This window comes from Gossypium arboreum, chromosome 5, assembly GCF_025698485.1.
Source record: "Gossypium arboreum isolate Shixiya-1 chromosome 5, ASM2569848v2, whole genome shotgun sequence".
Lineage (NCBI taxonomy): Eukaryota > Viridiplantae > Streptophyta > Magnoliopsida > Malvales > Malvaceae > Gossypium > Gossypium arboreum.
In genome coordinates this window covers 28,030,430-28,174,608 of record NC_069074.1, presented here as the reverse complement: position 1 = coordinate 28,174,608, position 144,179 = coordinate 28,030,430, and the positions used below count along the sequence as shown (strand labels likewise).

Below are 144,179 nucleotides of genomic sequence, written 5' to 3'. Positions count from 1 at the left end.
ATTAGAGTTATTTACCAGTCATCACCTCCGTACCCCCTAACATTCATCCTTTTTTTTGAACACACGTGTTGCCTCGCAAGGCCGGGTTTTCACCAGTCACAGTTTGCACTAGAGTGTTATACCAGAGGTAAATCATATTATCGTGTATCTTTTTTTCATCATTATACACAACATCCCTCTATTGCCTCTTTACACCAGTCTAGATATGGAGCTTGTGCAGCAAGGAATGAGCATTTAAACTATGTATGTATCATATTTTTGGGTTTGTTTAACAGTTTATATCCTTGCATGCATCAATTCTTTGAAGCACTACTTTAGACACGAGCACCAGAACTAAAGGACAAAATGACTTACCTGGTTGTACAGTGATAAAGGTTAAATGAAATAATACAGATATCAGACTCAATATATCAAGGAACTCACCAAATTTCTTTACTCGAAGCTTTATCTACTCTACGGATTCCTTCCTTTTGGTACTGGGACCTTTTCCCATTTCTTTAGCTAAAAGAAAATAAAATGACTTCTTTAATAATAAAAAACAACCAAAACTTTATGAAATAACAAGAATTTGTAGACATGCAAATAGTTTCTTGATAGAAGTTTCCTCCCAATCCAACATCCAAATGAAAATCCTATTGAACCATTCTTACAACAACTTTCTATTTGGTAAAACTTAAAAGAAGGTTTAAGAGTTTACCAGCAAACAACTTAGGACAGAAGCTTTCTTAAGCTTAATAGGCAACACTTTTATTAACGATGAAGAAATCTCTTAGTTTTTCTTCAATGATAACAAAGACTAGCAGAGAAGATGAAACGAAAATTTTCTCTCCACTTCTAGGCTATCCTATTTATCAATAACTCACACCCAAATTCCACTCAGGATTAGCTCTAATCAGTCATTATTCTCATATGCTTCCACTAATAATCACATCCTACGAGGCTCCCTAAGTGTCATAATTGTTGGCACATTGCTATAACTGGAAACACAAAAATATACACACTTTTTCATGCCCTTTTTAACTCAAATTCATGCAGGTTCGGTAAAATTCTTGTTGAAAAATATATAATTATTATAAAATAATCATTTTGTACTTAAATTATTAACGTAATAAATTTTAATTAATTTTATAATTAATTTTGATTATTTTCGACAGATTTGCACAAAGGGCGAAAAATAGCTCAGCAGATACTGCTAGAAACACAAAACAAGAAACAATTTTGAAGCATCAAGGTGAATTAATTTTTTAGCCTAAGACGGTCCAAATTATGTGTATTAATTCATAATATAATTAATTTTAATTTATATCTAATTTAATTTGGGTTAAATAAATTATTATTAATTAATTATGAAAAGTAGCCCAGTTGAGTTGAATCGAGAAAACTGAACCGACTGAGTAATAGGCAGCCCAAAACTGTTGTAACGACCCGAACTTCAAGGTTATAGGAAAAATATATTTTCGGGTCTCTGATTCTGAAAAATGGATTAGAAAATATTTATGAAAAATAATTACGAAGTTAATTGAGTAATTAACTAGGCTTTAATTAAGTGAATTTAGCTTAATTAAGAGTAATTAGGAAAATGACTAAATTGAATAAAGGATGAAAGTTGAATTGTAGATTAAAAGAAAATAAAAGTACCAAATAGGAAATTATACCTAATGTATGAACTTAGGTGGCAAAAGATGAAAGAATCTAGGATTTTCTTAGATTAATTAATTAATTTATTATTATAGTCATTATTATTTAATTGATATTAAATTATTATATTATGAAATAAATAAAAGAAAGATAAGTTTACAGTGATAATTTGATACAAGTGTATGGAAAAAAATACATGTGTAATAATTATTATAAATACATTTGTAATACATGTGTGTATTTATTTATTATTTAAGTAAATATTAATGTTGTTATTATTATTGAATTGATATTGTATTATTAAATAAAGACAAATGTGTGGATATGATTTGATACAAATGTATTAATAAAAATATATACATTTTTAATACATGTATTTGATATTAAATAGATATTTATTATTTAGTAAAAGATATTTATTAATTAAATAATTATATTATATGATATGATTTTTATGTGATGAATAAATAAAAGTGTGACAAATGTAAGGATATAATGGATACAAATGTTAAATAAATATTGATTATTTAACAGATTTTTATTAATAGATATTTATAATGTTATATATATATATATATATATATATATATATATATATATATATAACAAAACTAAAAAGAAAAGAAAGAAAAGAAACAGAATAGTCAAACGTAAAGCAGGGAAGGAAAGAAAGAAAGAAAGGAAAGAAAGAAAAGGGAAAATTTAGGGTTTGAAGTTTTAAAGTTTAATAGGTAAGTCAATTTAGCCCTTTTTACTTAGTTTTGATGTTTTAAAAGCTTTAGAACAAAATTTTGATGAAATTAAGTTAATATTTTGAAAGTTATTAGATTTCTAAATATTTTCATGTTGAATAAAAAGATGAATTTGGGGTTAAATTGATAGAAATTCAAGTTAGAAATGAAATAAGGATTGAATTGTAAAGTAATTCATAAGTTTTATGTTGTAGGGACTAAATTGATGAAATTTCGAAATTAGAAAAATATGCTGGAAATTTTATAGTTAAGTATGAGTTTGGACAAAATTTGAATAGAAATGGAGTATGAATTGAGATAGAAAAACTAAGTGAATTTAGTTAAGATTAAATTGAAATTAAAGTAGACATTGAATAGAAATTGTATTAATTAGATATAAATTAGTAGTGAATTAACGAATATGAATTGTTTTAATTCCCATAACTAACATTGTCTCGGGAAATTTTGGCTAAGCAAGGCAAAATGGCAAAGACAACGGGAGTTAGCTCGAGAAAATACAGTTTGTATTTCTATAATATGAACCTAGTTATTAATTGTTATATTTTTATTCAATGCAATTAATAAATGTTGAAGTGAGAACTATTGTGTTTATAATGGAAATGGATTAATTTGGTATGTGATGAATTTATATTGATTGAATTAAATTGAATTATATATTATAAATATATATATGTGTGTGAATGAGATATTGTGCAATTATGATAATTGAATTTTAGATAAATGTTATGATAAATAATTAAGATGAGAATTACTTGTATTGTGTCTTTATAATATTGAAATGAATTGATTTAGTGTGTGATAAATTTATATTGAATTGATTTATGAATATATATGAATGTTTGAATTGAAATGAATATTGATGTGGAAATTGAATAATAAATATTTGTTATATTGGAAAATATATGTAGTTGGAAGTGTGATGAAATTGATAGAAAATTGTGATTATTGTGAAATTGAATATTTATTAGTGAAAAGTGAATGGAATTATATTGAATTGAAAATATATAGTTAATTAATTAAAATATGAATTAATTGAAAACTGAAAAGTGAATTAAATACTCTATTAACTAGTCGGGCTAGTCGGATATAGTTGGCATGCCATAGGATATGGAAGAGTATGGGTTTTGCGAAACTTCGATCGTGCACTTATGTGCCGACTCATCATTATCATATCAATATCGTTATTATTACTCTGTTTGGGTTTGTTCCGTGAGGTACTCGTGTACCGCATCGCCATCTTTATCTTATTATTATCGCTTTCAAGCTTGGCCGATGAGGCACTATGTGCCGTCTTGGTGTGTTGGTTGGATCGTGTATCCGCTTCAGGTTCGAGTCATGTTAATAGGGGTAAATAAAGGAACTGGAAAGATCGATTCTATGAATAATTTAATTGTTATTGTATATTTGATTTTTCTTGAATAATTGATATTCATCGATAACCGATCAATGATGATTAATCGGGGGAGGTAAAGGGCCCGCCCCCCTAAAATTATAAAAAAAATATTTATTATTTAGTCCCTTTAGATTTTAAAACTTTGACCCCTTAAATTGTTGTTTGGCCCCCCTTTCCAACTTTGAACATTAAAAAAAAACCTTTTTATTTTATTTTATCCATATAATATATTTTAACTATTTAACTTTAAATATTTATATAATATATTATTGTAATCAACATTAATATAACATTAAATATAATATTGATATATTTCCAACTTTCTTTTTTAGATGATAGTTTTAATATAATATTAAATGTGAACTTAGGTTAAAATTCAATTTGTTAACTAGTGAAAAAGAAGTCTATTTTCCTATTGCTATTAACAACTATTGTCATCAACGTTTGTCCTTCAAATGTGGCTTCGAGTTCATCTTCTAAGGTTTTTCTTTTCATCTTTTTGTAATTTTACAATTGTTTTTATTGTGTTTTAAAGTTTAGATTGTAATTTTATTTTGTAGTTATTAATTTTGTTTTTATTGTGTTTTAAAGTTTAAAGTTTAATTTTATTTTATAGTTATTAATTTTTTTATCTTTTAAGATATTGTAGTTATGAAGTCGTAAACAATTGATTCATTTTTTAAAAAGAAAAGTATAGAGACTACACAATCACCTTCAGAAGCATCTCAAATTGAGGTACCACATTCATCGTTTGTTCCTTTAAACTCTGATGCTCGTCCTTCTAAAATTCCTAGAGTTGAAGATGAGGCATTTGATTTGTCTAACTTAGAACGTGAACCTGGGTTACGTAAGCAAATATATGAGTATCCAGTTAATATGCGTGATGAAATTCGAAGAGCTTATATTAAGGCTGGACCTTATCAACCTATTCTTTCAGAATATCCTGCTTCCAATTCAAAAAAGCATCCTCGTTATTTTCAACCATCATGGTTTAAACAATTTTCCTGGTTAGAATATTCACCTTCTAAAGATGCAGTATTTTGTTTGCCTTGTTTTCTTTTTAATAGCAATCCAACTAGTCGTTTTGGATCAACATCATTTACTCATAATGGCTTTAGTAATTGGAAAAAGGTACACGATGGATGCAATTGTGCTTTTTTGACACATATGGGAAAAGATCCGAATTCACTGCATAACAATGCACAACGAGCTTATGTAGATTTAATGAATCAAGCTCAACATATTGAAGTATCACTTGATAGACAAACTACACAACAAATTTTAGCTAATCGTCTACGTCTGAAAACTAGTATAGATGTTGTTCGATGGTTGTCATTTCAAGGGTGTGCTTTTAGAGGTCATGATGAAAGCTCAGGATCAAAAAATCGTGGGAACTTTCTTAAACTGTTATCACTATTAGCATCGTATGATGAGAAAGTTGAAGATGTTTTGAAAAGTGCTCCACAAAATGCTAGTTATACTTCTTCAACAATACAAAAAGAGATATTGCAAATATATGCCCATAGAGTTCGTAACGTAATTCGTGAAGAAATTGGTGACAGAAAGTTCAGCATTATTGTGGATGAAGCAAGAGACAAGTCGAAAAAAGAGCAAATGGCGATTATTTTGAGATTTGTTGATAAACAAGGACAGGTAAAAGAATGATTTTTTGATATAGTCCATGTTAAAGATACTGCATCATTGACTTTGAAGAATGTAATTTTAATGTTCTCTTGCAACATAGTTTTGACATACAAAATATCCGAGGTCAAGGCTATGATGGAGCAAGCAATATGCGTGGGGAATTTAACGGCTTGCAAGCTTTGATTTTGAATGATTGTCGATATGCTTATTATGTTCACTGTTTTGCTCATCATCTTCAGTTAGCTTTGGTTGCAGCAGCTAGAGAAGTGGTTAAAGTGCATCAATTTTTTAAAGACTTGTCTGATATTGTTAATATTGCTTCGGCTTCTTCCAAACGACACGATGAATTACAAAAAGCCCAAGCAGCTGAAATATCTCATTTGGTATCCATCAATGAGTTAGCAACTGGAACAGGAATGAATCAGATTGGCACTTTACAACGTCCTGGTGAGACTCGATGGAGTTCCCATTTAAATTTAGTTACTAGTTTACTGAAGATGTACAATGCTACTAGCACAATTCTTGAAAATCTAAAAAATACCGCATCTAACTATTCGCAACGAGGAGATGCTCATAACGCATATAATAGATTGAGATCTTTTGAGTTTATTTTTATTTTGCATGTGATGAAGGAAGTTTTAGGGATTACTGATAACCTTTGTCAAGCTCTGCAACGTCGTTCTCAAGATATATTAAATGCCATGAGTTTAGTTTTGACAACGAAAGATTTAATTCAAAAGTTGAGAGATGATGGATGGAATGAATTGTTGAAAAATGTGATATCTTTTTGTGAAACTTCGGAGTTGGATTTTCCAGATATGAATGCTCAATACATTGTGGGTCGTAGTCGCAACAAGAAGGAAGATGTTACAGTGGAGCATCATCATCGAGTGGATATATTTTTTGCTACAATAGATACTCAGTTGCAAGAATTGAAGAGCAGGTTTAACGAAAATGTTGTCGAGCTTCTCACTCTTACTGCAGCTTTAGGTCCCAATGAGTTTTTCAAGTTATTTGATATTGATAAAATTTGCATTCTTGTGAACAAGTTCTATCCAGAAGATTTTTCTCAACAAGAGAAAGAACGTCTCCCATATGAGTTGAAGTATTATGAACTTGATGTATATAAGCATCCTGATTTGAGAAAAATATCAACACTTTCTGAACTTTGCAGAAGCTTAGTTGAAAGTGGAAAGTCAGTCATGTACCCAATTGTTGACAGATTGATTCGTCTTATATTGACGCTTCCAGTTTCAACAGCATCCTCAGAACGTGCTTTTTCTGCTATGAAGATTGTGAAGACTCAACTTCGTAGCAAGATGGAAGATGATTTTTTAAGAAGTTCTTTGGTTATGTACATTGAGAAAGAAATTGCAGAAAAGTTTGATATAAATGAAATAATTGATGATTTTATTAAGGTCAAGGATCGAAGAGTGCAATTCAAATAAATTTTAAGATTTCATTCTAGTTTATTTTTACTTATTAAATTATTTTTCTTTAATTAATTTTTATTTTTAAAGTAATTATTTTTCATTATCTCGACCCCCCCACTTGAAATTTCCTGGCTTCGCCCCTGCCGATCAATTGATTGATACTGAATAACTGATTATTATTGAATAATTGATTGTTACCAAATAATCGATCTATGAATAAATAATTATTCGATTGGTGATTGTTAATGAATATTCTTGATTGATTAATTGCTATTGAAAATAATAAATGATTTTGAGTTTAAAGTAGACCAAAACATTGGTTGGAAAGTGAATGTCTGAATACTCATTGAGTTTGAAAAGTTCAATATATATAAATTAATATGTTTTATAATTGTTTAAGTGTTCGGATTATAGAAATACCACTGAGTGTATACTCAGCGTACGGTTTGTTTCCGTGCGCAGGTTAAGGCTAGACCATTGAATCAGCATCCCAGGCCGATCCCGAATTCAATAAGGTAAAGTATGTTGAGTATTGGTAATGGCATGTACCTAGGATGTCTTATGAGAGTTATTTAGGTTGTGAAAGTATTGATAAAATAAGTAAATTATGGTTGGCAATGGTATATAGTATGAATTTGAAATTTGAAAGAAAAATTCGTAGTAATTCTCATTTAGTCCCGAATTGATTTTACTGTTCATATTGGACCGCGAGGGCCCATTAAAGGGACGTCATCTTAAAATTATGATGAGTCTAAACATTTATATTTAATTAATGACGTATTGTATTGTACTGATTGGTAATGTCTTATAACCCTGTTCCAGCGACGGTATGGGGTTAGGGGTCGTTACAACTGTCTCACATGCTACCCAATCAGCTTGCTTGGCTAATTAATTAGCTTGCAAAATGGCCCTTGAAGACTTTTTTAAATTGCAAACAAGCCCCTCCACTATTTGTGCCTTTCTAGAGTTGCCTTTACTTTAATATAGCAAGTTTGAAAACTTCAAACTTGCCACATGATAAACATGTCAAATTGCATATTTTTTGTCCTTAATTTGGTTTATTGATGAACTGAACCCTGCTAATTAAGTGTTTTTATGATTTAATTCTTGTCAGGGATGCAATTGATCAAAAGCAAGCTAAAAATGGGCCAAATTAGAAGAAATTTAGTAGAATGGGCCAAAGCGAAAAGATGGAGCAAGCCAAGGACTAGTCATAAATTTGACTTTGTAAAAAGCCAAGGAAATTCTATTTTAAGTTTATTTTAATTTTATTTATTTTAATTATTATTATTTTAGATTTTATATTAATTTTCTTAAGCTATTTTTAGTAAACCCTATCTATATAAATAGGGGGTTTTAGTTCTTCGGAAATCATCCATTAATCAATTGTCTTTACATTCCTATTTCATTTTGGAATTCCATTATCCACCTTGTTTTTTTTTTCTTAATTCAATTGAGCATTAGATTATTTTGTCTTCTTTCTACAAAGTTTGTCTAATTCTCTTTGCAAATATTTTTCCTATCCATTTCCACTACCTTTTTCATATAATTTCTATCATTTCCATAACCTTCAAGCATGATTAAATTCATGCCACACTAAACCCCTTTCAGTTTTAAGTCGGTGTTAACCCCGTAAAAAAAACCCGTGAGTTACGAACCCGAGCTGTTTAACTCCCAACTTTCGATATTTATTATTTCTCCGGATTAAGAGTATGACTTCGTCAACTCACAAAGTCTAGACATCACTTAATCAAAAAAGACGTCATTTGAGTTAGTGTGGCTAGACGTACAGTTGGAATTCCGAAAGCATCGATTGTCTAATTGGTCTTCCGTAAACACATTGGCGTACCAAGTGGGGATTGCTGTTTGGTTCCGTCAAGGGAAGTAGCAACCAGATTTAAATGTCCCAAACATTTGAGGGCATTGGTTCGAGCTAGGCTCTTCTAGAACACAAAGCTGCCGGAGTTCTAAATCACGAACGTTTCTTAGGTTGTTCGATCGGTAAAGGTTAGTTATAGGACGTTCCATAACTAATTTACACAAGGAAGAGTTGGTGTCCGATGCGTCCTTGGTAGCTATAACTAGCTTATCGGAAAAGAGGAGTTCACCTAATTTCTAGGAACGGGTCAAAGACGGGAAAACCCGTGCTTAAGGCTGAGCTAAGTTTTATTGATTTTTTTAAAATTATTTCATTATTTATTTTTATTTCATCTTTTACTTTTTACTTTTTACGTTTTCTTGTGTTTATTTCAGGTTTCATATTTTATTTCCCCCCCAAATGTCGCGGGCACGACAATTGCCCAGACACTAATCTGGTCAAGAAACAAACAATTTTCAGTAATTCCAGTCTCTGTGGGATCGACCCTACTCCCTATACTGCTTTAATTTGCAAACTAGGTGTAGGTTTATATTGGTAGAATCGACAGCCATCAGTTTTTGTGCCGTTGCCTGGGACTGGCAACACTTACAATTGTTTAAATTGTCTTCATGACCAGATCTTCATCCGAAGATCTCGAATATGACCCAGAGATCGAGAAATCAGCGCGAGTATGATTAAAAGAGACAGAAGCTCTTAAACGTGCAAGTAAATCAGGAATTGAGCTAGGACAGGGGATCCTAGAATCTGACATTGAAAAATTGAGCGAAGTAATTCGTGCGGAAGCAATTCGACGTGGGAAACAAGTAGAAGAGGTTGAACCTGAGACTGAACCACTCTTTGAAACAAAAGGCAACCTCGGTGAACTAGAAAGGATGGCTAACCGAACCATTCATCAACTAGCTGCTGCTCCCAACGAGCAAACACCATTATGCATTAACTATCCAACCTGAGGAACTCTTTTCGAATTGAAGTCGGGCTTGATTAACCTTTTGCCCACTTTTCGAGGCCTGAAGAACGAAAATCCACACACTCACTTGAGAGAATTCCACATGGTCTGCTCAAGCATGAAACCCCAAGGAGTACCCGAAGATGAGATCAAACTTCGGGCCTTTCCTTTTTCTTTAGTTGATACAGCAAAAGAATGGTTATTTTACTTACCTCCCGTTTCTATCACAACGTGGGATGACTTATCTCGTGTATTTCTTAGCATGTTCTTCCCAAAGGTCACGGCGGTAGAGCTTAGGAGGGACATAGTGGAATTCGCCAATTGAGAGTGAATCGCTCTACGACTCATCGGGAGCGGTACAAAAAAAGCGTATGCGAGTTGTCCTCAACATGGGTTGACCGAACAATCACTTCTTCAATATTTCTACGAGGGTTTGCTCCCTATGGAAATGAAGATGATCGACGCTGCTAGCAAAAGAGCGCTTGTCAATATGACCCCTCAAAGGGCAAGAGAGCTAATATCCACCATAGCGGCCAATTCTCAACAATATCGGCCAAATTCAGAATTAACAAGACGGGTTAATGGGGTAAACGTTTCAACTTTAGAAGATAAATTGGATAAGCTTACGAATGTTGTTCAATCTTTGCTTACAGAAAAGAAGAGTTTGACCCCACTATGTGTAATTTGTACTACGTCTGAACACTCGACGGATTTGTGCCCAATCCTTAACGACAATTCAACGGCACATGTTGACACTATGATCCTTTCTCCAACACCTACAATCCTAGGTGGAAGGATCATCCCAACCTGAATTACGGAACTAATCCCCGATACAATCCACCATACCAACCGAGACCTCTGCAACCACCACCACAACATAAGCCGAGCATATCTCTAGAAGCTATCGTGGAAAGACTTGCTGCCGATGCTACAAAATATCAACAGAGGACAGACGCATCAATACAAGAGTTAACTAATCAAGTTAGTAAACTCTCGATGGCAGTTAATCGCTTGGAGTCTCAAGGTAAATTACCTTTCCAGATAGAGTCGAACCCTTGGCAGAATGCCAGTGCAATCACTTTCGTAGCGGAAAGGTTCTAGAAACAGTTCCAGCCAAAAATCATGTGCAAGAAAAGGAACGAGAAAAATAAATCTCGGATCCAACAGTAAGGCCAGAATCGAAAGTTCAGAAACCAGTTGTGATTCCACCTCCTTTTCCAGGGAGGCTTGCAAGGGATAAGAAAGAGAAGGAAGAAAAAGAAATCCTCGAGACATTCAAGAAGGTGGAGGTAAATATCCCTTTACTCGGCGCTATCAAATAGATCCCTCGTTATGCAAAATTCCTCAAGGAATTATGTACTAGCAAAAGGAGGTTAATAGGTAACGAAAGAGTAAATGTAGGAGAAAATTGCTCCGCAGTGCTGCAAAAGAAAGTTCCACCCAAATATAAGGACCAATGTATGTTTGCTATTCCTTGTGAGATAGGCAATATAGGCATTAAGAAAGCCATGTGCGATTTAGAGGCTTCCATTAATGTTATGCCTTATTCTATTTATAAACTGATTAACGCGAGTCCTTTAAAAGAGACAGGAGTAATAATCCAGTTGGCGGACAGGTCAGTCGTCTATCCCAAAGGGCTGCTTGAAGATGTCCTTGTTAAAGTTAACGAATTAGTTTTCCCTGCAGATTTCTACGTTATTAGTATGGAAGATGATAATTTAAATAATTCGTCTGACATTTTGCTTGGAAGGCCGTTTCTAAGTACCACAAGTGCAAAAATAGATGTTCGAAGTGGGACACTGACCATGGAGTTTGATGGCGAAATCGTGAAATTAAATGTCTACGAGGCCATGGGTCATCCTAACTCACTATTAAATATTTCTAGCATTGATATTTTAGATTGTTTAACTCAATCTTATTTTGAATATCATGACTTTAATGAGTTGGAAACTGTCCTTTACAGAAACATTGACATGGATATTTTACATCATCTCGTGGAATTCGCAGTCATTGAAGATCCGTTGCAAGAGATTGTCAATCACTTGGAAACGCAACCCTCATTGACAAACCGAGGTAACCAATTTGAACTATTACCTTCCCAGACTAAAATGTTGCCCTCGGTTTTGCAGCCACCGACCTTGGAGCTTAAAGCATTACCGGACCACCTTAAGTACGTCTTTTTGGGAGAGAAAGACACCTTACCGGTAATAGTGTCAAACAAGTTAACCAAAGACGAGGAGGAAAGTCTAGTTTGAGTTCTGAGAGATTATAAGAAAGCCATTGGTTGGACGATAGCCGACATAAAAGGGCTAAGTCCATCCACTTGTATGTACAAAATTTCCATCGAAGACAACACGAAACCAAAGAGGGATGCTCAAAGGCGCCTCAATCCACCCATGATAGAGGTAGTAAAGAAGGAGGTCCAGAAACTGTTAGATACTGGAATGATATACCCGATTTCTGACAGTGATTGGGTTAGTCCGGTTCATGTCGTGCCCAAGAAAACTGGCGTGACAGTGGTAAAAAATCCTTCAGGTGAGCTGGTCCCTACACAAGTCCAGAATGGATGGAGGGTTTGCATCGATTATAGAAAATTGAATGCAGCTACCTGAAAAGACCATTTCCCACTCCCCTTCATCGATCAAATGCTCTAGCGATTAGCCGGTAAATCCCATTATTGTTGTCTCGATGGGTACTCAGGATTTTTCCAGATTCCAGTGGCTCCGGAGGATCAAGACAAAACTATTTTCACGTGTCCCTTCGGAACATTTGCGTATAGACGGATGCCATTTGGACTCTGCAATGCTCTGGCCACTTTCCAAAGATGCATGGTGAGCATATTCTCTGATTACGTCGAGAAAATCATCGAAGTCTTTATGGATGACTTCACGGTATACGGTAACTCTTTTAACGAATGTCTCAATGAATTTAATCTTGTTTTAAATTATGAGAAATGCCATTTCATGGCTGACAATGGATTAATTTTGGTTCATATAGTTTCCTCGAAAGGAATCGAGGTCGATAAGGCAAAAATGAATATTATTAACTCGTTACCTTACCCCTCATCAGTGAGGGAAGTTCGTTCGTTTCTTGGCTATGTAGGATTTTACAGGCGATTCATAAAAGATTTCTCGAAAATCGCGCGACCACTTTGTAGTCTGTTACAAAAGGATAAAGAATTTGAATTTGACCAAACTTGTAAAGACGCGTTTGATGTTCTAAAGCAGAAATTGGTCTCTGCTCCCATAATGCAGCCACCAAATTGGAACTTCCTATTCGAAATCATGTGTGATGTGAGTGACCAAAGTGTGGGAGCTGTTCTTGGCCAAATAATAGGGAAAGAGCCTCATGTTATCTACTATGCTTCGAAGACTTTGGATGCTTCCCAAAGTAATTACACAATGACCGAGAAAGAATTATTAGCTGTTGTGTTTACTTTAGATAAATTCAGATCTTACCTATTAGGTACTAAAGTAATTATCTTTTCTGATCATGCTGTTTTAAAATATTTAATAGGTAAGAAGGAGGCAAAACCCCAACTGATTAGATGGATTCTACTCCTATAAGAGTTCGATTTTGAAATTCGAGATAAAAAGGAATGCAAAAACCTAGTAGCTGACCATTTGAGTCAATTACCGATTCCAGTAGACAACACACCATTAAAAAATAACTTTCCAAATGAAAACCTGTTTTCAGCAAATACAGTGCATCCTTGGTATGCAGACATAGTAAATTACCTCGTCACAGGTACTGTTCCTTCAAATTTGCCAAGGTCTAAAAAAGATAAGATAAGAAAGGATGCACGATATTACATTTGGGACGATCCTTACCTTTGGAAGCATTACTCGGATCAAGTAATATGACATTGTGTAGCAGAAACAGAGGTACAGTCTATATTAACTTTTTGTCATTCTTATGCACGCGGAGGACACTTTGGACCTAAATGCACCGTACACAAAATTCTCGAATGTGGATTATTTTGGCCAAACATATTTCGTGATGCCTTTTATTTCTGCAAAACTTGTGAAAAATGCCCAAGAGTTGGCAACCTTAGTCGTCGAAATGAGATGCCTCATACTCCTATTCATATTTGTGAAGTTTTTGATGTGTGGGGCATCGACTTTATGGGTCCCTTCGTTTTTTCTTTCGGTAATTTTTATATACTCTTAGCTGCTGATTATGTCTCTAAGTGGATAGAGGCAAAGGTCACTCGCAATGATAATGCTAAGACTATAGTTGACTTTCTTAAAGATTCTATTTTTTCCAGGTATGGCACTCCACGAGCATTAATCAGTGACAGAGGAACCCATTTTTGCAATAAGATCGTAAGTGCACTTATGGAGAAATATGGAGTAACTCAAAGAATTGCCATTGTTTACCATCCACAAACAAACGGGCAAGCTGAAGTGTCAAATCGAGAGATCAAGTCTATTCTAGAAAAGACAGTTAAACCTAACAGGAAGGATTGGAGTTTGAGACTGAATGATGCACTTTGGGCTTATAGGACAGCTTACAAGGGACCAATAGGCATGTCACCTTACCGACTCGTTTTCGGTAAACCGTGCCATTTTCCGGTCGAGTTAGAGTACAAGGCTTTTTGGGTAGTTAAGCAATGTAATATGGAAATGGAATCTGCGGAAAAATCTCAGAAATTAGACATCCAGGAACTCGAGGAAATCAGGAACGATGCGTATGAAAATGCTCAAGTTTATAAAGAAAAAACGAAAGCATTTCATGACAAGTTCATCACTAGGAAGCAGTTCTCAATAGGACAAAAAGTCCTCCTATACTATTCCACCTTAAAAATCTTCGCTGGTAAGCTTCGATCCAAATGGATAAGACCGTTTATTATTACTAATTTATTTACGAATGGTGCAATAGAAATTCAAAGTGAAGAGACGCAAAAGTGCTTTAAAGTGAATGGTCAACGACTAATATCCTTTTTCGAGAATTTTCAAACACACACAGTTAAGGAGATTGTTCTCGACGAGCCCAAAGTCTGAATAACAGGTAGTCGAGTTAACAACGTTAAAAAAAGTGATTTTTGGGAGGCAACCCAAATTTATTTTTATTTATTTTCATTTATTTTATTTTTAGTTTAAGTATATTAGGATGTAAATAAATTAATTAATTCTTATTTAACTTAGTCAATTTGATGTTTTCAGGAACACTATGGGAGTCATTAATTTTGAAAACGACGAGTAATGAAGGTGGCGTGGGCACGACTTACTAATTTGGTGATAGTAAAAAAAAAAAGAAAACCAACATTCACTAAACACATTTACCCACATACCAAAATACCCAAACACCAAGCCCAATTCCCATTACCTTCAAACCCAAATAAACCACCCCAACTACCCATCATCAACCCAATATCCATCAACCCAAACCCAATTAAATCCACTTACCCAACACCTAATCTAATTCATCCATACCCAAATACCAACCCAACTACATAATACCCAAAACAAACCCAAGTGAGCAAAAAGAAATGGGCCAAACGGCCTAGATGACCCAAAGAAACAAAAAAAGGAAAATAAAAAAAAAGAAAAAGAAAATTAAAACACAAAAATAAAATAAAATCCCTAATTTCCCAAATTCTTCTCATCTTTTTCATCTTCACTCAAACAAAACCCTAACCCAACACCAAGCCACGCCGTCCCCGTCGCCGACTGTTGCCGTCGCATAACCATTCGCCGACTTTTCATCACCGCCGTAGCACCTCGCCACTCCACCTCGCACCGACGAACCCAAAACCAACCCTCTCCATTTTTCTTTTCTTTTTCCTTTTTTCCTCCTCTCTTCCTTCAACTCCCCTACCACCTACCATCGTCATCGTTCAGAGCCACCACTACCGTGCACCGCCACTCCTTTTCCCCAACCCCCATTTTTATTCTTCTTGTTATTATTTTTTCTTTTTCTTCTCTTTGAAACACACAACCCATCACCTCTCATCAAAACCGACACCCCCACCATCACCAAAAAAAATTTTGGCCAAAAATACACCACCCGTCCTCACCGTCGCCGTCGCCGCCGTCACTACCGCCGTGCGCTGCACCTATCACTATAACCTCATCCCCTTCCGTGGTCCTTAGCACCATTCGCTTAGAAGACAAAGTCGAGTCGCCTTTATGCTTAACAAGCCGGTCCATTCTCGAATGAGATCAAACTCTCCAAACAGCAACTCCATTAGATCGCCAGAAAGATCCTACCTTGAGTTTCTAAGGGTACATCCTTATCTGACTTGTCTACCCTAACCGATTGACCCAAGGGACTTAGCACAGATACCCCACTCACTATCTTCTCGAATGCACTCCCAAAGACCCAGATATGGCACACGAATATAAGAATGAGTAGATCCAATATCCACCAAGGCAATATCGGCATATTAGAAACTAAGAACGCATCGGTTATGACATCGGTCGCCGCCCTCCTCTCGCCGACGAGCCAGATACACTAACGCCGCTGTCGAGCCTCAACATTTCCGGTTCCCCTACCAGGCGCTCCTCGACCTCGACCATTTCCATTCCCATTTCGCCCTACCTTGTCCACGTCCCTCGGTGGTTGTGGTCCACCTCTCATGGGTTGAACAACCCTCAGACAAAGAACTCGAGCTCGATCGCTCTTTGTGGGCGATCCTTAACTCAGGCTCCATAGATCCAAGATCGAAACAAGCACGAACGTTTCCTACACTCACCTGTGTACCTTACCACAGTCCCCATAGATTGGCGGTCTAACCACATTCATTGAACGGCTCGAACGGCTCCTCCACTCTCGCCTTTTGGCATTCTTGTTTGCTCCACTCAAGGTCCGAATCCTCCTAAACGGTTCCGATCTTTCTCACGGTTCGCTCTCAAGACGCTTTACCTCCTCAACGATCTTAGTTTTTTCCACCGAACCGCGAAGTCACGCTCCCTCTGGAGCAATCAAGACCTTGAAGTCATCTCGAGTCCATCCTCAAAGCGAACGCTACGCTCATACTCCGTAGCAACTATTCCCACAAAGATACCTACTCACCTTAGAAATTCACCTCAGACTCAAAGAACAGTTTTGCCTCCTGGACCAGATTCAGAATTCTTTCCTACGGTGTCCACATAACTTGCTTCGATGTACTTTCCTTTAAAGGTCGTCTTAAACACTCTCAAGTAACCCTATCACCGGGTTCCATCCTCACGGTGAGCCACCACCGATAAGCCTCATCTCGCAAAGAACGATATTACCCCTTCACTTTTTTTTCTCTGAGCGGTCCAAGTCATCCATAATTCGCCCGTGGCCTCCAACCAATATTTCGCCACATTCGTGGCTACACCAGATACGCCCTAAAGATCTCCGCTCCATTAGCCCGAGTCTTTCGAATCGACCCTCAATTCATTATTCGAACTTGCCCCAGCAACCCTTTCCGAACTCAAGCATTGCTGCGACAGGCGCCATCCGGCACCATGATCATGAGATTCCACTTCTGCTGTCAAGGCACGGCTGCTTCGCCACGCCATATGTCCTATAGACGAAGATCCCGCTCGAGCTCTTCCTCGGCCTCGTCCACGGCCTCTACCTCGAGCTACTCGCGTACTCATATCGTATAATCTGATTACGAATTTTATGCATTAATTTTAGCATTCCAGTGATTATTACAGATGTTTTATGATTCAAATAGTAATTCAGAGATGGTTTTCGTAGAATCGATGTCTAACTACAGTTTCAGTCTTTTAGCAAGCTTTTCTAGGGTTTCAGTAGCATCCTATCTAGAGTATTCTAGTAAAGTTTGAAAGATGACAGATAATTGGACTATATTCGAAAAATTCGAATACTTACAGGCTTCAATGGAGATTTGAATGCCACCTTCGTAAATCCAGTTTTAAAACCGATTTTTTTTTGAAAATTTTCATTTTTGTAAACCCATTCCATAGCCGAGTTGTTGCAACCTGGCTCTGATACCACTAAATGTAACACCCCAAACCCGGCCTAGACGTTATGACCGGATCCGGTGCGCCACATCGATGCGTTCAAAATGTTTCGTTTTACTTAGTTTGGAAAACTTAGTTGGGGTTGTAAAGATACTTTTTAAAGCGAGTTAAGGTGAATAGAAGTCATGCACCGGTAGGAAACCGGGAAGAAGAGGAGGTGAGTCTGCTTGACCGCTTAAGTACCAAGCTCCTTCGGATCCAATCCTAGACATGCACACCACCATTGCCACACCTTAATGACTCGTATTATTTTGAGAAAACCGTCTGGTTATGTCTATCTTAAGAAAATGATTAAGTTTGAAAACGTTTGCTTAGCGAAAGTCTTATTTGTAATCGTGTTATTTTGAAATCCCTTAATGTTTTTGAAAATACGTCCTAAAGCTAACCCATTTTCCTTAGTTATCATAGTTTTTTTCATCAAAATAAAATAAAATAATAAAAGTAAAACAAAACCATAAAAATAATTAAAAGGCCTTATTACACTTAAAACCCAAAACCATAGATGAAATCAAAAGGACGTCCAGTTCACCAGAAAGAAACCAGGTTCGTAGAAACATGTGGCGATCCAAATCCTCACAGCCCAAGCCCACTATGGTTGAGGATTACTGCGAGGATGAAAATAAGGGTGAGTTTTGGAAAAATCGTGTGTAATTCAACCCAACCATAGCCTAAATTAGTTCAAACCACGAGGCGAGAATAAGTTGGCCTCGGCCCGAGCAGATATCGAATAAAGCCCGTAGGCCCGAATGCACTGAACGTATATATCATGCTTATGCGTAAACCCAACCATATCCAACCACATACACCCCCATACCATCCTTTCACCATGTGGGGAGACTACTCGACCCACCCAACCGCTACACGCCACAGAAATATGCAGCATGGCTACTAGATACAGAAAATGTGACAGAGTCACCAGATACAGATATTTTGTGGCAGTGCCACCAGAACAGATATACGTGGCAGGGCCACCATAACAGATAATTTGTGGCATAGCCACCAGGACGCTTCCTCCATAATATAACCCATTTCCCCATGCAACAGATATACATTCATGGCATACATCATACAGATTTAATTCATCATGTTTTTCAGACAAAATTAACCCTAGGGGTATAAAGGTCATTTTGCATACATAGGGGTATAATGGTAATATTGCATACATAGGGGTATTCTAGTAAATCTAACTATTTCTAAGGTTTTCATGCATCTCGTAGCTATTACGTTTAGCCAAAAACACTTACCGAGCGTTCTTACCGAATTGGGCCCGTTGGCCCATTAACCCAGTTTTGGCCTATTAAGCCCAAAATATCAAAAGGCACAAAATCGCGCGTACTGCATTTTTATCACTTCTGATTACCAGTAATAATTACCCATACATCTCACGAGCATTAGACACTCGTAGCACCAAAATACCGCTTTTTCAGATTTCGCTTTTTGCTTTTGCCAATCTAGCCTATGAAAGGGTGTCAGTTACACACCTGATTTGTGACGACTTGCTAACAAGATCCACGTACGAACTGCCTACAATTATGTTGCTACAATTCTTAGATTGCAAATCACAACACTAATCTCCATAATTACTTACCCATATTCGACTTTGTCCCTAAAAGCCTTTAAAACTTTACCTTCTTGTCGAAATCCGATGGCTAGATCCAAGTCTGATCGCTCCAAAGATCCAAGCCTTCGATCCAACCCTTGAGAAGACACTAATCATCAAAATAAATCATCAGTTAAAGACCCTTTATGCCCTATGCCCAAATCGATAGCCTCTCTAGATTTTAGGGACTTCGGCTTTTTCCCAACTTGAAAAAATAAGACTAGATTTGGAGTGATGAACACTTACCACTTATTCCTTCCTGCTTTCCACGTAGATCTGATGCAGATTCAACCTTTAAACTACGGTAAAACTTGAATCTAGAAGCTTTGAAGTTTCGGCTACAAGTCCCTAACTCTATAGTAGTTTCGGCTTTTCTAGGTGATATAGAAAATAATGATTTGAGGCTATAACCCTGGGTAATGTTGTCGGCAGATGCTAGGGGTTTAGAGGAGAGGAATGTTGGTCAAAAAGGAAAACATATTGAGGAATATGGCTTTGGAAAAACGGCACAAGAATATAGCTTTTGGATTTTGAGATTTGAGGTTGGCTTTAGTCTAAGAAAATTAATGGAGGAAAGTGATGTAGAGTAGGGTGGAGATGGACAAGAGGTTTGAAAGGTTGGCTATGGAGAAAGAGAATAAGAAGAAAGCAAAAATGGCTAAAGGGAGAAGGTGAGAAAAGCGACAGAACCAAGCACAACTCCCTCCCTATTCTTGAATTTATCTTGGCATTTTAACCTAGCCGAATTTACCCTAACGAAACCCTTGGCGGCCACCTCTTGCTCCTCAAGAGTCCAAAATTCTACCAACACACTCACCCCAATCAGCTCCTAGATTTCGTCCCTTATCTCTATCCTTATTCAATCCCTTACCCTCTTAAACTCTTCCCGACAGACTTTTATTTCAGCCCATTACTTCCCTTTCTGTACATAAAATTAATCACTTAATTTGTTGTCATTGTGACTTGAACCAGGTCCTCCCCAAGCTTCCACACGCCACTACATCCTTTTCAGTGGCGTCACAAGCCACTTTACCACTTGCTTTCTTGTGATCTATTTTTCACAAATAATTCCTAAAAGCCCAATTTATCAGAACCCCTTTCTCTTATAGAATTAAATTTAATTAAAACTACCGGGTTTTATCCTAAGCTTGGGCCTTCTAGAGACCCACCAACATGATTAGTCCTACACATAACAAACAGAACACAGAATTTTAAATTTTACAACTTTTACAGAATTCCCGAAAATTGGGGCGTTACATATTATTTTAGATTTTATATTAATTTTCTTAAGCTATTTTTAGTAAACCCTATCTATATAAATAGGGGGTTTTAGTTCTTAGGAAATCATCCATTAATCAATTATCTTTACATTCCTATTTTATTTTGGAATTGCATTATCCACATTGTTTTTCTTTTTCTTAATTCAATTGAGCATTAGATTATTTTGTCTTCTTTTTACAAAATTTGTCTATTTCTCTTTGCAAATATTTTTCCTATCCATTTCCACTACCTTTTTCATATAATTTCTATCATTTCCATAACCTTCAAGCATGATTAAATTCATGCCACACTAAACCCCTTTCAGTTTTAAGTCGGTGTTAACTCCGTCAAAAAAACTCGTGAGTTACGAACCCGAGCTGTTTAACTCCTAACTTTCGATATTTATTATTTCTCCAGATTAAGAGTATGACCTCGTCAACTCACAAAGTCTAGACATCACTAAATCAAAAAAGACGTTGTTTGAGTTAGTGTGGTTAGACGTACAGTTGGAATTCCGAAAAGATCGATTGTCTAATTGGTCTTCCATGCACACATTGGCGTGCTAAGTGGGGATTGCTATTTGGTTCCGTCAAGGGAAGTAGTAACCGGATTTAAATGTCCCAAACGTTTGAGGGCATTGGTTCGAGCTAGGCTCTTCTAGAACGCAAAGCTGCCGAAGTTCTAAATCACGAACGTTTCGTAGGTTGTTTGATCGTAAGGGTTAGTTATAGGACGTTCCATAACTAATTTACACAATGAAGAGTTGGTATCCGAGGCGTCCTTGGTAGCTATAACTAGCTTATCGAAAAAAAGGAGTTCACCTAATTTCGACGAACGGGTCAAAGACGAGAAAACCCGTGCTTAAGGCTGAGCTAAGTTCTATTGATTTTCTTTTAAATTATTTCGTTATTTATTTTTATTTCATCTTTTACTTTTTACTTTTTACGTTTTCTTGTGTTTATTTCAGGTTTCATATTTTATTTCCCCCCCCAAACGTCGCGGGCACGACAACTGCCCAGACACTAATCTAGTTAAGAAACAAACAATTTTCAGTAATTCCAGTCTCTGTGGGATCGACCCTACTCCCTATACTGCTTTAATTTGCAAACTAAGTGTAGGTTTATATTGGTGGAATCGACAGCCATCACCACATGTATGGCCGGCCATGGCGGGCTCTTTCGCTGCTAATTTTGGCTATTTTTAGCAGCCCTCTCAACCTATAAAAACCTCCATTGGCTGTTTATTTCAACACATCTCAACTTTGTCATCTCTTCTCTTCTCTTCTCTCTCAATCTCCTCTCTTCATTTCCCAGCCATTTTTCTTTATTCTCTTATCGATTTCACCTCTTGAAAAAGAGTCATTCATCCACCATTTGGAGCAGCATTAAAGTGTTCGTAGCAGCCTCGATTCGACAAGAACAAGCGGAGAAGGAAGAGTGGAGCAAACCATTCAAGCCACGGAGAAACACCAGATTTGATTCTTGATCCCTATCCTTTTAATTTTTGTTGTTGTTATGATGAACATTTCTATGAATATTTGTGATGTTGAAATGTTTAATTTAATTGATATGGCTTAAATTTAATTCGTGTTAGGTTGATTGCATTTTGCCTACTTAAATTATTAAAATTATGTTTGTGTTGTTATAGGCCTCGGTAAGATGTTTGATTAAGTAAAATCATGACTAAGTTATTCTTGCATTATAATTGTAAGGTAACTAATGAATTAATTATTTAAACGGATTGAAATTGTAATTAATTGACACGATACGTAACCAGTGCATGTTTAATCATCTAAGGTAGCTAAGGGTTAAATTAGCAACGGTATCTAATGATACATTTACCTTGCATAACTTGCAAGATTATTGTAATTAAACTGTTTCAAGGTAGAAATACATTGTTACCTCATGTAATCTTTTATGTGCTTATGAGATTGAATTAATTGTTTGAATTAGCATAGAGATATGTACAAGAGATTATTTTAATTTCATAAGTACGTATGTGCATTAACACATTTGCTTATTAAAATCTGTTTAATCGGTTGAATTGGCATAGAGATATAGTTAAGAGATAAATGGATTTTGGTAGGTAAATATGTTCATAAGTTAGCAAATTACCGAGTTTCCGTGAATTTATTCGTAACAACATAAACATGAGTTTAATAATTCTAAGTTAAGAGATGTAATTAATCTAGCACAATTATGTCATCTTGATTACAATCATCTTTTGAAATCGTGCACTGGAACTTATATTTTATTTTTATTTATTTTACTTAGTTAAAACTCTAGTTTTTAATCACCTCTTCAAATCAAAATATTTTTCTTCACCAAAGTGTTTTTCAATTAATTTCTTAAATAATTCTTTTCACAGTCCCTGTGGATATGATAACTCAACATTTACTTGTCACTTTATTACTTGTTGCGATTGTGTACACTTGCACATTTCCATTGTTCCAGTAACAACCCTAAATTCTTACGTCAACGTTCGAGCGTTGACCTGGGTTAGTGATGGATAAATTGATTTTGGGATTGGGTTTTGTTGGAATTAATTTGGGTAAATTTTGGACCTTTTTATAAAAAATTAAGGATGTTGGGAAGCTTATGTGAAGTAGGGGGAAGATGGATGGCTAATATGGTGATTTTACAATTTTTGAATAAAAATCTTCTCCCAATTAATGAGAAAAAATGGTTTGGCAGATTGAGGTATGGGATGAAGTGGATTTGTCCCTATTTTTCCTTATATTATAATCACCCTATTTTTTTTCTTTCTACATTTCTTCAATTCTTTTTTCTTTTCTCCATTTATTTTCCTTAGCAAGCTGTGCAGAAGGAGAAAGATTTGAGTGATTTCTAACCTTTTTTCATCCTCCAAATCTTAAAGAAGCTAAGGGTCTTAATCTAGCTTTTTTTTTTAAAAGTTCCATGGAAAAAAAATCTATGTTCTTCAAGGATGAAGGTGGAGGTTTTTGGGTGTTTTAGGAGGGTTTGAGTTTGAGGAAGTCTCTACCCATCTTTTCATATTTTATTTATTTATTTAAAGCATGTATTTTTGCATTCTATCGACTATTATTTTTTTGTGGGAAATCTTGTGTGTTACATAGTTATTAGTTAAAGAAGGTGGTGAATCTTCTAAAGCTAAGGGTAAAGGCAAAGTGGTGGAGAGCTAGGCAAGAAACTTTGTTGGTGTTCTTCCATCAAGGTGGTACCCTCTAACTCTCCTCTACTTCTTAATAAGTCATAAATATGATTCTTGTGTGATAATGCAGGCATGTTATATATCTTTGGGTGGAAATCATGTTTGGATGATTTAAAATGAAGCTAAAAACTTAGTTGTGAAATTCGCCATAAACAAATTATTACATGAACTGTAAGTTTGAAAATTTTCCATAAATTCTGTAAAAATAGTTAAAAAGTGATTTATACATTGTTGTATCCTTGAGTCAGTCTAGTTTTGTTTAGAACAAACGGAGATCGATTTCGATTTTTATTTTAAAAGATATGAATTTTTGAGTGTCGAAAGATCATAAAAATCTGGCAGCAGAATTCTTATAAAAAAAATTTATCATTGACTTTGAAAAAGTACCTAAAGTTTTACAAGATAAAATAGGAAGTGGGCCTTACATCTCTATACGCGTACAGAAGTCTAGTTTCTTTTAAAACAAACGGTGCTCGATTTAGAGTTATATATTAAGAGTTATTAATTTTTGAATGAGAAAAGGTCAGAATGTCAAGGTAGCATACTGTCACATCTCATTAGTTAATATTAGCTGGAAAAATTAGCAAGTTAAAACGAGTATGAGACTTGAATGTCATGGATGTATTTTTGTGATTATATTTTTTGATGCTTTGTTTGCGCCTAGCCTTCAGGCTGTAACCTAACTAGCGGCCATGAGCGGCGCTCGAGATAACCTTACGGACACCTGGAATTATTTAACTAGAGTCCATGAGTGGTGCGGGACTATTTGGATACCCGATTATTTGAGCAGTATGTGCAATCTAAGAAGTTTGACAAGTTTAATATGCAATTGATTTGGTTATGTAGATTTAATGATTCATGATTTAATTATTCGATACTCATGTAATGCTTCTACGTATACGTTTGATTTGCATACTTATATTTTATGAATTGCTTAAAGTATGGTAGATTTGTTGTGTACCACTAAGGCTATAAAGCTCAGCCTTCGAATTGTCTTCATGTTCAGATTTGTAAACTTTTGTTCATGTCCGAGGAGCATCATCAATGAGAGACTTCTAGCATCACATATTCAGAGTACAATACCTTATCTATTAGTGGGCATTGTATTCCTAAGGCCTTACTTGTATTTTTTTTTGTAGGTCTGCAACTCATTTATCATTGTTATTTTGACTATTTTGATATACGATGATATTAAAGCTCCACATATTTTGTATAACTACTTTTATTACTATTTTTAGTGTAACTATGTATGGTATTTTCTCTTATATAAAATGTATTTCAATGTTTTAAATTATTTGAAAATTTTGCTGGGTTGCTCCAGTAACCTGGTGTAGTACCTTAGTATTTGAGTACTCTATATTCAAGATTATGGTGTTACAGTTACCTTCATTAGGATACTAAATAACTTAAATGTGCCTCACTAACTGCTACACTTACATTAGCAGTGACACAAAAACAAGAGTGGCGGTCTTATTAGCGGAAAGTTTGTCTATTAAGGTTCTTGCCACAACCAAGAACTCTTCATCCCACGAAGTGCAATTCCGCAGTATTGATGAAGTTCTACAAGATACTTTTCCATGAAGTTACTATCCTTACCCTATCTAAGTCTCACGACTTAGGTAGTCTTCGCCAGCGTAGTTTTTCAGACCGAACTAGCTTGCCAAAAGAGGGTGTGACATCTAATAGGATAAATTTTCACTATATAGTCTTGGCAAAACAACAATCTTGTAATACAGACAGAATTGTTTCTTCAAAGCAACCACAAAAAATACATGATGGATCATTGATCACGCCCCTGTTGCATCTCACATGATTACTCAATATGTTCTCACACATTAAATCTTTATAAAAGGTGCTTCACATGATTGGTCAATACGTTCTCATAAAAGGTGCTTCACACGTTGTGCTCCTAGTTACAACTTACCATCAATTTATAAGCATTTTCCACAGAGAACTTGCCTGAAGTTATCAACTTCCACATACATACATCAGACCCTATCTCTTCATTGGGAGTAGGCATAACTACTAATTTGTCAAGAATTCCTTGGCCAAGTCTAGGAGTAAAAAAATTCCAATTCCATTCATTGCTCTCATTTACCATATCAGCTACCTTTATATCATCTAAACCATTGTATTCAAATGTGATGTGCTTTCAATGGACACAGATTCGGGATCTATTCGTCAGCCTAAAAATGGGCAGACTTGCTATCACCCAAAAGCTAGTTCAAACATTCTTGAAAATCACCTTGTAACTTTGATAGGGTGTGTCATAGATAAGAGTATTGTGCTATTTGAATACTCACTAGTCATTTATCACTAACATTGTATTTGGCCTTCAGTACTCGCACCTAGTATGCTTGAGGTTTAGTGACAATGTTGAATCCTAATGTATAAAAGCAACTTATTCTAGATCAATAGTCATTGGATACCAAATCCTCCATGTTTGTTAGGATGACACTGTATTTTCCAACTAATCAATGCTATAGTTCTTTCCCTATTTGTGGCTCCTCATATAAATTCACGTGCTAGTTTTTCAATCTCAAGACAGGTTCTAATATATAACAAGAAGTTTACATGAAATAGTTTAGGATGATAACAAAATTGATATCGCTAATGTAACTCTGCCAGCTATAGATAACAGTCTTGCATTATACCTTTTAAGTTACTGTCACATTTTATCAGCAATAAATTGGTAGGTGTTTCTAGTGACCTTTTTTTGTAGCTATGATATTCCCAAATAGGTTCCCAAGTCATCCATTTGTTGAAAACCTAGTACTTATATCTTATTTACTCATATTAGTAGAAACAAATTCTTAGTCTTTTTGAGCATTCACCTTGTGTCTAAAGAATAAGCAAAACTGGTAGAAAATTGTCTTGATCACTTATATGCCATAAATTGATACATCAAATTAAGTTATTTTCTACACTTAACGGGTTTGAATTTAAGTATTTTATGGCTTTATTAGTACTTTTTAGTAACTATTAGATTTTTTTGAATTTAGTTTTTATGCATTTTGAGTAATTTTTAAGACCAAAATGGTAAAATCATGCCTTTAGAAATTGAATTGTTAACTTGAGTTGATACAGGAAGTGATGAAGGCCAAAACTTGAAGAAATGTTTCCCTTGTGGTCAAGGTCATGACATCAGATCCTTGGTGTCGTGACACTGAAGCCTTTCATCACTACGAGGACTTAAACTTCAACAAAATCACATTACAGGTAAGCTATTATGATGTAGAGACATCAACGGAGTGATGTCGGGACATCAACCTTTAGGATTGAGACATTGAGCCTTTAAGGTCATAATATTATGGGCAATCACCAGATTTGAGGAGTCCAAGTCATCCAAAGTTGCAAGTCGCAATATTGGAGATCATGGTCACAACATTGAAGCTATCAAACATCCTTAGGAGTAGATTGTTGAGGATGTTACGACATCGAAACATGCTAAAATAAAGTCTGTAAGGGCAGTTCTCAATCAATTCAACATAAGTTAGCAGTTAAGTAGGGGCATTTTTGTCCATTTTAGGTCAACATATGTTAGACTATTTAAGCTACTTTAAGAAATGTTTTAAAGAAAGCTTTTTCATTAGAGTAATTTTTAGGGTTTACTTACTACTTATTTTATATATAATTTTTCTACACTTTTCTTTTGGCATTCAAAGGTACAAGGACCTTTTATATCCTTTGATTTTTGCACCAAATTTCAATAGACTTTTTATTTATTTCTCAATCCAAACTTGCAATTGAATAATTGGGGTTGTAGATTTCATGTTTACGCTTTATTTCAACGATCAAATTGAGGACTTCATCACGATTTTTAAACATTTCTAAACTCTATTATGTTTATGTGATTTAAGTATTTAAATTAATATGAAATTGAATGGGTTTTATTTGTTGAATATGGGTATGAACTAATTTTCTATTATAATCATTAATTGAAATGTTAATTAATTAATCTAAGGTTTAGTGACTAAATTGAAATGATTTGGGCTAAATTGAATAAACGTAAAAACTTAGAATTTACGACTCTAGGTGAATAATTAGATAAGTGAGACCAAAAGGAGACCTCATCGAGTATATATTCAATTGTTCCTATTTAGTCTAGGTGATATCGAGAGATTAATTAGTAATCGAAAGGTAAAATTAAACCGATTAGAAATTTTATCAACTTAGCTCCCTAATCTGAGAATTGGTTATTAACATAGGGATTAATCAATTATTACATTATTCTCTGATTATTTCAATTATAATTTTGGTACATTTAAATTTCAGTCATTTATTTAATACATTAATTTAATTCGACAATTTCATGGTTTGCAGTACTATGCTTTTTAGATATTAGATAGCTAGATGTTTTAGTTGCATGCTTTATTTTTGTTAATTTATCATATCACCCAATCTCTTTTGGGTTCAATCTTTGGAATACTTAGTGTTCCATTGAAACACATAAACCTTATAATTAAACATGTGACACTTGCAAAATACCACATTTTATCTTATTTGTTTACAATTTTCTTTGCTCGGTGTATGTATGCCGAAACACAATCAATCACCTCAGCTTGGTCAGGATACGTTTTAATGGAAAGGACTAAATCATTTACAAAGAACAAATATGAGATATTAGATCCCTCTTTCCCAAGCTTAATAAGTCTCCAGTTCTTTCTTCAAATTATATTGACAATCAAATGTCTAAGCTACTCCATGCCAATGACAAATAAATAAGGAGATGAAGGATCTCTTTGTAGAATACCCTCGGTCAAAAAAAAATTATTTGTAAGTTTTCTATTCTACAAGGTTTTCATGGAAGATGATATGTAGTTCATAATTAACATCACGAGTCTCGAGGGCTGAAACACCCCTTACCTGTCTCTATCGTCGAAATCGGATTACGGGATGCTACAGTAAATAACAGAGCATGAACATGCTATTTCAATTCAAAACTTATTTAAATCAATCAATAATTATCAATCATTCAATTAAAAATGTTATTCATGCAAGAACGAGCTTAAATTGAGCTTACAAAAACTCTAAAAAAATTCAGAACTAAGCAGAGACTAATTTGAAACTTAACATAAAAATGAGGTAAAAACATAAAATAGGGGTCACACGATTGTGTGACAGACTGAGGCCGTGTGGGGTTGAAACACACAGTCATGTAATCTAACCATGTGTAAGATTGATGCCATGTATAAAAGGGTCACACAGCCGTGTTGCCAAGCCGTGTAACAAATTGTGGCCACGTGAACCTAATTATAAAAGTTTACAAACATTCACACGACTGTATAGCTGGGCCGTGTAAGAGATTGAGGCTGTGTCAACATTTGTGCGCCTAAATTACTAGTGGCACACTGTCGTGTCAACCAACTGTATGAGACACATGGCCATGTGGCAAATCATATGTGTAGGAAAATGCACCTAATGTACAATTTGGCTCAACCTTACATAAAGACCTATAATGCATTCCTTTACTAACATTAACACTTGCTAAAATATGCACATTTCATGCCCAAAATATAACTTATGAAGCATTCCTAAATGTTTAACCAATATGCCACAACCGACACCACAATCAACTAAAATACTTCAATCCATTCACTTATAATTTATGCATTCATCCAACTACCACATTCTAAATCACTTAACACACAATCGAGCTAGTCATACATATATTCACGAGCATAAGTATAGTTTAACTTACCAAAACAATCCTATAAACTTGCTTTAATACAATACCTAAATAAATAGACCAGAATGGGAAAGTTCATAAAATTTGAACACCAAGCGCGCACACTCGCACACACACATACACATTACATCTATTACATACCAATTATAATCGAACCAAGATGAACCAAAGATTACCAATAGTGACGCTGGATAGTGTGAGCACTAAAAGTGATCCGATAGTTAAGCTTCACAAAGATACAACTACAAAAGACAAGAAAATAAAATGGTGTAAGCATTGACATGCTTAGCAAGTTCATAGGTACATAAACAATAGTCTTACCTTAGATTCACATTTAAGTAAATAGAATTAACTAGTTTAAGTCACTTTCCTGTGAAAACATTTTACAACAATAAGGTGAGTGTATCACGAATCAAATCATATAATCTTCCCAAATCCATTCAATACGATATATAACAGAATCATTCAATCAAACTGTATAACCTATGAATCAGGTTAATCAATTGATCAACTCCATTCTTAAACACATTCTTTTCAACTCATTACATACATAATCAAATATCTTTTTCTTTTAAACATATAACACTATCACCACATGTCACAAGTACAAAGCGAGCGTATCATACATGTAAACTATAAATTTTCCAATAAGTTTAATATCGTTTCCAGATAACTTTTAAACACGCACACTTATCATTCATTTAATTTCATCGGCTAACATTTCAATAGCCATACAAATATATCATTTCCAAGCAACTCATGAAATCAAAATAATTTGGATACTCGATTATCCACCTAAAATACGCCAGAATGCTCAAACGATCTAAACCAACAAAAAACACGTCTTAGCACTGAGTGCCAAGCCCAAAGGTTAACATCTTTCCAGAAACACACCTGGGCACTAAATGTCAAGCTCGAAATCTACACATCCTCCCTAGTAACATGCCTGAATCATTGTAAATACAACTTGGTAATCTGCAAAACATGTTGGATACTGACACATTTAGCTAACATATAAACATATCATTTGTTATCATCTTATCTCATATCAAACCCGTACAATGCGCGATATACCCTTATTGGCATGCCAATTCATAAGCTGTAAAAGTAACATATTTTAATCCTATGCTTAATGCGTTTTTGAAAGATTAATTATGTAAATTAGTGAATTTAATGCTCCTAATCCTTTAAATTCATGTTTCTATACTTAGGAGAGCATTTAGGAGTGAAAGGAGCGAAAAATAACCCAAAATTAGACAAATAGAGTTGTTTCAGGATCTACAAGGGCTGACCACACGCTCGTATGAGACGTACGAGCTGGCCACATGCCCATGTGCCAGCCTGTGTCGATATCGCACCTTGCTTCCTAGATACGAGGAAAAACTCAATTTTTAGGCTTTCTGAGCATTCTAAAGTCTATAAATACCAATTAGAAGAAGAACTAAAGAGGCACTGAGAGAAGATCGAAAAAAACACTCGAAGAACGCCATTGAAATCAACTCGGAAGTAGATCTCCCTCAAGATCGAAGATCTTTTTTTAATTCTTTTCGAAGTTTTATTGAGTTTCTTTATGTCTTGTGATTATCCTAACTTTAAGATGTTTCTATTTAGGATTATGAACTAAATTCCCTAGATACTTAGGGAAGATGAAACCTATGATGAATCTTATTATTTGATTTCTGATTTACATGATAAATACTTGATTCTTGTTCTCAATTATGTATGCTTATTTCTTGTTTTAATATTTTTGGAATACTAATTCATGTTTAATGTGCTTATTTTAGTGGAGCAAAAGTCCCTGTTTAAGAGTAGATCTAACATAATTGAGTGGAGTTGCATTCAACCCTAGAAATAGGACGACATAAATCTACCGGAATAGAGTCAAATTTAATAGGGGAATCCATAGATCGAGTTTGTGTGACAATAAGGGTTTTAATTAGAAAGAGATTTCAATTAATCAACCTAGAGTCAGTTGTTTTTACTTTCGAAATAGATATTAACATAATTTAGGGGTTTCTACAGATCAAGCTAGAAGTGAATAAATCGTTTAATTCAGATTCAGAATAATAGGTGAAGTCTAGGTGGATTCTTTCCTAGGTATTGTCTTTCTCATTGGTTATCTTATGTTATTTTCCTATTTCATTCTCTATTGCGTTCTTAGTTAATTTAGATTAGTAAATTTAGATTAAAAAAAAACTCTAATTTATCGGCTAAATAATAGAAAAACAGTAATTACTAGTACTTTTAGTCATCGTGGATACGATATTCCCTACTCACCATAGCTATACAATTGTTCAATAGGTGCGCTTACCTTTGTCGTAATTATAGTTAGTTTAGTGACCATCATCAATCATATCCTAATTGTTTACTATGTTCAAACGGGCATTTAAACAAGATTCGTAATATTATAATTAGGGACACTTCCATGTTCTCAGTACACATGTTGTAAACAAGTCACATTTATTCCTAATCCATATGAATCATGTTTCACCAGTATTTAACATTTCTCAATTAAATCCTTACTCACCTTAACATTAGTTTATAACATTTCAATTCCAATTCATAATATTAAGAACATATATATTCGAAATTCAACAACAACAATATATATACATTTCAATACACTATGTACTTACCTAATGTATTCGGATAACAAGTTGATTTGTAGTGACTATTCTATAATTTTTCCTTTTCCCAATTTTTTCTCCGTACGATTCACTCCTTGATCTATATAATAATTCATTTCATATTATCAGCTTTTATCACTTTAAACATCCAAATTCATGAATATAATATCTTTTATTCATTTTGCACAATTTCCTAAAGTTTTACATTTTATTCAATTTACTCCTAAAACCGAAACTATTATATCTTTCAAATTCAAGATTTGATTTTTAATCCAATTAAAATTTCATCATTGTACAGCCCTCTAAAAACATAAATTTCATGAACATTTTTACATTATTACAATTTAGTCTTTATACACAAAACTAACAAAATTTACTTAACAAATTAGTCTCTATTCCTAATTAAGCTCACAAACATACCCTTAAACATCAAAACCTTCAATTTTTATCGATGAAAACGTTTTAAAACTTTAACAGTTTTGAAAGCAAAAGTATGGGTTAATTAGATTAAACTAAAACGATCTCAAAAACATAAAATTTATGAAAAATGGACTTACAGAGGACTAACATGCAAAGCCACAAGCTTGGACGGATCTTTAAACTTCAAAAATGGTGGTTTTGTGTTTTTGTTTCGGTGAGAAGACTCAAAATGAAGATGATGACTTCATTTTTATGCATTAACCTTTATTTTATTAACTTTAATATTAAAATTTAAATAAAATTTTAGTTATAAAGTTCAACTAAAGCATATAACAACCGACCACTATCAAATAAAAGGGTAATTTTGCTACATAAAACCCTTAACATTAATTAATTTAGCCTTTTAACACAAAAAAATAAATATCGATTAACTTTTATAATCTTTATAATTTAGTTCTTTTTCCTTAATTAACTATCAAATCATCAAAATTTTTGGACCAAACTTCAATCCACCTATATAACAGCTCATTAAATATTTAATAAAAATATTTAGGGCCTTAGTTTTCAGAAACAATGTCCCGATATCTCATTTTTCAAAATCACTTGACTTTTGATACACACCACTTGTACCTTGACTAACTAACCAGTTAATAAAATCTATTAAATCTTAATTCACTATTATACTATATTAAACTCATAAATATTAATTAAATATTTCTAGGGACTCTTTCGTCGAAATTGTGGTCCCAAAAACACTCTTTCCAACACTATTAAAAAATGAATTGTTACAAGTGTAACCCTACATCTTTGAATGCATCACTCATAAAGTCCTAACACATTCAATCATAATCCTTTTCCAAGTAAACTTTGATTTTCATCCAACCTTTTCTACCATATAAAGCTCAGAATCATTTCCAATGTAATAATTACATTATCACATATGCTTCGTCTGACTACAAAATTGACTTGGTTAGGAGCTACAATTAGTGGCAGAGCTAAGAGGTAACGGCCCCTAAAATGGAATATTTTTCATTTAAACCCTTTATAATTTATAAAATTTTAAATTAGTAATGGTAAAATTACACATTGCCCTTTAAAAGATAAAAAATTGATTTAGTCCTTTAAAAATTATAAAGATATAGACTATTAAAATAGTGAAATTACATTTTTACTATCACAAAAATATACAATTTAATTTGGCCCCTTCAAAATAATTTTCTGACTCTGCCACTGGCTACAATATTAGGTAAGATCAATTTTAACCTATTCACAATTTCCTTAGTCAAGATTTTCTATGGCACTGTGCATAAATTGGTGGGGCAAAATTTTAAAATAGACTTTGAATTAGCCTTATTGGGAATAAGAACAAATAGTGTCCGGTAAAAGAAAGGATTTAGTTTACCACCACTAAAAACTCCCGGTACCAAGCTGCAAACTGATTGCCCAACCACATCTCATTATTTCTGATAGAACTGAGCATGGAATCCATTTTCCACTAGGCTTTAAGAGGTCACATGTCAAAGAGAGCTTTTTTGATCCCTTCCATTGTCATATCAACATTTAAGGCCTAATACTAACCAGGGGTTAGATTCAGATACATAGTATGCAAAGGGAAAACTCCATAATAGTAGCTCATTGCTTTAACTTCCAACTTATTTCCGTCGAAGCACCATAATGTATTTTCCAAGAAAAGAGCTCTAATTTGGTCCTTCCGTCTTCTACAAAGAGCTTTACTATGGAAGAATCTAGTATTACAGCCATCTTTTCCATACCAGTCCATCCGAGATCTTTGTCACCACAATAACTCTCCTTGATCAAGAACAGTCTCCAACTCAATATTCAAGTCTCGATCCACCTTTTATAGCTTACAAGAGTGATGCCTCTTGAGTGCTGCTTATAGACTCTGAAGTTTCGCTGTCAACTTCTGTTTCTTGAACCGGATGCTCCCAAACACTTTTGAGTTCCACTGTCACAGCAGCTGCGAAGTTCTTTATCGTGTTTGACAAAGCTTTGTTATTGTCTCAATTTGCCTTAACTTGCTCATTAAAACCAATATGTGAAAGCCATCCGGAGAAGTAGTAAAATGGTTTAACTTTAGTGTCTCTGCTATGATTTAGAGTCTTCAGTAACAGAGGTCTATGATTTGGCTTTATTCTTGGCAGATGGTACATTATTAACATAGGCTCCAGTAGTTCCCAAGCCAAATTACGTTATACTTTGTCAAGACGTTCATAGGGGACCCTCCACTCCTTGTAAATTTGGGTCCTGTGAAACCAAGATCCTTCAGGTTATTATTAAACACAAAATTCTTAAAAGCTTGCAGCTCAACTTCCGGAACCACCCTGTGTCTCATTCTCGTGTAATAAAGCATTAAAATCTCCAAGTATGATCCATACTATCGTTGACTGATGAGCAGCACAACTTAATCTCTCCATAGTAGTCTTCGTCTCAAACCATTCGGGATACCATACATTGTTGTGAAAAAGAATCTCAATTTATCTAAAGCATATAGGCAAATTTAAAAATGGATTTAGAGTATTGAAGAAATTCATAATACTTATACTATAATATACTTTATATAAACCACATGATTCTCAATCTAGTGTACATTTTGAATTAAATTTTTTATTCTTAAGTATTTTATAAAATTTGTAATTTGAATTACTTTTGTACATTTTTTTGTGTTTTTAAACTTTTCTATTTTTTCCTTAATTTTTTTTTGTTTTAATAAAATGTTTATACTAAATATTTTGAATCTTGAATTTTTTACTTTTTAAACATTACATAGCTTTAATCTTAGTTCACCAATCTATTTTCATTTTTCAGGAGTTTTCTATTTATAAAACTATTTATACTTCTTTTCCGAAAAACCATCCATACTTTTGAATCTTAATTAGCATATTATTTTATTCTATTATTTACATTTTTTTATTTTTCATTATATTTATTTTATTAATCCATTTTATTTAGTACACGTGAATATCATGTTAATAAAAATAACTATAAATGAATATTTTATTTTATATTTTATATTTTACATTTAAATTGTAGTACAAAATTTAGTATTAATGCAATTTTATTGAACAATTACAAATATTGTTAAATTTTATAAGATTAATCCGCACGGAAATATTACTAATTTCAAAAATTATGGTTCAAATATTAAATTATATATTAAGTACTTTTAATTAAAAACAAAAGCATTTAGAAATTCATTATTTTCAACAAAATTGGATGGGCCAATCCCGTCTATTAAAATATTACCTTCCAAGGCAAATACTTGGGTAATTAGGGTATATATGAATATCTTGTGTCTCCAGCGTAGGGTTTCCAGAGCGGCTCGCCTGTTTGCTGTCCTTAACAACCAGTCTCCGCGAAAATCCATTAAAAATGGAAGAAGAAAAAAAAGTAGGAGGAGCCATCTTCAAAGACATAAGGCGTTATTACTGCGAATTTTGTGGAATCTGCAGATCTAAGAAGTCTCTCATCAACTCCCACATTCTCACTCATCATACGGTACCTGCCAATGGCTTCTTCTTTCTTTTCCCTTTTCAATTCAAATTGGCTTTAAGTCTGAAGATTTATTTTTGTTTTGAACTGTGGGTTTGGTTCAGGACGAAGTAAACAAAAGGGGAAAGGAAGAAGAGGGAGCTTCATCTTCAAATACATGTGAAGAGTGCGGTGCTTCTTTTAAGAAGCCTGCTTATTTGAAGCAACACTTGCAAAGCCACTCGCTTGAGGTCTTTTTAACTTGTAATTAGTTTCACGGTCAAATTTTTTTTTTTAAATAATCCTTTTGATTGCCCAATAACTAATACCTTGTTAACTTAATCTTAGTTGATACTTTGCTATCTGCCATATTTAGATATATGGGAGAATGATAGTTTTTGAAGATTTGGCTTACTCATAAACCAACTTCACGGTTAAACATGATTTTGGTATTTGTTTTATTTGCCTTAATTTTATAGCAATTTTAAACAATCATATGATAAGTGACTAAACAACCTATCTGTGTATCCTGATGTCTTGTATCTTACTACCACCTCTCTTACCTGTTTGAGTGTATCCATTTTTGATATAGATAAGCTCAATTGTTTTAAGTTTATTTATATTTTTGGAGGATCATACTTTCAGCTATGCAAGACAAGGTTGCAATAGTGAAAATGAAGAGCCTGTGTAACGTAGATTACCACTTATGATTTATGACATACTTTTTTGCAGGAGTCACTTCATTTTATAATGTAACCAATGGATGTTATAGCGTGAAGCATTGGATCCCACAAAAAGAACTCCAAAATGCGAGAGGCTACATTGTTGTAACTTGAATGGACCAGTATCAGGTTGGGAGACCTCCTGAGAAGCTCCATCAAGTGAGCCTCAATCACGCGGTGTGGTATACTTTTGAGGTTTGAAGACTTGTTAATGTGCATGCATGCATCAGTATTGGTTGTTATGCACTTGTAATTCTAATAATCTTTCTTTTGTTACAGAGGCCATTTGTTTGTTCGGTTGAAGATTGTCATGCTAGCTACAGGAGGAAAGACCACTTGAATCGCCACCTTCTTCAGCACCAAGGAAAACTCTTTAAGTGTCTGATTGAGAATTGCAATAGAGAATTTGCATTTCAAGGCAATATGAAAAGGCATATAAAAGAGTTTCATGATGAAGAGTCATCTGACTTGGATGCTGGAAGTCAGAAGCAATATGTCTGCCAAGAAGTAGGATGTGGAAAGGTGTTCGAATTTGCGTCAAAGCTTAAAAAGCATGAGGATTCTCATGGCAAGTTTCTTTTCGTTTACAGTTTTCAAAATAGCAGCAAAGTGTCTTATTCCATGTTTCTAAAACTGAGTGGCATTCATAATATAATATCTTAATTCATTTTAATCTTATATTCCTTATATTTAAAAAAGAAAAAGAAAACAGGCTTGCGCTCTTTGATTAAATTGTAGTAGTCAAACATGTTATCTGATGAATGCCTTAATTGTTACAGTTAAGCTGGATTCAGTGGAAGCCTTCTGTTCTGAACCAGGTTGCATGAAGTATTTTACTGACGAGCAATGCCTTAAGGCTCATGTGCAATCGAGCCATGCATATATTAACTGTCAAATATGTGGAGCAAAGCAGCTGAAAAAGAACATCAAGAGGCACCTCCGATCACATGAACCAGGAGGGGTTGAATCAGAGAGAATTAAGTGTGATTTTGAGGGTTGTCTTCATACATTTTCAACTGTAAGATATTATGAACCTTGGATTAATTTACACATAAGAAGTTGAATGTGAAATTTTTGGACTAATCGAGTATTCATACTACAATCATTTTTTGATCAATTACATTTTTCTTTTTCACTGACATGTTGAAATATTCTTTTTTACAGAAATCAAATCTTCGCCAGCATATCAAGGCTGTGCATGAAGAACTCAAGCCTTTTGCATGTAGTTTCTTTGGTTGTGGTATGAGATTTTCATACAAGCATGTTAGAGACAACCATGAGAAATCAGGGTGCCACGTTTATACTCCTGTAAGTTATTTGTTATCAATGGCTCAATTCTATTGTAGGTTTTTGTCTTGTGTTGTTGCTATTTTTCATGTTAGACAAAGTTTTATGGTTTTTGAACTGTTTCTTGTGCAGGGCAATTTCCTGGAGACTGATGAGCAGTTCTGCTCAAAGCCAAGGGGCGGGCGGAAGAGAACATGCCCCACTGTGGAAATGCTTGTTCGAAAAAGAGTAACTCCACCACAAATGGATGCAATGATGGATCTGGGGCCATCTCCTGCTTGTTCGTAATATGGATACCATGAGTAACCTCTGAGTAGTTTGGTGCTGGAGTTGAACAACGTGCTGTGGAAACCATAGCTGTATTGAACTTTTCTAGTATCTGCAATCTCAACCTATCCTTGTAGCAGTAGGTGTAAGTATCCTTAATTTTTTATTAGTTGATGTAAGCCTTTTTTTTTTTTTTTTTTTTTTTGGAATTGCTACCTGCCGTTTTCTTCAATAGGAAAAGTTTGTAATGAATGGGCTGTATATTAATAATATAGTGGGTTCTATATTTATTCTTGTAAGATTATAGTTTGTTTCCAATGAAACAAAAGCAAACATTCATTACATATCCTAAGCAGAATGCTCGAAAGAAAGCTATAAAACAATGAATGGGGAACGGCAGGCAAGGAACATCAAAAGGACGCTACATGAAATGATTGCCTGAAACATAAGGAATGGCTCAAAAAGAAAAGGGGGCCTAGTTAGCATGTTTTGGATCAAATTAAACCGAATTTCATCAGGAGATGAGACTTGGTGGACCGGTCGTTTTATAATCCTTGGCAATTGGAATTCTTTTTCCTTCCAATTTTTAGCTCTTTTAATTTTTATCTTTTTTAGCTATTGAACTTGAATTGATTATCAAATATGTGCACCACATTATCAATTAATAAAATTTTAAAAATTAAAAAATATAACAAAATATTTTTATATTTTTAAAATAATTTTTGAATTTTTAAAATTTAAAAATTAATTAACTGTTGACATGGAATCTATATACGTTATTTTAATAAATGTTAACTTTTCTATTCATTTTGGATGATTTAACAAATAGTATAAGTTTTAATAGTTAAAAGAGGTGAAAAAATAAATAAAAAATTAATTCTTTTTATAAAATTAGAGGACAAAATAAATCATTATGCCTTTTCTTTGTATGTGAGTCATAAAATTCAAATAAAAGGTTGAATATATTGGATGCTAGATATCTTTACATCTCTTTTTTATGTTTTGTTTTCTCTACATTTAGTTTTCTTGTCTTAATTATAAGGCTTAATGGCAAATTTAGTCACTAACGTCTACATGTTTTTGTCAAAATGGCCCTAATTGTATTTTTGAGCTTTTTTTTTTGTTATCAACCTTTGTTTTATTTTTCAAACTGTTTTTAATGATTTGATAAAAGTATCGTTAAAAAAAATTAACAGGATGATGTAGAATATTTTTACTAAGATGTAATTTATTACTTAGGTAACCTAATAAGATAATTACATGTGAAAATTAATAAAATAAATAAAACATACATAAAATTAAAAAATAACTCTTAATTTAAAGAAAATAAACGTAATTATCTAAAAAAATTTCAAAATGAATGTATACGTTTGTTTCTTGAGAGATTTCAAAAGATACTTAATAAATCAAACCAAAAATATTGAATGTGTGCATTCATTTTGAAACTTTTTAGATAATTACGTTTATTTTCTTTAAATTAAGAGTTATTTTTTAACTTCATGAATTTTTATTTTATTATTTTCCACATGTAATTATTTTATTGGGTGTAACAAATTACATATCATTAAAATATACTACATATGAAATTCCACATTATCCCGTTAACTTTTTAATGATAATTTTTCAAATATATTAAAAAAGCAATTTGGAAAAAAAAGAATAAATGTTGATGGAAAAAAAAGACTCAAAAATACAATTAGGGCCATTTTGACAAATCGTGTAAACGTTAGTGGCCAAATTTGTCATTAAGCCTAATTATAATAAAGATAAACTATCTGAGTCGTCCTACTTTTAAGCCGTTTTCATTTTGGTCATTTAAAATGAAATTATTGTAATTTTGTCACTTAATTTTTAAGGTGCTTTCATTTTAGTAATCTAAATATTAAATCTTTAACGACGGTTAATTATATATGCCACAATTTTTTACACATTCATTTTGGGCACCCAACTTTTAGGTCGCGTTTATTTTGATCACCCAAATTCTAAATTGTTTTTATTTTGGTCACTTAAAAATAGTATAGGTTAAAGTAAAGAAATATTAAGGATTAAAATAAATAAAAAAACTGTAAAAAATAAAATAATGCACCAAAAAAAATTGTGTTATAGAGAAATTTATGATGAACCTTGAACCTTTCCTTTTTGTTCGAACAATTGAACCAAGTTATGACAACTTATTTATATAGGTCATCAGTTGTTTTTTTAAAGAATTTGGTAGTTATTATCAAAAGTGATGTGAAACCAAAATTTTCAAAAAATTGACTGACATACATACATGATACATGCACGCAAATACACAGGCATATCCATATTAGAGCTTGCAATATCCTCTGATAAGTAGAATAGAATTACACTTACATTTGAATGGGAAATAATTATCTTTTCCAAGAAAAAGGAGCTAACTTTTATTTTAAATTAGACTAATATTTTATTTACACAATTAAGATTATATTAATTAAATATTAAAAAATTAAGATGTAGTATCATTCCACTTAAAAATGTGTAATGATAATTTTTATCGACATTACATGATATAGATGGAAAGTAATGTGATCACGGGTCATTTTTTTATTGTATAAATAATTTAATTATTATTTAATAGTAAAGATGTAGTGACTACTATTATATAAAATAGGATAATATTGGGAGAACAAATTTATTCCAAATAGATTTAAGGATATTCTTTATTTTTACAAGGGTAACACACTTCTGACAATGTCATTAGACGGACACTTATTGAGTGACTTTCGTAAAAGTATATAATAAGGGAGAGGTCAATCATGACTAAATAATGTTGTAATTAACAGGGAAATAGCTGGAAGTTAATTACAAATTATTTGAGCCCCTTACGTATATATATCAAATCGGTTCCTCTGCTAGCTTGAGATAAGTGGAAACAAATTGCGTGTAGAACCAATAATATGAAATGAATGAAAATGATGAAATAAAAAAAGTAGATCGCACATAACACTATCCGCACTGAATACGTTTTCTCAGTAAGTACAAAAGATGACTTAGAAATTAATTTAGGTTCTTCAAATTATTATTTCATTAATTGTAAATAATAATTGAAGTTCAAAGTAAGAAATAAATCAATTAATTATCACAAATTTGTTGAATAAGGAACTTAAATATATTTTCATCATAGATTCTAATAAACTAAAGTTTCAATGACTTTAATGAAATGATAATTGTATTGAGAAAATAATTTAACTAAGAAATTAATTTAGTGAATTTAATTAATTAAATTAGTTGATTAAATAAATAATAATTTAGAAAACAAAAATAAATAATAGAGTGAATAAAGGTCTAGATAACACTTATAGTTTGGCCCAATACATGAAAGGTCTAATTAGGCCTTATTACATACAACGGGCAAGAAACAATAGTATCTTATAGGGTGTGTCATCGCCCCTTATACTTCTACTTAGGGTAGCAGTTGTATTTTTAATTAAAATATTATTATTTAGGTAGACCTTATTCGAATAGAACTCTTGAATTGATTCTCAATAAATAGGAACTATGTGTTAATTTTTACACACATTATTCTACGTCGCTATTCTTTTAAAAAAATAGTGGAAATCTATTTTATAGAATAAATTTTATTTTTTTTGGAAAAATGCATAATTCTAGTTATAGAGAGAATTAATTTTCCTACTTATATTAAAAAAAAAAGATTCATTCTATGCAATTGACTTGTGACACTTTGAGCTCATGCTCAAAGTACTACGTCATTAGAGAATAGCAAAAAAAGTCATTAAGTAGAAAGTTGGGATCAACCTAAACAACCTTGTACAAAGTACATGTATAATTTTGGTTAACGTTTATTGTTATAAATATCATAATGGCTCAATTGCAAGCTGTCGAAACCATTTTTTGAAAAGAGACGACTTTTTTTTTTTAAAACGAAAACGAAAATGGGAGTCGCCACCGATCACTTTTTTTTATGAGGCGTGATCGGGTCACCTCGTTATTTGATCATTTTAATAAGAGATTTGATTTATTAAAACAACGGTTTTCGTCTACGAAAATCCAGGAAATGGGTTCGAGAGTCGGTTACGTACGAGGAAGGATTAGCACCCTCGTGACGCCCAAAATTGGTACCTAATTGATTAATTAATGTTTTAATGTCGAAAGTTGAAAAATCGAAAAGAATTTAAAAATAAGATTCACCTTCGTACTAACGCTCTTTTACTTAAAAATCGTTTGAATAAACTAAAGCGTACATTAAAGACCTTCTCGTCTCGAAGTAGTGAAATATCACGTCCCGTAAGTTAGGATACGATACCTTAAACCATCGAGAATGAGCTTGTCTTTTATTTTTTAAGTGCCTTGTATTTTAATTTTAAAGGAATATTTGGTTATTTAGGTTCAACGATAAAAATCGAAACCCCTTGAGTTAGGATATGATTTCTCGAATCTCCAAAATATGAAATATTGCCTATTTTTTAAAATTTTCCTTTCTTATGAAACCGGATGAAAATTAATGATATTTAAAATGATATACAATATACGATAAAATATTATAATAACCATGACGTAATTACAAAGATGAATACAATATTAGTAAATAAGTCTTGATAAATTAAATTAAGCAATAAAACGAAAATGCATGATATAAAACAAACAAACATAACATAATAATATTAAAAAATGGATGAAATAATGAAACCGTATATAAAAAGGAAACAAATAATAAACAAATGGATAAATAGGTAAATTTTAGAAGCAAGAAAATACACGAATCAACAAATATTTATAAAGAAAATATTAACCTTACAAACTTTAATATATATATATATATAACATGTAGAATAATAAATATGTAAATACGTAAAATAGATATACATAATATTAAAATTAAATGTTTAAAAAGGATGAATAAATAGATAAATTGATAAAACAATTATAAATAATATTAAATTTAAATAATTAAAGGATAGAAGAATAATAGGCAAATAAGTCAATAAATATAATAGATTTAGGTAATACTAAGTTTAGGTATGTAAAAATGTAAATAATATTAACTTAGAGTATATAAAAACTAAGAATAATAAATAATACAAATATAAATGACATGGATTTCAAATAAAAGGCAAGGCAATAATAGTAAACAAGTAAACAAATAATAATGAAATAAAGAATAAAATAAAAAATCCTTAAAAGGCTGAAATTAAATAATAAAGGATTTAATTGAAATCTAAATAAAATTTGGGGGGAAAATTCGGATCGAAAAATAAAATAATGGACTCATTTGAAACACGCGAGTGAGATGGGGAACCAAATGGGAAAATATCCCTGTCCCCCAAAACGCACAGTTCCAGTATGGGCTGAAGTGAAACAGAAATAAAATGAAAAGGGCAAAAAAAAAAAGAAAATAGAATAGGACCCCATTGAAACTAGCCTTAAAAGCAGAATGACTAAGGGCGCAAATAGCCCCTTAGTCCAAAAACACGCGGATCCTAGTGGATCTTGGGTCAGCTCGGATTGGGTCATTCAAAATGACGCCGTTTTAGGCGTCTGAGGCTAGTCCCAAAACAATGCCGTTTTGGGAGCATATATAAGTGAAATTTCTCTCAAAAAAATCATTTCATACCCCAAAATAAAATAAAAAAAAACTCGCAAAAGCTTTCCCCTTTTCTCTCTCAATCTTCAAGTCCGACCTAGGCTCCGGTCGCCGGACCACCGTGGCAACCACCGGTCACCGCGCCGCCGTCCACGGTGTCCGGAACAAAAAACTCCCTTTCGACTACTTTTTGAAGGTAATACTTTCCTAGCCCGAAAAAATTAAAAAAAAGGACCTTTTGCCCTCTTCTTAGATCAATTTTGATACCAGAGAGAGGATTTGCAACGACAAGAACGTCGAACGATTTAGGTAAGTCCTTTTTTTTTTAATTTTTATTTTTCACATGTAAAATAAATGGAAAATAAAAACTTAAAAGTAAAAAAAAATCAAATAAAAAAATTACCTCTTAAAAATTTTTTGTTCTTTTTTTGATTAATCACTGTCTAAAAATTACATTGTTCGTGGCTTTTTATAGCCAATTTTACACTATCTTATTCACTGTTTTGGCTACTATTTCGCTATTGCTTGTTTGGCCTCTGTCCTTTTTCTTTGCTCTTTTCTTGTAGGTGGTGAAGTCAACAGTGGCAGGCGCTGACGTGGCGAGGTGGAGGCGGCTAGGGTTTTAGTTTTTTTGAAAAAAATTTAATGTTGTGGGCTTGTTTAGGTTGGGCTTAGGGTTTTTTTTAATTTGGGCTGGTATTTGTCAATTAGGCTTGGATTGTTTAATTATTTGTTTTTTTCATTTGTTGGGTCTGTTTAAGGCCCCGGACAAATTAGGCCTATTACACAAACATTATTTTCTAAACTGATTTTTCCAACATTGTTACTTTCGAGAAACAATTAAAATTTTAAAGAGTTCGAGTAAGAAAGCGGCCTTACACCTGATTTTACACATTTATTTAATTTTACTTCAGAATAATTTAAACTATATTTTAGATTATATTAGTTTGGCACAAGATCAATTAGAGAAACATATTTGTATGTAATTAAATAATTATTAAAATACTTGACATTTAAAAATAAATTACTAAAATATTAAATTAAAATATCAAAATATTATCTCATTATCCGTCGCAATAATATTTTATCGTTGATGAATAATTTTAATTTTCTAATATCCAAGGAACGAAATCGCTTAGATCACTTTTAAAACTTTATTATAAGGTACATAATATCGTACAGACACCTTTTTCTCCCTGTAGGTGACTTGTTAAAAGTAACAAAGAATATAGAACAAAGATTTTTAAGAGAAGAACCGAAACTAAATAGGTGAAAGCACGAAGTGCAGGTGTTGAAGTGAAATATTGATAATCTCACTGATAATTTTCAAAGAAAGTGTAGATTGAACTTTACAAATTGCTTGTTTGTGGTTGAATTTTCTTTTTGTGGGTTTCAAAGTTGTAGCTTTGCTGTTTAGATTTCACTTTTAATGTTTTGATATGAGATTTGAATTTCCCTTTAATTTGTGGTTTCTGTTTGATTATTAATTAAATCAAGTTACTTGTTTTTTATCTCAGTTTTATTCATCACGTTTGAATTTTAGTAATTTTTGGATGATTTAAGGGATAAAACAAGGGATTCTCTCAAAAAATTAAATGGACAAAACAAGTAATTAAATATTTAAATGGGTGATATTTTTTTAAAAAAAATATTACATTTTTAAAATTTTCATTTATTTTATTTTTAATTTGGAATAACTTTTTAAGATTTATATTTTTGTAATGTCACGCCACATCAGTAAGTAAAAGTGAGATGTCACTCCATGTCAACAAAAAAAGTTGACCATTAGTTGACTAACGCTTTCCATCCAAACCAGGCTTATTTGACAAAAATCGAAACGATAAGGTTGACATTGTGAAAAGAAAAAGATAAGGAGAACACTGTGAGAGGTAGTAAATGTTAAGGGCAAATATTGTTATTATGCCTATTTTTTTTTTGCATAACAAGGATTAGATTGTAACGCCCCCAAAATCTCATATATTTATTTCTGTGTGTTTGTGACACAACTGTGTATTTTCTTCAGTGGTTTATATTCTTGGTTTGTGTATGAGGTTTTGGTTTCAAGCCTTGTCTTGAGCTAAATTTTTGTTTTAATTGATTAAAGCCTTGCTTTTGTACAGTGGGCTTATAGTTAAAAGTTGGTAAAATATGTCAAAATGGGCCTGCTGGTCTGGTGATTAGGTGGATTGTTAGTTTGCTGGTTTTGAGTTTGAATCCTTGTAAGGGAGTTTATTTTTGCCCAGTGTTGCAGTGAGAGTTTCTGTTAAACCAAAATTCTGTGGAAGTTATCTGTTGTGTAGGTAGTAGAAAGAATTAAGGGATTGTGGGAATATCCCTTGATTTTTATTTTGCTAATTCTTTTTCTCTCTCTGCTAAAAATTCCCAACATCCCCGACGTTTCGTTTCTTTTTTCTTTGTCGTCTCTTCCTTTTCTTTCTTTCTTCGTTTTTCTGGTGTTGTTCAACTCCAGTTTTTCGGCTCTCCAACTGCGTGTGCTTTGGTAGTGCGAGTGAGGTTTTACTCGTTTTAAGGAGGGGTTTTTCTTTTTTTATCGTTATTGTGTCGTTGCCTTTCATTAGTTTAATTCTGGATTTTGGCAGCAACGTTTTGGCTACTATTTCATATTATGCTCGAAAAGTAAGATAACGTAAGGAAAATGTGATATTTACTTCTTACATTCACGAATATTGATATTGTTGTGAATGTGAGATGATGGCCTCAAAGGAATGCTTGAAATCCAAACATGGTAATTAATCACATTCTAGAGTCTTACATCACCACCAAGATTGTAAGATTTTGAAAACCAAATACCCCTTTAAAGTTATAGGTTTTATTTTCTTCATCATAATGCAAAAAGTTGTATTGAATTTGAAAATTCTAGGTTTATTAACAATTGTGAAATTAGTGAAAGCTTTAAAAACCCCGTATACTAAAAGTACAAAAAGGTTAGAATGCGAACTACTTTCAAGATTGTTGTTCCTATAGTTTTTGAACAATTTAAAAAATTTGACGAATAATAAATGATTAACCAAACTCATCTTATGATGAAAAATGACTGATGAACCCGCATTAAATAAAGCAAATATTAACATGAAATAATATTTTTACAATTTAGTTTTAAAGTGGTTTCAAGGAGGTAAGATTTTGATATTTTAATCTAAGCATCTTATAATTTAAGAATGTAAATCAATATTTTAAAATAACTTTATATATTTAAACGCATTTAAATAAATAAAAATTTCTCAAAACCCTAACTAATTATATATATTATAAATTATAAATAATTAATAAAATATAAATAAATATTTTATTATTACACAAGAATTCAAAATTTTCAAATTCAATTTATATCCTAACTCTAAATATATAAAAAAAAAGAAATTAAATCTAAGTAGTTTTATCTGTTTTCCCTTTTGAATTTTGAAAGAAGCGTCAATTAACCTTTTTCTTTGTTCTTTTTCTTTTTGCTTTTCACTTGGAATTCTGCTTCTGCTGACACATTCTCATACAACAAACAAAGAAACATGGCCGAAGAAACTCCACCCCAAGAATCCCACTATTGCAGCAGCGGCACCGACGGTGATCAACTCTGACTCACCTACTGGTTTAGAGCCTTTCCCTTCTCAGCCAGCCATACCATCTCATATAGCAGCTGAAAATGAAGAGAAGACACCGCGGCCTCTGAGTTGCAGCCGGAGTCGGATGGAGAAAAAAGAGATGGGAGCACCACCAGAACTAGTGCTCAAGAAGCTAGGAGGTGGTGTTGAAGAGAAAAAGTCTTTCAAACGGGAATGCAATTATCTGATTTCAAAAAGGAAATTAAGTTTTGGAAGCAGTTTGGTAAAGAAGCGCCAGAACCCAATCCAACGAGCTATGAATACAATTATTTTGACTTATAATGCAATTTTTTATTTTCAAGCTCGTCAACCCAAAACTACAATCGTATTTGCCACCAAAGATTGTTGAAACTCGAAACCGAATGTCAAAAACATGCAATTCTAATACTAAAACAACCAAAGGGTGGTTCGTATATTATATGGTTTTTGAAACTTTGGTCCCTCACTCCATGATGGAACATGGGTTGTATTTGCCACTAAAACATTGTTCTGAAAGTCAAAACCAAATGTCGGTAACTCTACAATATATCTACATGCATATAAGTTTTAATAAAACTTTAATATTTTGCCCACAGTTGTTACGAATTCTTCTCAACAAAGAAAATCTTCAAGTCAAACATGGGATATAGAATAAGACTTTTTATGCTAAAATTGCATGGAGAAGACTACGTAAGTCCACCGCCATCACCATCATCACCTACACCACTACCAAGTCCCAAGAGCAAACACACTCTCCCTTCGCTTATAATCCTCTTCTCGACCTTCTTTTTTTGACAAAACTACTACAATTTAAGCTAACTTGGAGATATTTGAATAATTAATTTCTAAGGGTGGGTTAAAATATTTATTTCAAGTTTCTTGTTTTGATTTGTAACACCTATAAATAGTGTGCTCGGCCTTAACCCACTTTCCATCAACAAAGCTTGCTTTAATTGCAATTTGAATATAGGAAGTTCTAGGGTTATTGGTGCTACATTCTTTGTTTTGCTCCTTGTGGATTTAGCTTTCGTTGCTAGGTCATTTAGTGGTGGTGGAGGAGGAGGAAGTGGTGGAGGTGGAGGTGGCGGAGGGGATGGTGCCTCAAGTTCTGGATTTGGTTTAGGGTATGGTTCCGGGAGTGGCTCCGGATATGGTTTGGGAGCTAGTGGTCTTGGAGAAGGTGGAGGTGGAGGTGGGGGAGAGGGTGAAGGAGGCGGTGGTGGTAGGGGTGAAGGATCAGGGTATGGGTCAGGATCTAGATCGGGGTATGGGTCTGGGTATGGGTCAGGATCCGGATCGGGGTATGGGTCTGGTGGTGGCATAGGAAGTGGTGGAGAAGGTAGAGGTGGTAGCGGAGGTGGTGACGGCAGAGGTGGTGGCAGTGGAAAAGGGTCTGGATCCAGATATGGAAGTGGGTCTGGATCCGGATACGGAAGTGGAGTTGGTGGTGGCAACGGTGGAGGAAGAGGTGGTGGCAGTGGCGGTGGTGGAGGTGGTGGCAGTGTAGGAGGGTCGGGATATGGGTCCGGATCCGGATACGAAAGTGGGTCTGGATATGGAAGTGGAAGTGGAAGTGGTAGCAGTGAAGAAGGAGGCGGAGGTGGTGGCAGTAGAGGTGGAGGAGGTAGAGGCAGTGGTTCGGGCCAAGGATCAGGCTATGAAAGTGGTTCAGGTTATGGGTCCGGGTATGGTAACGGTGGAGGGTGATTTCCCACATAGGTTCAAACTAAGGTTGAATTCTAGTTGCTACTTATCGTTTTATAATCTTTAAAATAAAGTGCAGTGTTTGCCTACGAGCACCGCATGTAAATGTTTTAAAGACTTTCAAGTCTTTTGTAATCATATCTAAATATTTGTTATCCTAATATTTCAAATAAAATAAAACTTGTATTTTTACAACTTGCATTGCTTTGGGTAACTTTTTAAATTCATTGCTTTAGCATATTGATAAAAAAATTATATTTTTAGTAGGAGATTAATTGATCTAGATTTATAAATCAATGTATTTTTTGTGTGTATATGTGCATTTTCTCATGTCATTTTTGTGCTTATATTATTTTACATTTATTAAAATTTGAGAAATTAATAATATTCCGCTATGAAGATTTTAGCATGTTTATGTATCCATGTCATATATTCATTTTGTTTTTTTACTTTCTTTGTCTCACGCTTTTAGTGTATTTTAGTATAATGTTCGTGTATTTGGTTTGTTGAAAGTCGCTTGTTGCAAAAAAAAAAAAATTGCAATATAATAATCTATTTATCTCTTTATTTTTTTAAGGGTAAACTATAGAACTTGTCACTCAACTATTAGCATGTTTCTGTTTTGGTTACCTAATTGTGAAAATTTTCAATTTAGTCACTAACATTTTAGATCATTTCTATTTTGGTCACTCACATTTTATATCGTTTTTGTTTTTTCCACTGCCCGTTAAATGGTAAACGGAAGTGATAATGTAGCTATTTTTTTAATTGGTATATAACACATTTAGTCCTCAATACTTGCACATTCTATCAATTTGATCTTCAAACGTATATAATTAAATATAATTATATTTAAGCACATATAATTAAATCTTGAGTATCATATTCAGTGTAGATACCTTTTCATCCTTGTCGGTAGATTATTAGAAGCAACTATCTCACCCTGAAATTTGGGGTTAGAAGTTTTAGTCTATTGGGTGAGTCAAGTGGTGTTGGTTAGGCATTTATGTTTTCTTTTGCGTTTGAGAGATAACGATGAGCCTAGTAGTTTAGTGGTTAAGTGTTAATTTCTCTTTAGGTCTCGAGTTTGAATCCTTTTGTGCGCTATGTAGGAATTACTTTTGTCAATTTTATTTTATTGTCTTTTAGCTTGCTTAATCTTGAGTGTCATATTCAGTGTAGATACCTTTTCCTCCTTGTCGGTAGATTATTAGAAGCAACTGTCAGACCTTGAAATTTGGGTTAGAAGTTTTAGTCTGTTGGGTGAGTCAAGTGGTTTTGGTCAGGCATTTATGTTTTCTTTTGCGTTTGAGAGATAACGATGAGCCTAGTGGTTTAGTGGTTAAGTGTTAGTTTCTCTTTAGGTCTCGAGTTTGAATCCTTTTGTTGACTAACATTATATCGAACAGGACCCAAGTAGAATATACCTTAAATTCGTTTATGGATTTATTCACTTATGACATTCATAATGTGATATACCTTAATCTTGAGTGGATGATGGACTATGTATGTGTGACTCGTATATTTTGATGTAAATGGAAGCCCGAGTTCAAATAGATAAGGGATTGAAAGCTGGTGCGTTGTGTATATGACTTATGCATGATGTAGCATAATTCCACAACAGTGGCATTCATAGCCCATTAAAGGTAAATGATAACCTCTAATCATCATTGCATTATAGATTGAAAGTGACGTGGTCACAGGTCATTTTTCTTAGTGATATAAATGATTTAATTACTATTTGATAGTAATTGGCTTTTCATGAAAGAATGTGTAACGATTACCATAATACAAAATAGGATAATATTGGAGAAAAAATTTATCCAAAATAGATTTAAGCATATCCCAACACACTTACGACAAAGATCATTGGACGAACACTTATTTAGTGTCTCTCGTAATGGTATATAATAAGGGAGAGATCAGTCCTAATACTGTAGTGGAATGACTTCATGACTAAATAATATTGAAATTCATAGGGGAAGAACTGAAGCTTCATTATTAATTATATAAGTCCTAAGTATATATGTCCAACTGTCCCTCTACTAGTTTCAGATGACTTGAAATGAATTGCATGTAGAACTAATAATATAAAATGAAAGAAAACGATGAAGTAATATAAATAGATCGCATGCATCACTATCTGTAGTGAATAAGACAATTAATTAATTGTAATTAAATAATTGAAGTTCAAGTAAGAAATAAATCTATTAGTTATCACATATTTGTTTAATAAGACAATTAAATATATTTTCCTCATTAATTCTAATACGGTAAAGTTATCATGACTTTTATGAAATTATAATTAGGTTGAAAAATAATTTAATTGAAAAATTAATTTAGTTAATTTAATTAATTTAATTATTTGATTAAATAAATTATATTTTGGGAAATATAAAATAAATAATGGGTTGTATAAATTATAAGTGTCGAATAAAAGTGTAAATAACACTTATAGTTTGAGCCAATAGATGAAAGGCCCAATTAGGCCTTATTACATGCAAGAGGCGAGAAACCCTAGCATCTTATAAGTTGTGTCGCCGCCCCTTATACTTCTACCTAGGGTAGAAGTTTTATTTTTCTATTAAAATATTATTATTTAATCAGACCTTATTTGACCAAAACTATTGTATTAATTCTCAATAAATAAGAACTATGTATTAAACTTTATACACACATTATTCTATGTCGCTATTCTCTCAAAAAATATTGGAAACTTATTTTATAGGATAAATTTTATTTTCTACGAAAAATGCATAATTTCGATTATAGAGAGAATTAAATTTTCTAAAGAAACTTAAAAAAGTTTCCATTCTATACAGTTGATTTGTGTAACACCATATACCCGGCAAGTTTGGAGGCTACATCAACTTATATGAAAACAAATCAACCTTCAACTACTTGAAATTTAACATTCAGAAATCATGTAATTAATTAAACCAAACATAAAAATTCAGACTTTTGAAGCGTAATCCAAAATAAACACATGGTAGCATAAACTTATGAAAATAGTAAAAACTAAAGAGAATTGGCTGAGCTCCTGCCATGCCGACCCGCTTAAATCTCTAGGTTACCTGTAATCCAAACAAACAGGCTAAATGAGTTTGTAACTCAGTGTGTGTAACTTGCATTCAATAATAAACGACAGAACAATAGATATGATTTCAGTTTTTCATAAATCAATCGTTTATCAGAATAAAATACAAAATCAGAAACAAAGAACATCTTATACAGATGCAGATTTCTATCCCCATCTACACACCATTTCTGTTCATCCCAACACACCATATAGGGCATCCAATATCCATCCATCCCTACACACTGTGTAGTGACTGTATGCCACATTTCAGAATAATTGTAGCCTAGCTGCTAGATCAAAATGCGATAAATCATCAGAATCAAAAATATTTGTGGCTTAGCCACCAGATTTGGCAGATTATTAAATTGTTCACACTTCCTTCTTTGTACAGTCTCAATCCCGATGCATATGCAAATTTAACATATAACAGATATAATTATATAATAATACAATTTCAGAACGTGCTCATGTAATGCTATCACACTTACTTATCAGATCTCATATCAAGTGTGTGTGTATATATATATATATATATAAGAATAACATATTATTTAGTAACAAATTGTTAGATAACAATTTTAATGTCTAGTTGAGATCATACGGGCCCTACGGTAGGCCTAAGTTCGATTCAAACTATGATTATTGATAAAGGATGAGAAGGATGAATGTGAAAGCGGATCGTAAAGTTTTTCAAAGTCACGGATTTGACTTAGGGCTCTAGACGTTCGGAAAGAAACTTAGATTTTGACACAACCTGAAATGAAATTAAATCCAAGTCAGATAAAACAATTAAAATAAAAAAACTAAAATAAAATAATAAATCAAAGATTAAGGAAGCGAATAAAGAAGATAAATGGAAAGATAAAACGTGGCGTGTAGAAGTTCCTAAGAAGCCTTGGAAACACGAAGAATCCACAACCCCCTTCAAGTGGCTCTAATTTCCCTTCCAAGATAAAAAACTTGGCAAGAAAAAGTTTGAAAATGATCCCCATAATCTAAAAAGATTATTAAAACTCTTCTAAAAGAAACTGAAGAGAAATTCTTTAAAAAAAACCCAGAGAGAATTTATTAACTCAAAAGAGAAATAGAATAATAATGAATTGTATGTATTATGTACAATGTAAAGGCCTATATATAGACTAGCTAAATAAATTTAAATAAAACTTCTAAGTATACTAGAACTCTAATTTAATATAAACAAGAAGTAGTTTTAAACTAAACTTTCTTGTTAACGTAAAATTCCTAAATAACTTAAAATACTTAATAATTATAAAAAATTTGAAATAAAATAATAATAAAATAATAAGAGCTGATAAATAAATTATTGGGCTCATATATAATAAAAATTAAGCCTAAAACTCAAACCCAATACGATTTAAACTCGAATTAAAAGCCCGAAATTCGCAATTCTCGTCATAATCCCGTTCAGGAATTTTGCTCGCGTAGTCTTCACTAAAACGGTCATAACTTGAGCTTTCGAACTCAAAATCGAGTAATTCAAAATATGTTTTGAAGCTAAGAGATAAATCTTCAAACACTATAAGACATCTCAACCTAGAAATGTCAGGATCCCATCCAAAAAGTCATAGCAAGTCTGCTGATTTCCCAAGCCTGAAGATTGGCAGTTTTAATGATTGAAATCTAATAAATTTCACCCTATTCATGCATGTATCGTTCTCCCTTTCCTCAAAAAGACTCGTCTTCGAATATTGTCTTTGATTGAGTCCTAATTTGATTTGCTTAGCCTTTGACATGGTTGTTGGGCCTTGAGGTAGTGTGAACTCATCACATTCATGGGTATGAAATTGTGCCCTAAGACTCCCATCATTCCCCCCTTCCTCAAGAAGATTCGTCCTTGAATCTTTAGCTTTTAGCACCTGTGGAGAATTACCAATGTTTAACTTACCTCTTTCCTACAAGTAAAATTGTCTATTGATGGTAAAGTAACATAATTGAGAGTCCGTCAATGGATCCTTAAAATCCTGAAACAAAGAAACACTACTAAACAAATTTCAGTTAGAGTTAGTTAAAACAGGACCACTCCTTACTTTTGTAAGGGTATTTTCTTGCTTTTTATTTTCTTTTTCCATTTGAGAACTCTCCAATTTTAACTCATACGGATTTTCACTCACCAAATTTAGACCATCAAGTAGAATTTTATCAGTCAAGGTCTCTTTTCTCTCTGTCTTTTCAAATGATTCTTCCTCACTTCCCATATCCCTCTCACAAGTATTATGAATATTCAATTTAATACAATCTATCTCAATAGGAGAACATAACGTTTCTATCTCATCTAACTCCATAGATTTGAGGAAGAAATTCTCATTATCATCTTTTTTTGGTTCACAAAGTTCGCCATCTTCTTTGATCAACAAAAGTCTCGTGTTGGCACAATCACGACTATAGTGCCTACGCCCTTTATATATAAAACATTCAATGTCATGAGCTTTTTATTGTTTTGGTGAAAATTTAATAGAAATGGGCTACTTGAAAGATGTAGAAGAATGCTTTGTAGGAGCCCCACTTTTCCACTCAAAAGGTTTAATCTCAGCATGTTTTGGCAGTAACTTATTAGTAGCATAAAGAGGTTTCAAATTCTTAAAAGTAGAATTAGAACTTGTACCTCGATAATAGTGTGATGCTCCAAATGGATGAGAGTGATGTTGCTGAAATTGTTGCTCAATCTCAATTGCCTTGTGTAGCATCTCCTCAAGATCAATAGAGGTGTGAAGATTAAGAGCATTGGCTATCGAAACGTTCAAACCATCTACAAATCGCACCATGGTATTCTCTTCATCCTCTTTTATTTTTGCTCTTTGCATAAGTATCTCCATCTCTTTAAAATACTCATCAACAGATCGATTACCTTGAATAAGGCGTTGAAGTCTTGTTGAAACCTCTCTATAGTAATGAGAAGGAACATAACGCTTTCGCATCACTTGCTTCAACTCGTCCCATGTTTCAATTACCCTTTTGCGGTTTCTTTTATGACCAATTCCAAGTTAAATCCACCAACTCAACACATAATCTGAAAATCCAAGGGTCGCCAATTGGATTTTTTTCTCTTCCTGGCATTTATAGTAACGGAACATAAGGTCAATTTTTAATTCCCACTCACAATATGCTTCGGGATCATACTTCCCTTGAAATGATGGAATGTTGAACTTTGATTTAGCTAAATAATGCTGCCTACGGTCATTACTAACCAAAGTCTCATCATTTGTATGAGAGACACGTCGAGCATTATTTACACAAAGATGAGGCTGATCAATCTTATCTCCCTAATTACAATTATGACGCTCAATTTTTGTACTTAGAGATCTCGAGCATTTTGAACCTCTTGATCTCTTCTCAACTTCCCAATCATAGTATTGCGAATCATTATGAAAGCCTGAAAAGAACACAACATTCAAGAAAAGAAAAATTAAGCAAACCTCACTGTTATGCACTCAGAAAAAAAAAATCAAATTCTCACTGAGGTAAGAATTAATCTTGTGAGTCTTTTAAAAAGTGTCAATATCAATCAATCAGAATGTATTAGAATCAAACTAACAAAGCAAACCTAAGAGCATTATGAGTCCAAAATTGGCTAGACATCAAAAAATTCTGTTGCACAGAGGAAGAAATGTGCAACGTGTTTTAACCTACTAACACAAGAAACAATAAAGTGTTAGAATGCATAAAGGAACAATAAAAAGAAAAAAAAACAAATAAAAACCTAAGGCTAAGAGTCAATGAAAATTTTTGAAACCCAAAAACTCGAAAATTTGTGAAGCAACTTGACAAACTTCGTTTGAGGTGTTACCGATTTCCAAAAATTATGAAATTTAAATTGGAGCCTCTTCAAATATTGTAGATCTGATCTGGAAAGTTTTGGGACAAAATTCAACCCACAAAATATTTTTTTATTTTTTTGTATTTTATTTTGTTTTTTTTGTTTTTACTTTTTTATCACTTTTTTTGTAGGAAATATTTTTTTATACTCTAAAATAGTGCCAAGAAATAGTATGTAAAATTTCAGATTGTTTGAAAATCGTTTACCCATTGAAAAATATTTTTATCTGAAAACTGTACGGGTAAACAATTTTAAAGATGCAGTGTTTTATTTGCCTTGTTTTAAACAATTCAACCATCATGGTTTAAACAATTTTCCTGGTTAGAATATTCACCTTTTAAAGATGCAGTATTTTATTTGCCTTGTTTTCTTTTTAATAGGAATCCAACTACATTTACTCATAATGGCTATAGTAATTGGAAAAAGGTACACGATGGATGCAATTGTGCTTTTTTGACACATATGGGAAAAGATCCGAATTCACTGCATAACAATGCACAACGAGCTTATGTAGATTTAATGAATCAAGCTCAACATATTGAAGTATCACTTGATAGACAAACTACACAACAAATTTCAGCTAATTGTCTACGTTTGAAAACTAATATAGATGTTGTTCGATGGTTGTCATTTCAAGGGTGTGCTTTTAGAGGTCATGATGAAAGCTCGGGATCAAAAAATCGTGGGAACTTTCTTAAACTATTATCACTATTAGCATCGTATGATGAGAAAGTTGAAGATGTTTTGAAAAGTGCTCCACAAAATTCTAGTTATACTTCAACAATACAAAAAGAGATATTGCAAATTTATGCCAATAGAGTTCGTAATGTAATTCATGAAAAAATTGGTGACAAAAAGTTCAGCATTATTGTGGATAAAGCGAGAGACGAGTCGAAAAAAGAGTAGATGTCAATTATTTTGAGATTTGTTGATAAACAAGGATAGGTAAAAGAACGATTTTTTTATATAGTCCATGTTAAAGATACTACATCATTGACTTTGAATAATATGATTTTTAATGTTCTCTTGCAACGTAGTTTTGACATACAAAATATCTGAGGTTTAGTTTTGACATACAAAATATCCGAGGTCAAGGCTATGATGGAGCAAGCAATATGCGTGGGGAATTTAACAGCTTGCAAGCTTTGATTTTGAATGATTGTCGATATGATTATTATGTTCACTGTTTTTCTCATCGTCTTCAGTTAGCATAGGTTGCAGCAGTTAGAGAAGTGGTTGAAGTGCATCAATTTTTTAAAGACTTGTCTGATATTGTTAATATTGCTTCGGCTTCTTCCAAACGACACGATGAATTACAAAAAGCCCAAGCAGCTGAAATATCTCGTTTGGTATCCATCAATGAGTTAACAACTGGAACAGGAATGAATCAGATTGGCACTTTAGAACGTCCTGGTGAGACTCGATGGAGTTCCCATTTAAATTCAGTTACTAGTTTACTGAAGATGTACAATGCTACTAGCACAATTCTTGAAAATCTAAAAAATACTGCATCTAACTATTCTCAGCGAGGAGATGCTCATAACGCATATAATAGATTGAGATCTTTTTGCATGTGATGAAGGAAGTTTTAGGGATTACTGATAACCTTTGTCAAGCTCTGCAACGTCGTTCTCAAGATATATTAAATGCCATGAGTTTAGTTTTGACAACGAAAGATTTAATTCAAAAGTTGAGAGATGACGGATGGAATGAATTGTTGAAAAATGTGGTATCTTTTTGTGAAACTTCGGAGTTGGATTTTTCAGATATGAATGCTTAATACATTGTGGGTCGTAGTCGCAACAAGAAGAAAGATGTTATAGTGGAGCATCATTATCGAGTGGATATATTTTTTGCTACAATAGATACTCGGTTGCAAGATTTGAAGAGCAGGTTTAACGAAAAATGTTGTCGATCTTCTCACTCTTACTACAGCTTTAGATCCCAAGGAGTTTTTCAAGTTATTTGATATTGATAAAATTTGCATTCTTGTGAACAAGTTCTATCCAGAAGATTTTTCTCAACAAGAGACAGAACGTCTCCTATATGAGTTGAAGCATTATGAACTTGATGTATGTAAGCATCCTGATTTGAGAAAAATATCAACACTTTCTGAACTTTGCAGAAGCTTACTTGAAAGTGGAAAGTCAGTCATGTACTCACTCGTTGACAGATTGATTCGTCTTATATTGACTCTTCCAGTTTCAACAGCATCCTTAGAACGTGCTTTTTCTGCTATGAAGATTGTGAAGACTCGACTTTGTAGCAAGATGGAAGATGATTTTTTAAGAAGTTCTTTGGTTATGCACATTGAGAAAGAAATTGCAGAAAAATTTAATTTAAACGAAATAATTGATGATTTTAGTAAGGTCAATGATCGAAGAGTGCAATTCAAATAAATTTAAATATTTCTTTCTAGTTTATTTTTACTTATTAAATTATTTCTCTTTAATTCATTTTTATTTTTAAATTTATTATTTTTCATTATCTCGGCCCCCCTCTTGAAATTTCTTGGCTTTGCCCCTGGCTGGCCCCTATAGTCCACACGGCCTTGCACATGCCCCAGTGGCCCTCTTAATGTCGCACACAACCTGTCACACGGTCAAGTGGCTCAAAACAGTGAGTTACATGGTCTAGCACACATCAGGCGAACGCCTATGTGACTCAATTATCAAAATATCTCTCACATGGCCTAGACACGCACCTGTGTCCTTGGCCCGTATGACCCTAATTCACAAACAGTGAGTCGCACGACCTGGCACACGACCACATGGCCTCGACAGTTATGTTTTCTAGCATTCGATATTTGCAGAAAATTAGGTTTTTATTACACACCTGGTATAGTTTTGATGTAGGAGCAATGCATAAGAATCTCGGAAGCTAAAACGACCATTCAATAATCAATTAAACTACTTAATTGACAAAATTTGCACAATTTAGGGATGAATCAACGACAATTATGTCAAAATCCTTGACATAAAACCTCTAACGAAACTAATGTTTACCGATAAATCAACAACAATTACTCGAATTCGCGCGCTGCAGATCTTTACTTTCAACATCTACGCCTAAAAAAGAAAACAAACGAACACTTAAAATAGAATTCAAACAAATCAATCAGAAACCAACTTCTATATAGATGAACGAAGTTGAATGTTTAACAGAAATTCTACAACAAAACCCATAAAATTAACCTTTCAGTCAACGAAAAATGAAAGGCACACTTACCCAACCACACAACAGCGAAAATTTAATGACAACTTTAACGATTGAGAAAACCAAAAAGAAAAGAAAAGAAGAAGAGAAAAAGAATGAATAGAAGAGGGAAAGGAAAGAAAACAATTTAATTTAAAAAAACAATTAAATTAATTCTACAGATTAGCGAAAAGGAAAACATATCTTGACTCGCTCACGCAGAAACTCAAACATTAAACCAAAAAGTAACAAATACTTCACCATCAAACCAGCAAACTCATTTTTAACACAAATTAACGCAGAATTAAACTTAAGTCAACCATTTAAGGATATGGGTTAAGTCAAACAAAATAACAAAATTTCCAAATATGAAATTTGAACACCTGACCTCTAATATCCAAACAAAGCACTTCACTATAAATACAAAGAATTAATTATATTAGAATTTAACAAATAACTCTCTAATTTTTAGGTCCTTACAATTATTGAGACTTTGAGCCACGCTCAAAGTAGATCGTGGTTTGAGTATAGAGAAGAAGGTCGTTCAGTAGAAAGCTAAGATCGACCTAAACCACCTTGTACAAAGCATATGTATACTTTCAGTTAATGTTTCTTGCTATAAATTTCATAATGGTTCGATTTTAAAGAAAAATTTTAAGCTTCCACTGTGCCTAAAAGCATTGTTTTCTAAACTGATTTTTTCAACGTTCTTGCCTTTAAGACACCATCAAAAGTTTAAAGAGTTCAAGTAACAAGAAAGTTGCCTTACACCTGATTTTACACATTTATTTAATTTTAGTTCAAGAATAATTTAAACTTTATTTTGGATTATTGATTATTTGGCACAAGATCAATTAGAGAAACATTTTTGTATGTAATTGAATAATTATTAAAATACTTGACATTTAAACACAAATTATTAAAAATTAAATTAAAATATCAAAATATATCTTATTATCCATTAAATTAATCTTTTATCATTATTGAATAATTTTAATTTTATAATATCCGAGCAATGAAACCACTTAGTTCTCTTTTAAAACTTTATGATAAGGTACATATTATCGTACATACATCTTTTTCTTGAAACATGGTTTTATTAAAATTATGTTGATATCACTTCTCCGCTGCTAAATTGTAAATGTGTTTTGTTAAGAAAGTAATTTGGATTTTCAACTAAAATTTCAATAATAAACATCGTTATAGTGAAGATGTTAAACTTAATCGTTTTTCTTAAAACTCCTGAATTTTTCTGAAAAGAAACCAAAACTTCCTTTTAAAATAAATAAATGTTTAAATTTAATTGTTTTTAAAACTTTGATAATTTTGCCAAGACATTTCGGTGGCCGATCTAATCTCCCAAATTCGGGTCTAGCATCTAGGTCAGGTTGGATGGTTACATTCTATTTTACAGAATAAATTCTATTTCTTTTGGGAAAAACACATAATTCTAGTTATAGAGAGAAGCAATTTTCCTATTGAATTTTTTTAAAAAAGTTTCAATTCCATGCAATTAATTTGTGACTTCCTGGTTCAAGAATTAATATGTGCCACATTCGATACTTCTTGCAGTGTAGGGATGGATTGGTATTTTAAACCCCACATAGAATGTAGGGATGGACGAAAATAGTGTGTAGAGGTTGGTTGGATAGAACTCTGTTTACTGATTAATGTATATCTGATACTGTTACTGTGAAGGGCTTAGGCCCTAATGCATATTTGATACTGAAACTAAAATGGGCTAAGGCCCAAACTGCTACTGAAACTGAAATGGGCCTAGGCCCAGACTGTATTTGACTGTCTGTTGTGATTGATTGTATGTATGTTTTCTGTGGAGATTACACACTGAGTTTACGTAAATTCACCCCTTTCTGCTTCATCTGTACAGGTAATCCCTAGACTTAGACGGATTCGGTGCAGCGGAGGACTCTACGGTGACCACATGTTCATTGAACGGTTTTAATTTCATTTACGGTTTTTATTTCCTATTCTTATAGAGTATTTGATGTAATTTGGGACTTTTGGATTGTTTGCCTTGATTTTGGATTTTAACTGTTTTTATTTATGGACTTTTTGAACTGCAAAACTCGGTTGAACTGAAAAACAACGTTTTCCTAAATGTGAACGGTTTTCTTAAAATATCACGATTTTGAAAGCTTCCGCAACAAAATATATTTTTAACTGGACCAAATTAAAGAGGAAATAATTTTGAAATTCACCAGAGATAAATAGAAGCTAATAAACAAAAATGATATTTAACCTTGATAAATTTGATCACAAACCCTATTTCATGTGACATCGCCAGATTTGGCAATAACGTCTATGTCGGGTTTGGAGTGTTACACTATTCTGGGGATAGATAAGGGTTAGGGGTATTACACGAAATCCTTGATGCAAAATGTGACACCTTATACCCAACCCAGTTGTTGAATCCGAATATAAAATGTCACATTTTGTTGCCAAAGCAACTCACTTTTCCATTTTTATAAAAATTATTTTATAAAAATTTTGGCAGCATTTCTGCCTATTTTCTATAAAACCCCCTGCAAAATTTAGATTTTCACAAAATATTCACATTCAAATTATCTCTCAAACCAATTTCCAGCACTACGATTTCTCAAAACATATTAATAAACTAGATTTCTATGCTTTACTATTTTATGAAAACATTAGTTATAAAATACTAGCTAAGAAAACATAATGAAAATATTTAAATTCAGTTTACGACATAATATATATATTTATAAGCCTAGGTACATGCCATTTACATCAACTATAGAGTAAACTCTTCACCAACATTGTTTGAGCTAAACTTCGGTTCTTCAAATGCTGCTGGAACGATCAAACATATCTAACTACCTGCACACGGAAAAATAAACAAACCATATGCTGAGCAATTTTTATGCTCAGTGGTGCTAATATTATATAAATCATTACATAAGTATTGGACACAAATTAATTGATAGAAAGGAACTAAAACATGATTATAAATATCATTAATAACATCACAATAAAAGAAAATTCTAATATTAATAAACTTTAATATTTTGATATTGACAAATTAAATAAAGAAAATAAGCTTTTTAATTAAATTCAAAATCACGAAATTAATTTAATTTGCACAATATGAAAATTCAAATAAATTCAAGTTTTGTTTTTGTTTCTTTCAATTTAGACCTCGTATTAAATTTTACACTCATAACCAGATACACGAATCTGCCATCCCGAGTTGTTCGGCAACGATGGCTATCAGAGTAGTCCATGACCCTCTAGAAATTGGGACTACCCACAACTCTTTAAACACTAATTATTAACAATCAAAGGTAAATGGATTAAATAATCAATATAAAATAAAGTTAATTAAAAAGAATAAATAGGAAATTTTAACAGGATAATAAATGAGTTTTAAAAATAAATAAATAATATACAAAAGAAATAAATAAATAATAAATAAATCAACTATATACAAAACAATTTAAAAGGATTATACAAAAAAATTTAATAACAATATATGTGGATATAAAAGTGTGAAATAAATAATATAAAGAATCTTTAAGGTAAATAATAATAAAACATTTCAAAAATAAATAAATAAGGTATAACAATTTAAAATAAATAATCAAAACAATTTTAAATGAATAATATATAAAACAATTTCAAAATAAATACCGTAAATGGCCATTTGAAGTATATAATTCAAAATGATTTGAAAGAATTAACATATATAAGACATTAAAAGATGCAATAATATAAAGTAATTCAAGATAAATAATTTATACACCCTTTAAAATAACATATGAAAGCTTTAAATAGATTATGTGTAAAAGAATCTTAAAATGAATAATAAAAGGCAAGACAGTTCTAATATAAGTAACATACATAAACATAAAATAGTTTAAGTGAAATAATATGTAAAATGAAAAAATCCATACAGTTTAGAGAGTGAACAATAAAAATAAAATGAATAAATAAAATAAATAAAAATAAGCTGAAACAATTTTAAAAATAAAAATGAAGTTAAAAAGGTCAAGGGCTGCATTGCAAATTAGCATAAAATAATGGGCGAATCAAGAATGCCAAAAGTCGCCAGGACCGTAATGAAACACGCGTGAAAGAGTGGGGGGTTAACTGGGAAATTACCCCAGACCCCCTATGCGCAGCGTTTCAAGGGCCTGGCTCCTCAAATGGGCAGAGGACTAAAATAAAAAAATATGGGACTACATTGAATCACGCCACCAAAGCGGAGGGATCCAATGCACAAATAGACCACTAGGTCAAAATGCGCGGATCCTCCGCTGGGTATGGGTCGGGTCGTGCGTTCCTCCCTAAACGGAGCCGTTTTGAGGCGTGGGGGGTTGCCAAAACTCTGCCGTTTTATACGACTATTAAAGCCAAAATTTGATTTTTTTTTTCATTTCAGCCCTTTTAAAAAAAAAAACAGAGAGCCTTTTGCTCTCTCTCCCTCTCCTTTTGTCTGCGATGGTTGGGTTCATCGCATGACCGCCGCACCACCACCGTATTCGGTGGCCGGCGATGCACAAGAATGGGTCGTTTAGCCCTGTTTTGAAAGGGGTTCAAAGGTCTAGCCTTCTTAAGTTGAAAAGAAACGAAAGAAAAGTTCTTCAACCACTTTCGGTCCCGACGACGGAAGAGTGACCTCCGGCGATGTAACCACGGGCGATTCCGGTGAGACTCTCTTCTTCCTTCCTTTCTCTTATTTGTTTTATGCCCACTTTTATTTAATAGATTTGTAGTAAATAAAAAAATAAAAAATAAATAAAAGGAAACTAAAAACGAAATGAAAACCAAGAAAAAGAAAATCGGAGATCAACCTTGTTCAAACTTCTGTTTCAAACTTCTGTTCTACTTTTTTCAATTGATAGTCAGTGTAAAAAAATTACAAAGAGAATTCTTAGGATTTTAAAGCCGAATTACAACCTTCTAACTCCATTTCTTTTGTCGTTTTGCTATCATGCCTTGTATTAATTTCCCTCTGCAGGTGTCAGAGGCATGGAAGGCCGGTGGTTGGCTCGAGAGGAGGCGAGGCGGGGCGTGTTGTGGCCAAGGCTGAGGGGGAGTGGCGGCTGAAAACTTTGGTGGCTAGGTTTTTTGTTTGCTGAAAATGTTTAAGATAGTGGGCTAGGATTTGGGCTAGGGTTTTAATTGTTTGGGTCATACATATGTTGTAAATGGACTTAAAATTTGGACTTTTTATTTGGTTATTTGGGTTTTATTTTTTTTTATTTGTCTGGGCCAAAATTGGCTATTACAAATTTAATTAAAAAAAAGAATTAAACTAATTCTATAGAGTAGCAAAAAAAAAAAAACACATCTCCACTTCGCTCACACAAAGACTCGAAAACTAAACCAAAAAGTAACAAATACTTAACCATCAAACCAGCAAACTCATTTTTAACACAAACTAACGCAGAATTAAACTTAAGTCAATCGTTCAAGAATAAAGGTTAAGTCAAACAAAATAACAAAATTTCCAAATATGAGATTTGAACCCTTAACTTCTAATATCCAAACAGAGCACTTAACCATAAATACAAAGACTTAATTATATTAGAATTTAACAAAAAACACTCAATTTTTTGAGGAGTTACAATTTGTGACACATTGAACCCACGCTCAAAGTAGATTGTGGTTTGAGTATAGAGAAGAAGGTGGTTCTGTAGAAAGTTGAGATCGACCTAAACCACCTTGTACAAAGCATATGTATAATTTCTATTAATGTTTCTTGCTATAAATTTCATAATGGTTCGATTTTAAAGAAAAATTTTAAGCTTCCACTGTAGCACCCCAAACCCGGCCCAGAAGTTATGGCCGGATCCGGCATGCCACATCAAAAACGTTAAAAAAAATCCATTCTAAGTCCAGAAAATCGTACTTAATGTTCAAAAGATTAATTCATTAAGGGTTAAAGTAAATGGAAGTTGTGCACCAGGTAGGAAACCAGAAAAGAGGTGGTGAGTCTATCGGACTGCTTAAGTACCAAGCTCCCTTCGGATCCAATCCTAGACATGCATACCACCATTGCCACACCTTAACATCATGGATATTTCTAGGAAACCGATTTGATTAAGTCATTTTTAGGAAAAGTAATTAATTTTGGAAAATACTTTCATTGCGGAAGCTTTGCTTGTTGTCGTGTTATTTTGAAATCAACTGTTGTTTTTGAAAACTTGCCCTAAAGCTATCCAGTTTCAACAGTTAAAATAAGTAATACCTATCTTAGTAATACATATTAAAACCATCAAAAATAAATAAGCGGCCTTATTATATTTAAAAGCCCAAAACCTCAAATGTAATTAAAAGGATGTCCAGTTCACCGAAGAAAATCAAACTTTGAGCGGGTGGCCACTTCAATTCCCTCACAGCTCCAAGCCCACTATGGTTGGGGATTTCTTGCGTGGATGAAAATAAAAGGGGTGAGTTTGGGGAAACTCAGTGTGTAAGGAAAACCCATTCAAAGCCCAAGTCAACTCAAGCCTATTGGGCCTAAGCCTATTCAGTATCAGTGGTAATCTGGGCGAGCCCTTTCAGATTATAATAAACCGGGCCTTAGCCCTTATTCAGATAACAATATGGCCCATAGGCCCATTTCAAAATACATGCAACATCAATAAACATATGCAAGCCCATTTGGGTAACAGTGGTACTGGGCCAGAGCCCTTTTCAGATTATAATAAACTGGGCCTTAGCCCCTTATTCAGATAACAGTATGGCCCATAGGCCCATTTCAAAATACATGCAACATCAGTAAACATATGCAAGCCCATTTGGGGAGACTACTCAACCCACCAACCACTACACTCCACCCGTACCAGCCATACACTCCATGTGGGAATAGCTCAACCCACCCATTTAACACTCCACGATTCTTGTACTTTGTCGCTCGATTATCGAAGAATTGAGGCAAAGCCTCCAAGACGTGGACAAGCCACTTTCAGTACTTCCTCCGTCAATATCCCGGTCCATGCATCGATAATAACAACATGGCATGCAATAAATAACAACGATCAAACATGCATTTAGGTTAATTTAACCCTAGAGGTATTTGGTAATTTATCTCCTAGGGTAAAGCGTAAATTTTCCACTTTTAAAGGTATTTCAGTAATTTATCTATTTTAGGTTTTTCATGCATATTCCTACCTTTCACGTACTAATGTAATCATTACCGAGGGTTCTTACCGAATTGGGCCTGTTGGCCCATCATTCCAATTTTGGCCCATTAAGCCCAAAAATATCGAGGGCACAGAAATCATGCACTTTGCAGTCCAAACATTGCAACTTACCTAAAACATTAATCGATTTACCTCACGAGCATTCGCACACTCGCAAATCTACAAAATACCGGTTTTCGGCATTTCAGCTTTTCAACTTTTGCCGATCTAGACTAAGAAAGAGGGTGTTAGTTACACACCTGTTTGCGACGATATGCTGACGAGATCCACACACGAAATGCCTACAATTGGATTACTAACACGTTAATCTAACTATTCAAATACGAACTACGTATTAACCCCTTACAATATTCAGCCAACCACACCTACAGATCATAGTAAGCTTATAAGAAATCAATAAGCAACTCATTAACAAATTTTTGTCAATGTTTACCACATAATCATAATTTCACTGCAAGCTGTCTTCCTGAGCAACAGTCACTAAATCATTTATAACTGGAGCTACGAAACTCCAAATCAAGTGCCGTTAATTTTCCTGAAAATAGACTCATATATCTTTTATCCATAAAATTTTCAGAATTTTGGTATGGCCAATCAATACCAGATTTTTCTTAAAGTTTCCCATGTTTCACTGTTTGACTAATCTGACCACTCTTCATTACGAATCAAATTTCTCATTGTACAGAATTCAAAATATGTTCTTGTTTATTTCATTAGAAACTAGACTCAATAAGCTTTAATTACATAATTTATTCAGCTTCTAATTCATCTCCCACAATTTATGGTGATTTTTCAAAGTCACGTTACTGCTGCTGTCCCAAGCAGATTTATTACCAAATCACTCTTTCACACATACCTTGCATGCATGTTATTTAAACATGTATATCACCAATCAATCATCACATATCTATGATTTTACTTAAGTATAATCTCCATTTCATCATTTTAAAGCACAACATGTTAGCTGATTTTTCCTTTAACATCTAAGGCACATGCATGCTCATCTGTTTGGCTCAACTTCACCTATCTTCCATTTTTCATCAAAAGAACATGAAACAACAACCATTTCCTTCATTTTAATTCATGACTAAATGCTCACAACACAACTAAAAATCAAAATATACTTCAAGAGTTAAGGTAAAATCAAGAAGAACTCATGAACCTCAAAATAGAAGCAAGGTACCAAGAACTTACCTTCAATTTTCCTCCTCCTAATGACCGAATACTCAAGAGCTTTTCCTCTCCTTTCTCTTCTCTAACTTTCAGCTATGATGAACAAAGATGGACAAAACTTTGTTCTTTTCACCCTTTTTCTTTTAATAAAACTTCATATTTCATCCATTTAATTCTTTAATACAAAAGACATGATATTCTTATCATGAAACATTTACCTAACCCATTATCATAAAACATTTACCTAACCCATTATCATGGAACATTTACCTAACCTATTATCATGAAACATTTACCTAACCCATTATCATGGAACATTTACCTAACCTATTATCAATTTGTATCAATTTGTACCATAAATTATGGATATCAAGTGTACATTTTGTCTACAACAACATGATGGTTGGCCACTTCATGTAAAATGGGAGGTTTGTCATGCAAATCCTCCTATTTTGCACTCCTATTTATTTGGCCACTTCAATTTAGCCTATAGCATTTTCAAACATTTTCACATAGGTCCTATTTCATCATTTCACCCCCTTTTTCTTATGGAACAAAAATTAACTAAAATTGCCGGGTTCTATCTTAAGCTTGGGCTTTCTAGAGGCCCACTAACATAATTAAACCTATGTCAGCATTCACAGGATTCCCGAAAATTGGGGCGTTACATCCACTGTGCCTAAAAACATTGTTTTCTAAACTGATTTTTTCAACGGTCTTACCTTTAAGACACAATTAAAAGTTTAAAGAGTTCAAGTAATAAGAAAGTTGCCTTACACCTAATTTTACACATTTATTTAATTTTAGTTCAAGATAATTTAAACTATATTTTGGATTATTGATCATTTGGCACAAGATCAATTATGTTAAAATACTTGACACTTAAACACAAATTATTAAAAATTAAATTAAAATATCAAAATATTTATCTCATTATCCATTAAAGTAATCTTTTATCTTTATTGAATAATTTTAATTTTATAATATCCAAACAATGGAACCACTTAAGTCTCTTTTAAAACTTTATGATAAGGTACATATTATCGTACATACATCTTTTTCTTGAACTATGATTTTTATTAAAATTATGTTGATATCACTTTTCCGCTGCTAAATTGTAAATGTGTTTTGTTAAGAAAGTAATTTGGATTTTCAACTAAAATTTCAATAGAAAACATCATTATAGTGAAGATGTTAAACTTAATTGTTTTTCTTAAAACTCCTGAGTTTTTCAGAAAAGATACCAAAACTTCCTTCTAAAATAAATAAATATTTAAAATTAACTGTTTTTAAAACTTCGATAATTCTGCCAGGACATTTTGGTGGCTGATGTAATCTCCTAAATTCGGATCTAACGTCTAGGCCGAGTTGGGGAGGTTACAATCTATTTTACAGAATAATTTTTTTTTGGGAAAAACACATAATTTTAGTTATAAAGAGAATTAATTTTCCTACTAATTTTTTTTTAGAAAAGTTTCCATTCCATGCAATTAATTTGTGACACTTTGAGCTCACGTTCAAAGTACTTCGGGGTTCGAGAATGACAAAGAAAATCGTTAAGTATAAAGCCGGGATCAACCTAAACTGCCTTGTGCAAAATACACATATAATTTCGGTTAATGTTTATTACAATAAATATCACAATGGCTTGATTTTAATTAAAAAATTTAAACTTCCACTATGCCTGTAAAATTATTTTCTAAACTGATTTTTCCAACATTCTTACTTTTGAGAAAAATTTAAAATTTTAAAGAGTTCGAGTAAGAAAGCGGTCTTACACCTGATTTTACACATTTATTTAATTTTAGTTCAGGAATAATTTAAACTATATTTTGGATTATTAATCGTTTGGCACAAGATCAATTAGAGAAACATATTTGTATGTAATTGAATAATTATTAAAATACTTGACATTTAAAAATAAATTACTAAAAAATTAAATTAAAATATCAAAATATTATCTCATTATCCATCACAGTAATAGTTTATCGTTGTTGAATAATTTTAATCTTCTAATATCCAAGTAATGAAATTTCTTAGATCTCTTTTAAAACTTTATGATAAGGCACATATTATCGTACAGATACCTTTTTCTCCTTGTCGGTGAATTGTTAGAAGTAACAAAGAATATAAAACAAAGATTTGTAAGAGAAGAACCGAAACTGAGTAGGTGAAAGCACGAAGTGCTGGTGTTGAAGTGAAATATTGATAATCTCACTGATAATTTTCAAGGAAAGTGTAGATTGAACTTTACTAAATTGCTAGTTTGTGGTTGAATTTTCTTTATGTGGGTTTCAAAGTTGTAGCTTTCCTGTTTAGATTTCACCTTTAATGTTTTGATATCAGATTTGGATTTCCCTTTGATTTGTGGTTTCTATTTGATTATTAGTTAAATCAAGTTACTTGTTTTTAATGTAGTTTTTCATCTCAATTTTGCTCATCTCGTTTGAATTTTAGTAATTTTTGGATGATTTAAGGGATAAAACAAGGGATTCTCTCGAAAAATTAAATGGACAAAACAAGTAATTAAATATTTAAATGGGTGATATTTTTTTAAAAAAATATTACATTTTTAAAATTTTCATTTATTTTATTTTTAATTTGGAATAACTTTTTAAGATTTATATTTTTGTAATGTCACGCCACATCAGTAAGTAAAAGTGAGGTGTCACTCCATGTCAACAAAAAAAGTTGACCATTAGTTGACTAACGGTTTCCATCCAAACCAGGCTTATTTGACAAAAATCGAAACGATAAGGTTGACATTGTGAAAAGAAAAAGATAAGGAGAACACTGTGAGAGGTAGTAAATGTTAAGGGCAACTATTGTTATTATGCCTATTTTTTTGCATAACTAGGATTAGATTGTAACGCCCCAAAAATCTCATATATTTATTTCTGTGTGTTTGTGACACAACTATGTATTTTCTTTAGTAGTTTATGTTCTGGGTTTGTGTATGAGGTTTTGGTTTCAAGCTTTGTCTTGAGCTAAATTTTTGTTTTAATTGAATAAAGCCTTGCTTTTGTACAGTGGGCTTATAGTTAAAAGTTGGTAAAATATGTCAAAATGGGCCTGCTGGTCTGGTGATTAGGTGGATTGTTGGTTTGCTGGAGGTTTTGAGTTAGAATCCTTGTAAGGGAGTTTATTTTTGCCTAGTGTTGCAGTGAGAGTTTCTGTTAAACCAAAATTCTGTGGAAGTTATCTGTTGTGTGGGTAGTAGAGATAATTAAGGGATTGTGGGAATATCCCTTGATTTTTATTTTGCTAATTCTTTTTCTCTCTCTGCTGAAAATTCCCAACATCCCTGACGTTTCGTTTCTTTTTTTTTTCTCGTCCCTTCCTTTTCTTTCTTTCTTCGTTTTTCTGGTGTTGTTAAACTCTAGTTTTTCGGCTCTCCAACTGCGTGTGCTTTGGTAGTGGGAGTGAGGTTTTACTCGTTTTAAGGAGGGGTTTTTCTTTTTTTATCGTTATTGTGTCGTTGCCTTTCATTAGTTTAATTCTGGATTTTGGCAGCAACGTTTCGCAAAGGTCGGAGCTCCTCTTTGGTAGAACTTTAGTTGGAATCAATCGAGGTGTTTAGGGTAAGTGATAAACACCCTATTTGGACTATTGTCGTTTTCGAGATTTCAGTTTAATCGAGATTAGTCTTTGACACTGTTTTGCCCTTATTTATGATTTTAGATTTTACTTGGGTATTTTTTTTTGTAAATATGGCCTCTATGGGTTTTTATTTTGGTTTGGGACTTTTATTGGTTATGGTTTATAACTGCTAGTATTAGGAAAACTCGGGTTTTCAAGAGAATCAAACGTTTAAACAAAATACTCACAAATACGCAAATCGTTTTAAAAGCTTCCGCATTGAATAAACGTTTTGAAAAATTTCGACTGACTAAATAACACGATTTTAGAAATAATAAGTAAAAATTAAAAATTTCTAAACGGAAATTGTTTTAAGCAAAGTTACGTTTTTTTTTCAAACACGCTACCATTTGACATCGCTTGATCCGGCCATAACGTCTAGGCCGGGTTTGGGGTGTTACATAGATTGATTAAAATAATAAAAGAAAATTCCAAAATTGTCCAAAATATTTCATATTATTCTCGAAAAGTAAGATAACGTAAGGAAAATGTGATATTTACTTCTTACATTCACGAATATTGATATTGTTGTGAATGTGAGACGATGGCCTCAAAGGAATGCTTGAAATCTAGACATGGTAATTAATCACATTCTAGAGTCTTACATCACCACCAAGATTGTAAGATTTTGAAAACCAAATACCCCTTTAAAGTTATAGGTTTTATTTTCTTCATCATAATGCAAAAAGTTGTATTGAATTTGAAAATTCTAAGCTTATTAACAATTGTGAAATTAGTGAAAGCTTTAGAAACCCCGTATACTAAAAGTGCAAAAAGGTTAGAATGCGAACTACTTTCAAGATTGTTGTTCCTATAGTTTTTGAACAATTTAAAAAATTTGACGAATAATAAATGATTAACCAAACTCATCTTATGATGAAAAATGACTGATGAACCCGCATTAAATAAAGCAAAAATTAACATGAAATAATATTTTTACAATATAGTTTTGAAGTGGTTTCAAGGAGGTAAGATTTTGATATTTTAATCTAAGCATCTTATAATTTAAGAATGTAAATCAATATTTTAAAATAACTTTATATATTTAAACGCATTTAATTAAATAAAAATTTCAAAATAAATACCGTCAATGGCCATTTGAAGTATATAATACAAAATGATTTGAAAGAATTAACATATATAAGACATTAAAAGATGCAATAATATAAAGTAATTCAAGATAAATAATTTATACACCCTTTAAAATAACATATGAAAGCTTTAAATAGATTATGTGTAAAAGAATCTTAAAATGAATAATAAAAGGCAAGACAGTTCTAATATAAGTAACATACAAAAACATAAAATAGTTTAAGTGAAATAATATGTCAAATGAAAAATCCATACAATTTAGAGAGTGAACAATAAAAATAAAATGAATAAATAAAATAAATAAAAATAAGTGAAACAATTTTAAAAATAAAATGAAGTTAAAAAGGTCAAGGGCTGCATTACAAATCAGCATAAAATAATGGGGCGTAACCGCAAATGCCAAAAGCTACCAGGGACCAAAATGAAACACGCGCGAAAGAGTGGGGGGTTAACTGGGAAATTACCCCAGACCCACTATGCGCAGCGTTTCAAGGGCCTGGCTCCTCAAATGGGCGGAGGACTAAAATAAAAAAAAAGGCAAAATCCTGGGGAAAAAATAAAAAAAATATATGGGACTACATTGAATCGCGCCACCAAAATGGAGGGATCCAATGCTCAAATAGACCATTAGGTCAAAATGCGCGGATCCTCCGCTGGGCACGGTCGGGTCGCGCGTTCCCCACCTAAACGGCGCTATTTTGAGGCGTGGGGGGTTGCCAAAACTCTGCCGTTTTATACAGCTATTAAAGCCAAAATTTGATTTTTTTTCTTCATTTCAGCCCTTTTTTAAAAAAAAAACAGAGAGCCTTTTGTTCTCTCTCCCTCTCCCTTTGTCTGCGATGGTTGGGTTCACCGTCTGACCGTCGCACCACCACTGTATTCGGTGGCCGAAGATGCACAAGAATGGGTCGTTTAGCCCTGTTTCGAAAGGGGTTCGAAGGTCTAGCCTTCTTGAGCTGAAAAGAAACAAAAGAAGAGTTCTTTAACCATTTTTCGATCCCGATGACGGAGGAGAGACCTCCGGCGACGTAACCACGGGCGATTCTGGTGAGACTCTCTTCTTCCTTTCTTTCTCTTATTTGTTTTATGCTCACTTTTATTTAATAGATTTGTAGGAAATAAAAAAAATAAAAAAAATAAAAGGAAACTAAAAACGAAATGAAAACCAAGAAAAAGAAAATCGGAGATCAACCTTGTTCAAACTTCTGTTTCAAACTTCTGTTCTATTTTTTTCAATTGATAGTCTGTGTAAAAAAATTACAAAGAGAATTCTTAGGATTTTAAAGCCGAATTACTACCTTCTAACTCCATTTTTTTTTGTCGTTTTGCTATCATGCCTTATATTAATTTCCCTCTGCAGGTGTCAAAGGCGTGGAAGGGCGGTGGTTGGCTCGCGAGGAGGCGAGATGGCGCGGGTGGTGGCCAAGGCTGAGGGGGAGTGGCGGCTAAAAACTTTGGTGGCTAGGTTTTTTGTTTGCTAAAAATGTTTAAGATAGTGGGCTAGGATTTGGGCTAGGGTTTTAATTGTTTGGGTCATACATATGTTGTAAATGAACTTAAAATTTGGACTTTTTATTTGGTTATTTGGGTTTTATTTTTTGTTTATTTGCCTGGGCCAAAATTGGCTATTACAACTGCCCCTCTTTGCTCATTGTCGTGTAACAAAAATGGAGCAAAGTCCTTTAAAAGAGCCAATTTTGCCTAGTCTTGTCGAATCTTGGCTTCTTGGTGTTTCTTTTCTTCTAGTAGCCTCGTTCTATCCCACTGCATCTTCAGGGGTATAGGAAATAGTGCTACGATTTGTTCCAATGCAATTTCAGGGAGAAGAGATTTGTAGCTTCGATCCACTCCGTTGGAACTTCAAAGAGATAAGACCTGGTAATTTCAACCTGCTCCACTGCACCTTCAGGGAGATGAAGTTTGCGACTTCAATCTGTTCCACTTCAACTTCAAGGAGATAAGATTCGCTATGGTAACTTGATCCGACTACTGCAATTTCATAGGTATAGGATTTATAGCCTTAATCTGCTCTACTGTAAGAGAGATAAGACTTGGTAATTTCAAAATGCTCCACTGCATCTTCAGGGAGATAAGGTTAATGGCTTTAATCTGCTCTACTGCAACTTCAGAGAGATAAGATTTTTCATGGTAGATTTGATCTGACCCACTGCAACTTCAAAGGTATAGGACTTGTAACTCGTAGCTTTAACCTGTTCCACTGCAACTTCAGGCAAATAAGATTTGCTATCTTCAGTCTACCCCACTGCAATTTCAGGGAGATAAGACTTGTAACTTTAACTTGCCCCACTGCAACTTCAGGGGGATAAAGTTTGCTATCTTCGATCTATTCCACTGCAACTTCAGGGAGATAAGATCTGTAACTTCAATCTACTCCTCTGTAACTTCAAGGAGATGAGATTCGCGACTTTAATCTGCTCCACTGCAACTTCAGGGAGGCAAGATTTGCCGTGGTGATTTCAATCCGTCCCACTGCATCTTTAAGGGTGTAGAATTTTGATTTCTTTAGTCTGTTATACCATTCTTTGGAGAACATGACCTGTTGAATCTATTTCATGGGCCTATTTATACCGAATGATTAGGATGTCATAATCAGAATGAATCAGATGCTCATAGATAGATATGTATGAATGATGTTTGCATGAATGCAAAAAAAATGTCATTTTATTTTTTTTAATACTTAATTTGATATTACTCGTTTTTCATCGAGGTTTTATCATCGACGTATTACTCTGCCTTTTTCTTCAACTGGTATATCTGGCAGAAAACCTGAAGAATAATCACAATCTGGGCTATTCTTTCCCTAACATTTCCAACCTTTGAATGTAGGGTGATTCAAACTAATTAGCCCCGTTTCAGGTCCTTGTATCATTTAGAAGCATTTCAGAGTAACGTGCAGAACTCTTTTTTTAAATATCATTAGTCCATTAATCATCATTTCAATGAAAAGCACTTGAAAAGGATTATCGCAATAGACAGGATGGAATTTTATTGAGAGCAATGCTCGAAATGAATCAAGTAATCAAAATAGTAAATTTTCGTAAGATACAAAATAAATAAAATGAGAGTAGGTGCCCCAGATATCGCAGCATAAGCTTCTCTGCATAAAACTTCTTGAGGACTCTTTGAAGTTGGTATGTGTTTGGAAGACCAAGAGTACATTGTTGATGCCTCAAAATGTAGCATCCTTCCTTCTTGTTAATTCAGAGAAGACAATACTACTGCATGCCCTATCTTCGATTTGAATTGCCCATTCCTGGGTTTTCAATTCAAAACCCCTTTGGTCTCAAAGCGCCCTTTTACAGGTTTTCGCCTTGGCCTCTCCCTTTTTTTTGTTTTTTTTTTAGGAAAAGTATCTCTTGACTGAATCTAAATTCACGGGATTAGGCAGGCTTTTACCATCCATCTTGGTCAAAATCAGAGCTCCTCCAGAGAAAGCCTTTTTCACTACATAAAGTCATTCCCAGTTTGGCATCCATTTTCCTCTAAAGGATCTTTTTCAAAACAAGGTCTCCTTCATGGAATTCTCTAGGGCGAACCTTCTTATTATAAGCCCGCATCATTCTCTTTTGATACATTTGACCATGACGGATAGCCTTTAGTCTCTTTTCTTTAATTAACTTCAACTAATCATACCGAGACTGGATCCATTCAGCTTCATCTAACTTTAGTTCTGACAACACGCGTAGAGAGGGAATCTCGACCTCAATAGGCAGAACTGCCTTCATTCTATAAACTAAAGAGAAAGGCGTTGCCCTAGTAGAGGTTCTGACTGACGTCCGATAGGCATAGAGGGCAAATGGTAATTTCTCGTGCCAATCTTTGTAAGTCTCGGTCATTTTCCTCACAATTTTCTTTATATTCTTATTGGCCGCTTCTACTGCACCATTCATCTTTGGGCGATATGGTGACGAGTTATGGTGTTTGATCTTGAATTGGCTACAGACATCCACTATCGTGCTATTGTTCAAGTTCAGTACATTGTCCGATATGATCCTCTCAGGCATCTCATGTCGACATATGATTTCTTTCTTCAAGAACTTGCTGACTGTCGACTTTGTGACGTTGGCGTAAGAAGTAGCCTCTACCTACTTGGTGAAGTAATCTATAACCACAAAGATGAATCGATGTCCATTAGATGCTTTCGGCGAGATCGGTCCTATGACATCCATGCCCCACATGGAGAAAGGCCATGGTGAGGTCATGACATGAAGTGGTGAAGGAGGTACATGAATTTTATCTCCATAAATTTGACATTTATGGCACTTTTTGGCATAATTGATGCAATCCCCTTCCATGGTGGACCAATAATATCCGAATCTCATGATTTGTCTGGCCATTGTGAAACTATTAGCGTGTGTTCCGCAAACACCCTTATGGACCTCTTCCAAGATTTACTTAGCCTCGACGGTGTCCACACATCTTAGGAGCACTTGATCCTTCTTTCTTTTATACAGGATCTCTCCATCCAAACATAGTCACTGGTCAACCTTCTCAATGTCCTCTTATCATTTTCAGTTGCTTGGTCTGGCTATTCACGATTCCTTACGTATCGCAAAATATCTTGATACCAAGGGTGATCATCTTTTTCTTCTTCTTCGTTGATGTTGTAGCAATGAGCCGGAGCCTCATAAATACTCATTTGGATAGGTTTCACATCCTCTTGCTTGTTCACTTTGATCATAAAAGCTAAGGTTGCCAAGGCATCAGCCATCTGGTTTTCATCTCGTGGGAGGTAGCAAAAAGTGATATCGTCAAACTCCTCAATTAACTCAAGAACCAGTCTTCGATAATTGATCAACCTGGGGTCTCTTGTCTCCCATTCACCTTTAAGTTGATAGATTACTAGGGCAGAATCCCCATATACCTCTAACACTTTAATCTTGCGTTCTATGGCTGCACGAATTCCTATGATACATGTTTCATATTTGGCCATATTGTTTGTGTAATCAAAATCCAATTTACTGGTGAAAGGATAATGATCTTCGTTTAGGGATACCAAGACTGCCCCAATTCCGTTCCCCAGAGCATTTGAAGCTCTGTTAAAATTTAGCTTCCAAGGATGGCCTTCTTGAGAGTCTTCTTCCATGATTGCAACATACATTAGATCCTCGTTTGGGAAATCAAAGCTCAACAGCTCATAATCTTCTAGAGCTCTACTGGCTAGAAAATCTACTATTGCACTCCCCTTTATAGCCTTTTGGTTTACATAGACTATGTCAAACTCAGAAAGCAAAATTAGCCAACAAGCCATTCTTCCGTTCAAAGCATTTGACTCCATCATGTACGTTAAAGGGTCTAGTTTTGAGATTAGCCAAGTTGTGTGATACAACATATATTGTCTTAGTCTTCGAGTTGTCCAAATCAAAGCACAACAAAACTTCTCGATCAATGAATATCTTGTCTCACATTCAGTGAATTTCTTGCTGAGATAGTATATCGCCTTCTCTTTTCTTCCTGACTCGTCATGTTGGCCTAATACGCACCCCATGGAGTTTTCAAACACTGCCAAGTACAGTATCAGTGGTTTATTCGGGCAATGTGGCATCAGTACTGGGGCATTGGACAAATAATGCTTGGCCTTATCAAAAGTTTTCTGGCACTCCTCATCCCATACGCCTGGATTGTGTTTCCTAAGGAGACAGAATATCGGGTTACATTTCTCCGTTAGTTGTGAAATAAAATAGGCGATGTAATTTAGTCTTCCTAAAAAACCCCAAACTTCTTTTTGAGTGCGTGGTGGGGGTAATTCTTGTATGGCCTTGACTTTATCTGGGTCAATATCAATCCCCTTTTCACTGACTACGAATCCCGGCAACTTTCCTGACCTGGCCCGAAAGGTACACTTTGCGGGATTGAGTTTTAGTTGGAACTTCCTTAATCTTAAGAATAGTTTCCTCAGGACTTGCACATGCTCATTCTCTGTTCTGGATTTTGCAATCATGTCGTCGACGTAAACTTTGATCTCTTTGTGCATCATATCATGGAACAAAGTTAACATGGCTCTTTGATACGATGCTCCTGCATTTTTTAACCCGAATGACATCACTTTATAACAAAACGTTCCCCAGATAGTCACGAATGTGGTTTTTTCCATGTCTTCAGGATGTATTCTTTTCTGGTTGTATCCCGAGAAGCCGTCCGTGAAGGAGAAAAGTGAGTAACCTACCGTGTTATCCACTAATGTATCAATGTGAGGCAACGGAAAGTTATCTTTTGGGCTGGCTTTGTTCAAATCCCAATAGTCCACACACATTCGTACTGTATTATCCTTCTTGGGAATAGGGACTATATTAGCCACCTATTCTGAGTATTTAACCACTTGTAAGAAACCAGCATCGAATTGTTTCTTGACCTCCTCCTTTATCTTCAACAAAACATCGGGCCTCATCCTTCAGAGTTTCTATTAAACTAGCTTGCATTCTTTCCTTATTGGGAGTCGGTGTACCACGATATCAGTACTTAACCCAGGCATGTCTTGATATGACCATGCGAAGACATCCTTGAATTCCTGTAATAGCTCAATGAGGTCTCGTTTTGTGTTTGTAGTGATACTAGCTCTAATCTTCACCTCTTTTCCTTCTCCTAAGCTAACAATTTCCACCGACTCTTTGTGAGGTAGGATTTGTTTCTCCTATTGTTCTACCATCCTTAACAAATTAGGAGATAAGTTACAATTTCGGTCATCTTCAAAATCCTCAATATCTTTCATATACAAATCTTATTCGAAAGGAGTCTCTGAGTCAGTAGCAGCATTGCTCATATCATTGATATTTGAAGACCTGTTATAAGGATGAAGAAAGAAATCCAAAGAACAAAAGAAGCTAAGAATATTTAATTTTTGTGGTATGATTATAAATGAAGTAGAAAGAATAAAAGAATATTTCCTCAAGAAGATACGCAAAAATGCATTTTTTTATTAAAATAACAATATTTGGACATATGCCTATTTCATAAAAGGATTCTTATTGCCCCTAGGCTTAGAGCAATAAGCTTGTTTTAAACATTACTTTGAGTTAATTTTAAAAGTTACAGGGATCTCCTCCGCGGTCCAATTGTTCAAAACACTTCCAGGGATGTAAGGAGGAATTCCAGATAAATTTCCTTCTTCGGTTCTTTCTTCAGATATGGCGATAATGCTCCAACTTCCCAATATTTCTTCAGCCATTTTTTTCCCGTCATCTTCTGTTCGGGGTACATAGTTCCTCCCGACACAAATGTTCTGGATAAATTAGGAAAGGTCATTGGTTCCCATTTGACCTCTTCATCGCGCAGATGCACCTTTCTTCTCTCTTACTTTTTTTCCAGCTCCTTCTTCTTTTGCTTTGCATCTAGCTTAAATCCTAAGTCAAAGCAGTCTCGTTTTTCCTTTAGCATCGGTACTTCAATCCTTCCTTGGAGGCACCTTCCAAGTCCTCTCCCTAGCAAGGCTCCTTTTTCGACTGTTAATTGCAGGCCCATCTTCGTAGTTTTGGATATTTTGGGTATTGGGATCTTGTTCCCTTCGACAATAAATGTAGCATTGACGAATTCTAGCGATCGAAAGGAACATTCTATCGCTTTATCGTCCGTACCTATGTACGGTGTGTCGCTGGTAACGGATGCAATGATGTTTTCTTCCACATTTATCGTTACCAGTCTACCCTCAATTACCAATTTTAATTTTTGGTGTAGTGATGACGGCACTGCTCCAGCAGAGTGAATCCACGGCCTCCCCAATAGGCAGTTGTACGATGGCTTGATGTCTATTACCAAGAAGTCCACATCATATGTGTTTGGGCCAATCAAGAGAAGTATCTCGATCCTTCCCATCACTTTTCTTTCAGTGCCGTCGAATGCTCTCACTATGTTTTGACATGTCTTCATGTGAGAGCCATCCACTGGCAACCTATTTAACTTGGATAAAGGCAAGACATTCAAAGCTGATCCATTATCAATCAGTACCCTTGGCAACGTGTATCCCTTGCAGCGAGTGGTGATGTGCAGGGCCTTTATAGATCCCATACCTCCCAGTGGTATTTCATCATTATTAAAGAAAATAAAATTATCAGCGCCGATGTTATTGACCAGACGATCGAGCTTGTTGACAGAGATATCATCTGCAACATATTTTTCATTTATAACTTTCATCAATGCACTGCAGTGAGTCTCTGAGCTCAAGAGCAAGGCTAGTACCGATATGCTAGCTGGCTGTTTGTGCAATTGTTCCACAACGCTGTACTCGCTGTGCTTCGGGAATTTTAAGAATTCCTTAGTCTCTTTTTCAGTTATAGGCTCTTTGACAGGTGATTCAGGTATGGTTATCTTCTCCTTTCTTTGTTCAATAACCACAGATTTACCTTTAACTGGTTTTACCTTTGTGTTTGGGGTATAACGCCTTCCACTACACGTATAGAAACCCTCGTCTTGATCTTCCTTTGAAGCGCTAGCGAGTTCTCCTCTCTCGGGATCATTACGTTGCAGTCATAATTCCAAGGAACCCTTTCTTATCCTTGTAAGGAAAGGATACAAGTTTCTGGATTATGACTCTCGGTGCCATTTGTATTCCTGCTTCATTTTTCCTTGGTCGCGAGATGATCACTACAGGGTGATTAACTTTTTGAACCCTTTCTGTTGATCCTTTCTCTGAGGTGCAAACCTCTACTTCTTCTGATCCTTGGACTTCTTCGTAAAATTCTATTTCTTTATTATCCATCAGACCTTGCACTATGGATCTGAACTCAGTGCACTCTTGGATATTATGACCCTCCTCGGTATGGAACTCGTAGTATTTTCTTGCCCTTTTGGGCTTCTCATCTGAATCTTTCTTGATTAAACCTCTATTGACCACTTGTTTCCAAACCCAACTCAGTGGGGTTTTTACCTCTGATATCTCCATCTTGGTTCTCTTCCCTTCATTTTCATCTATCCCGTTTACCACTTTGTCCGAATGACTGGGCAGCGGATTCCCTGCCACATTAGGTCCTGTGGGATCATCGAACTTTACAATGCCCATCTTTATGAACCTTTCAACTATTTTTTTGAAAGCAGTGCAGTTCTCAATCGTGTGTCCCGGGATTCCTGTATGGTATTCGCATTGAGCGTTTACGTCATACCACTTAGGGAATGGAGGTTGCATGGGTTTTAGGTAAAATAGGGACACCACATGCGCATTGAATAGATTCTCATAAAGCTCTCTATACGTCATCGGATCAGCGTAAATTAGACTCTTTCCGTGTTAGGCCTCGGGTTAGAATCTTGTCTTGTGGAGCCCTGATGGCTAGTAGTCACTGCCTTCGGCTGGCTCACTGTGACTGGCTTGGAATAACCCTTATTGTAGACGCTCGCATTGTTCACCTCATTTTCTTTCCTTCTCGGAGCTGATCTCTTGGTACTCTCTCCCGCTTCAATTTTTCCATATCTTATCACATTTTTTGTCATCTCCCCAGACACCACTATGTCCGAGAAGCTCTTAGTAGCGCTTCTCAACATGTGGTTAATAAATGGGGCCTTCAGGGTATTGATAAAAAGTATGGTCGTTTCCTTCTCCAAGAGAGGTTGTTGGAATTGCATCGCTATTTTCCTCTATCGTTGGCCATACTGCCTAAAGCTCTCACTTGGCTTCTTTTCCATGTTTTGCAATGTAATTCTGTCGGGTGCTATGTCTTTCACGTGACCATATTGTCTCATAAAAGCTTGAGCCAAGTCTTTTCACGAACCAATTTTGGCACGACTTAGCTAGTTATACCACCTGGCCTCAGACCCGATCAGACTATCTTGGAAACAGTGAACTAACAGTTAATCATTGTTAACATATCCTGTCATCCTTCGACAGAACATTATTATATGAGTTCAGAGAAACTAGTCCCGTTGTACTTTTCAAACTTCGGGGTTTTAAATTTTGGTAGGAGCACCAGATCTGGGACCAAGCTTAAGTCCTTAGCATCAATCCCACAACGATAATCAGCAGTCTCTATTGCTTTAAATTTCTCTTCAAGGCATTTACACCGATCATCGAGTTGTTTTGTCAGGTCTACTTTTTCTTTCTCCATTTCTTCCAAGTCATCAAGGTCCGGGACAACTGGATAGGTTGGATTATCCCCGAGATTAGAGCCTGAGCCTATTGAAAAGTTCATTGGTGCCGAGGCACCGGCCTAGTATTACTGAGGCTTGATAGTAACAGGTACTCCTCGTGGGTGCACTTCTGGTTGTGGTTGAGTATTTACTGGAGCAAAGCCCGGAGGATAGACAGGGTCTTCATTATCGTTCCCTATAGTGTTCTTCCCTTTTTCGCGTTCTTTAGCCAACAACTGCTCTAACTGGCCTATCATATTATTCTGGGATTCTTGCATTTGTTCCCTCATATCTTCTTGGATTTTTGCTAACTGCTCTTGCATCTGTGCTTGTAATTGCTCTTGCATATCCCTTTGCATTTGTTCTAATCTTTCTAATCTCTGATCCATTGTTTTAGTTTTACGACAGGTATTGTAGCGGTATTCGGTTGGTTGATTCTTGTTGGTTTCCAGATTAACTGAAATAATTTTATTTAATCAAGGTCTTTTCGTGAAATTTAATGCATATGATGAAATGTAATGCAAGTGAATGAATGCAAAAAGAGGCGTTGATTCTAATTCAATTTCATTAGAAGAACTTTACTAGAAGAAAATTTTCTTTACATAAAACGGATGATTACATATACGACTTTGCCCTAAGAAGCCAAGCTAAGTTTCGGCCTCGATCTGATTCGGACTCATACTTTAAGCTTCATACATCAGCCTGAACTACCAAGGTTTGGAAATGATAGGCTACCTCTCGAACCTGAGCCACAGCCTCGCCCATGACATAATCTCTATCTTTGATCTAATATTGAAAGCGATGAAGCTGTTCCCTGCAATGGTCGTTGTTTGCCTCAAGAAGCTCCACTCTAATTTTACTACCTTGTAGTGCAGTCTCGAGTTCCTCTACTATCCTTTTCAACTCCTCGATCCTGCTTAGACTAGCCTTCAGCTCAATTACGGAGTTACGACTACGATGTTGATGTAGTGATCTTTCCAATTCAGCCACCCGAGCTCGTAACTTCTCTTTTTCGCTTTGGCTCTCTAACAAACTCTTTTTCAGAGTGTCTTCCTGTACTCAGACATCTTAAAACCTTTTCTCTCAATAATCGGCTCTAGTCTTTTCCTCTTTAATCTCTTGACGCCATTACTCCGATGTTTTACCTAAACCGGTAGTTCTTATCGACATACGCAGCTTCTTGTAATCAATTTTCAAACTATCCAAATCTTCCTCGGCCTTGTTTTTTCCCTTCCTTAACTTATCAGCCTCTAGCTTGTGGATATCAACGTCCAATCCCAACATCATCTTCTCCTCTTCTAACAGCTCTATTTTCTTCTCCAATTTCGAGCTTCTTTTCTCAAAGTCTTGCTTGATGATCTCTAACTTAGACGGGATGACTTGTATATGCTCTTCTATCGGTCGAGCGCTTCCTTGATTCGGCATAGGGATATTGTCATTGGCTCTCCTACCCCACCACCATTCATACTCGAGGGTCATCATCGGGCCCGTGGTGAATCCTTTCATTCTTTGAGTTTGGTTCCAAGCATCTGATATCTCACGAACCTTCTTCTTATAATTGTTGTCTTTATAGGAGAACTCATATTGTACCAACCTTTGTATCGTCGGTATAAACTGCCTTGATCGATATTGCCTTAACACGAGTAGTGGAGCGTATCCAACGGCTTCCCATATTCCAGCCAGCGGGACCCAGTCAAAATCACCACACCGATATAAGATCTCGTTGGGGATCAACCATAGAGCCCTCCATTCAACATCTTCGACTCGTAAATTCTAGAGAATAGTTATCCATTTCTCTTCTGAGATGTCGTCTCGCCTCGATGTAGCAACTAATTCTCTTAATGGGGAATAGTCCTTGGAGGAAACCCGATAGGAGATATTTTCTACCTTCCAAAAATGGCTATGGAACCAAGCCAATAGAAGCTATGCACAACCAATAAATCTTCTTTCGCCCGCTCTCCGACATGCATTGAAGGATCTGAAATTTTCTGCTAGGATTGCCGGAACGGGTGTGGTCCCTTTATCAAGGCGATCGAATAAATCTAAGACGGCTTCACCTACATGTCCTAAAGCCTTAGGAAAGATGATCAAACCATAGAGGCTCAAGGTGAAAACATCAACCCTCTTCTTCATATCCAGGTTTGCTAGGATTAAGTCCCTCAAATTCCTCCAAGGAATACACTTACTATCCTCTTTCTGCTTGATACGGGCTGCAACCCATTGTTCGCTCATCCCCGTGGTACTCATCAATTTCTTCAAAAAAGTCGGGATGTTAACAGGTCTTGAATAGGCCCTGTCGACCTGAATCTTCAGGCAATTAAGTAAAGCCATGTATTCCTCCACCATAGGTACCAAATCAACTCCTCCAAAGGTGAAGCAACTGTAGGCGGGATTCCAAAACTACCGAGGGCCCAGAACAATTACTTGTCCACCTTTACATTGAGCAGATAGGGTAAGTCACCGTAATTACGGTAAAAGAGTTGCTTGATCTCGTCGTTCCAACTATTTCATATCTCTTTTAACTCTTGCAGGTCGTTCTGAGTCACACTGATGCGAGAGAAATCCCATAACTCTGATTCATATCCCTCGGTCAAACTATCTCCTTTCTCATGTTACATTCTCTTGAACCACACTCGGATGGCCGCATTATCCTCCACTCTATCAAAAAATCTTTTTTTCATGCTAAGCTTTTCTATCTAGTAACCGAACGTGAATCAACACCTTTTTATGATGAGATGTCATGCAACAACAGCAAAACACAACAAGTCAGTATTAAAAACAAAGAATAGAACTCAAAGCAAACATGAAATAATCAAGCACCTATTCGAGTAACCACTAGGGTTTGGTGTGGTTCTACCTAAGGTAGGCTCTTAGGGCTCATTACATGCGGTTTGGTTCTAAAGTAAAGGTACCTGAACCAGCAGATTCCTCAATCCTCACCCATTATAGGCTCATACGGATCGAGTTCGGTTCAGGGGAATACATATCCCTACGGCTATACGGAGATGAAAATCTCACGAAGACGTAGGTACAGATGTATCCCGAAAGCGATCCACTATCCTATACGGAGGTGAAGATCTCACGAAGGAATAGCTTCTCACTCCCACTTAAAAGGGTAAAATTGACCAATTTATGTGATGCGGTATGCAAAGATACGTCAAAAGAATTAAACCACTAAAGCAAGCATATTATGAAGAAAACCACGAAGTGACAGATAACATGCAATGAAATAATCTTAATTTCAAAACAGATTTTCAATTTTCGACGAAAAACAAAAATTAATCAATTTATGGCTCGACTCTTAAGATCCCCAGTGGAGTCGCCAAGCTGTCAAAACCATTTTTTTTTTAAAATGGGTATCGACTTTGTTTGAAAATGAAAATTAAAACGGGAGTCGCCACCGATCTTTATTAAGTGTGATCGGATCACCTTTGTTTTAATAAAACAAGTTTAGTTTACTAAAACGGCATTTTTAGTCTACGAAATTCAAGAGAACAAGTTCGAGAATCGGTTACGTGCGAGGAAGGATTAGCACTCTTGACACGCCCAAAAATTGGTACCGGATTGATTAGTTATTGTCTTAATATTGAAAGTTGAAAATCGGGAACAAATTCAAAATACGATCTTTTTTTTATTAATATTGATTTTAAAAGTGCTTGAATTTAATCAAAACAATTGCTAAAGATTTCCTCGTCTCGAGATATCGGAGTATCACATCCCGTAAGTTAGGACACAATACCATGAACTCCCGAGCGCAAGTTTGTCTTTAATTTTAATTGGAAATTCGCGTATTTTAACGCTCAAAAGGATATTTGGCTATTTAGAATCAACGAGAGAATCGAAACCCCGTAAGTTAGGGCACAATTCCTCAATGTTCCAAAACGCGAAACATTGCCTTATTTTGAAATTTCGTTTTTGAATAGTAGCGAATACGGCATTTAAACGACGTATGTTATTTGTTTAGGTTAAAATGAAGTGATTTATTGGATAAATGTAGCAAGGCTTAATTCATGAGGCGATGATAAGAAATAAAAATGTAATGCGACATGGAGCGGTGACACATGAATAAAATATTACACGAGCAAATGACAATAATATGAACATGCAATAGCAATAGTCTCACAATATGCACCATTTAAACACTAATTATTAACAATCAAAGGTAAATGGATTAAATAATCAATATAAAATAAAGTTAATTAAAAAGAATAAATAGGAAATTTTAACAGGATAATAAATGAGTTTTAAAATAAATAAATAATATACAAAAAGAAATAAATAATAAATAAATAAATCAACTATATACAAAACAATTTAAAAGGATTATATAAAAAAATTAATAACAATATATGTGGATATAAAAGTGTGAAATAAATAATATAAAGAATCTTTAAGGTAAATAATAATAAAACATTTCAAAAATAAATAAATAAGGTATAACAATTCAAAATAAATAATCAAAATAATTTTAAATGAATAATATATAAAATGAATTTCAAAATAAATACCGTAAATGGCCATTTGAAGTATATAATTCAAAATGATTTGAAAGAATTAACATATATAAGACATTAAAAGATGCAATAATATAAAGTAATTCAAGATAAATAATTTATACACCCTTTAAAATAACATATGAAAGCTTTAAATAGATTATGTGTAAAAGAATCTTAAAATGAATAATAAAAGGCAAGACAGTTCTAATATAAGTAACATACATAAACATAAAATAGTTTAAGTGAAATAATATGTAAAATGAAAAAATCCATACAGTTTAGAGAGTGAACAATAAAAATAAAATGAATAAATAAAATAAATAAAAATAAGCTGAAACAATTTTAAAAATAAAAATGAAGTTAAAAAGGTCAAGGGCTGCATTGCAAATTAGCATAAAATAATAGGGCGTAACCGCAAATGTCAAAAGCTGCCAGGGACCAGAATGAAACACGCGTGAAAGAGTGGGGGGTTAACTGGGAAATTACCCCAGACCCCCTATGCGCAGCGTTTCAAGGGCCTGGCTCCTCAAATGGGCAGAGGACTAAAATAAAAAAAAAGTTAAAATCCTAGGGCAAAAATAAAAAAATAAAAAAATATGGGACTACATTGAATCACGCCACCAAAGCGGAGGGATCCAATGCACAAATAGACCATTAGGTCAAAATGCGCGGATACTCCGCTGGGTATGGGTCGGGTCGTGCGTTCCTCCCTAAACGGAGCCGTTTTGAGGCGTGGGGGGTTGCCAAAACTCTGCCGTTTTATACGACTATTAAAGCCAAAATTTGATTTTTTTCTTCATTTCCGCCCTTTTAAAAAAAAAAACAGAGAGCCTTTTGCTCTCTCTCCCTCTCCTTTTGTCTGCGACGGTTGGGTTCATCGCATGACCGCCGCACCACCACCGTATTCGGTGGCCGGCGATGCACAAGAATGGGTCGTTTAGCCTGCTTTTGAAAGGGGTTGAAGGTCTAGCCTTCTTAAGTTGAAAAGAAACGAAAGAAAAGTTCTTCAACCACTTTCGGTCCGACGACGGAAGAGAGACCTCCGTGATGTAACCACAGGCGATTCGGTGAGACTCTCTTCTTCCTTCCTTTCTCTTATTTGTTTTATGCCCACTTTTATTTAATAGATTTGTAGTAAATAAAAAATAAAAATAAATAAAAGGAAACTAAAAACGAAATGAAAACCAAGAAAAGAAAATCGGAGATCAACCTTGTTCAAACTTCATTTCAAACTTACATTCTACTTTTTCAATTGATAGTCTGTAAAAAATTACAAAGAGAATTCTTAGGATTTTAAAGCGAATTACAACCTTCTAACTCCATTTCTTTTGTCGTTTTGCTATCATGCCTTGTATTAATTTCCCTCTGCAGTGTCGAGGCATGGAAGGCCGATGGTTGGCTCGAGAGGAGGCGGAGAGGCGCGTGGTGGCCAAGGCCGAGGGGAGTGGCGGCTGAAAACTTTGGTGGCTAGGTTTTTTGTTTGCTGAAAATGTTTAAGATAGTGGGCTAGGATTTGGGCTAGGGTTTTAATTGTTTGGGTCATACATATGCTGTAAATAGACTTAAAATTTGGACTTTTTATTTGGTTATTTGGGTTTTATTTTTTTTTTGTTTGTCTGGGCCAAAATTGGCTATTACAAATTTAATTAAAAAAAGAATTAAACTAATTCTATAGAGTAGCAAAAAAAAAAACACATCTCCACTTCGCTCACACAAAGACTCGAAAACTAAACCAAAAAGTAACAAATACTTAACCATCAAACCAGCAAACTCATTTTTAACACAAACTAACGCAGAATTAAACTTAAGTCAATCGTTCAAGAATAAAGGTTAAGTCAAACAAAATAACAAAATTTCCAAATATGAGATTTGAACCCTTAACTTCTAATATCCAAACAGAGCACTTAACCATAAATACAAAGACTTAATTATATTAGAATTTAACAAAAAACACTCAATTTTTTGAGGAGTTACAATTTGTGACACATTGAACCCACGCTCAAAGTAGATTGTGGTTTGAGTATAGAGAAGAATGTGGTTTTGTAGAAAGTTGAGATCGACCTAAACCACCTTGTACAAAGCATATGTATAATTTCTATTAATGTTTCTTGCTATAAATTTCATAATGGTTCGATTTTAAAGAAAAATTTTAAGCTTCCACTGTGCCTAAAAACATTGTTTTCTAAATTAATTTTTTCAACGGTCTTGCCTTTAAGACACAATTAAAAGTTTAAAGAGTTCAAGTAATAAGAAAGTTGCCTTACACCTAATTTTACACATTTATTTAATTTTAGTTCAAGATAATTTAAACTATATTTTGGATTATTGATCATTTGGCACAAGATCAATTATGTTAAAATACTTGACACTTAAACACAAATTATTAAAAATTAAATTAAAATATCAAAATATTATCTCATTATCCATTAAAGTAATCTTTTATCTTTATTGAATAATTTTAATTTTATAATATCCAAACAATGGAACCACTTAAGTCTCTTTTAAAACTTTATGATAAGGTACATATTATCGTACATACATCTTTTTCTTGAACTATGATTTTATTAAAATTATGTTGATATCACTTTTCATTGCTAAATTGTAAATGTGTTTTGTTAAGAAAGTAATTTGGATTTTCAACTAAAATTTCAATAGAAAACATCATTATAGTGAAGATGTTAAACTTAATTGTTTTTCTTAAAACTCCTGAGTTTTTCGAAAAGATACCAAAACTTCCTTCTAAAATAAATAAATATTTAAAATTAATTGTTTTTAAAACTTGATAATTCTCGCCAGGACATTTTGGTGGCTGATGTAATCTCCTAAATTCGGATCTAACGTCCAGGCCGAGTTGGGGAGGTTACAATCTATTTTACAGAATAATTTTTTTTTGGGAAAAACACATAATTTTAGTTATAAAGAGAATTAATTTTCCTACTAATTTTTTTTTAGAAAAGTTTCCATTCCATGCAATTAATTTGTGACACTTTGAGCTCACGTTCAAAGTACTTCGGGGTTCGAGAATGACAAAGAAAATCGTTAAGTATAAAGCCGAGATCAACCTAAACTGCCTTGTGCAAAATACACATATAATTTCGATTAATGTTTATTACAATAAATATCACAATGGCTTGATTTTAATTAAAAAATTTAAACTTCCACTATGCCTGTAAAATTATTTTCTAAACTGATTTTTCCAACATTCTTACTTTTGAGAAAAATTTAAAATTTTAAAGAGTTCGAGTAAGAAAGCGGTCTTACACCTGATTTTACACATTTATTTAATTTTAGTTCAGGAATAATTTAAACTATATTTTGGATTATTAATCGTTTGGCACAAGATCAATTAGAGAAACATATTTGTATGAAATTGAATAATTATTAAAATACTTGACATTTAAAAATAAATTACTAAAAATTAAATTAAAATATCAAAATATTATCTCATTATCCATCACGGTAATAGTTTATCGTTGTTGAATAATTTTAATCTTCTAATATCCAAGTAATGAAATTTCTTAGATCTCTTTTAAAACTTTATGATAAGGCACATATTATCGTATGATACCTTTTTCTCCTTGTCGGTGAATTGTTAGAAGTAACAAAGAATATAAAACAAAGATTTGTAAGAGAAGAACCAAATCGAGTAGGTGAAAGCACGAAGTCTGGTGTTGAAGTGAAATATTGATAATCTCACCGATAATTTTCAAGGAAAGTGTAGATTGAACTTTACTAAATTGCTAGTTTGTGGTTGAATTTTCTTTATGTGGGTTTCAAAGTTGTAGCTTTCTGTTTAGATTTCACCTTTAATGTTTTGATATCGATTTGGATTTCCTTTGATTTGTGGTTTCTATTTGATTATTAGTTAAATCAAGTTACTTGTTTTAATGTAGTTTTTCATCTCAATTTTGCTCATCTCGTTTGAATTTTAGTAATTTTTGGATGATTTAAGGGATAAAACAAGGGATTCTCTCGAAAAATTAAATGGACAAAACAAGTAATTAAATATTTAAATGGGTGATATTTTTTTAAAAAAATATTACATTTTTAAAATTTTCATTTATTTTATTTTTAATTTGGAATAACTTTTTAAGATTTATATTTTTGTAATGTCACGCCACATCAGTAAGTAAAAGTGAGGTGTCACTCCATGTCAACAAAAAAAGTTGACCATTAGTTGACTAACGGTTTCCATCCAAACCAGGCTTATTTGACAAAAATCGAAACGATAAGGTTGACATTGTGAAAAGAAAAAGATAAGGAGAACACTGTGAGAGGTAGTAAATGTTAAGGGCAACTATTGTTATTATGCCTATTTTTTGCATAACTAGGATTAGATTGTAACGCCTCAAAATCTCATATATTTATTTACGTGTGTTTGTGACACAACTGTGTATTTTCTTTAGTAGTTTATGTTCTGGGTTTGTGTATGAGGTTTTGGTTTCAAGCTTTGTCTTGAGCTAAATTTTTGTTTTAATTGAATAAAGCCTTGCTTTTGTACAGTGGGCTTATAGTTAAAAGTTGGTAAAATATGTCAAAATGGGCTCTTTGATGCGGTGATTAGGTGGATTGTTGGTTTGCTGGAGGTTTTGAGTTTGAATCCTTGTAAGGGAGTTTATTTTTGCCTAGTGTTGCAGTGAGAGTTTCTGTTAAACCAAAATTCTGTGGAAGTTATCTGTTGTGTGGGTAGTAGAGATAATTAAGGGATTGTGGGAATATCCCTTGATTTTTATTTTGCTAATTCTTTTTCTCTCTCTGCTGAAAATTCCCAACATCCTTGACGTTTCGTTTCTTTTTTTTTCTCGTCCCTTCCTTTTCTTTCTTTCTTCGTTTTTCCGGTGTTGTTAAACTCCGGTTTTTAACTCTCCACTGCGTGTGCTTTGGTAGTGGGAGTGAGGTTTTACTCGTTTAAGGAGGGTTTTCTTTTTTATCGTTATTGTGTCGTTGCCTTTCATTAGTTTAATTCTGGATTTTGGCAGCAACGTTTCGCAAAGGTCGGAGCTCCTCTTTGGTAGAACTTTAGTTGGAATCAATCGAGGTGTTTAGGGTAAGTGATAAACACCCTATTTGGACTATTTTCGTTTTCGAGATTTCAGTTTAATCGAGATTAGTCTTTGACACTGTTTTGCCCTTATTTATGATTTTAGATTTTACTTGGGTATTTTTTTTTGTAAATATGGCCTCTATGGGTTTTTATTTTGGTTTGGGACTTTTATTGGTTATGGTTTATAACTGCTAGTATTAGGAAAACTCGGGTTTTCAAGAGAATCAAACGTTTAAACAAAATACTCACAAATACGCAAATCGTTTTAAAAGCTTCCGCATTGAATAAACGTTTTGAAAAATTTCGATGACTAAATAACACGATTTTAGAAATAATAAGTAAAATTAAAAATTTCTAAACGGAAATTGTTTTAAGCAAAGTTACGTTTTTTTCAAACACGCTACCATTTGACATCGCTGATCCGCCATAACGTCTAGGCGAGTTTGGGGTGTTACATAGATTGATTAAAATAATAAAAGAAAATTCCAAAATTGTCCAAAATATTTCATATTATTCTCGAAAAGTAAGATAACGTAAGGAAAATGTGATATTTACTTCTTACATTCACGAATATTGATATTGTTGTGAATGTGAGACGATGGCCTCAAAGGAATGCTTGAAATCCAGACATGGTAATTAATCACATTCTAGAGTCTTACATCACCACCAAGATTGTAAGATTTTGAAAACCATATACCCCTTTAAAGTTATAGGTTTTATTTTCTTCATCATAATGCAAAAAGTTGTATTGAATTTGAAAATTCTAAGCTTATTAACAATTGTGAAATTAGTGAAAGCTTTAGAAATCCCGTATACTAAAAGTGCAAAAAGGTTAGAATGCGAACTACTTTCAAGATTGTTGTTCCTATAGTTTTTGAACAATTTAAAAAATTTGACGAATAATAAATGATTAACCAAACTCATCTTATGACGAAAAATGGTGATGAACCGCATTAAATAAAGCAAAAATTAACATGAAATAATATTTTTACAATATAGTTTTAAAGTGGTTTCAAGGAGGTAAGATTTTGATATTTTAATCTAAGCATCTTATAATTTAAGAATGTAAATCAATATTTTAAAATAACTTTATATATTTAAACGCATTTAATTAAATAAAAATTTCTCAAAACCCTAACTAATTATATATATTATAAATTATAAATAATTAATAAAATATAAATAAATATTTTATTGTTACACAAGAATTCAAAATTTTCAAATTCAATTTATATCCTAACTCTAAATATATAAAAAAAAGAAATTAAATCTAAGTAGTTTTATTTGTTTTCACTTTTGAATTTTGAAAGAAGCGTCAATTAACCTTTTTCTTTGTTCTTTTTCTTTTTGCTTTTCACTTGGAATTCTGCTTCTCATACAACAAACAAAGAAACATGGCCGAAGAAACTCCACCCCAAGAATCCCGCTATTGCAGCAGCGGCGCCAACGGTGATCGACTCTGACTCACCTGCTAGTTTAGAGCCCTTCCCTTCTCAGCCAGCCAGCCAGCCATACCATCTCATGTAGCAGCTGAAAATGAAGAGAATACACCGCGGCCTCTGAGTTGCAGCCGGAGTCGAATGGAGAAAAAAGAGACGGGAGCACCACCAGAACTAGTGCTCAAGAAGCTAGGAGGTGTTGTTGAAGAGAAAAAGTCTTTCAAACAGGAATGCAATTATCTGATTTCAAAAAGGAAATTAAGTTTTGGAAGCAGTTTGGTAAAGAAGCGCCAGACTCTAACCTTTTCAATTCAGAATACAAGGGTGAAGAAAACCCAGAACCCAATCCAACGAGCTATGAATACAATTATTTTGACTTATAATGCAATTTTTTATTTTCAAGCTCATCAACCCAAAACTACAATCGTATTTGCCACCAAAGATTGTTGAAACTCGAAACTGAATGTCAAAAACATGCAATTCTAATACTAAAACAACCAAAGGGTGGTTCGTATATTATATGGTTTTTGAAACTTTGGTCCCTCACTCCATGATGGAACATGGGTTGTATTTGCCACTAAAACATTGTTCTGAAAGTCAAAACCAAATGTCGGTAACTCTACAATATATCTACATGCATATAAGTTTTAATAAAACTTTAATATTTTGCCCACAGTTGTTACGAATTCTTCTCAACAAAGAAAATCTTCAAGTCAAACGTGGGATATAGAATAAGACTTTTTATGCTAAAATTTCATGGAGAAGACTACGTAAGTCCACCGCCATCACCATCATCACCTACACCACTACCAAGTCCCAAGAGCATACACACTCTCCCTTCGCTTATAATCCTTTTCTCGACCTTCTTTTTGTGACAAAACTACTATAATTTAAGCTAACTTGGAGATATTTGAATAATTAATTTCTAAAGGTGGGTTAAAATATTTATTTCAAGTTTCTTGTTTTGATTTGTAACATCTATAAATAGTGTGCTCGGCCTTAACCCACTTTCCATCAACAAGGCTTGCTTTAATTGCGGTTTGAATATGGGAAGTTCTAGGGTTATTGGTGCTACATTCTTGGTTTTGCTCCTTGTGGATTTAGCTTTCGCAGCTAGGTCACTTAGTGGTGGTGGAGGAGGAAGTGGTGGAGGTGGAGGTGGCGGAGGGGGTGGTGCCATAGGTTCTGGATATGGTTCAAGGTATGGTTCCGGGAGTGGCTCCGGATATGGTTCGGGAGCTGGTGGTCTTGGAGAAGGTGGAGGTGGAGGTGGAGGTGGAGGTGGAGGTGGGGGAGGGGGTGAAGGAGGTGGTGGTGGTGGGGGTGAAGGATCAGGGTATGGGTCAGGATCCGGATCGGGGTATGGGTCTGGGTATGGGTCAGGATCTAGATCAGGGTATGGGTCTGGGTATAAGTCAGGATCGGAATCGGGGTATGGGTCTGGTGGTGGCATAAGAAGTGGTGGAGGAGGTGGCGGTGGTAGCGGAGGTGGTGGCGGCGGAGGTGGTGGCAGTGGAGAAGGGTCTGGATCTGGATATGAAAGTGGGTCTGGATCCGGATACGAAAGTGGAGTTGGTGGTGGCAACGGTGGAGGAGGAGGTGGTGGCAGTGGCAGTGGTGGAGGTGGTGGCGGTCAGGAGGTGGGATATGGGTGCGGATCCGGATCTAAGTGGGTCTAGATATGGAAGTGGAAGTGGAAGTGGTAGCGGTGAAGGAGGAGGCAGAGGTGGTGGCAATGGAGGTGGAGAAGGTAGAGGCAGTGGTTCGGGCCAAGGATCAGGCTATGGAAGTGGTTCAGGTTATGGCTCCGGGTATGGTAACGGTGGAGGGTGATTTCTCACGTAGGTTCAAACTAAGGTTGAATTCTAGTTGCTACTTATCGTTTTATAATCTTTAAAATAAAGTGCAGTGTTTGCCTACGAGCACCGCATGTAAATGTTTTAAAGACTTTCAAGTCTTTTGTAATCATATCTAAATATTTGTTATCCTAATATTTCAAATAAAATAAAACTTGTATTTTTACAACTTGCATTGCTTTAGGTAACTTTTTAAATTCATTGCTTTAGCATATTGAGAAAAAAAATTATATTTTAGTAGGAGATTAATTGATCTAGATTTATAAATCAATGTATTTTTGTGTGTATATGTGCATTTTCTCATGTTATTTTTGTGCTTATATTATTTTACATTTATTAAAATTTGAGAAATTAATAATATTCCGCTATAAAGATTTTGGCATGTTTATGTATCCATGTCATGTATTCATTTTGTTTTTACTTTCTTTGTCTCGTGCTTTTGTGTATTTTAGTGTAATGTTCGTGTATTTGGTTTGTTGAAAGTTGCTTGTTGCAAAAAAAAAAAAGTTGCAATATAATAATCTCTTTATCTCTTTATTTTTTTAAGGTAAATTATATAACTAGTCACTCAACTATTAGTATGTTTCTGTTTTGGTCACCTAATTGTGAAAATTTTTAATTTAGTCACTAATATTTAAATTATTTCTATTTTGGTCACTCGCATTTTATACCGTTTTTGTTTTTTCCACTGCCCGTTAAATGGTTAACGGAACTGATAATGTGGCTATTTTTTTAATTGGTATATAACATATTTAGTCTTCAATACTTACACATTCTATCAATTTGATCCTAATTCTAAATAATTTAATAAGGTTGACTATCCACATTTACAAATTTTATCAATTTGATCCTCAAGCGTATATAATTAAATCTTGAGTCTCATATTCAGTGTAGAATCTTTTCTCCTTGTCGGTAGATTGTTAGATCCAACGAAGAAGATGGAACAAAGATTTGTGAGAGAAAAACTAAAACTGAGTGAAGGAAAGTAAGAAGTGCAGATATTGAACTGAAATATTGATAATTTCACTTATAATTTTTAAGAAAAGCGTAGATTGATCTTTAGAAATTTCCAATTTGCGGCAGATTTTTGTTTTCATGGGTTTCAAAGTGGTAGCTTTAATGTCTAGATTTCCTTTTTAATGTTTTGATTTTTATTTTAAATCAAGTTAACTGTTATTAATGCAATTTTTCATTTGTATTTTTTAAAAGATAAAACAACAGATTTTGTGAATAGATTGAAGGGATAAAACAAGTAATTAAAATTTCAAATGATTTTTATTTAAAAAAATATCACAATTTTAAAATTTCACTTTTTATTTTTAATTTGGACATTTTAAATATTTATATTTTTATAATGCCACGTTAGAAATGAAGTGTCACGGTATTGATAACTCTCATATTTAGATAATGATATGATATAATCTCAAAGGGTTATATTTAGTGTTTTAATAACCGAATCGATGGTTGAACAGGTTAAACTAACAATCCTCGATTCAACCAATTCGATTGGTTCAATCGTCGGACCAACAATAATTAAATAATTAAAATTTTATAAAAATCTATAAATAAAGTAATATATATATATATATATATATATATATGAAATCAATTTTACTTTAACTTTTTAGATTTTTTATAATTTTATAATTATTTATTTAATTATTATTGGTCTGACGGTCGAACCGGTTGAATCGAGAATTGATGGTCTAACCTATTTAACCATCAATTCAGTTATTAAAACATTGAATATGACACTCTGAGATTATACCACATCATCATCTAAAATATTTTTTTTTAGGTGAAAATGTAGCACAACCTTAAAAAAATTTGTTTAAAAATTTTAAAGTGTATTCTAGTGTAATGTTGTGTATTTAATTTGTTTAAAACGCTTTTTGCATAAAATAAATTCAAGATAATAATCTATTCATCTCTTTATCTTTTAGGGTAAACTATAGAACTAGTCATTCAACTATTAGTGTGTGTTTCTGTTTTGGTCTCCAAATTATGAAAATTTTCAATTTAGTCACTAACATTTTAGTCACGTTATCAAATTTTTAGATTTTTCAAATTCAAGGATGAAAATGGACTTAATTGTTAAGTTCAAGTGCTGGTGTGAAACAAAAAAAGTACATGTACCAAAGTAGACCTAGTTGTCAAGTTTAGAGGTCAATATAAGCCTACTTGGTAAGTTTAGGGGCCAAAAGTTATATTATCCCCACTTTTTTTCACGGTCATTATCAGAATGGGCTTAAATGAATAACAATTTCTAAGTTCAGAGGTTAAACGGGATAAAAAAAGTTTAAAGACTAATATGGAGCTACTTGTTAAGTTTAGGGACCAAAATTATATTATCCTCTTTTATTTTTTGCTATTCTTAAATTTTGAGAGTTAAAATAAAAAATAAAAGAATTATATTAAAAATCAACAAAGAAAAAGCCAAATCAGAAAAACCCATAGCTATGGAAACCTGATATAAATTTTAATTGAATAACGATTTGATATAATTTGATTTAAGAAAGAAAAGTTTATGATATTTAGATTTTGAAAATTTTAAGTTTTAAAATGGATTTTAAATCCAAAACTTATCTTAAAATTATTTAAATTTGAAAATCCGAATCTAAATCTTGAATTCCAAACAGGCATAAAAATACTTTTGAAGACTATAATTTAATGATGAGTGTGGGAGACTTAGGAAGATTAAAATAAAAATAAGAAGAAAAGTGAGTGGGAAAGGTTTGAGATTATGATTAGATACAATATGTTGGATGAAAATCTCAAACTATCTTTCTCCTCTTTGCTCAGGTGTCAGCCCTCCTTGCCCACAATTAGGACAACTTTTCAGCCCAAATCCTTGGCAATCAAAGCATCTGAAACAATTGATTTTCTTTTATAAGAATCAAATTTATCTCTATATACATTTATTCTTAAATCATATATATATATATATATATATAACTCACTTCCATCTCTCGAAGATGTTGCCATTCTTTTTGTTTTTTCCTGTTCCCTGTAAACCCAATAAAATTGATATGTATTAGCTAAAAGAATACTTGATTTTCTTGTGACATTTTTTCTTGAGTCTAAGAAAGTACAACACCTTACATCCAGGACACTCTATAGCTCCTTTGCCTCCACATTTCTGGCATCTTTTCAAGATCTGAAATATGTATATATAGTGTGAATGATTTTAATGTATACTAATAAATCATATATTACATTATCTTATATTCAGTAAATAAGCTTATCAATTAGAAGAGGAGAAAGAGAGTTTAATTACCGAGTTTAAGGGACCAGATTTTGCAGCAAAGACAGGGAAAGCTCTGGATTTAATTAGCTGCTTATTTCCATTAATTAGCATCCCAGGAGTGTATTGAGGAAGATGAGGTAAAGCTGAGAGATTTGCCATTGTGAGATGAGAGTGGAATGAAGTGCTGAACCTATTAACTCGTAAACAAATAAAGAAAGTAGCACCACAAAATATTTATTTTTAATTGAGGCTGAAGAGAACTGGATAAAGGATGCCATCACTTATTATATACGAAGGCCACTTGGCTTGCCTACCCTACATTATATCTCCCTCTCTCTATCACTCAAATCCATTGCACCCTAGACCTTATATCTTTTTGGTTAATATAATTTTTTCCTCCATTTTAGTATTTGTATCTTTTTTTTTATTTTAGTATTTAAATTTAACCATTAAATTGGAAAAATATGTATAAGTTCGATAATATAACATTTTGAGATTATATCATGACATTACTTAAAAATAACAAACCTAATGATAAATAAATTAAAATAGACTTTTACACTTTTCTAATTTGAATGACCAAAATAAAACCTAATTAGTAAATTCATGTACTAAAATAGACTAAAAAACCAAAATAAATCTAATTGCAGTCAAAATTTGCATTAACCCTTTATTTTTCAAAACCTTCATCGTATATATGGGTTAAAATACTTCTTCAGTCTCTCTAAATTTTAATATTGAGTAAATTTGTTCTTTTAAAAAAACAGAGCAGTTTAATCATTATCGATTTCAAAATTGAGCAATTAAGGATAATTAATCACATTGTTAATATTTTTCATCAAATTTACATAAATTTGACTAATATAATAACAAATTTGGCTCTCATAATTTACACATTCTATCAATTTGGTCAAGATTTAACAAATTTAGCCCACAATATTTCTATAAATGTGTAAATGTTGAGGCTAAATTTGTTAATTTTAGAATCAATATCAAATTAACAAAATATGTAAAGATTGAAGGCTAAATTTGTTATTATACCAATAAAAAAATATACAAAATTTATGAAAGACATTAATACTGTGATTAATTTTCCTCAATTTCTCGCTTTCAAAATTGAAAGGTATTAAATTACTCCAGTTTTTTTTATAGGGACGAATTTGCTCAATTTAAAAATTGGTAGTGTTTCTTTTTACTGGTATGCTTTATTAGGGACCAGAAAACTTGGGCTGTTTTGAGCTTCTAGTTCACATCAGAAAACAAAAGCCCAGCAAGTTAAAGTGAAGCAAAAGCCCGATTAGTGAACCCAAAGCTCACTTTTTGGCAGAACAGAGAGGTCTGGTTTGCTTTTTTTCTATCCTGCACTTTGCAGTGCAGCGGCCTCTGAAGTCGAAAGGGACGATCCAAGGAAATGGAAGACATAGAAGATTTGTTGGTCGGCAGCGGCGGAGCTCCTCCTGGGTTTAGGTTACCTTTGAATGCGGTTGGAGTTAATCCCAGGAAAAAGAACAAAGCCAAACCCAGCAAGGTTTCTCAAATGAATGATCCTCCCAAAATCCCTGGCACTCAGGTCCTTCTTACTTCCTAATATAATTATATTTATCATTTATCAATTTGTAAATAGTTATTCATTCTTTTTCTTTTTCAATTTCTTTGTTGCAGACTATTTATGTCAAGACTTTTGGATGCTCACATAACCAGGCAAGTTTTCCTTTTTTTTTTTTTAATTTGTAATGTTTTAGGAAATAGCTTAATGGGTGGTTTTGAGCTTAAAAGAAGACCCAAAAACTGTGGTTTACTCAATGAACTGCGTTTTTGTCTTGTTGTAAATATCTGAATGCTAACTTCTTTTTAGCTCTTTCTTTTTGTTCCCTCAAATACTTAGATTCACCAAGAGTTTGTGTCTAACATGCTTATCCATAAGATATGATTGAAATTCATGGATGTTAAATAGTTGAAATAGCAGGCACCCTCCCTTGAGCTCTTATGTCTTGTGAATTTGAGTTTATTACTTTATTTTCTATAATAATGTGGTCTGGCGGTTGATCCTCCAATTATATGAAGAAACTTAGAAAAATAAAAGAGCATACCTATATACATACTTGTATCCAATACTTGTTCTAGAGTCCAACACTTGTCAACCTATATTCGAATATCAGGTTGATCTTCCAATTATGTGATAAAACTTAAAGAAAAACTAAGCATACCCGTGTGTGACACTCATTCCCTAGTCCTGGTAACATAGGTTAACACTTGAAAGTCATTGAATATGAGAAAACCTTATATCTAACCAAAAATTGCTTTTGTAATATATCGTGTTATCTATACTAATTTAAAATCTTTTAATATTAAAGATACTAGTTGTATTGATTACATGTCAAACCTGATCTTGTAATTGAGTTTTAACGTGTTGTTGTGAAAAAGAATAAAGGTGCAGCTCATCTCACTCATGTTCATACATCTTGTCAGAGTGACAGTGAATATATGGCGGGTCAGCTTTCAGCATTTGGCTATGCAATATCTGACAATCCTGAGGAGGGAGACCTTTGGCTAATAAATACGTAAGGCTTGCACCATTGAATTAATTTAATTTGTTATTATCCTTTTCTTGATTATCATTACCTTGTTCTCTTTAATGTTCTTTTTGTACCGGAGATAAGTACATTTATACCATGGTTTTAACAATTATGAAATCATCAAAACGTCGGGTTCTCACAACCTCAGTAATATTCCTCTATTATATGTTTCATAAGGATTTGAATGGATGTATTACTTTACTATGTGAAAAATCAATATACCCAAATAACAGTAGCTTTAAATAAGGTCATATAATCCCAAATTTGCTGAGGTTGTCATAGATCTTAATTTTTGAAAAGTTTTTCAGCTTGCTTGGGTCATTCATGGTGGAGGGAAAGATTGATGAATTCTGGTTGCCATTGGTTGTGGATAATAAATTCACTGTTGCTTTTTATGTCTGCCCATGAAGTTCAACTTCATTATTGGCTCAACTTTCTACATTGGTTTTTTAATTATCATAAATTATTGGAATATCAAGATTATAGCAGAAGCTGCATTTCTTGAAGAGTTAAACATGAAATCTTGTTGTGTATTAACTTCTGATTAGTGTGATGATTATAAGATGCGTGAATTAGTCTGACACTAAATAAACAGCAGGCATCACAGAATGAGAGACATCTGCTTCCTGCAGACGAGCCTTTGAACTTTTTTCATTTCCTAGGATAGTCGTTTACCTTTTATCATGTATTGAGGGATAAATATTTGTCTTGTCATCCTCTACCTTTTATTATTTTATTCATTCTGCAGCACATGATTGCTGATTAATAATGGTTTCATTAAGATATGTTGCATGTGCTGCTGTTATTATGTCTATTATCCTCAGAGGCATCAGAATGACCGTATAAGAATTACACATTTGTCTTAAAAAGAAATTTTGGTAACTTCTAAGAGCTGTCTCACCTCTTTTTCCACAACACTGTATTCTCTTTGTTTTAGCATTTGTATAAACACTCTTTCTTTGACACACTATATTCCCTTCAAACACTATTTTTGGTATCCATGCTTATATTTTTTTAATAATTTTATCTTTTTTTGGTTTGTTTTGCAGATGCACAGTGAAAAACCCAAGTCAGTCAGCAATGAACACGGTAATAACAAAATGCAAAAGTGCGAAAAAGCCACTGGTGGTTGCTGGGTGTGTTCCTCAAGGAAGCCGAGATCTGAAAGAGCTAGAAGGGGTTAGTATAGTTGGAGTCCAGCAAATTGACCGTGTTGTTGAAGTTGTAGAGGAGACCCTGAAAGGCCATGAGGTGCGGCTTTTGAATCGCAAGACTTTGCCATCGCTGGACCTTCCTAAGGTTTGAACTGTTAATTATTGCTACTTCAATTACTTAAATGGATTTATGACTATCCTAGTTGTATTGGACATATTTCTAAAGCACTGACTAGAGTCTAAAATCTCCTACCTAGATAGGTGAAACAAATAAATGTATAAATTTATTTATCAGAAAAATGCAATTACAACAAAAAAGTTAGCGTGGGAGAGATTGCAATAGGGAAGAGAGGTGAATCGAATAGGTGATATTGAAAGAAGCAACTGAAATAAGCTGCATTTTTTTTAGTACCAACGTGTTCTTTAGCTTTGACAATGTTCACGTGAAAATGATGTTTACTGGCTGATAGTTAGCTTTTGAATGTTGGTACCAAATTCATTGTTAAAAGTTCCAGACTTTTCCCTTAATTAAAAGTGTGGATAATTTCAAAATAGCATACAGATGATAACTTTTTACTCTTAAAGATTAATTTAACTCAAATTTGTTTAATCTTATATCAGGTCAGAAAGAACAAGTTTGTTGAGATTCTTCCGATTAATGTTGGTTGTTTAGGTGCTTGCACTTATTGCAAGACAAAGCATGCTCGTGGTCACTTAGGGAGCTACACTGTTGACAGTCTTGTAAGTAATGTAGCTGAAGTACTACACTTTATTTTTGGTTGTGTCTTTACTAACCTCTCCAAAATGCAGGTTGAGCGTGTCAAAACCGTTATAGCTGATGGGGTCAGGGAGATATGGTTGAGCAGTGAAGATACTGGAGCATATGGTATTTTAGTTTTTGTGTCTGCCCATGATGCCTAGGAAACTTTAGATTTAAGAGTTTTGTTCCTGCAGCGTCTATAGTTGAAAATGTTGTTCAAGTTTTCAAATACAAGAATACATGCATATATTTGTAAAGATTAATAGTTGCATACATATTTGTAAAGATTAATAGTTGCATACATACATACATACATGCATACATACACACATATATATGAACATGTACGGAGAGTGTTCTTATAGGTCATGCAATCTTGTAGGTCGTGACATTGGGGTTAACCTACCAATTTTGTTGAATGCCATTGTTGCGGAACTTCCTCCTGATGGAAGCACAATGCTACGAATTGGGATGACCAATCCTCCTTTTATCTTGGAGCATCTGAAAGAGATAGCAGCAGTTTTATGTCATCCTTGTGTATATTCCTTTCTTCACGTTCCGGTTCAATCTGGGAGTGATGCTGTCTTGACTGTAAGTCCAAAATTTGGTCATATAATGTCTCTTTATCTTGGCTAATGGCTTCAAATTATTTAGTAACTAAAACAGAAAAAATAAAAAAATTGTAATTAATGCAGATAAGTGTCCTTAAATTTATGCTAAATGATAATTGTCTTACTAAGTATTTTTATTGTTTTAGGCTATGAATCGGGAATATACTGTGAGTGAGTTTAGGACTGTGGTAGATACCTTGACTGAACTTGTGCCGGGGATGCAGATTGCAACTGATATAATATGTGGATTTCCTGGTTAGTAGTTGTCTCTTTTCTCTGCCATCATTGATTTATATATATTGAAAAGCATTTGTAGGGGCCTTTGTGGTGCTTAATTCTCTTAGTTTGCACCATAGGGCACTTCTATTTTTGGAAAATATTTTCCATTTTATATATCTAGCTTAGTTCTAAATATGATCTCGATCAAATAAGGTAAAGAACTGCTTATGGAAACCAAGGTTAAAAAAAATTGGATTGGAGATCATATGTTTATTACCTCAGTCAACTGGTTGGACTTTGTTCACTTTTAAAAATTAAATATTTAAAAATTATTTTAATGCTAAATAAATATTAGATGCAGTAAATATTAATAAAATTATGTATTTGGCTTAATGATATGGTCTTGAATATAGTATTTGGGAGGTTATAGGTTTAAATCTAATTAATTACCAAGGAAAAGAAAAGAACAAAAAATATATACTAAACCGGTTCATTGATCTATATATTATATTGACTTGGATAGTCTACTGGTTTCTGGTTCAACAGGTCAGCTAGATCTGATTTTAATCAATGAGTGAAAACATTTTCTAGTTTTATGGAACATTGAGGGCTAGTTTAGTATTGATTTTAAAAAGTGCTTTTGAAAATTTTGATTTAAGATTTAAATGTTGTTGTTGTCAAAAAGTGCTTTTGAGAAATAAAATCTCAATTTTAGACCTAATGTTATAAAGTAAAAAATATGCTTTTAAAAATGTTTAAATTAGTTAATTTTATTATATCTCAGTAAAAATATAAAAATAATTTATTAAAACTCATTATTAATATTTTAATATATGAATATAAATTTTAAATATTTTAAAGCAATTAACATTTAATTATTTGTAAAATTTAATTTGAATATATAAATTATTTTAGATATTAAAATATAATCATTTCAAATTCAATTCAAATATAGATTTATATATTTGAAATAAATTTCACTAAGGAAATAATTTTATAACCAATATAAATATTACGTAAAATTTATTGGATTATAAATAAGGGTTAAAATAGTCATTTGACTCCAAAAGTGCTTTTTCCAAATGCAAAAGCTAGAAATTACAGCTTTTGCGTTTAGATTCAAAAGTACTTTTCAAAAGCTATCTATTTAGCATTGCTTATAGCTCCACCCTGAAAGCACTTTGAAAAGCAATGAAAAATAAAGCCTAAATAAATTAAAATTAGGTATCCCTGTTTTTCTAGAGAACTAGGAAAAAAGTTTTGCAACTATTGATATGCCCATACCTAGAATAAAGGTGGAAGGTAAATATATAATTGTTTTTGAGCATAAGCCGGCTCAAAACATCTCTCTTCAGTTCGGAAAGAATTACAGTTTTCTACTAATGGGAATTCTTCTGGTTACACTCTTGTCCCTGGGGTTGTATGACTGCTCACATCAGAAACCCTGGCCTGCTTTGGGTTTGGCTGAGCCAGGATTTTAGCACAAGCTCAGAACCAGGCCAAAATAAGCTATTAGTTTATTGAACAACAAATGTTATTTGATTGGTTTCAATTTTCAAAAAATCAAAATGATTTTATGTTAATATAAAATAATTTATTTTATGAGAACTCCAAGCTAGTGGTGCCCATGGCCTAGACTTCAATGTGGCACAAGCCTTGTAAAGCTATTCTTGGCCAGCACATGTACCTGAAGTTTTATTGTTAAAATAGTACAAAATCATATTATATTAATAGTTAAATTTAAATATATATTTAAACTAAAGTTAAATTAAATTATGTATTTAATAAAATAGACGCTTGAGCTCTGGCTTGCGCTTTAACATCTTACCTGAAAGATGTTGAAGCTTGTGGCCCGGGCAGGCAGCTAGCCCAAGAACTGATCTACTCCATTTGTATGGGCTTAGGGAAGCTTTTCAACACCCAAGCCCAAATTGGCTACAAAGCCTCTCGAATCAGGCCTATGGAGAAATTCTATCCCATTACAAATATTTTGAGTATCTTATCAGAACATTTACTCTTAAATAATCTGCTTAAGGACTTAGTTCAATGGTTTTTTATTTAATTATAATAATTTTTGGGTCATTTCAGGTGAAACTGATGAAGATTTTTCTCAAACAGTAAACCTTATTAAAGAATACAAGTTCTCTCAAGTTCATATATCACAGTTCTATCCTAGACCTGGTATGGTGTTGGTTATTGTTCCAGTTTCTTTACTATAATTTTCTACTTCTTTTTTCTCTCTCTGACTTTATTTTACTAAAAACTTGAAATCTTTCTTTCATTTACCAATTATTAATCTGATGTCACTTGCAAGGCATATTCTGTCATGTTACATTGGAGCTCATAAATTCCTTGATATTCATACATAATTACTTATGCATAAGCACTTGTATTCTTGTAGCAATCATTAGCCTATGTTTCAATGTCAAAGGCAGCTTCTTTTGTTTACTAGAAAATTTAGACAAACAAATCCTTAATGAGTAATTTAAAATTAGAAAAATTTTACTTAAGTGGTTTTTATTCCTTCTAGCAGCTACAAGGATGGAGGGTGTAAAATACAGATTTTTAGGGCTTGTTTAGTTCTGAAAATGTTTCCCAATCTCCGTGTCAGCTGTTTGATTTTCTTGATTTTTGTTAAGTGGTGTTACCCCCATATATCAAGTATTATGTTTCCTTTGGTCTCATATTAAAGTTGGCCCCTTGACCTATTATCAATTGGTTTTAGGTGGGATGCAAAGCATGGTATGAAATCCTTGATTTTGTCATGTTATTCTTCCTACCTGACCCCATGGGAGGTTGATGACCCCTGATGAGATTGTTCATCTGTAGGCCCTTTGAGCTAGACATTAGGGGAGGATTAAGTAGTGCTGTCCTCCATCTGTTAAATATTAAGTTTCCCGTGTTATATTAAAGTTTGGCCCCTCCACCTATTTCCAATTGGTTTTAGTTCAGACGTTTAACCATTCCTTTTGCACAGGACCACAACCATCAGTACATTTTATTTCAATCTATGTTCTATGAGCATTGCAACAGAAAAACCATAAATCGAGGAGGCAGCGTGCCTTTAGTAAGAAAGTGCAAAATATAAAACTATAAAGGTTAATTTTATAAAAAGTTATCTAGAAATCACCCTGAGCAAAGTCAATATAAGCCCCTAAAGTTGAAGGAACAAGAATTTTAGATTTAGCATTGTGTACATCATTTTGCCAGCATTTGCCTTTTGTGAGATGTAGATGATAGATAATCCAAAATTCCAAATGCTAGGAATAAAAATTATGTAGTACAAACCGATATAAGGATAATAAATGAAGCTCCAGCTGCCTAATTAGCCAATTAACATTGATAGTTGACTTATTGGAGAGAGTGGTAATTTTTGTAGTCTAGAGCTAAACAAATTATTAGCCCTTATCTGGCTATGCTAATGAGATTTTGCTAATACATTCAGAAGATTATGTAGTATTTGATTCTGATAAATCCATGTTTGAAATGGTATTAGATTCTAGATTTGCGGCTGTTATCATATGTATGAACGCCAAAAAGTTGAGATATTAAGACATCACTTGACTTTATAATTCAAAAGTTCCATCTGTTAAACAAACCATGCTTGATAGCTTACTTGGTCAATGTAAATATTGTCCATTTATTAGCTCTTAGCTATAGTAAGCTAAGACGTTTATTTTTATGATCTTTCTAAAACTAGGAACTCCTGCTGCAAGGATGAAAAAGGTCCCAAGTACTATAGTGAAGAATCGGAGCCGTGAATTAACTTCTGTTTTTGAAGCTTTTACACCGTACAATGGAATGGAAGGCAAAGTTGAAAGAATATGGATTACTGAAATTGCAACTGATGGAATTCACTTGGTAAGAAGATTTGCTACTGGTAAAATAAACTTTTGCACAACTTCTGTATGCTTCCTTCTCCTGTGTTTTGGCCCTTGTTAATCAACTAGATTTCAGCTCAAACTAGATTTATTTTCTGATGTATGTGGACTGAAACCCTTCTGTTGGGTTGCTTTGCGATGGCTTATTAATGTGTTTATAGTCCTGGTGTCTTGCTCTCTGGTGAACTTGATTTCTTCTATTTTTGTTAGAAATGAGCTGCCCTTACGAGTTGCAACCCCCCGTTTAGTGTTTAATTAATTTGGTCTGCATTCAATTTTTCTTCCTTTCTTCTGGGTTTGATAGAATGCTATGCGGGAAATTTCTTTTTTACTTCAGTTTTGAAAGTCTGCAAGAGTTGTCAAGCATTTGTGTTTCACTTTCTTAATATATTTCAAATTGGTACTTGGCATTTCATGTGCTCACAATTTATCTAAATGCAATTTTCAGTGCCATCTGATATCTAGCTTGTGGGTGCCAGTTGTTAGAAACAGCTTTATGCTTCAACCTTTTATTGGATATAGCTACAACTTGTCACTTTATTAAAAGGCTTTATCTAACGTGTGCTAACATCTAAGCTCATATTCATTTCGTTATCCCAAGGTTGGCCATACGAAGGGATATGTGCAGGTTCTCATAGTTGCTCCTGAAACTATTTTGGGTACTTCAGCTATCGTGAAGATAACATCTGTGGGAAGATGGTCAGTGTTTGGAGAAGTGCTCGAGTCTCTCCCCCAAGTAAATGTAAAAATGGCTCCAGATAAGGTTTCTAATCAGGAGAAACATTCTCCTTGCTCCAACCAGTACGAGTGTTGTGCATGTTCAAAGGAGCCAGAACCTTGCTCTTGTGGACCAGACATCTGCGGGGGACAGATTAAATTGGATAAATGCACGGTTTCCAAGAATGATAGTCCAATGGAAAATCGAGCCAGCAAAAATCCGATTCACTGGTTTATAAGGAAGCGAAGGAACCATGCGCAAAAAAAGTTGGAGAATGACATTGCCTTGGGGCTAGAGAATGAGCAGGATTGGGCCCCGGGCGGCTGGGGTTTTGTTGATAGGGCTCTTCTTGTTGGAATCTTTGTCAGCTTTTTTATGATTGTTGCAGTAATAATGCATCTAGAATTCAGGACTTTACTATCAAAATGAATAGTCCTTTGTCTGAAATTCTCCTTTTGGTTTTGGAAGATTTCCAATGTCAAACATGCCCTTTTTTTGTACTTTTTAACACAAGTGCCAATGAGATTGAGGGATTTGAAGAACTATTGTTCATCTTATTTTTATTATATAAACATTTTCATCCTATAAATATAAACTAGCTCTGACACTTGCAGGCACTGGCCTACAGTCCTTTTTACCTTTTTCACTCCTTTACAGCACCCATGTGGAGATATTAAGCTTTCAGTCATGAAGTACACATGATAACTAAAGCAAAATCTTGAATAGCGGCTGAAAAGAATGGTGGGGTTTCATAGATAAATCTGAAGAAAGCTGTGAATGTGCATATTCGGACCAGGAAAAGTGAGATTCTTTGTAATGGGGTAGTGGATTGCTCTTCTCTCCCCCATTTCCAGGTAAGATCTGCTGAAAGTTATTCACCGAATCATCTTTATTCACATACTGATTAAACGAATGATAATAATGGAAGTAACCTTAGTTTCTCAAATTAGCATGTCTGACTTTGATGGTAATCTCTTGAAGAAGTTGACAGGCACCGATGGCAGCTTGCTCCTGAAGCGAGGATGACGCAGCCAGTAGAGACCGAACAGAACAGCCACCACTTGGAACGGAGTAACATAAATGAACACAGCCCAGATCAAGGAAAAGATGATGAAGATTGCTGTTGCTCTTGGATCACGCCAGCTTAGTATTGCCTGAGCTCTTTCCCCTTGACTTGCCAGATCTCCAACCACTGTCTGTACCCTACCAGCAACACTTCGCAGCCTATCATACCTCATTCGTACAATATCTGATGGTCTGGATGTTGGGAATGAGTCAAATTCTTCATCTAGCTCATCGGGGTGTGTACGATCCGCTTGTGAAAGCCTAGCATCCATATGTGGGGGATGTCTTGGTCTGAAACGGTAGTTCCATATCCCAATCACAAACAGGTAAAGGAAAATTGTAGGCAATATTAGTTCTGGGTAGCAAACAAGTATCAAGAACGAAATATGCACCAGACATGTTGTGATTGGGTTTCTCCAGTAGCAGATATCATTGAACCACTTGCAAATAGCAGTTACCCCCGAAAGAAGCGACATTATGCGATTGAAATTCGCCTTGCTTCTTCTGAGACTCCACATATGGTAATCCACATCCAACATGTACTCAACCACTTCCCGCCGAAGTGGTGGCTCTGCTCTCTGCAGTCTTGCTGCCACAATCTGCATTGCTTGGTGGCGCAGCCAGTCTATGTTCATAACAGGTATAGGCTGGGCATAGTGCATCTTGGGAAGCAATGGCCTACCGTATTGAGCCACCATGTTAACCCACGCAGTGCAAGTGAACCTTAATGCCAACTGAAGTTCCCCATTCTTCTTCAAACCGCCGGGTGTAAGAACCAACAAAGGATAATAATGAGTATAAACACGATCAATCTCGAGAGTCGATAGCCGAACTCTCACCTTCCCGATTCTTTGATCCCTTGCATCATCTTTGCTCCCATTGGTGTGGGAATTATCAAACACTCCAATGGTGATTACAGTACAGGGATCATGAACTTCCCAAGTATACTGCTCGTTCCATCGAGGATACAGAGTATCAAGAAGAGTTCTAGTCCTCACCCATTTGTTTCCATACTTTGCGACACAATATGCATCAGTCAACTTACCATCCTTCATCTTCATTGGCTGCAAATTCTTTGCACTCAAAATCCCAAGTTCGAGAATCCCTATGCTCTGCTTCCTGAGGAACTTGGATGATGGCTGAAGATCACTGCTAAAATGTGTAGATTCATCAAGAACATGGTAGCCGGCCTCCAGAAAAATCAGCAGCAAGATCTTGCTTGAGAATTTTTCTTTCTTCTTTTCACCTTCCTCTTCTGCCTTTGAATGCTTTAGTAGATTAAACCACCGGGGATCCGGTGGCTTACCAGTTTCTAATCTTTGAGGCACTTCTCTAACTGGAATCATTGCCCTCCCTAAAATCTCATCTTTACCAGGTCCAATCCTATCGTCAACAGATATGATTATGTAATCTTCAAAAGGCTCAGAGGCAACAAACAGAAGCTGCTCATCCCAAACTGGATGAATGGTGCGCTGTATTACCTTTGTAGGTCTAATCTGATTACCAAGTACTACCTTAACATATGGATCCGGCAGGCGGCCTTTGTCGTGCGGGACAAGATCTTGAGCTTCCATGACATGAACTCTAAGGTAATACAGCTTGGGGGAGAAATAAACCTTGGACCGCGTATTAGCCAAGTTGGAGTGGCTAATGTTGTGTGCATCGGAATGCCATGCCTCAGGGAACGACTCATCAGCTTGCGTTCCCATCCAAACGGCCAACATTATTTCGCCTTTAACCTTGTCACCTTTTTTATCTGCCAATCTGTACCATTGAGGAGCCAATGGACTATCTGGTGGAACTCGAAGTGGGATTTCCATGACATCAAACACGATTTTCCCAACAAAATCATCTTTCCCAAAATCCTTATCTTTCACAACAACTTCAAGCAAGTTTGATTGCACCCTTTCCTTTGAGAATGCAAAGATTTGGTGCCATACAGGGTTTTGGTTCTTCTCCAAGTGTTTTGTTTGCCCTTTGTAGTTCCCAAGTTTCACTTCCACGTAAGGGTCAAGGCTTCCTGACATATCCATTACAGGAAGATCCTTTGCCTTAACCACATTTACATAAAGGTAATGCATCTGCTCCACCAAGTCGTAAGTAGTCAACGTCTTGTCACCGCCCCTGTATCGCAAACGTGCCGCCACAGGTGGCCTAGTTTCCACCAACAGATAGTCGGGGTTCTGCCTTGGCATCTGCATATGCATCACACTAGCCGCTGGTGCTGCTGCTTTAGCAAAATCTGCTCTAATCTCCACCGCTGGGGGCTTTTCCTTCATTGGAGGCGGAGCTGGTGGAGGACCGCCAGTTCCAGTCCCTACAGAGTGAAAAGTCCTCACTTCTGGTTCTTTCCCTATAGAATGAAAAGTCCTCACTTCTGGTTCATTCTTCTTCTTCTTCTTCTTCTTTTCTTCTACCTTGATCTCTTCAGCAAAATTGTTGACGTTGTTGATCTCCTGAAATGGAGTTTCCTGGAACTGGGATTCTTGGACACGTCCACCGTTGATCTCCTGAAACGGAGTTTCGTTGAACTGGGATTCTTGGAAACGTCCAGTTTCTTCATTTTCAGCCACCGCACTAGCAGGAGCCGCACGTTGTACCTGCTCCCGAGGAAGTTCATCACGGACTTGATAAAGTTTCAGTGCAATCTCGCCTTTGATATTCGAAAAAAGGCCACGTTTATCAAGCGGGTAGTGCTGCACACTGGAACCGGATTCCGACGAGGGGACGGAAGCCCCCGAAATCTTGACTCGGCCGAGAAAATTCCGATGGTGACCATGATTGCCTTCCCTATCATTATAAACAGTGACATCTATGGTCTTGTACTCAAGATCTCCGGGCTGGTTTATATCAAAAACAAGGCTTTCATGCCAAGAAGGGTTAAGATCTTTGTGCTTGGTTTGAGTCCTCTGACGTTGGCCATCAAACTCAACTTCCACGAAGGGGCTTGAAGAACCCTGGTCATCTTTAGGCATCAAATCGTAGGCATCCACCACTTCAACAACAAGCTTATTCATGGTATAAAGAAAATGGGAAAGAGCTGAAATCCGTGGGAAGAATTAAGGAAATGAAGAGAAAGAGAAGAGTAGAAGCAAGGAAGAAGAAGGAGAGGAGATGTTCATTGCGTTGGAGGAGTGTGAAGACAGAAACATGTGTTGAAGGGAGAGAAAAAGAAGAAAATGGGGAATTGGCAATTGGTGGAGGGGTGAGGTGGCCCCCCTTAAGTCACGTAGAGGGAGATTCTGGTGCCCACATTTGTTTCCTAATAATCTTTCTCACAAATAACAGTAATATAAAGATATTTGGGCAAATGTACTATGGATCCAACTTGTTCTTCAACATTTACATCATGGGGTTCATGTAGAGATAATGTTTAGGTGGTAGAGAAGAAACCTTTATTTTCTTTTTTCATTCTTTTTTTTAAAAAAAAAAATTGAAGGGGGTAGATTCAGAAATTTGTGGTAGAGCTTAAGGATATTTGGATGGACAATGAGATTGATAATCACAGTAATAGTGAGATATTAATTATTACAGTAATGGGATTTGATAAATGTAGTAGTGAGATTAAATTTTATTTGGATTCAATTGTAAATTGTACTGATGGAGATGAGGTGAATTATAGCAAGAAGAGAAATTGACCATTAAATACATTATTTTTTTTAAAAAAACCTATAAAGGTATACCTCAAAATTAAAAAAAATATATGATTAAAAATAACCAAAATATATTAAAGTAATATATAATAATTTGATTAATCAAGATATATGATATAATTGTTGAATTTAAAAGTTATTATAAATAGATATAACCCAAAAGAGAGAATGATTGTAAAAGAAGGGTTTGAGTAGAGTGGATTTTACCTCACTTCAAATATACCAAATAAAAAGAAGATTTACTTATTTAAAGGATTGGAATATTCAAATATGAAGGGCATTTTATTTGCTGTTTAAAAGGAATCATATACTAAATTTGAATATTCTGTAAATCTAAATATTTGGATTCAAATAATAATATACGAATATAATTCTTATGTCGGTGGTGCGTTGCGTTGGACAAATTACCTACCTAAGTAGGCGAAAGTGATAAGTCTCATTTATGAAATTTGAGAGCAATCAAAGTTGTATTTTATTTTATGAGAAAAGCAAAGTTGAGTTTTAGTGCTATGTTTACTTTTCAATGGAAATAGAGGGATCCATTATTAATGTCAAGTCCTTGGCCTAAAAGGTCAACTATTTCATAATTCTTCTTTTGCCTAATCAATTTTTAAATTAAATTATAAATTCGAAAATTTCTAATAGAATGATTTAATTGGAATTCTAAAATAGAGTGCTGCCAAATACTTTTCATCCACTACTTAAGACACTGTTTTTGTTGTGGCTAATGTTATTGTAGATTCCATGTTCCAACCACACCTAAACCCTGCCTTCTTTTCCAAATCAAAATTATAATTTGAAGTTAAATTAAAAATTAAATGTTAGTGCATTTATTTATAGTTTTAAGTGGTTAGAATTGGAATCTCATCCCTTTTTGGAACAACTCAATAATTCACACCATTTTATCAATTTAGGGTTATCAAATTCACAACCTACTTCCAGCAAATTATTTGTTCTTATTTTAAAAGAAAATGGTATTCTTGATCCAACTTCAGCTTTTACTCCTTTTTGCATTCACGGTCCAGTTTTATTTTATGTATTGATGACGTCACAATGTTTGTGAAAGAAAATTTCTCTATCATATATTAAATCATGTGACACTGAAAAAAAAAAAAGTAAACATCTTTTCAGAGTATGGGTTGAGGCTTCTTTGTTGATATTTGAAGGAGTAAGGCTCATAACCCTTTTTTTTTTTTTTAAAAGGTTTTAATGATTTTATAAAACTATTAAAACACATTAATACTTCGGTGATAATATTTGTTATTGGGTAAGTTATAGATTTAGTCATTTATATATGGATTAAATTATATTTTTGTCATTAAATTTTAAAAGTTACAATATGATCATAACATTGTTAATTTGTTACATTTTAATCACTAAATCGTTAACTAACTTTAAGGTATAATGATATCTTAACATGACACGATATATCATCATTTCAGATAAAATTTTAGGTCAAATTAGATAATTAATGTCTATACTTTTTCTGTTCTAGTAATTTAATTCTTATTGTTTATTTTATTTTTTCTTTTCATTTAATTCATATATATATATATATATATATATATATATATATGAAAAAGAAAAGAAAACTCGTCATTCATCTTAAAATTTTCCAGAAATTTTTAAAATATATATTAAACAAAAAGAATAAAGCCGTGAATTCTTCGTTTCTATATTTTGTTCTCAAACTTGTATTATTCTTCTTCCTAAGTCCCGACAACCATCTTTTGATTCGAGGACGTCAGTATTCTTTTAAAGAATTTTAGTATTTCATTTTGTTTGGTTCTTTGGAAATAAAAAAAAACGCAAAGGAGCCGCTATTTTGAATTCTGAATTAAAAGTTCAAGAATATTTTTTATTAAAAATAGATAGAAATTAGAGAAATAAAAAGATACAAATTGGGGGAAATATTGGAGATTTTCATCGATGTTGCATGCAATGTTTGAATTGAAGATCGAGAATGAAAGCGGTTGGATATATCATCAGAAGAAGATGACAAACAAGTCATAGTATTTTTAGAAAGAAGAAGAAGGAATAAAAGAGAGAGGAAAAGGAAAATTTTTAAAAAAAAAAACCTAAATTGCTTAAAAAGAAAAAGTATAGGGATTAATTGTGAATTTAACCCAAAATTTTTATTTGAAATAGTGATATAACATGTCATGTTAGCTTTTCATTGTATTGTTAACAAAAATCAACGGCATAATGACCAAAATGTAAAAAAATCAATAATATTAAGAACCATATTGTAATTTGTTGAAATTCAATGATAATTTTTTTTTACTTAACTACATGAAAATTCTAGGGGCAGTGTTGACAGTTGCTTGGACCATAGGGGAAAGTGCCAGCGCCTCCTTGGATATTTTGTCAAGAATCTTCATGCCTTGGTTTGTATCAAAGGCTATTTTAGCCGAGCAATCAGCAACTTTATTATAGGAAAATGTTGAATGGCTCATAAACTTACATTCAGCAGCAGGTGATAAGTAGGTCTGATGAGGGCAGAATTCGAGTGTGAGAAAGAGGAATCCTTAATGGCTTTAATCACCTCCAAGCTATCAATTTGTATCAATATACCATCATAACGCCTTTGTGAATAAAAGCTAATCCATCAAAAACTCCCCACAATTTAACATTAAAGATTAAGCATTTACCCAGATTTCTATTGTATCCCATAATCCACTCCCCTACATAATTTAAACCATACATAAATAATTAAATGTATAATTTATCCTTTATTATTTTATTAAAAATGATTTTTAAACGAATTTAAATTAATATCTAGTAACCTTATAACACCTACTTAATTAATACCCACTGAGTTTTGAACATTGACTAAAATGATACTGAAAAAAAAAATTTAGTTATAATAAAATGAAATTATGATAAGACTTGAGCAATAGAGATTATTACACTTGGAAATTATGATCTTAGGTCCAAACTCTTCATCACATGAAAAGTTGAAGTTTCAGTACATACAGATATAGTGTCACATTCGTTTCCTAGATACTCTAAATAGTGTTAGAAAATGTTTATGTTGGTGTCTAAAAGAAATTAAAAATATTTATTTTTTGTTTTAATTTTATTTTTCTAGAAAAAACAAAATAATTTTAAAAGAATATTTTGTAGATTTGAATTTTTAATTTTTCTCCAAAATTTAAATTAATTTTTAATTTAAAAAATAATAAATTTTTTAGAAAAAGTAAAAATATATCATGTGTTTATTCTACTCAAAAGTGACGTGATGTTTATTTAACCATATAATTCATTCTAATGAGCTCAATTATAACTTAAATGATATCAACTCCATTTATAAAATTATTAAAATTAAATAATTATAGAATAAGATGTTAGAATCTTTCCTGAAATTGATTTTTTATATATATATATATATATATATATATATATATATATGTATTATACTAAAAGTAGCTAGAAATTGCATGTTGATTTTAAAAGTCACTAAACCCAACCACATAATAGACGTACAAGTGATGTACATACTAAATTAAATACAATATAAAACAAGCAAAGCTCCCTTCAAGCCTAAGTATAAGAGGTAGTTGCATGCTGACGGTAAAATAATATTGAGCTACCTTCGACCCTAAGTTTTAATATTTCCCATAATAGGAGGTTGAATGCATTTTAGCAATATGGCACAACTTTTTTCTTTTTAGGTTTCATTGATTTAGGCCTTGTTTGTTTGCGTTGCCATTTAATTATTCTTTAGAACATGTGTCCAACACCAAGGGGGTCCCCAACTTTTTAAAAGTTGCCTAACCCATTATTTAACAATCTATGAATAAAGTGGACACCCTAGCCCAATATTAATCTACTCTTTCAACCCTATTTTATTACCCTTTTTGACTCCCATTTTTCTCTTCTTTTTATTATTGAAATTAAATTTATTTTCTAAAATTCAAGTTTCTTGATTTTAATGGTAACAGTAAAATTATATATAATAAAGTATAAAGTACTCTCTACACATGGAATTTTTTTTTTTATTTGGAAAGAAGACATAAAATGTAGCGTCCTTGTTCAAAGTTATATCCCATCACATACTTCATCAAATGAAAAAAAAAAAAGACCTTGTCATACATCTTTTTCTACGGAATAATCCAAACATTTAACCGCACCACTATTCTAAATATTTGACATATCAATTACAAATTTTGTACTACCATCATCTATTCATCTATTACTATAACAAATAACAGTTTTATATTTCATAAATAAAATTAAGGGATTAACATGTATTTTATAATGATATGATTTATTATTAAAATAAATAAATATTTAAAAATAGCATAAAATATTTTTAAATTATTTGTAAAATTAAAAAATAATTGTACTATCAATATAACAAATACTGACCCCTACTATAATGCTAATTATTGGATATTTTCAGTAGCCAATTGATGTTGTATCATGTTACAAAGAGCCCTGCTGAGATGGAAAGGAGAGATTTTTCATTTAAAGTTTGTATTTGATATTTGAGGAGGTTGAAATAAAAGTATTAGGTTGAGAGAATAGGTTTGTGTAAGAAAAATTAAGTTGATTTAAAATATGAGTGAGATTTAATATTTAAAAATTAATTTAATTCATTTTTTCTTTTATGTATTATGTTATTTATTATTATATGAAAATTAAAATATTATATCGGGGAGATCTATTTACATCAGTGTAAAATTCTCTTCTAGATTTTTTGTATAATTAATATTTTAACGATTCAATCGTCATATTTCATGTATAAAATTTTTATTATTATAATATTTACCCGCACATATCGATAAAAAAATATTAATAAATTTAAACTAAAACACATTGTAAATTGAAAATTGTATAGCAAACTAAGACCTTGAGTGTTGATGGTTTTAGATATTTATGTGATTATTTAATATGAAGAATATATAAAATTGGTAGTATTTATGAAATAGAAAGAAAGTAGGAGAAGGGTTGTTTTCAACATTTTGAGTAATTGTTTGTCGACTTCTATGAGGGACCGGAGCTGCTGCCTCTAATATACACATCAATAGTTGAATCCATAATTTTAACAATCACCGCCCCTTTAAGGAATCACAATGTAGGTAAAAAATACAAAAGATATATTTTCTATTTTTTCCTATAATTTTTAATATTATTGGTTTAGTTTTATATTTATTTAATAAACAATGTAATAGTTTCAAATTTTTAGTGAACTAAATATTCGATGGATGTTGCTTTCTGGATTAACAAATTAAGTGAATGTAAATTTAAATATTTTAAAATTTTCAAAAGCAAAGTATTCTTCGTGTAGTGGTTTAATTTTTTTAATTAATAAATATGATAATCGGTATTGTACTAGTAGTAGCCGTATTAGTTGGTATGTTTCTTTTTGATCTTCAATTAGTATCAAATAATTTAGGGTTCGTTTGGTCAAAATTTTGGTGTGTCTTGAATGTTTCTGTATGTTTTGGCTTGTTTCAATCAATATTGGCTTGTATTAGTACATACCAGGTCATATTAATTGGTACAAAATTTTGATATATTAAGCTCAACTTTTATTTTTTTTACCTTAGGTATTTTAAAATTTACATTTAAGCTATAAATGTAGTATATTAAAATCTATAGCTAAGTTGATGTCACGAGTAAACCAGATATCAACTTAGTCAAAAAATGACTAAAAACTTGTTCTTTTTACAATGTAATAAATATTAATTAGTATGGTCTATCAACGCTTTGCATTGGATTGATTATTTGTTTATATCAAATTATAGCGTAAAATTTTGAAAATTAAAATATACTCCAAGCAAGAGTTTTTAGAGCCAAATAGATGATCAAATGGGTTAGGTTACTGGTTCGTATAGTTCGATCGAATAAAACATTAAAAAAATAAAAAATATATATAAAAATAAAAAATTAAATCAGTCGATTTTTTAACTTCGGTTCAATCGATTCGTATTGGTTTGTGAGTTAACTAATCTGATGCCTCTCTCCATGCTGATATCCCAACCAGTTCAAACAACTATGACTCTAAGTCTCTACACTTTGTACATTTAGAATTTAGTCCTCCTACTTTTATTTTCAATAATTTAATCCCTCTATTTTTTGGATTTATAAATCTACTTTCAAATTATATATAACCACATAACATTTTAATTGAAAAGTTATCAATACTAACTATTTGAACTAATTAATTACATTATAAAAATATTAAACTAATTGTTGGAAATTGTAATTGCAAATTTAATTATTGATGAGCACTTATTCAAATTTAGAAAATGATAATTTATCATTCAATGGATACATTTCCATGAGACATATTTCTTCTAAGAAGTATGTCCAACATGAAGGGTTGGGACTCTTCAAAATAGGATCCATTAAGTGCATATAAATAGAAGGTTTATGGTAGTCACAAAAATTATTACAATCAATCCTATTTTATGATATTAGAGTAAGAATTAAGGAATTTTTCAATTTTTCTAATCAAAGAAAATTCAAAAGTTTCGTGTATCCCGCGAGGACCTTTGTCTTAACCTTCTAGTATCTTTGCGTGGAGGCAAATAGTTTTTTTTGGAAAGCGTCACCCGCGCCTCGAAATCTACTGTTTAATTCAATATTGTCTCCAGATCTATCTTCTCCACTCAACATATCCTACACTAATTAATAACATTAAAAAAATATAGAGGCCAAATTATGTTAGAAATTAAAGTATAAAGACTAAGTCTCAAATTTAAGCATGTTAGGAAGATCAAAATTAAAATTTAACCATTTTTATAAAATATATATATAAAAAAAACTGTGTGCCATATGTCGGCATGAATAATATTGTTAGGACCTTACTTTAATATATAGGTATAGATTACTATGAGGTGTTTTTAGGGGAAAAGCCAAAAATGTAGGGACGAATAACATTAGGGTTGCAAACGAATCAAAATTGAATTTATTAGGCTTTGTTCATGTTTTTTTTTTATTTTTAATATTATTAATGTTGATTAAAATTTTAAAATCATGTTTGCACTCCATTTAAAATTATACGTGTTTATGTTTTTTCATTTAAATTAAATTCTTTTTTGTAAAACACTTTTTTTGAGAGTTGAGACATTTCAAACAAAACAAGATGATTACTTAAAATGGATGGGAGGATGTAACACCCTTAACCCATATCTGTCGCTGGAACAGGGTTGCTAAGTATTATCGGAGTTTACAGACCAAATATTCAGACATATCATATCATATAACATTCATGTCGAAAACAATCAAAATCAAATATATTGTCCCTTATGCGAGTCCTCGAGGCTCAAGATACACATTGCAAATAAGTTGGGACTGTAGTGACATAAAATCTTTAGCTTGGTCGCTAATTGTGGCGATTTAGTGAAAACTCGAAAACTGAGGTTTGATTTTGAAAAAAAAAAAAGGGAAGTCGCCACCGATCCTTTTTCCTAAGTGTGATCGGACACCTATTAGATTTCCTTTTTTAAAACAAAAAGAAGGCCAAGTTTAGGTCTACGTGAAAGTCCAGAGAAAAATTAGGGTTCGAGAGTCGGTTACGCGCGAGGAAGGTATTAGCACCCTCGCGACGCCCAAAATTGGTATCTTATAAACACGTGTTATCTAGATTTTCAATAATACGAGTTCAATGTAACATTTAGCCGGGATCCGGTTAAAACACAAGAATTTTTAATTTTTTTGATTTTTTTGAGAAGGACATACCGTTTTAACACGAGCCGACAAATTCCATCCAACTTAGCGATGAAATTCGATGACTTAATGTTAAATCGGTACATTGCCTTGATTATTGAAATTAATTAGAAAACAAGAATATGATTTTCGAGGTAATGCAAAGCAAACTGATATGGAATAAAAATAAATAAGAGAGCCGGAAATATATTGAAGCAAATAACGAATATGACAATAATATTAAAAGAAAATAATGACGGTGCATGCGAGATTAAATGTAATAATAGTATCAAATATGAGAAAACAATGAATATACATACATAAAATGATATTAAGAACATGTACGTCAAAACGCATATATATATAGGTAATAATAGTGTTAAAGATATACTATATATAGCATTTGAATATAAACTTAAGATAGTAAAAACATAACTTGTAAGGTTAAAATATATACGTAATATTTACATATATATAAAATCAATATTGAAAAATATATACACATAAGAGATATATACACCAATATGTATAATAATATTATAAAAGAAAAGAAACAAATAATACAAAATATTGAAATGAAATAATGAAAACTACTATATATATAATAGTATTAATAACAATAATAAGCATCATATAAAAATACATATATGAAAAAGCATGAGAAATATACTCATGAATTAGTATATAAAACTAACTAATAGAGTATATACATATGATATATTAAAAAGTGTATGTACACGATATATAAAAGAATATATGCATGCAAATATATATACATAAGATGATATAGAAATATGTACATGGAATGAAAGATGTTTACATAATAATACTAAATATAGGTACTAATATATATATATATACATAATATATTTAAAATAAACATATACAACATACATATATAATAAAATGCATGAATACTATGATATTTTAAAGAACATATATACGTAATACGTATAATAAAAATAATAATATACATAATATAAGAATATAGGAGTATTAAAATATAAATAAAAATAATGAAGAAATGAATAAAATAATATGCACAATAATATAATAAGGAATATTATAACAAGTACTAAAAATATCTATATCTATATATATATATATATACATGTATAATGATGAATAATATGATATACGAAAATAATACTAAAAATTATATATATATATATATATACGTGTAATAAAATATATGTACTAATATTAATAATAAATATAAATGATATATACATAGTAGGGTATTAAAAAACATAGATATATAAAACATAGTACTAAAATATACATAATATATAAGAATATATATGTGACAAAGTATTAAAATTTATACATGATATATATAATAATATGATGTTAAGAGTATACATATGAAATATAATATTAAAAGTATGTATACATAGTATAAAAATGTATATATATATATATAATATAGTATTAAAATATATGCATAATATATTAAAGAATAATAACGTTATAAACAACTAGTAATAATACTTCATAAATATATATACATACTAAAAATATACATAATAATAATATATACATACAAAGTACACTAATATTTATAAATAATAATAGTAAATATAATAATATTAAATAGAATTAATATTACAAATTTAATTTGAGAGCAAAAATGACAAAAGGACTAAATTCGAATTAAAAACAAAGTTTAGGGAAAATCTGAAATAAAAAATAAAAGAGAACGACCTATTTCAACACACGCAAATAGTAGGAGGACTAAAAACGAAATAAACCCCTTCGATCAAAACACACAGTATTATGGGGACTAAATTGAAAATTATGGAAAATTATGGGGTCGAATTAAAAATGACAAATAACTTAATTGCAAAGGCTTGAAAAAGCGGAAAGGCTAAAGGTGCAATTAGCCTTTTCGTAGGAAACACGTGGATCCTCCTTGGAGCGGGTCGGGCGATCGGGTCGGAGGCTCAAAACGACGTCGTTTTGGGCATTGAAGGCCAACCCCAAAACGGCGTCGTTTCGGGGGCCTTTAAAAGTCAAAAATCCTTCAAAAATTTCATTTTTATTCGAGTTTTTAAAAAAAAAACAAAGGGGAAGGGGATTTTTCTCTCTGAGGAAACCCAGAAACCAGCCAGGAGGGCCACCGTGCGTCGTTGCAGCTCCGCCGCGCCAGCCACCGTACACGGTGGCCGGAAATCGCCTTAGGTAAAATTTTTTATCTTTTTTTTATTGTATTTAATATATATATATAGGTGAATACAAATCTGAAAATAAAGAAAGATGAGAAAATATTAGAAACCTTGATTTGTCTCTACCGTTATTCTCTTCTTCTTCCCTTTTTTGATGTTTTAATCTACACTACTTATGGTGTTTTTGCTTTTGTATCTTTGTTGTTGAAATCTAGTTAAGATTGCCGAACATTTTTGTATTCTCTGCTTTTTTTTAATTGCTGACCCTTTTTACAATTTTTTATTCGGGTTTTATAACCCTTTTTTTCTTTATTTTCCTATTGTTTCTGTCTTGTCTACCTTACTGATTGTAGGGGATGGGCACGGTGGAGCAGGTGAGTCAGAGGGCATGGGGGCGCAGAGGGTAGGTGGCCGGTGCAGCAGGGTTGGTGGCGCCAGTGGGGAGGGTGGTTGCGGCACTGAGGCAAGTGGGCTGTTTAGGGTTTCAGTTAATCTGAAACCCTAAGTCTAGAGTTGGGCTTCTCCAGTATTGGGCTTGGGTTTAGATTGGGTTTTAGGGTTTTGTGGGTATTAGGTTGTTAGTTGATGGGTTAAGGGATAATTGGGTTTTGTAACGGGTCAACCGAGTATTGGGGTTTAATGGGTTTAGTTGTAATGTAATTGGGTTTTGTGGGTCAAATTGGGTTATGGGTTAGTTGGTATTTAAGTGGGTTATTTTGTATTTGGGCTTTGTGTAATGTGAACTGGCCCAAAATTGGCCTATAACAGCTGTCCCTCTTTACTCATTGTCGTGTAACGGGAATAGAGCAAAGACACAAAAACAGGCCAATTTTGCCTGATCTTGCCGAGTCTTGACTTCTTTAGTGCTCTTCTTGTTCAGGCAGTCTCTTTTCAGTTCACCGCATCTTGTAGCCTTGGTTCAATTTTTTGCATCTTCTGATATTTGCCTTGTAGCTTCAATTTACTCCGATGTAACTTCAAGGATATGAGATTTGTGGCTTTGCTCTGCTTCCATGCAGCTTCATAAAGATCAGGTCTACAACTTCAATCTGCTTCTCTATCGCTTCAGTGAGATGAGGTTTGTGATCTTCTCTTTTGTAACTTTAGAAAGGCAAGATTTGATATCCTCGATCAGCTTCACTGCAACTTCAGGAATGCAAAATCTGGTGTCTTCCATCAGCTCCAATATTTATTCTTTACTCAGCATGTGTTCTTGAGCTCAACTCGTTTCTCACAATATGAATTGACTCTTAAAATAACATAAACTAAAAAACAGAAATTGAAAATAGCTCAGCGCGTGAGCTAAGGCTCAACTCACCTCTCGCAATATGAGTTGATTTTTTTGAAACTTAATTTGAAAAGTAGGTTTTGAAAATACCTCATCATGTGACCCGAGGCTCAACTCACTTCTCGCAATATGAGTTGATTTTTGAAAAGTATAAATTAAACAGAATTTGAAAATAGCTCAGTGTGTCCTAAGGCTCAACTCACCTCTCGCAATATGAGTTGATTTTTGACAAACAAAAATTTAAAATACCTCAACGTGTCATGAGGCTCAACTCACCTCTCGCAATATGAGTTGATTTAAAAACAGACAGAAATTGAAAATAGCTCAGCACGTAAGCCAAGGCTCAACTCACTTCTCGCAATATGAGTTGGTCTTTTTTGAAACTTAATTTGAGAAGTAACTTTTGAAAATACCTCGTCATGTAACCCGAGGCTCAACTCACTTCTCACAATATGAGTTGATTTTTGAAAAGTATAAATTAAATAGAATTTGAAAATACCTCAGCGTGTCCTGAGTCTCAACTCACCTCTCGCAATATGAGTTGATTTTTGAAACAGACAGAAATTGAAAATAGCTCAACACGTGAGCCAAGGCTCAACTCACTTCTAGCAATATGAGTTGGTCTTTTTTGAAACTTAATTTAAAAAGTAGCTTTTGAAAATACCTCGTCATGCAACCCGAGGCTCAACTCACCTCTCGCAATATGAGTTGATTTTTGAAAAGTATAAATTGAAATAAATAAAAACTGAAAATACCTCGGCATGTGAGCCAAGGTTCAACTCACCTCTCGCAATATGAGTTGATTTTGTTTGAAAAGCAGAAACAGAAATTGAAATTACCTCAGCGTGTCCTGAGGCTCAACTCAGCTCTCGCAATATGAGTTGATTTTTGAATACAGAAATCAAAATACCAAAACCTGTTGAACTCAGGTGTCTTTTCCTTTGATTCAGTACAGCTATCATCACATCCTCTTGCTCCACTGGAGTACTTGTATATGTCATGCGTGATGTTATCATGATATGCACATGTGTCTTAAATGCCTTTATGCCTACATGATTATGCTATGCGCCTTAGGCATATTTATCGTATGCCCTTTTTCATCATGATTTTTGATGATCTGCGTTCATTGATTGACTCTTGACTTTCTCTTCGGGCCTAGTACTCATTCTCAACATTTCTTCGATATCACTCTTTTGCCCCTGGTTGAACTTTGTTCTTGCTTTTAGGCTCTTGTATTCGTCAAATTTTCATTCAAGTAATGCTTAACATTTCTTTTGTTTAGAGTATATCATTTCACTCTTTATCATGTAAATAAACCACATAATGAGATGCATGAAAATGGTCAAGTAGGGATAAACAGGATGCCTCACATTTATTTCAAAGGTAACAAACAAAGAAAATTAAACACAAATAGTAAAATGTATCATAAAGAGAAAGGGGATCGCATTCAACGGATACAAATGCTCTAGATGTTCAATACATGAACTCTTCCACGTTCCTTCATAAATCGAGCCTGGCTTTTTACGTAGAAGATTTCGAGCTTTCATAAATGCTTCAAATACTGTGGTCTCACCGTTTGCCTCACTGTTCAAAACGCCTTGCTTTTTTTTAAGCTCGGGTTTCCTTCATTAGAATGCCCTTTCGGGTTTTCATCCTAATCTTTTGTGTTAATCAAGACGCCCTTTTTGGGTTTTCACCTTGATCCCCCCCTTTTTTTTAGATGCCCTTTTGGGTTTTCATCTTGATTTTCTTTTTTAGGCATAATATTTCTTCACAGCATCTGAGTTCACTGGATTCGATAACTCCTTCTCATCCATCTCTGTGAGAATCAAAGCTCCACCCGAGAATGCTTTCTTTACGACGTATGGTCCTTCCCAATTTGGTGCCCATTTTTCTCGCAGATCTTTTTGTATTGGGAGAATCTTTCTCAGCACGAGTATTCCTTCATGGAATTCTCTTGGTCGTACCTTCTTGTCATGGGCCGCGATCATTCTCTTTTGGTATATCTGTCCATGACAGATTGTCTTCAGATGTTTTTCTTCGATGGAGTTTAATTGGTCATATCGAGCTCGAACCCATTCTGCTTCTTCTAATTTTGACTTCATTAAGATTCGTAGAGAGGGGATCTCAACTTCGATAGGTAGCACAGCTTCCATCCCATAGACTAGAGAGAAAGGAGTTGCTCTCATAGATGTTCGCACAGATGTGCGATATGCATACAAAGCAAATGGTAGCTTTTCGTGCCAGTCTTTGTATGTCTCAGTCATTTTCCCAATAATCTTCTTAATATTCTTGTTGGCCGCTTCAACAGCTCCGTTCATTTTCGGGCGATAAGGTGATGAGTTATGATGCTTTATTCGAAATTGCTTGCACACTTCCTTCATCATCTTGTTGTTTAAATTCAAGGCATTATCTGAAATGATCTTTTCAGGAAAACCATATCGACAAATGATTTCCTTTTTTAAAAACCTGCAAACTTCAGTTTTTGTCACATTGGCAAACGAAGCCGCTTCTATCCATTTTTTGAAGTAATCAATAACCACAAAAATGAATCGGTGTCCATTAGAAGCTTTTGGGGAGATTGGCCCTATAACATCCATGCCCCACATAGAAAAAGGTTACGGAGAAGTCATGACATGAAGGAGCGAAAGGGCTGCGTGAATTTTATCACCATAAATTTGACATTTGTGGCATTTTCGTGCAAAACTAATGCAGTCACTTTCCATCGTCAGCCAATAATAACCGAGTCTCATAATCTTCCTGGCCATAGTGAAACCATTGGCGTGTATCCCACAAATTCCTTCATGGACATCTTCAAGTATTTTTTTAGCTCCAACAGCATCCAAGCATCTCAAGAGCACTTGATCTTTTCCTCTTTTGTACAGGATGTCCCCATCAAGAACAAATCCTGCTGGCATTCTTCTGATTGTTCTTTTGTCATTCTCATTTGCTTGTTCGGGATACTTTTGATTCTTGATATATTCTAAGATATCATGGAACCACGGTCGTCCATCTGGCTCTTTTTCAATGCTGAAACAATGCACAGGGACTTCATATATGCTCATTTGAAAAGACATTATTTCTGTTTCTTTATTTGCTTTGAACATTGAAGCCAAAGTGGCCAGAGCATCAGCCAATTGGTTTTCTTCTCGCGGGAAGTAATTAAAGGTTATTTCTTTGAATTCTTTAATCAGTCCTGCCACTAAATCACTGTATTTGACTAATTTCGAATCTCTCACTTCCTAGTCCCCACGGATTTGGTATATTACCAATGCTGAGTCTCCGTATACCTCTAAAGTTTTGATGTTTCGTTCAATTGCTGCACGAAGTCCCATGATGCAAGCCTCATATTCTGCTATGTTATTGGTACAGAAGAAATTCAGCCTAGCAGTGAACGGATAATGGTTCCCTTCTGGTGATACTAAGACTGCTCCAATCCCATGCCCCAATGCATTCGATGCACCATCAAAGCTCATTTTCCATGACTTCTCTTTGGATGACTCACATTCTTTTTTCGTAATACACATCAAGTCTTCATCTGGGAAATTAAATCTCAATGGATCGTATTCCTCCGTTGTTCGAGTTGCTAAGAAATCAACTATTGCGCTTTCTTTTATCGACTTTTGGCTCACATAGACAATGTCGTATTCTGATAGGAGAATCTGCCATCGTGCCATCCTTCCTGAGAGTGCAGGTGATTCCATCATGTACTTTATTGGGTCCAGCTTTGAAATTAGCCATGTCGTATGATACAACAAATATTTCCTGAGTCTCCGAGCTACCCAAACCAGAGCGCAACAGTATTTTTCGATGGACGAATACTTTACCTTATATTCAGTGAACTTTTTGTTGAGGGAATAGATCGTTTTTTCTTTCTTTCTTGACTCGTCGTGTTGCCCTAGTACGCAACCCATTGAATTTTCGAACACAGTCAAATACAATATCAATGGTCTTCCCAGGGTTGGCGGTACTAGCACTGGAGGACTAGACAAGTATTGTTTTATTTTGTCAAAGGCCATCTGGCATTCCTTGTTCCATTCTCCTGAATAATGTTTTCGAATGAGTCGAAAAATTGGGTCGTACTGGTTGGTCAGTTGAGTGATGAATCGAGCGATATAATTTAACCTCCCAAAAATCCTCTGACTTCCTTTTGTATGCGCGGAGGTGGTAACTATTGAATGGCTTTTATTTTATCTGGATCAACTTCAATGCTTCTTTCGCTGACGATGAAGCCTAGTAATTTTTCCGAGGTAGCCCCAAACGTACATTTGGCCGGATTGAGATTTAGCTGGAACTTTCTCAGTCTGTCGAACAACTTCTTCAGGTTCACTACATGCTCTTCTTCCTCTCGGGATTTAGCAATCATATCATCGACGTAGACCACTATTTCTTTATGCATCATGTCATGGAATAACGTTACCATAGCCCTCTGATATGTTGCCCTAGCATTCTTTAATCCAAATGGCATTACCTTGTAGCAGAATGTTCCCCACATTGTTATGAAAGTAGTTTTCTCCATATCCTCAGGGGCCATCTTGATCTGATTATACCCGGAGAATCAATCCATGAAAGAAAACAATGAATGCTTGGCTGTATTATCCACCAATGTATCGATGTGTGGCAAAGGAAAATTATCTTTAGGACTTGCTCGATTCAGGTCACGATAATCCACGCACATTCGTACTTTGCCGTCTTTCTTTGGTACCGGGACTATGTTAGCCACCCACTCTGGATATTTGGAGGCTTGTAGGAAGCCAGCATCAAATTGCTTTTTAACTTCCTCTTTTATTTTCAATAACATTTCAGGTCTCATCCGTCTTAGCTTTTGTTGAATGGGTTTGCATTCTAGCTTTAATGGGAGCTTATGGACCACTACATCCTCATCCAATCCTGATATAACCATGCGAATACATCTTTGTACTCGCGGAGCAAAGCAATCAAATTGTGCCTGGTGCCCCCTGAAATAGAGGTCCCAATCTTCACCTCTTGCTTCCTTTCTTCCGTTCCTAAATTGATTGTTTCAACAAATTCTTGATGAGACAAAATTTGTTTATCCTCTTGTTCCACCATTCTTAGCAACTCAGGAGATGAGACATAGTCTTTAGCATTTTCTTCGGCTCTCAAAATCGATTTCAGGACTCGTAACGGGTTTGTTCATGCCGTTGATATCTGAGCACCTGAAAGTTGAATGAAAAAGAAAACTATAGAGGAGCATCAAAGTATTGGGACCAACAGGCATGATGTGAGATAATGCAATGACAGGCTGTGAAAAGAGGGAAAAATTATGAAGTTAATGAGAATGTGAAGGCTATGACAAAATGCATCTTCATTAATGTTCATTTAAATGATAAAGAGCAAATAATAAGCTCTTACAAAAGAATCCCTCTATTACTTAGGGACACACAAAAGAATAGTGTTAATGTTGAGCATTACTCTGGAGAAGATTTAGAAACTACAAGGAGCTCCACAGCAGTCTAATTGTTCAAACATCTTTAATTGCATCACTTCCTTTGTCAATGACATTTATACTGACATTCTGAAGACCCTTTTCAATTAATAACATCGTACTTCGTGTATTATCCTATCTGGGGTATATCATCCCTGCAGATGTAAATGTTTTTGACAAAGGAGGGTACATTATGGGCTCCCATTCTATTTCTCGGCCTAAGGTTCTTACGATTCTTCTTCCTTGATTTTTCTTCCACTGTTTCCATTTTTTACGCATGTCTAGTTAGAATCCTAAACCGTATCGGGCCTTGTGGTGTACTGGCTTTAAAGCCCTGACTATTCCTTGTAGATATCTCCCTAAACGTTTTCTCGCTCGAGCTCCCCTTCCTACAGTCATTTTGACACCCATTCTGGTATTTCTCGACAGTTTTGGCACGGAAATTCTGTTTCCCTCAGCGACGAATGTGGCATTGACAAATTTAAAGGATCGGAAGGAACACTCTATAGCATCTTTACTCACTTCAATGTATGGTACGTCGATAGAAATAGATGCTACTATATCTTCTTCTCCCTCGATAGTGACCAAACAGCCATCCATGATAAATTTCACTTTTTGATGGAGAGAGGACGGAACTGCTCCAGCAGAATGAATCCAAGGTCTTCCCAAGAGGCAATTGTATGATGGTGTAATGTCCATGACTTGAAATTCAACATCGTATATATAAAGACCCACCTCTAGAGGGATCTCAATCTTCCCCATGACTTCACGTCTTGTCCCATCGAATGCCCTTACTGTGGAATGACAGGGCCTTAAATAGGACAGATCCATTGGAATTCTGAAAAGTGTGGCCAAGGGCATGACGTTGAGTACAGACCTATTGTCGATGAGCACGTTCGGTATTATGTAACCCTTGCAGCGGGTTGTGATATGCAATGCTTTCACAGAGCCTTTACCATTAGGTGGTATTTCATCATCACTGAAAAAAATGAAATTATCCGTGTTTAGGTTATTCACCCATCTTTCAAGCTTCTCAACAGATATATTGTTTGCCATGTAAGCTTGATTCAACACCTTTAACAAGTCGTTCCGGTGTGGCTCTGAATTTAACAGTAGAGATAATACCGAGATTCGTGCTGGCTGCTTACTCAATTGTTCCACCACGTTGTACTCACTGTGCTTGATAAATTTTAAGAATTCTTGTGCTTCCTCCTCGTCCACAGGTTTTTTAGCTTCTTGTTCAGGCACAATTTCATGCTCATCTTCGGTCACAGGCATTAGTATTTTTCCTTTCTGTTTCAAGTCACTATTCTTCTTTTTCGGCTCGACTTCTTTAGAATAGCACCGCCCACTACGGGTAAAATGGCCTACCTCACCAACATCTCCAGTTGTGGCTTCGGACTTTTCAACTTCAGGTGTGACGATGTTGACGTCATATTTCCACAGTATCGCCTTGTCGTCCTTGTAAGGGAAAAGAGATGGTACTTCGATTATCACTTTTGGTTTCACCGACTCCTTCTTCGCGTCGTAATAAATTACTAACGACCGATCAGCGCTATAAGTGAGACCTGATGATTGGTTGTCAGAGGCGCATACTTCTCTTTTGTTGGCCTCTTCCCTTTTGTTAAGGACCTTAATCTCCTTATTATCCATTCGGTCTTAAAGTAACCTTTTAAATTCCTCACACGATTGAATGTCGTGTCCTACAATTCTATAAAAATTACAAAAACTTTGACCTTCTTCTCCGAAAAATCTGTCGGGGTGACAGAGCAATCTTTTCTTAATCAGTACCTCCCAGATTTTCTACAGAGGCGTCCTTATTTTCGAAACATATATTTTGACTTACCATTCATCCTCTTTCCCCACTGCGCTCACATTCCCTTCGGTATGGTTAGGGAACAGGTTCCCAGTTGCATTATTGGCAGTATCGAATCGTAGGATGCCCGCATCAATGAGTCCTTGAACTCTCCTCTTAAAGGCTAGGCAATTCTCCGTGGAATGCCCCTGGTTCCCAGCATGGTATGCACAACTAACATTTGGATCGTACCACTTCGGGTATGGAGGTTTAAGGGGTGCCATGTAATGGGGAAATATTAGTTGTTTCTCCAAAAGTTTTGGGTATAATTCCCCATACGACACAGGGATAGGAGTAAATTTTGGTCTCTCGGGATTGGACCTTACGGGTCTTGGTTCATTTCTGGGTTGGTTTTGAGCGGGACAAGTATTTTGTGGGTATGTGGTGATGGGTCTTTGGTTGTTCGTGGCGTATACAGGGTATGAAGGAGGTGGTGCTTGGTAATAAGGGGTTTGAGGGGGATAATAGAAATTTAGAGGTGGATAATTTCGAGGTTGGGGTGGGTTTGGATATGGATTAGGGGTATAACGGCTTCCTATTCCCACCATATGGGCTTCTGGTTCTTTCTTCTTCACGGGCGCTACCCTTCTTGAACTTTCTGAACCTTCCTTCCTCCCACTTTTGATGGCATTCTCAATAAGTTCTCCGGATATTACGATATCTGAAAAATCCTTCGTAGCACTTCCCACCAATTTGTCGTAGAAAGGTGCTTTCAAAGTGTTGATAAAGAGAACGGTTATCTCCGTTTTTGTTAGTGGAGGTTCTACTTGGGCCGAGACGTCTCTCTATCTCTGCGCATACTATCTAAAAGTTTTCGATGGCTTTTTCTCCATCATTTGCAAAGTCATTCGGTCTGGCACCATATCTGATACATGCTTGTACTGCTCATAGAATACTGATGCTAAGTCCTTCCAGGATCGGATCTTTTCCCTGCTAAGCTGGTTGTACCACCGAAGAGCCGATCCTACTAGACTATCTTGAAAACAATGTATGAGTAGCTTATCTTCATTCACATAGCTGGTCATCTTCCAGCAGAACATGATGAGATGCACTTTTGGGCATCTTGTCCCATCATACTTTTCAAAATCAGGCACCTTGAACTTCGAAGGCAGAATTAGATCGGGCACCAAACTGAGTTCTTTAGCATCTAGTGCGGAGAAGACTTCAGTGCCTTCTATCGTTTTAAGTCTTTCCTCTAGGCTCCTATATTTCTCATTTGCATCGTGATTATCCGATTTCAACCTGCTATCTCTGCTGGATCATCCAAATCTGGAACGAGTGGATCAGCAGGACTAGCCCCTGGGTTTTATACGAACATTCCTTGCTCCAGATTAGCAAGTGGCGCAGGTTGTTGCTCCAGGCCTGTAGGTTCCCATTGAGTGTACCCTCTTTGTGTTGCGTGGGCGTGCGGTGGAGTAAATCCTGGCGGATGGGGCAGATCCTGATCGTGATTAACCCTTGACTGTGGTTCCACAATGTTAGGGTTCATAGGTCCCTTTCCTTTTACTAGAGCTGACATCATTTCCATCATCTTGGTCATTTTGTCCCTTTGTTCGAGCCATTCTTCTCGAGACCTCACCATTAAGTCCCTTGTCTCTTGCTGCGACTTGGCCAACTGCTCTTGTAATTCCCTTTGAATTCTTTCCATCCTTTCAATCCTTTCATTGAATTCGGCCTCCATTACTCTAGCTTGTCGGCGCGTTCTATATGAATGACGTGGTTCCAGTCTTGTGGTATTACAACTGCGAATTGTATGTTTTAACCTCAGCGAACGATTATGGGATATGCAATGAATGAATGCATAAATGTCAAATGAATGTTAGTCATGAAAGAAATGCAAGAAGTTGGTGTTGATTTCAAGATAGCCCCTATTTAGGCATTTCATTCATCAAAAGAGTTCATTAAAAAACATTTTGCCATTTTCGATTCAGCTATTACACAAACTTCCTAGCTATATCGCCATATTTCTTTACTCGTGCTAAGAACTCTGATATGTTTGATCTTCGACTTGGAGGGAATTGGCAAATAAGAATTTCATCTTCTTCCGATAATTGTACCACGTGCATGGCTACCCCACAAATTTCATTGATCAAATAGCTAAGTTGCATTTCTTTTTCTTGGAGGCCCTCTTCGTAAGCACGAATGTCTCTATCATATTGACTATTCTTCTCTTCCAAAGCCTTCAAGAGAGTATCTAGCTGTTGTTGACGATCTTGCAGCATATCTTCTAAATCCCGTATTCTCTCCTTTAGTTCTTGACGTTTAGATCGACTAGTCATTACCTCGGCAGACATAGCTTCATATTCGGTGTTTTTCTTCCTTAGCTCCATCATAGCCCGCGCAGCATTTTCCTCCTATTTCTTCGCTTTTCCTTTCCAAAATTTCATCCCGCCTTTAATGTTACTTATTTCTTCCTTCCATGCTGTCGAGGACTTGCCCAGCCCACTATTCTTTATTGTGCTTCTTAACTTCTTGTTTTCCAAGTGGAGGTCCCTTAAGTCATTTCTTACAACTTCACCTTCTTTTTGCACTTTCTGGTTCTGGATCTTTCAATTTGAACGTCGATCTTCAGTTGGTAGTTTTCCTCTTGAAGAGCACTAAGGTCCCTAGACATCTTGGCATTTTCTTGTTCAAATTCTTGTTTTGCCATTTCTAGCTCAGACGGCATTTCCTCCGAGAAAGAATTCTGGACGGTATAGTTCGTTGACGAGATTTGCTGACTATTCACCCGTTGCTTCCTCCAGATGTCGTAATCTTGGGTGAGGCTGTCAGCATATAAAGCCAATTTCATCAGATGAATTTTCTTCCAAGACTTTGCAGTGTCTCGGACCCTCTTCATATACCCTTCATCCGCAAAAGCGAACTCGGACTGTGCTAATCCTCCAGTGGCGGGTATGAATTATCGTGAAAAAAATTACCTTTGGACTAATAACGGGGCATATCCAACTCCTCCCTATAGCCCGAGTAGTGGTACCCAATCTTGATTTCCATCTTTGTATAATAGAACCGAAGGACGGATCCACGGTGCTCTCCAGGTTACATCTTCAGCTCGAAGGTTCTGAAAAACTGAAACCTAATGTTCTTCGGTGACATCCTTTGGCCATTCTCTCTCAAGATAAGCTTCCAATAGGGCGAAGGTTTTTGAAAACATGTGGTACGGTGTGCGCTCTACTTTCCAGAAATGGCTCAAAATCCAAACATTCAGCAACTGTGCGCATCCGATAAATCGTCCTTCCCTTTTCCTCCGACAACTACTCAGGGATCTGAAGGTCTCGGCTAAGATAGTCGGGACAGGGTTGATTCCTTGTTTTAATCTTTCGAAGAAATCTACCACCGCAACTTCTATGTATCCAAGGACTTTTGGGAAGATGATCAAACCGTAAATTGCCAAAGCGAATAGATTTACCCTTTTCAACGTGTCGGTATGGTTCAGAACCAAATCTTGTAGGGAAGACCATGGAATGCAAATGGTTTCATTCTTCTTCTTTATCTATTTTTCGGCCCACGCGTCAGTCATGTCTGTCAATCTCACTAACTTTTTCTTGAAGGTCATCGGCTTAGGCTCCTTCACATATACTTTATAGAATTGCGCATTTTCAACACGAAGCAAAGCAATGTACTCCTCTATAGTCGGAGTCATATCTTCTTGATTGAAGGTAGAACATTGGTAAGTCGGATCCCAAAATCTGACCATGGCTTGGATCAATCGTTCGTCTATATTGACAGCAATTAAATTGGCTATGTCTCCATATCTCTCGATGAAGATACCCCTAGTGTCCGAGTCCCACTGATTCCAAACCCGAACCAAATCTTCAAGGTTATTCTGGAGAACATTCACAGTTATGTGCTCGGGCAGATTGGCAATACATCCCTCCACTAGACTGTCCCCTTTTTCTTTCTGAGTTTTTAAAGACAAGTCCCGGACCACGGCATTCTTCTCGGTTGTTTGTATAATTGACTCTTCCATTAAAAACCCATTTTTTGGCAACCGATCTCTAATCAACACCTTCCTAATATGATGTCTATAATGCATGATGAAAAAAAAAATAAAAATAAAGACAAACAACCTTAGTTAGTAATCACAACAAATATAAATTACGGAAAATCAAAATAGAAAGTGTATATGTCAAAGAAATAAAAGGTAAGAGGCGTTTCTCCCATGTACTTATTTTGGTGACCATTAACGAACGGAGGTTCGGCATGGCTCTAGTTAGGTGGCTCGTACGGTTCACTATATGCGGTTTCGGTTCTAGATAGGTACTCGAATTGTCCGTACTGTCATCTACTAAGATTAGTACGAAGGCTCGGTCGTAGCCCATCACAGGCTCACGAGTTCAATTCGAGGGATTACATTTACTTATGCCTATGCGGAGGGACAAGTTAACTCACGAAAGCATAAGTCATATGTAATCTGAAAGTATTCACTAGCCTGTGCGGAGGGACGAGTTAACTCACGAAGGCATAGCGTTTACTTTCACTTAAACGGACGGAGCCCGGGTATAGAGCTCATGTTATGCAAGAATGCACGTGCGCGGTGTGTGGGGAGAAACTCACAAACCTTTCGTTTTATTTAAAAAACTACTAAACTAAAACCATAAAACTTAAAGCTGAAAAACAAAAGGACAAGACGAGTTAGAAAAATATTTACCACATAATGCAAATGCATGGCTTTTCGAAAACAAAAATTTGAGGACCACGACTAAATGTTAATTTGAACAAGAAACTTTGAAAATTTTAACAACGCGAGTTTAATTCCAGACACGACTCTTAAAAGGTGTCCCCAGTGGTGTAGCCAGCTGTAGCAACGTAAAATCTTTAGCTTGGTCGCTAATTGTGGCGATTTAGTGAAAACTCGAAAACCGAGGTTTGATTTTGAAAAAAAAAAGGGAAGTCGCCACCGATCCTTTTTCCTAAGTGTGATCAGACACCTATTAGATTTCCTTTTTTAAAACAAAAAGAAGGCCAAGTTTAGGTCTACGTGAAAGTCCAGAGAAAAATTAGGGTTCGGGAGTCGGTTACGCGCGAGGAAGGTATTAGCACCCTCGCAACGCCAAAAATTGGTATATTATAAACACGTGTTATCTTGAATTTCAAGAATACGAGTTCAATGTAACATTTAGCCGGGATCCGGTTAAAACACAAGAATTTTTAATTTTTTTGATTTTTTTGAGAAGGACATACCGTTTTAACACGAGCCGACAAATTCCATCCAACTTAGCAATGAAATTCAATGACTTAATGTTAAATCGGTATATTGCCTTGATTATTGAAATTAATTAGAAAACAAGAATATGATTTTCGAGGTAATGCAAAGCAAACTGATATGGAATAAAAATAAATAAGAGAGCGAGAAATATATTGAAGCAAATAACGAATATGACAAAATATTAAAAGAAAATAATGACGGTGCATGCGAGATTAAATGTAATAATAGTATCAAATATGAGAAAACAATGAATATACATACATAAAAATGATATTAAGAACATGTACGCCAAAACGCATATATATATAGGTAGTAATAGTGTTAAAGATATACTATATATAGCATTTGAATATATACTTAAGATAGTAAAAACATAACTTGTAATGTTAAAATATATACGTAATATTTACATATATATAAAATCAATATTGAAAAATATATACACATAAGAGATATATACACCAATATGTATAATACTATTATAAAAGAAAAGAAACAAATAATACAAAATATTGAAATGAAATAATGAAAACTACTATATATACATATACACATATATAATGAAATATATAATAGTATTAATAACAATAATAAGCATCATATAAAAATACATATATGAAAAGCATGAGAAATATACTCATGAATTAGTATATAAAACTAACTAATAGAGTATATACATATGATATATTAAAAAGTGTATGTACACGATATATAAAAGAATATATGCATGCAAATATATATACATAAGATGATATAGAAATATGTACATGGAATGAAAGATGTTTACATAATAATACTAAATATAGGTACTAATATATATATATATATAATATATTTAAAATAAACATATACAACATACATATATAATAAAATGCATGAATACTATGATATTTTAAAAGAACATATATACGTAATAATGATAATAAAAATAATAATATACATAATATAAGAATATAGGAGTATTAAAAATATAAATAAAAATAATGAAGAAATGAATAAAAATAATATGCACAATAATATAATAAGGGAATATTATAACAAGTACTAAAAATATCTATATCTATATATATATATATATATACATGTATAATGATGAATAATATGATATACTGAAAATAATACTAAAAATTATATATATATATACGTGTAATAAAATATATGTACTAATATTAATAATAAATATAAATGATATATACATAGTAGGGTATTAAAAACATAGATATATAAAACATAGTACTAAAATATACATAATATATAAGAATATATATGTGACAAAGTATTAAAATTTATACATGATATATATAATAATATGATGTTAAGAGTATACATATGAAATATAATATTAAAAGTATGTATACATAGTATAAAAATGTATATATATAATATAGTATTAAAATATATGCATAATATATTAAAGAATAATAACGTTATAAACAACTAGTAATAATACTTCATAAATATATATACATACTAAAAATATACATAATAATAATATATACATACAAAGTACACTAATATTTATAAATAATAATAGTAAATATAATAATATTAAATAGAATTAATATTACAAATTTAATTTGAGAGCAAAAATGACAAAAGGACTAAATTCGAATTAAAAACAAAGTTTAGGGAAAATCTGAAATAAAAAAGAAAAGAGAACGACCTATTTCAACACGCGCAAATAGTAGGAGGACTAAGAACGAAATAAACCTCTTCGATCAAAACGCACAGTATTATGGGGACTAAATTGAAAACTATGGAAAATTATGGGGCCGAATTAAAAATGACAAATAACTTAATTGCAAAGGCTTGAAAAAGCGGAAGGGCTAAAGGTGCAATTAGCCCTTCCGTAGGAAACACGCGGATCCTCCTTGAAGTGGGACGGGCGATTGGGTCGGAGGCTCAAAACGACGTCGTTTTGGGCATTGAAGGCCAGCCCCAAAACGGCGTCGTTTCAGGAGCCTTTAAAAGTCAAAAATCCTTCAAAAATTTCATTTTTATTCGAGCTTTTAAAAAAAACAAAGGGGAAGGGGATTTTTCTCTCTGGGGAAACCCAGAAACCGACTAAGGGGGCCACCGCGCGCCGTCGCAGCTCCGCCGAGCACGGTGGCCGAAAATCGCCTTAGGTAAAATTTTTTCTCTTTTTTTATTGTATTTAATATATATATATATATATATAGGTGAATACAAAGCTGAAAATAAAGAAAGATGAGAAAATATTAGAAACCTTGATTTGTCTCTGCCGTTATTCTCTTCTTCTTCCCTTTTTTGATGTTTTAATCTACACTACTTATGGTGTTTTTTCTTTTGTATCTTTGTTGTTGAAATCTAGTTAAGATTGCCGAACGTTTTTGTATTCTCTGCTTTTTTTTAATTGCTGACCTTTTTTACAATTTTTGATTCGGGTTTTATAACCCTTTTTTCTCTATTTTCCTATTGTTTCTGTCTTGTCTGCCTTACTGATTGCAGGGGATGGGCACGGTGGAGTAGGTGAGTCAGAGGGCATGGGGGCACAGAGGGCAGGTGGCCGGTGCAGCAGGGTTGGTGGCGCAAGTGGGAAGGGTGGTTGCGGCGCTGAGGCAAGTGGGTTGTTTAGGGTTTCAGTTATTCTGAAACCTTAAGTTTAGAGTTGGGTTTCTCCAGTATTGGGCTTTGGTTTAGATTGGGTTTTAGGGTTTGGTGGGTATTGGGTTGTTAGTTGATGGGTTAAGGGATAATTGGGTTTTGTAATGGGTCAACCGGGTATTGGGGTTTAATGGGTTTAGTTGTAATGTAATTGGGTTTTGTGGGTCAAATTGGGTTATGGGTTAGTTGGTATTTAGGTGGGTTATTTTGTATTTGAGCTTTGTGTGATGTGAACTGGCCCAAAATTGGCTTATAACAGGGACTAAATCGGGTACTCAAAGAATTTTTTAGAAAACATCAAAATTTTTCAAATGTGCAAGGGACACATGCCCGTGTAGCCAAGCCATGTGGCTCTCACGGTCAAGAGACACACCCATGTCTCAGGCAGTGTAAGCATTCGAAATAGGGGCACACGGCCGTGTCCCAGCACGTGCCCAAACTTGTGAGCTTTCAGACTTGGATCACATAGCCAAGCCACACGCCCGTGTGCTAGGCTGTGTGAGCATTTTGCTTTGTGCAAATTAAAGATACAAGGGACAGATGGCCTTGTCACTTGGCCGTGTGTCACACACGGTTGAGACACACGCCCGTGTGGACAAAAATAGGTCACTTTTCCTAGCCATATTTCTCACCCAATTTGTCATCAACCTAAATCAACATTTTGGACATCAACAAGCCAAAACAAGGCATTCAAATCAAGCCAAAATTAATACTTAAACATGTAATACTATCACATACCAACAATATGCCCTTAAGCTCTTTAAATGACAACATAACTCATATCAATCAAATAACCAATTTCACCTACATGACCAAATACATATATGCATAAATTACCAAATATACATATTCAACCCAACGATCAATATACCTATAAGATTTCCATCATTTAACCATTTCAAACACACATCAAACATGATAAGGCCACTTACATACACATCAAAATTTATCCATCACAAGCCATTCAAATGGCTAGTTCCAACAAAACATTTATATGCCATTATTGGCCAAATTAATCTGTACATGCCATTATAACTAAAATTAATTTACTAATTATATCGAAAAGACTGATGGATAGTGTGAAGTTGCTCCAACTAGGTTCCAACCAAAATGAGCTTTCGAATTACTATAAAACATGGAAAATAACATAGAGTAAACATTTAAGCTTAGTAAGTTCGTATAACAAGGAAATTAATTTACCATTTAATCACATTTAAGGTAAGCATGCTAATATAACCAAACCAATTTGGCCAAAAGCCTAAACACATATCCTCAACATGTTAGCCATGTAACACTTTCCATAACCAATAAACATGGATATACATAATCACTAGGTAAGATTCACATACATGTATCATCCATATCATATTTCAATATATCATGTAATACCATTTCCATGTAATTCAAGTATATACTTGTATTTGTTCATTTTTAACTTATATTGTTTCATATCAGAACTTTGCCCGTTGAACCATTTAAAATATCATTGGATACACGGGTAGTACACACGAAGTGTACAAATCTGTAATCCGTCAATTCATGTATTTGTATGCTTATACAAGCATGAAAATGAGAAGCTCTTCCGAGCCATAAATCTGGAAGCTCATGTGAACTAAGTAACGGGAAGCTGATACGAGCTGTATATCGGGAACCCTAATAACATGTCATTTGTATCCTTCGAATTTCTAAAGTTTAAATGGAACTCGATAATTATTGGATATGTAATCATAATTATACATGGTAATTTGTAAAAATCACACACAACAATATTCAATTTAAAAATTAAAGAAACCATATCAACATATATTTTTGTTAATTAATTGTTATTTATCTACTATTTAAATTTTGAATATTATAGTATTATAAATGTTGATATAAATCATATTTCATTCATAAATTGAAACTAATTAGTTCCATATAAAACTAAAAGAAAATTGACAACCTACCCATTCTTTTGTTTCTTTACATTAATGAATTCTTATATTTTATTTCAATCCTATGATTGAGGTGGGTGGAAAGAGTTGTCAAAACACATGTGGTTCTAAGCAAATAATAATAATAATAATAATAAAACTCCTAGTAATTTGGTGTCACCCTCTACGAAGTTAAAAGAATGTCATAAGTAATATTATTAAAGTAAGGAATGTTACTCTCAACTGAGTTACTAATTCAGTTAAAAAATATGCTTGTGATAAAATTTTAGTATTAATAATGTATTTGTTGAGTTGGTGTTACAAATTAATCGACATCAACTTAAGATTGATGGTAACATTATAATAAACAGTTTAATCTAATTTTTTCATTTTAATATCATAAATATTTCATGTGTTATTTTTAATTCATTTCAAACCTTATATTTTATTATTTATTATATGTTTTCAAACCTTATATTTTATTATTTATTATATGTTATTTTTAAATAGATGAAAGATTTTTAATAATAATAATAAAAGGAAAAGAAAGGAAACTAGAAAGGGTTTTGTTTAGGAAGCATGTGCGTGCTTTGTCACATTTTCTATATATTTTGTTTGTTTCATCAAACTCATACGAATGGAAAGGCACATGCTACCTTTTCGATTCCCTTTCTTCCATTACATTATTTCTAGGACCGCTTCATATTTGTTTGCTTTGTTTTATTTAAATTTTAATAATACAACTCAATTTTTAAAAGTATTATATTTTAATTAAAATTAAACGAAAATGTTTTTCTTAATTAAACTTTTGTTTTTCAGGTTTTTTTGAAGTTGTAGATGAAAAAAAACAGATAAACTAAAATTTGAACATCAATTTTGTTATAAAATATGTAATCTCAAATTCATAGTTGTAAAATATGATTTTACGCACTAGTAATGATATCTATGGTTAGGTCGGATCATAGTTTGAATTTTTTTATAATGATTTATTTAGTTTTTAACTTAAGAAAAAAGTTTATTTTAGTTTTTATTTAATTTTTTAATTCTTAAATTACGTTTTTATTAAATTTATCTTAAAATTGGATGAAAAATTAATTTTTTAACTTTGTTGATGTGATTGGATGACATATAAGTATTTAATTAATTTTTAAAATTTTTAAAATTTATTTTTTGAATTATTCAAAATTATAAAAATATCTTTTAAAAATTTAAAAATTAATTAAATATTGATCGTCACTCATGTAAAAATTCATATGTATGTCACGTCAATAAAGATAACAAACATTCAAATTTTCCATCTATTTTGAGGTAATTTGACAAAAAACACATGTTGATAAAAAATTAAATGCATGACTAAAATGATTTTTTTTTAAAGTTGGAGGGCCAAAAAAATATATTATGCTTTTTTATCCATTATTCAACTTTTTCGAAAAAAAAAAGTTTTCAAATTTTGATAATTAAAAATTAAATTTAATTGAATAAAAAGTGAATTTGATTAAGATAAACTATGCAAAGATTCCCCTACAATTTGTTTCCTTGGAAAGTGAAAACGCTCCTCTCAATTTCGTTATTTTGAAAAGAAGAAGGAAGAGAACAGCACATCACAAAACAGAACTGGTACTGACTATATAAAACTAGGGTCAAACCTGTAGCTAATCGATGTGGGATTATTTTTCTTCTCGACCCATTCCCCCTGGACTATGTTTTTGATTGAAGGCTGAATGATGCAAATATTTGTGCAGGAGTTGGCACACTGCATCTCTAAGAAGTATCATTTTGATTTGATAATATTATCCTTAAAAAAAAGGAAACTTTATGGCGTATTTAGGCACAGTAGAATATTGGAAATAATTAATAAGAGATCATTCATTTCCTCCCTGACCAATATTTTATTGTAGACTTGAAATAAATTAAAGTGTGATTGTAGCCATTTGAAGCCCTTGAGCAATAAAAAAGGAAAGGAATATTCATGGTTCTGGAAAGGAATAAAAGCCAGCTTTCTTTTGTATTTTCCATATGGAATTTTGTTATCACAATATTGTTAATCATAAAGAATGTTCTAAACACAATATTATTTCTTTTAATGATTTTTGTATAATGTTTCAAAATGCTTGATTTCTGAATCTATCCTAAACCAAATTATTGTTTTTGGAAATACGTAAATGTAAAGTTCCCAACTCCCAACAATTATTATTTGCTTTTTGAAATGTCAAAATATTATGGATACGGAAGTACTTGCCTGAAGTACAATTAAATCCTAAATTCGCATAATTAATTTGATATTTCTTATCAAATTTATTTACGTGCTTCATAAATTTTCGGTTCAGTACAAATTTATTTGTATAAAATTCGTCAAATTGTAATTTCGTTTTTATATATAAATTAAATCATTTTCTCATTAAAACTTTATTTTATAGATGTAAGCTAGATCCTTTTCTTCACTCATTAAAACTTTTCCTTGAAAGTACAATGATACAAGTTCTTCACACGAATAAGATAAACCAACCTTAATCTCGTACATAAGATAATGAAAAACTCTCTTAGCTTATCGAAGAAACTTTTATCTCCTTAAAATTAGCTTCGATGATGTTTTCAATATAGAATAGAGTAATAGAGAAATTAAATGTTGGATCATATTGAAAAAGATGTTTTCTTTTTAACTTCAATAAAATACTAGAAATTCTAAAAGATGGGTTTGTAAACAGCCCAAAATTTTTCAGTCAAAAAATGTTTACCAAATATAGTAAATTACAAATATTTTCAAATATAAGCTAATTACCACTGAATATAAATCATTAAGATTTTAATTATAAGGGTTAATGATTTGTTTATTGATTTTAATTGTTTTTTTATGAATAGGAAATTTGCAGTGGAACCCAGATCATGAATTTATGATAAATTATTTTATTTAAAGTTGTCAAAATTTGAATTTGGTGGCTACACATTTAAAATTGAGACCAATGA

The 144,179-nt window shown here is 33.7% G+C and overlaps 8 protein-coding genes and 2 long non-coding RNA genes across 13 annotated transcripts; 6 read left to right on the top strand and 4 right to left on the bottom strand.

Annotated features, from left to right (window-relative positions):
• The first annotated feature begins 4,659 nt into the window (after positions 1 to 4,659).
• Positions 4,660 to 9,689, top strand: LOC108451442 (uncharacterized). The gene is made up of 4 exons (XM_017749131.1): positions 4,660 to 5,436; positions 5,667 to 6,808; positions 9,356 to 9,407; positions 9,471 to 9,689. Exons 1-4 carry the CDS (start codon positions 4,660 to 4,662, stop codon positions 9,687 to 9,689), a joined length of 2,190 nt encoding a protein of 729 aa, XP_017604620.1.
• A 25,999-nt stretch (positions 9,690 to 35,688) lies between these two features.
• LOC108450194 (transcription factor IIIA) lies at positions 35,689 to 38,546 on the top strand. 2 transcript variants are annotated; one of them, XM_017747707.2, is made up of 6 exons: positions 35,689 to 35,953; positions 36,052 to 36,177; positions 36,928 to 37,216; positions 37,428 to 37,666; positions 37,813 to 37,956; positions 38,068 to 38,546. In XM_017747707.2, exons 1-6 carry the CDS (start codon positions 35,828 to 35,830, stop codon positions 38,221 to 38,223), a joined length of 1,080 nt encoding a protein of 359 aa, XP_017603196.1. In that variant the 5' UTR covers positions 35,689 to 35,827; the 3' UTR covers positions 38,224 to 38,546. The 2 variants fall into 2 exon arrangements, with proteins under 2 accessions (XP_017603196.1, XP_017603197.1); XM_017747708.2 differs by lacking the exon at positions 35,689 to 35,953 and adding an exon at positions 36,659 to 36,843 and having other exon boundaries at positions 36,085 to 36,190.
• Positions 38,547 to 43,799: 5,253 nt separating this feature from the next.
• On the top strand, positions 43,800 to 44,570 carry LOC128292884 (uncharacterized). The gene is made up of 2 exons (XR_008282854.1): positions 43,800 to 44,074; positions 44,332 to 44,570. It is a non-coding gene; the product is annotated as an uncharacterized LOC128292884 (long non-coding RNA).
• A 1,907-nt stretch (positions 44,571 to 46,477) lies between these two features.
• LOC108451441 (glycine-rich cell wall structural protein 2-like) lies at positions 46,478 to 49,068 on the top strand. Its single transcript, XM_017749130.1, has 3 exons — positions 46,478 to 46,511; positions 47,286 to 47,522; positions 48,332 to 49,068. The coding sequence occupies exons 1-3, from the start codon at positions 46,478 to 46,480 to the stop codon at positions 49,066 to 49,068; spliced, it is 1,008 nt and encodes a 335-aa protein (XP_017604619.1).
• A 12,598-nt stretch (positions 49,069 to 61,666) lies between these two features.
• LOC128292778 (uncharacterized) lies at positions 61,667 to 66,653 on the bottom strand. The gene is made up of 2 exons (XR_008282690.1): positions 66,604 to 66,653; positions 61,667 to 62,033 (listed from the first exon to the last, which is right to left on the bottom strand). It is a non-coding gene; the product is annotated as an uncharacterized LOC128292778 (long non-coding RNA).
• A 12,354-nt stretch (positions 66,654 to 79,007) lies between these two features.
• Positions 79,008 to 81,473, bottom strand: LOC108451439 (uncharacterized). The gene is made up of 4 exons (XM_053027516.1): positions 80,743 to 81,473; positions 80,231 to 80,669; positions 79,584 to 80,146; positions 79,008 to 79,068 (listed from the first exon to the last, which is right to left on the bottom strand). Exons 1-4 carry the CDS (start codon positions 81,471 to 81,473, stop codon positions 79,008 to 79,010), a joined length of 1,794 nt encoding a protein of 597 aa, XP_052883476.1.
• A 12,891-nt stretch (positions 81,474 to 94,364) lies between these two features.
• LOC108451438 (glycine-rich cell wall structural protein 2-like) lies at positions 94,365 to 94,997 on the top strand. Its single transcript, XM_017749128.2, has one exon. The coding sequence runs from the start codon at positions 94,365 to 94,367 to the stop codon at positions 94,995 to 94,997; it is 633 nt and encodes a 210-aa protein (XP_017604617.2).
• A 2,815-nt stretch (positions 94,998 to 97,812) lies between these two features.
• Positions 97,813 to 98,708, bottom strand: LOC108452601 (protein PHOTOSYSTEM I ASSEMBLY 2, chloroplastic). 2 transcript variants are annotated; one of them, XM_017750401.2, is made up of 4 exons: positions 98,452 to 98,708; positions 98,272 to 98,331; positions 98,135 to 98,181; positions 97,813 to 98,041 (listed from the first exon to the last, which is right to left on the bottom strand). In XM_017750401.2, exons 1-4 carry the CDS (start codon positions 98,578 to 98,580, stop codon positions 97,954 to 97,956), a joined length of 324 nt encoding a protein of 107 aa, XP_017605890.1. In that variant the 5' UTR covers positions 98,581 to 98,708; the 3' UTR covers positions 97,813 to 97,953. The 2 variants fall into 2 exon arrangements, with proteins under 2 accessions (XP_017605890.1, XP_052884722.1); XM_053028762.1 differs by having other exon boundaries at positions 97,959 to 98,041; positions 98,277 to 98,331.
• A 983-nt stretch (positions 98,709 to 99,691) lies between these two features.
• Positions 99,692 to 108,882, top strand: LOC108452876 (uncharacterized). The gene is made up of 11 exons (XM_017750655.2): positions 99,692 to 99,991; positions 100,084 to 100,122; positions 100,891 to 100,982; positions 102,047 to 102,296; positions 102,773 to 102,892; positions 102,962 to 103,037; positions 103,294 to 103,502; positions 103,669 to 103,777; positions 105,830 to 105,922; positions 107,442 to 107,602; positions 108,224 to 108,882. Exons 1-11 carry the CDS (start codon positions 99,833 to 99,835, stop codon positions 108,767 to 108,769), a joined length of 1,854 nt encoding a protein of 617 aa, XP_017606144.1. The 5' UTR covers positions 99,692 to 99,832; the 3' UTR covers positions 108,770 to 108,882.
• LOC108452874 (FT-interacting protein 7) lies at positions 108,874 to 112,760 on the bottom strand. 2 transcript variants are annotated; one of them, XM_017750653.2, is made up of 2 exons: positions 109,798 to 112,760; positions 108,874 to 109,696 (listed from the first exon to the last, which is right to left on the bottom strand). In XM_017750653.2, the coding sequence occupies exons 1-2, from the start codon at positions 112,420 to 112,422 to the stop codon at positions 109,667 to 109,669; spliced, it is 2,655 nt and encodes an 884-aa protein (XP_017606142.1). In that variant the 5' UTR covers positions 112,423 to 112,760; the 3' UTR covers positions 108,874 to 109,666. The 2 variants fall into 2 exon arrangements, with proteins under 2 accessions (XP_017606142.1, XP_017606141.1); XM_017750652.2 differs by having other exon boundaries at positions 108,874 to 112,422.
• Between the last annotated feature and the right edge of the window lie 31,419 nt (positions 112,761 to 144,179).

Bases quoted from the DNA above. Each gene is read 5' to 3' on its own strand.
- LOC108452876 (XM_017750655.2), top strand. From the start codon at position 99,833: ATGGAAGACATAGAAGATTTGTTGGTCGGCAGCGGCGGAGCTCCTCCT. The intron at 103,503-103,668 runs GTAAGTCCAAAA...TTATTGTTTTAG, and splicing joins GGAGTGATGCTGTCTTGACT to GCTATGAATCGGGAATATAC. The intron at 107,603-108,223 runs GTAAGAAGATTT...CGTTATCCCAAG, and splicing joins CAACTGATGGAATTCACTTG to GTTGGCCATACGAAGGGATA.
- LOC108452874 (XM_017750652.2), bottom strand. From the start codon at position 112,422: ATGAATAAGCTTGTTGTTGAAGTGGTGGATGCCTACGATTTGATGCCT.
- LOC108451442 (XM_017749131.1), top strand. From the start codon at position 4,660: ATGCGTGATGAAATTCGAAGAGCTTATATTAAGGCTGGACCTTATCAA. The intron at 5,437-5,666 runs GTAAAAGAATGA...CATCATCTTCAG, and splicing joins TTGTTGATAAACAAGGACAG to TTAGCTTTGGTTGCAGCAGC. The intron at 9,408-9,470 runs GTATGATTAAAA...GAGCTAGGACAG, and splicing joins AGATCGAGAAATCAGCGCGA to GGGATCCTAGAATCTGACAT.
- LOC108451439 (XM_053027516.1), bottom strand. From the start codon at position 81,473: ATGACGTATAGAGAGCTTTATGAGAATCTATTCAATGCGCATGTGGTG. The intron at 80,147-80,230 runs GTACTGATTGAT...TCTCACATGAAG, and splicing joins AGGGATACACGTTGCCAAGG to ACATGTCAAAACATAGTGAG. The intron at 79,069-79,583 runs GTAAGAGAGAAG...TCCTTATAACAG, and splicing joins AAGAAGGAGCTGGAAAAAAA to GTCTTCAAATATCAATGATA.
- LOC108451438 (XM_017749128.2), top strand. From the start codon at position 94,365: ATGGGAAGTTCTAGGGTTATTGGTGCTACATTCTTGGTTTTGCTCCTT.
- LOC108451441 (XM_017749130.1), top strand. From the start codon at position 46,478: ATGGCCTCAAAGGAATGCTTGAAATCCAAACATG. The intron at 46,512-47,285 runs GTAATTAATCAC...CAACAAACAAAG, and splicing joins ATGCTTGAAATCCAAACATG to AAACATGGCCGAAGAAACTC. The intron at 47,523-48,331 runs GTGGTGTTGAAG...ATTTGAATATAG, and splicing joins AGTGCTCAAGAAGCTAGGAG to GAAGTTCTAGGGTTATTGGT.
- LOC108450194 (XM_017747707.2), top strand. From the start codon at position 35,828: ATGGAAGAAGAAAAAAAAGTAGGAGGAGCCATCTTCAAAGACATAAGG. The intron at 35,954-36,051 runs GTACCTGCCAAT...GGTTTGGTTCAG, and splicing joins ACATTCTCACTCATCATACG to GACGAAGTAAACAAAAGGGG. The intron at 36,178-36,927 runs GTCTTTTTAACT...CTTTTGTTACAG, and splicing joins TGCAAAGCCACTCGCTTGAG to AGGCCATTTGTTTGTTCGGT.
- LOC108452601 (XM_017750401.2), bottom strand. From the start codon at position 98,580: ATGGCAAATCTCTCAGCTTTACCTCATCTTCCTCAATACACTCCTGGG. The intron at 98,182-98,271 runs GTGTTGTACTTT...TTGGGTTTACAG, and splicing joins TAGAGTGTCCTGGATGTAAG to GGAACAGGAAAAAACAAAAA. The intron at 98,042-98,134 runs GTGAGTTATATA...CAATTGTTTCAG, and splicing joins AACATCTTCGAGAGATGGAA to ATGCTTTGATTGCCAAGGAT.